Source organism: Oncorhynchus gorbuscha, linkage group LG06, assembly GCF_021184085.1.
Source record: "Oncorhynchus gorbuscha isolate QuinsamMale2020 ecotype Even-year linkage group LG06, OgorEven_v1.0, whole genome shotgun sequence".
NCBI lineage: Eukaryota > Metazoa > Chordata > Actinopteri > Salmoniformes > Salmonidae > Oncorhynchus > Oncorhynchus gorbuscha.
Window position 1 is genome coordinate 92,593,687 of NC_060178.1, and position 144,179 is coordinate 92,737,865.

Sequence of the window (144,179 nt, forward strand, 5' to 3'; positions counted from 1 at the left end):
AGGTAGACTTGCTTTGAGCACAGGTGGAACAGCCACAATGCCGGAGCTGGGGATGATGGATTCGGAGTCCCTCACCTCGTTAGAAACATTGTGTTGGCAGGACAGGGCAACTACTTTATGATTCTTGGATCATGTTAAAAAACTATCTTGCCTGGCGAGTATTCAACCTCCTGGCTTCTTGAATGTAAAAACTTATTCCCAGACCAGAAACCGTGGAGTGTCTCCATCAAGGGTCCACTTGACTGCCAAGCTACATCATAGTTGCGGTCTGCTGAAACCGCTTGGAAAGAAAAGAAAGCTTGCTTTTAATCAGGGCAAGGTGTCTGGTACATGGGTGCATTCTATTCCCCCTCCGCAAAGGACCACCCCTTAATCCCCGAAAGACTCTGAGGGGCAGTAAACATTTCATTTTGTCAGCCTCATCCAAAAACGGATCTGGGACTTGCAGGTTTGTGAGAGGAGCTGCAATATTTTGTCAGCAAAAGAACCGCTGGACTTGTTTGATTGAGGCGGGACGGGGCCAGTGCCAGTCAGTGACCACCCTAACCTTAACAGGGTCCATTTAGATGTCTACAGTAAAGATGATGTGGACCAGGAAAGAGATTTGGGATTACATGGAACTCACACATCTCAATCTTGACATATAGTTGACTCTGCAGGAGGCATCTCAAGACTTGGCGGAAGTGCAGGGTGTGTTCCGGAAGGGTCGTGGAGAAGATCAAGATGTCGTCGAGGTAAACAAAGACAAACCGATTCAAATATCCCTAAGAGTGTCATTGACCAATGCTTGGAAGACTGCTGGTGAGTTCAATAATCTGAATGGCATGACTTTCTGGCCACTAGGCATTCATCTCCCTTCCTGATTCTCACCAGATTGTAGGCGTTTCAGAGGTACAGTTTGGTGAAAAGATTTGGACCCCCTGGGCTAGCTCCAGGGCAGCAGACATCAGGGGTAAGGGGTAATGGTTCTTAATCGTGATCCTGTTCAGCCCTTGGTAGTCGATGCAGGGACACAGACCTCAATCCTTTTTTCCCTTGAAGAAGAAACATGCACCAGCTGGGGATGTTGAGGAGCGAATTAAATCTGCCTACAGCAACTCCCGGATGTAATTGTCCATGACTGCAGCTTCAGGGATCGAGATGGAGTGAAGACCGCCACGGAGAGGGGTGGAACTGGGTAGGGGTTATATGGCGCAGTCATATGGACGATGAGGAGGGAGGGTGGTGGCTTGCCACTTACTGAAGGTCTCCGGGAGTTCTAAGTATTCGGGAGGGAGAGTGGAGAAGTATTGGTCTTCAATGGATGCAGGGGGATGCAGCAAGACTCTAGGTTGGGGCTCTAGGTTGTCCCAATGGAGGGTTGCGGGTAGTCACAGACGGTGACTGGGTAGCCGAGGGGTAACTGCACAGGCTCCCCTCCTGGAATGGCATTTCAATGGGCAGGTAGCAAGAGATGGTATGACCTCCGCGGTAAGCCTTCACTCCTGCACCTGTCACACTCCTGTGGGCTCAGATTGATTCAAACAACGGCTTTCCAATGCTGGCTGGGGGCTTTTGCAAGGAAACTGATATACTATGGTGTCAAAAAGCGCCATCTCATGAGGTAGTTGTCGATCAGCCATCAGTACGAACAAGAATATGTTTTCCATCCTGTGTTCTGCCTTACAAACAGGACAACGGAATGGATATGCAGCGACCCAAGGAAACGACTCCGAAAAAGTTCAAACGTGTTCTGTTGACACATCGAACTTTTCTTCTTGCCAATGTTAGTTTCAGTAGCCAAATGCATAGTAACAAAGACTGAACGTTGATTCACGTCCTGGGAAGACACCAGGGCATCTTTCAGGAAAAACTGGACATCTGCTATGTAACTGAGAAGTCTCATTGAAACATCTGAATTTAGTTCTTCAAATGTAAATTATTTTATTTTCCAAGAGAATTCTTTGCGATTATAATCACAGCCGTAATATGTTGGCTCTGAACTAAATGCTAATGCTAAATGCAAGCTAGCTAATCTGACCACTCTTTTTACACAAATTATTGATTTTCTCTGGTTCTAAAGCATATTTTGAAAATCTGACCACGACAGGATTGTTAAGAAAATTAAAACAAGATAAGCTTCTGAGAACAGGCATATTTATTTCATTTCATTTGCGATTTTTGAGAAATCGCTGATTCGGTGTGCGAGTTCATTAGAACGTGCGTCGAAGATGCTATGGTAATAGCAGCTTGAAACCGGCTTGATGGCAGCATTAAACTGAAAGCGAACCACTGCTTTTAATCAGGGCAAGGTGTCTGGGTCGGCAGCTATTCCTCCGAGGTTAAACAAGCTAAGCGTCAGTACAGAGACAAAGTGGAATCTCAATTCAATGGCTCAGACACAAGAGGCATGTGGCAGGGTCTACAGTCAATCACGGACTACAAGAAGAAACCCAGCCCAGTCACGGACCAGGATGTCTTGCTCCCAGGCAGACTAAATAACTTTTTGCCCGCTTTGAGGACAATACAGTGCCACTGACACGGCCTGCAATGAAAACATGCGGTCTCTCCTTCACTGCAGCCGAGGTGAGTAAGACATTTAAACGTGTTAACCCTCGCAAGGCTGCAGACCCAGACGGCATCCCCAGCCGCGCCCTCAGAGCATGCGCAGACCAGCTGGCCGGTGTGTTTACGGACATATTCAATCAATCCCTATACCAGTCTGCTGTTCCCACATGCTTCAAGAGGGCCACCATTGTTCCTGTTCCCAAGAAAGCTAAGGTAACTGAGCTAAACGACTACCGCCCCGTAGCACTCACTTCCGTCATCATGAAGTGCTTTGAGAGACTAGTCAAGGACCAGATCACCTCCACCCTACCTGACACCCTAGACCCACTCCAATTTGCTTACCGCCCAAATAGGTCCACAGACGATGCAATCTCAACCACACTGCACACTGCCCTAACCCACCTGGACAAGAGGAATACCTATTGAGAATGCTGTTCATCGACTACAGCTCGGCATTCAACACCATAGTACCCTCCAAGCTCGTCATCAAGCTCGAGACCCTGGGTCTCGACCCCGCCCTGTGCAACTGGGTACTGGACTTCCTGACGGGCCACCCCAGGTGGTGAGGGTAGGCAACAACATCTCCTCCCCGCTGATCCTCAACACGGGGCCCCACAAGGGTGCGTTCTGAGCCCTCTCCTGTACTCCCTGTTCACCCACGACTGCGTGGCCACGCACGCCTCCAACTCAATCATCAAGTTTGGGGACGACACAACAGTGGTAGGCTTGATTACCAACAACGACGAGACGGCCTACAGGAGGAGGTGAGGGCCCTCGGAGTGTGGTGTCAGGAAAATAACCTCACACTCAACGTCAACAAAACTAAGGAGATGATTGTGGACTTCAGGAAACAGCAGAGGGAACACCCCCCTATCCACATCGATGGAACAGTAGTGGAGAGGGTAGCTAGTTTTAAGTTCCTCGGCATACACATCACAGACAAACTGAATTGGTCCACTCACACTGACAGCGTCGTGAAGAAGGCGCAGCAGCGCCTCTTCAACCTCAGGAGGCTGAAGAAATTTGGCTTGTCACCAAAAGCACTCACAAACTTCTACAGATGCACAATCGAGAGCATCCTGGCGGGCTGTATCACCGCCTGGTACGGCAACTGCTCCGCCCTCAACCGTAAGGCTGAGGGTAGTGAGGACTGCACAACGCATCACCGGGGGCAAACTACCTGCCCTCCAGGACACCTACACCACCCGATGTTACAGGAAGGCCATAAAGATCATCAAGGACATCAACCACCCGAACCACTGCCTGTTCACCCCGCTATCATCCAGAAGGCGAGGTCAGTACAGGTGCATCAAAGCTGGGACCGAGAGACTGAAAAACAGCTTCTATCTCAAGGCCATCAGACTGTTAAACAGCCACCCCCAACATTGAGTGGCTGCTGCCAACACACTGTCATTGACACTGACCCAACTCCAGCCATTTTAATAATGGGAATTGATGGGAAATGATGTAAATATATCACTAGCCACTTTAAACAATGCTACCTTATATAATGTTACTTACCCTACATTATTCATCTCATATGCATATGTATATACTGTACTCTACATCATCGACTGCATCCTTATGTAATACATGTATCACTAGCCACTTTAACTATGCCACTTTGTTTACACACTCATCTCATATGTATATACTGTACTCGATACCATCTACTGTATGCTGCTCTGTACCATCACTCATTCATATATCCTTATGTACATATTCCTTATCCCCTTACACTGTGTATAAGACAGTAGTTTTGGAATTGTTAGTTAGATTACTTGTTGGTTATCACTGCATTGTCGGAACTAGAAGCACAAGCATTTCGCTACACTCGCATTAACATCTGCTAACCATGTGTATGTGACAAATAAAATTTGATTTGATTTGATCCTGATTGCCAGGGTTATCAGGGACTTGAGGTCCTCCTCCAGTTACTGAGAGGCCAGTACATCCTTGATGGAGCTAGACAACCCCTGGTGGAAAGCGGTGACCAGTGCCTCGGTATTCCACCCACCCTTGGCAGCGAGGGTGTGGAACTCAATGGCGAAGTCAGCCACTGGTCTGGCCCTTTGGCGGAATGAACAGTCGGCTGGCCACTTCTCATCCACCGACTGTGGGGTCAAAGACTCGTCGCAGCTTGGCAGTGAAGGCTAATATGGAGATGCAGGATGGTGGCTGATGTTCCCACACCACCGTTGCCCACACCAGAGCCTTGCCTGAGAGTAGAGAGATTATGTAAGCGATCATGGCCTGACCATTATGGAACAAGGAGGACTGTAGCTCGAACACCAGAGATCCCTGGGTGAGGAACCCCTTGCATCTTCCCGGGTGGCCGTCATACTAATCGGGTGGGATCTTGGGTTCCCTGGAGGAACTACGGCAACACCTGTAGCACTGGATGATGAGACTCGGGCATTGGCTGCTCCTGTGTTGGGGTTAGACTGTGGTTGGAGGGAGTCGGTAAGTGCCCGGAGGGTATCTGATGTCAGGAAGAGTTGTTCCTGCTGCCACCCCAGCAGTGCTCCTCAAGAATGTTGGATTACAACATTGGGTTACAATAATGATCTCTGCTGGGTCCATGTTGTAGGCTGAGGCTTGCTGTGACATGGTGAGGTTTGACCCAGGTGCAGAGAAGAGACCAGACAAAGAATCAGCGGTTAACCGCTCTAGGGTATGTGGGACGCTAGCATCCACCTGGCCAACATCCAGTGAGATTGCAGAGCGCCAAATTCAAATACAGAATTACTCATTATAAAAATTCAGAAAAGATACAACTATTTTACATAGGTTTAAAGATAAACTTCTTGTGAACCACGGTGTCAGATTTAAAAAACGCTATATTTGAGAACATCGCCCTGCAGAAAAATCATTACAAACAGTAACCAGCCAAGTAGAAAGGTTACACAAGTCAGAAATAGAGATAAAATTAATCACTTACCTTTGATGATCTTCATATGGTTGCACTCAGAAGACATTCATTTATTCAATAAACGTTCATTTTGTTCGATAAAGTTTCTCTTTATATCCGAAACCTCCATTTTGTTTGTATGTTTTCTTCAGTAATCCACAGGCTCAAATGGAGTCACAGCAGGCAGACGAAAAATCCAAATTGTATCCGTAAAGTTCATAGAAACATGTCAAACGATGTTTATATTCAATCCTCAGGTTGTTTTTAGCCTAAATAATCGATAATATTTCAACCGGACAATAACGTCGTCAATATAAAAGGTAAACAAGAAAGGCACTCGGTCGCGAGCATGAAGAAGCTCTGTGACACGGCATGGGCCACTCATTCAGACTGCTCTTACTCCATAATTTTTCAGAATACAAGCCTGAAACAATTTCTAAAGACTGTTGACATCTATTGGAAGGCCTAGGAACTGCAATTTGACTCCTAAGTCAATGGATACTCTAAAGGCATTGAATAGAAAACTACAACAAAAAAATCCTACTTCCTGAATGGATTTTTCTCAGGTTTTCGCCTGCCAACTCAGTTCTGTTATACTCACAGACACTATTTAAACAGTGTTGGAAACTTAAGAGTGTTTTCTACCCAAACCCACCAATTATATGCATATCCTAGCTTCTGGGCCTGAGAAGAAGGCAGTTTAATTTGGGCACGCTTTTCATTCAAAATTCCAATTGCTGCCTCCTACCCTAGAGAAGTTAAGGATAAACATAATACTTTACTAGGAAACAGTAATGGAAGGATCACCTTAACACTGGGAAAACAACAAACACTAAGTCTCAAACTCACTCAGGAGACAAAAGCACACAGCACACAATGTAAGCTTCAGCAAAGGACAACAGAAAACACACTTCTTTTAACAGGGAAATCATAATGAGTAAATAGGACACACATGAGTGCTGTTAATGTCTCTAGGACATCTCTGCCGCCCTCTAGTGACAGGTGGGAACATGACAGTTCTGACTTGCCCTTTGTGCTGTTGTCTGTGCCCAATAATGTTTGTACCATGTTTTGTGCTACTACCATGTTGTACTACTGCCATGTTGTGTTGCTACCATGCTGTGTTTTCATGTATTGCTGCCATGCTATGTTGTTGTCTTGGGTCTCTCTTTATGTCTTTATGTTTTGTACTATATTTTTATTTGATTTTTAATCCCAGCCACCGTCCCCGCAGAAGGAATTTTGCCTTCTGGCAGGCTGTCATTGTAAATAAGAATTTGTTCTTAACTGACTTGCCTAGTTAAATAAAATACAATCTATAGGTGGAGAAGCATCTGTAAGGTGAGATTCGTGGAATAAGCCCTAAACATACTATGTAGGTATTATACATTGGCTGCAAATAAGGGTTTGTCATAATCAGCTTTCCTTCAACAGGAAGCTTGAGTGTACATACTAATTAACACTCAATTACAGACTCTCTCTCTGTGTGTGTGTGTGTGTGTGTGTGTGTGTGTGTGTGTGTGTGTGTGTGTGTGTGTGTGTGTGTGTGTGTGTGTGTGTGTGTGTGTGTGTGTGTGTGTGTGTGTGTGTGTGTGTGTGTGTGTGTGTGTTGGAAGGGGCTGGTGAATCAAGGAGAGGGGGATGGAAGAGAGAATTAGTGAACGACAAAAGAGAGGACTTGAAGTGCCCCATAAATTATAGTGTGTGTGTGTGTGTGTGTGTGTGTGTGTGTGTGTGTGTGTGTGTGTGTGTGTGTGTGTGTGTGTGTGTGTGTGTGTGTGTGTGTGTGTGTGTGTGTGTGTGTGTGTGTGTGTTGGAAGGGGCTGGTGAATCAAGGAGAGGAAGAGGATTAGTAAACAGCAAAAGAGAGGTATTGATGTGCACCTTTAAGAGTTGTGTGGAATAAACATATCAGACACTGAAATCATGAGAGGCCAGAGCCATGGAACAACATGGGGTCTCTAGTGACATTAGCCTACATATCCTCTGGCAGAGACAATGTTGATAACACAGAGTATTATAAATGTATTATACATCTTACTTCAACAGCCATTTAGACTAGGTTTGTTGAAGCTTATATAGGAAGGCATCAGATATGGATCTTATGTGACATGTCCCTGATGGAAGCCACTTACTCAAAAAAACTCTGCCCTCTACTGGGGGAGACTCTGGGGGAGACTCTGCCCTCTACTGGGGGAGGCTCTGCCCTCTACTGGGGGAGGCCCTCTACTGGGGGAGACTCTGCCCTCTACTGGGGGAGGCTCTGCCCTCTACTGGGGGAGACTCTGCCCTCTACTGGGGGAGGCTCTGCCCTCTACTGGGGAAGCTCTGCCCTCTAGACTCTGCCCTCTTGGGGGAGGCTGGGGGAGGCTCTGCCCTCTACTGGGGGAGACTCTGCCCTCTACTGGGGGAGGCTCTGCCCTCTACTGGGGGAGACTCTGCTCTCTACTGGGGGAGACTCTGCCCTCTACTGGGGGAGACTCTGCCCTCTACTGCTCTGCCCTCTACTGGGGGAGGCTCTGCCCTCTTCTGGGGGAAACTCTGCCCTCTACTGGGGGAAACTCTGCCCTCTACTGGGGGAAACTCTGCCCTCTACTGGGGGAAACTCTGCTCACTTCTGGGGAAAACTCTGCCCTCTACTGGGGGAAACATGCATGTGCAACAAGACACATTCATACAACAGAAATAAAGTGGACACAGAAAGCTTCAGTTTGTGTTGCTGTATTGTCAGGTACAGATAAGCAGGTAGCTAAAACGCTACCCTCCAAACACTCACCACTCTTGACAGCAGTATACAGTACATGTTAAGCTACAAGTGGTTTGTCTAGTCTAACATAGAGCACATCTCAAATGGCACACTATTCCTTACCCCCTATGTAGTTCATTACTTTTTCAAATCGTAGTGCACTATAAAGAGAATAGACCCAATATAGTGCACTAATAAGTTGACTGTATAGGGAATAGTGTGCCATTTGAGACTTGGATCTAGACTTGGACCTAGATTTAGACCTAGATTTGACATTAATAACCAAGGCACCAGGCATAGCTTCCTGTCTGAGGTCATCCAATAATACTCTTAGTTGGCTTTATGACTTGTGTAGAAAAATACAAAACAAAATCCATCCACAACTGTGTGTGGAGTTAGTGGCTGCTGTGTGGTCTGATGGCCGCAAGGTGGTGTTGTTGGCACAGTTTTAATAAGAAGAGAGGGGAGTGAGATCAGTGTCCAGTCAAAACAGTCACATATTACCCCCTTCCACCTCTCTCTGTCTTTATGCTTTGAAAGTGACCGGTCACTCGCGAGCAAAGTCCATATAAACAAAACCGAATGGAGACAGATCAACGGTTCAACAGTTATTAAGATCAACCGTTATCAGTTCATTTTTCCAAGATTGGCAATCTTCACGTCCAATGTCCTGAATGCTACACCAAATATTTCCGCCGGTCCGGTCCATGCCGTGGCGTTGCTTTAAGTCTTGTCTTGTTCACCAGACTTGTGTCCTGCTATCCTGGTGCATGAGGCTATACTTCTTTGAGAATGTCCAATCTAGTCATAATAGTTGCACGGTCAAAGGCCTGGTCAGTGGAGGTGGGCGTTGAGGTCGTACTTGTCACAGAACTTGTCAGTGAGGGGGATACAGGTGAGGTACTCACACCACTCACACTTGACCTGGTGGACGTAGAACAGGACAGCCAGCCCTGAGAAGAGACCCAGGAACACCAACAGGAACACACAGATCTGGACACGCTTACGGTACATGTCCGAACGGCCAAAACTGGAAATAATAAGAATAGATCATATAATCAGATAGTGACGATGATTTGCCAATGTGTAGTAATAATAATAATAATAATAATAATAAATGCCATTTAGCAGACGCTTTTATCCAAAGCGACTTACAGTCATGTGTGCATACATTCTACGTATGGGTGGTCCCGGGGATCGAACCCACTACCCTGGCGTTAATAAAATCCCCATAATTACTCCAAGCAACTTCAACCCAACAACTGAGTCATGTATATGTCAAAGTGTTTACATCCAAACAAACTAAACATTTCACGAAATCAACAAACTTCTCACCTGATGTATGGCAGGAAGGCGAAGGAGAGGAAGAGTCCAGAGATGAATCCGGAGATGTGGGCGAAGTTGTCTATCCAGGGCAGCAGGCCAAAGGAGAACAGGAACAGGACGACACACAGCAGCTTGGTGAAAGCCCTCCAAGGACACTCCAGGATCTGCCAGCTCTGGAACAGCTCAACAAACAGACAGGCCAGAATACCAAACTGAGAGCCCGCTGGACCAACCTGGGGAGGAAGGGAGAGCGGGAGTATATTTTACCTCAGCTCTGTAGGGTAGGTATCTACGGTACAGTGTCTCTACAGTATTTACCTCAGCTCTGTAGGGTAGGTATCTACGGTACAGTGTCTCTACAGTATTTACCTCAGCTCTGTAGGGGAGGTATCATGGTACAGTGTCTCTACAGTATTTACCTCAGCTCTGTAGGGGAGGTATCATGGTACAGTGTCTCTACAGTATTTACCTCAGCTCTGTAGGGGAGGTATCATGGTACAGTGTATCTACAGTATTTACCTCAGCTCTGTAGGGGAGGTAGCTCTGTAGGGTAGGTATCTACGGTACAGTGTCTCTACAGTATTTACCTCAGCTCTGTAGGGTAGGTATCTACGGTACAGTGTCTCTACAGTATTTACCTCAGCTCTGTAGGGTAGGTAGGTAGTGTCTCTGTATTTACCTCAGCTCTGGGGAGGTAGGTATCTACGGTACAGTGTCTCTACAGTATTTACCTCAGCTCTGTAGGGGAGGTATCATGGTACAGTGTCTCTACAGTATTTACCTCAGTACAGTGTCTCTACAGTATTTACCTCAGCTCTGTAGGGGAGGTATCATGGTACAGTGTATCTACAGTATTTACCTCAGCTCTGTAGGGGAGGTATCATGGTACAGTGTCTCTACAGTATTTACCTCAGCTCTGTAGGGTGTCTCTACAGGTATCTGTGGGGAGGTACAGTGTATCTACAGTATTTACCTCAGCTCTGTAGGGGAGGTAGCTCTGTAGGGTAGGTATCTACGGTACAGTGTCTCTACAGTATTTACCTCAGCTCTGTAGGGGAGGTATCATGGTACAGTGTATCTACAGTATTTACCTCAGCTCTGTAGGGGAGGTATCTACGGTACAGTGTCTCTACAGTATTTACCTCAGCTCTGTAGGGGAGGAAGATGGCACTGGCCAGGTTTCCAGTGATTCCAGAGACAATGTAGATGATAGAGATCCTCAGCCAGCCAGCCAGCTTCTCTAAGTCCCTCAGGATGGTCATCTGGAACAGCACAGACACCAGGCAGTGCAGGATCCTACACACACACACACACACACACACACACACACACACACACACACACACACACACACACACACACACACACACACACACACACACACACACACACACACACACACACACACACACACACACACACACACACACACACACACACACACACACACACACACACACACACACACACACACACACACATTATACATTATTAATGCGGGAGAAACCCTGAAAAAGACACAACACCATGACGGATGATTCTGGGGGAGTTCCAGTCTCACCCAGCATGGAGGAATAGAGAGAGCCAGAGTCTGTAGAACTGGTCTGGGATCTCAGGGTTGAGGAAAGGCAGCAAGCCACACACATCATCCAGACAGGCCACCTGGGAGCAGAGAGTAGCCTCTTCGTGGAAGTAGCCCTTCATAAAGTCACAGTACTCTCTGGACGTGATCTCACACCTGAACACATAACACATTACATTATTGCAACCCACACATAACCTTCTTACAACATTAACAAACAATAGCAGCCTGCACACACAACACACAGGATTACATCACAGCATCATCGCAACGACAATAGCTGCAGAGACAGAACAAACATAGTCCTTACCTCCCTTTGGTCCCGATGCAGCAGGGCCGTCCTGCGATGGCACAGTCTATGTGGGGGAGGTTAGTGTGGTTGCCTGGGTTGTACCTGGTACACACTGGCCACTTGGTGATGTCATCAGGCCACTCGTGAGGCGATACAGAGGCTGGCTCCAGGCAGATCCTGGAAGGAGAGGAACAGAGGAAAGAATGTTAGAGGAATAAAGGGAAGAGGAGATATAGAAGAAGAGAGGGACAGAGAGAAGCAGTCTATTACCTGGGGTCCTGGTGGCAGACTGAGCCGTGCTGACGGACCTTCCCCTTCAGGAGAGGAGCACTGGGGTGATGAGGCCACTTCACCCACACTGCTAGAGTAGACTGGAGAGAGAGAACAGGGGAGAGAGAAAGAGAGAGATGGAGAAACAGAGAGAGAGATGTATAGAGATTGAAAGAACAAGAGAGAGAGAGACAGACAGACAGAAACAACAGAGAGAGAGAGAGAGAGAGAGAGAGAGAGAGAGAGAGAGAGAGAGAGAGAGAGAGAGAGAGAGAGAGAGAGAGAGAGAGAGAGAGAGAGAGAGAGAGAGAGAGAGAGAGAGATATCAGATCTCGTAGGACGTTAACCAGTACAAGACTCTAACATTAGTCTAACATTAGTCTAACACCAGGGTGACTCACAGAGCACTCCTCCTGTGAAGTCTGGAGACAGCCGGAGCGGTCGTTCCTCACACAGCAGGCTGAGTCCCTCTCTCTTCTTCTCTTCTCCTGGATCAGGTCATGGACCTGCTGGTCCTGACGCATGCAGGGGGAGAACTTAGCCCCCAGGTGGATCAGCACCTCCTGCAGGCCAGGGGGAGGATGTGCAGTCAGAACACAGACAAGGTCTCATACTGTCGCTGACATTGAGGTTTAAATGATCAAATGAAGTCCATTCGCCTAAAAAAAAGCTACACTTACCGAATTTGGTCCCACCCAAAAGTTTTCTTGTTGCACAAACTTGACATTTTCATGAACACCTTTATTTCTCAATACCTAAACAGAGAGAGAGGGAAAATACCAAAGGGTTTACAAAGTCAAATACACAGACATACCGGATTCAAAGGATCGCTCATCACACAAGGCACAAGCTTCATAGCAATGACGATACACCCGCCACTGTAACTTGTAGAACCCAAACTACAGTATAAAACAATCGGTGTACTGACCGAGTCGACAGTCTCGTGCTGGGAGAAGCCAACAGGGGCAATGCCGTACAGACTCACAGTCAACATGGTGATCAACAGGTGGACAAACATGATCCAGTAGGTGAAGAAAGGCCTGCAGAGACACACAATATGAATAAGGTATCCCAGACAGTATACCAGCTTGCCTCCTCTGGTAGAAACAGTACCCCACTATGTCAGTGTGGGCTTCCCACTGAAAACAGCTGCAGCGACTGGGAGAACAGTTTGTAGTGTACACCTGCGTGCACCATTTTTCCCCACATGGAGCGCCGGGGACTCGGGAGTGAGTCACACAGTCCTGCTGTATCTAGAGGCCAGGTCAGCCAGAAGGAAAGGTGCTTTCATGTGAGTCATAGTACAGTAACGTTTGGGAACCACTGGTCTACACTATCCTGTGATGTCTCATGCTGTATCTTATCTGGGGCCAACTCAGACACAGCTGCTACCTCTGCTACGGCTGTGACTGGGCTCTTCTCCTGTAAATCGTAACATGTTAGACAAGTGACCATGTTACATGTAAAGTGCAACTATGTGACATTCCAGAGTTGAAGTCAATTGCACAGCCATGTAGCACATTTTGAATTTGAAATATAAATTGAAGAATCTGAAAATCCTCTAAGACAATAAAGTGTACCTGTGGTCATCCATGTCCTCTATCTGCCGCTGGACGAAGCTGTCGATGCGTTTGCGGTAGGTTCTGTTGGTGAGCCGTCCCACCATGCCGAGGCCGTAGGGCCTCTTCTCCCTGGCGAAGAGCTTCTTGACAGGCACTGTGATCCGCTGGCCCCGTCGCTGACCACTCACACTCACCACCTCCTGCTGCAGACGCACCTTGGGATGGACCAGAGACGGCCCAGGTTCTTTACCCTTACGCCAGCCTCTTTCTAGGGGTCTGTTGATCAATTGAGAGGTGGAGGGAGGAGGAGAGAGGGAGAGAGAGAGAGAAATAGAAAGAGAGAGAGAGAGACAGACAGAGAGAGAATGAGAAAGATATGGTAGCAAAGGAGAGAGAAAGGGTCAGAAGAGGGTGTGTGTTAGGTGAAAACAGGCTACAGTAGCAGCAACAACTTGTTTGTGTCTGTCTGTGTGTCTCTGTGTGTGTCTGTGTGTATGTCTGTCTGTGTGTGTGTGTTAAACTCACATCATTAGGTGACTCCTCTCCAGTTCGTTCTTGTCCAGGGCGCCACCTGTGAGGTCACTCTCACCTGCAGCTGTGTTAGACTCCTCCTCTTTAATGGCGGCCTCAGACGGAGAGTCAAACACATCGTCTGCATAGGTAGACAGCTCCTCATCTCCTCTCCTCAAACCATCCTGCATGGAGGAGAGGAGGAGGAGGAGGAAACGAGAGGAGAGGAGAAGATAGGAGGAGGAGGAGGAGCAGGAGAAGGAGGAGGAAACGAGAGGAGAATAGAAGAAGGGGGAGGGGGAGGAGGAGGAGGAGGAAACGAGTGGAGAGGAGAAGAAGGAGGAGAAGGAAATGAGAGGAGAGGAGAAGAAGGAGGAGGAGGAGGAAATGAGGAGAGGAGAAGAAGGAGGAGGAGGAGGAAACGAGTGGAGAGGAGAAGAAGGAGGAGAAGGAAATGAGAGGAGAGGAGAAGAAGGAGGAGGAGGAGGAAACGAGTGGAGAGGAGAAGAAGGAGGAGGAGGAGGAGGAGGAGGAAATGAGAGGAGAGGAGAGGAGAAGAAGGAGGAGGAGGAAACGAGAGGAGGAGGAGAAGAAGAAGGAGAAGGAAACGAGTGGAGCAGAGAAGAAGGAGGAGGAGAAAAAGGGTGAAAGGGTGTATGTGGTATCTGTACATGAATGTGTGATGGGACAGGTGTGTGTATGTTACTCACCCTGGCAAAGAAGGAGGTGTCCAGCTCATCAGGGAAATCCACTGTGTCGTCCTCCAGGAAACTCATTGGCATGAAGCTCCGCTTGCGACAGCGCTGGTCCCTCTCCCAAACCGTACGGCCCTGACACACACCATCATCACCGTCAATGTTATACCCTCTGTTATACATTTATTGCATGATAATATATTACTGTTGTGTGTGACAGGAAGACCATGACGGGTCAATTCCATTTAAATTCCGTCAGTAGGAAGTAAATTACATTTAAAATAGAAATGGAATTGACCCCAACCCGAAATCAAGAACATACCAAGTAAACAAAGGGTAGACAGTGTCCCCAGACAAAACGACACAAATGATTGTCCTCTCTGGCTTCTGACAACCAGCTGTGAACAGTGGCCATGATGATTATGATGCTTTGACCTCAGGAGGCGGGATTAGCCCTGTATCATTCAATGTTCCAGTTCCAGAACACACAACACTCTACTGGATAACACACCAGACACACAGCTGAGCCTTCTGACTGGAGGACAGGACTGACAGCAGTGTTATCCTACTGCCATCTGTTAATGGGGTTCGGGACATGGACCAGCCCCCCTCCCCCCCAACGCTGCCTGACACCACAGGACATGGAGATCTATCTGTACACCCCACCACCCTGCCTGACACCACAGGACATGGAGATCTATCTATCTGTACCCCCCACCACCCTGCCTGACACCACAGGACATGGAGATCTATCTATCTGTACCCCCCACCACCCTGCCTGACACCACAGGACATGGAGATCTATCTGTACCCCCACCACCCTGCCTGACACCACAGGACATGGAGATCTATCTGTACCCCCCACCACCCTGCCTGACACCACAGGACATGGAGATCTATCTGTACCCCCCACCACCCTGCCTGACACCACAGGACATGGAGATCTATCTATCTGTACCCCCACCATCCTGCCTGACACCACAGGACATGGAGATCTATCTATCTGTACCCCCATCACCCTGCCTGACACCACAGGACATGGAGATCTATCTATCTGTACCCCCCACCACCCTGCCTGACACCACAGGACATGGAGATCTATCTGTACCCCCCACCACCCTGCCTGACACCACAGGACATGGAGATCTATCTGTACCCCCACCACCCTGCCTGACACCACAGGACATGGCGATCTATCTGTACCCCCCACCACCCTGCCTGACACCACAGGACATGGAGATCTATCTATCTGTACCCCCCACCACCCTGCCTGACACCACAGGACATGGAGATCTATCTATCTGTACCCCCCATCACCCTGCCTGACACCACAGGACATGGAGATCTATCTATCTGTACCCCCCATCACCCTGCCTGACACCACAGGACATGGAGATCTATCTATCTGTACCCCCCATCACCCTGCTAGTGGAGTTAAAGCAGTGTTCATTGACCAGGGTCATATCTGACAGACAGCTTCACCAAGTGGCGTTAAAGCAGTGTTCATTGACCAGGGTCATATCTGACAGACAGCTTCACCAAGTGGCGTTAAAGCAGTGTTCAGTAACCAGGGTCATATCTGACAGACAGCTTCACCCAGTGGAGTTAAAGCAGTGTTCAGTAACTAGGGTCATATCTGACAGACAGCTTCACCCAGTGGAGTTAAAGCAGTGTTCAGTAACTAGGGTCATATCTGACAGACAGCTTCACCCAGTGGAGTTAAAGCAGTGTTCAGTAACTAGGGTCATATCTGACAGACAGCTTCACCCAGTGGAGTTAAAGCAGTGTTCAGTAACTAGGGTCATATCTGACAGACAGCTTCGCCCAGTGGAGTTAAAGCAGTGTTCAGTAACTAGGGTCATATCTGACAGACAGCTTCACCCAGTGGAGTTAAAGCAGTGTTCAGTAACTAGGGTCATATCTGACAGACAGCTTCACCCAGTGGAGTTAAAGCAGTGTTCAGTAACCAGGGTCATATCTGACAGACAGCTTCACCCAGTGGAGTTAAAGCAGTGTTCAGTAACCAGGGTCATATCTGACAGACAGCTTTACCCAGTGGAGTTAAAGCAGTGTTCAGTAACCAGGGTCATATCTGACAGAAATTTCCCAGTGGTGATTTAGTTAGATCAAAGCAGTGTCTGGAAGTCTTATACTGTATCTGCTGAAGTATCAGGGATGATTCATCAATAGTAAGAATCATGCAGGGAACACATGAACGCATCTGTTCCCTGAACACACACACACACACACACACACACACACACACACACACACACACACACACACACACACACACACACACACACACACACACACACACACACACACACACACACACACACACACACACACACACACACACACACACACACACACACACACACACACACACACTCTCTGATTCTTGCCTCTGACACACTGTCTGTGCGACACACACCTTGACCAGCGCGGCGGTGGCCTTGAAGCTCATGACAGCGACAGACTCTCGTTTGCGTCTCCGTGGTAACCTGTTGAGTGCAGAGCGCGAGCTGGAGAAGGAGCAGAGAGAGGTGGCACCAGGGGTGAAGGGAGTCTGTGGTACGCTGTAACCATCTACCTCCTCCACCAGGCGAAATGCACGGCCACGCGCCAGGGGGTCCACAATCTACACACACACACACACGCGCGCACACACACACGCACACACACACGCACACACGCACATGCACACGCACATGCACACACACAAAGACAGAGGCAGACACTGTAATGTCCGATACTGTAGTAAACAGCACGGAGGCAAGTATATTATTTGATGTTATTTAGTGGTGAACTCACATGCTAAGTGGCTACATGACAGGTCAGGTTCACAGGCATAACAATACGCAGGTTACCATAGTGATGGACCTATAATAGTTACTCCATGTATTAATACGCATCACATAGGAAAAATATTACCCGAAATAAGCAAAATATACATTCTGATATCTCTATTGAATTGTATTGAATAATGTCATTATTCCAAAGGGAGGGATAGGATTGATATTAGTAAAGTACACTACACATCACAACACCACACGACACATGCAGAGATGTATGGCAAGCTCCTAACATCCTAAACAGTAAGAGTTAGAGGAAGAAAGCCAGTCTGTCTGTGGGTGGCGCTGCCCTACCCTCTGCATGCCATAGGGGTGGTGGTGTGGGCGGAGGTAGAGGGGTGGTGGGGTCTCAGTGCTGGTCAGAGACAGGTTGTCCTGGTTGGACAGCTCCATCTCCCTCATCACCTGGGCCTTGAGACGGCCGTAGCGCAGGTTGCAGTGCTGCAGGCTCTTCCTCCGCCATCGCTGGGTGCTGTCGTTTTCCTTACTGACCCCGAACCAGGCTGCCGTACCCCTGAGGGGACAGAGACAGAGGTTAGAGCAAGGCGAATCTCCATTCAGGGATGTTCTTGGTTACTGATAGTTGGTTGTAACAGTTTAAATAGAGTTAAAAGAGACAGTATTTGGGTTGAGTGTGGGCTCGTCTTTGCAGAGAGTGTACAGAAAAGGCAGAAACAGATTACAATAGCAACCCAGGCACGGCAGTGGGTTTCTCGTTTATTTGTGTACGGAACGAGGCCATTTGGAGTACCATGTGAGTGTGTGTTCCCCCACTCCCCAGCCCCACAGTTTCAAACCCTAACCCAGTGTAAAGCCGGAGACATTTGGAGGGACTGACCGGGCCAGAGCATTAGTGTTGTGCATCACCACTCAGTCAAACAATGACAAGAGTACAGCAGGATTACAACAGTTCTACTCACACAGACAGGAAGTCAACTGCAGTTGACAAATATGTGCCTCGACATGCCACTCACACAAAACCATGCTCAGACTCACACATTAAAACCCTAATGGATACACACGAGCACGTTCACACACTCATAAAACCCAGTGACAAACAGTGCAAGCCCTCGTTCTTCTTTTAGTGCATAGTGAATGAGCTGATGTTCTCTGTTAGTCCTGGGCAGACAGCCAGCCCCCTGGTGGACCTCTGGGTTTGTAGGAGCGTCCCATAGTGGATGGGGAAAGTGTTCTGTGAAGAAGCAGGATGTGGGTTGGGGAGTAGCAGACACTCAGTAATAAAACAGTCTCCATCATTAGAGAGAAACCAGCCAGCTGGGGAAGCCTTTTAAGGCTGCGCACCGCCAGGGGAGAGAGGGAGGGAAGTGCCACACTGATTCTTGTCCTCCCGGGAGGCAGGAATGTTTTAAGAGGGGTCACAAGTTTGGGTTGGGAGGGTTTAGGAGGGTTGGGGGGGTAGATTGAGTGTTGGTGATTCACAAAGAGAGGCTCTCAGGGTAGCAGGATTATTATAAACACCACAGAAGAAGAAAACAGAGTGACACATCCATTTTTACTGAAACAGACTGTGTGAGATAAGGTTCTGGGAAGACTCATACCCTCTGTAGAAGGTTGTTTCTAGGAAAATAAACACCTTGACTCATTAGGCTACAAACCTAGTGTGTGTGTGTGTGTGTGTGTGTGTGTGTGTGTGTGTGTGTGTGTGTGTGTGTGTGTGTGTGTGTGTGTGTGTGTGTGTGTGTGTGTGTGTGTGTGTGTGTGTGTGTGTGTGTGTGTGTGTGTGTCTTCACGTTTGCCTGTGTGTGTTTGAGCAGCTAGATCACCAGTGGTACAAGTCAGTATTCAGTAGAGACCATCCAAATCAACAGCTATAGCCAGTAGAGTCCATCCAAATCAACAGCTATAGCCAGTAGAGTCCATCCAAATCAACAGCTATAGCCAGTAGAGACCATCCAAATCAACAGCTATAGCCAGTAGAGTCCATCCAAATCAACAGCTATAGCCAGTAGAGACCATCCAAATCAACAGCTATAGCCAGTAGAGACCATCCACATCAACAGCTATAGCCAGTAGAGTCCATCCAAATCAACAGCTATAGCCAGTAGAGTCCATCCAAATCAACAGCTATAGCCAGTAGAGACCATCCAAATCAACAGATATAGCCAGTAGAGACCATCCAAATCAACAGCTATAGCCAGTAGAGACCATCCACATCAACAGCTATAGCCAGTAGAGTCCATCCAAATCAACAGCTATAGCCAGTAGAGTCCATCCAAATCAACAGCTATAGCCAGTAGAGACCATCCAAATCAACAGCTATAGCCAGTAGAGACCATCCACATCAACAGCTATAGCCAGTAGAGTCCATCCAAATCAACAGCTATAGCCAGTAGAGTCCATCCAAATCAACAGCTATAGCCAGTAGAGACCATCCACATCAACAGCTATAGCCAGTAGAGACCATCCACATCAACAGCTATAGCCAGTAGAGTCCATCCAAATCAACAGCTATAGCCAGTAGAGTCCATCCAAATCAACAGCTATAGCCAGTAGAGTCCATCCAAATCAACAGCTATAGCCAGTAGAGACCATCCACATCAACAGCTATAGCCAGTAGAGTCCATCCAAATCAACAGCTATAGCCAGTAGAGACCATCCACATCAACAGCTATAGCCAGTAGAGACCATCCACATCAACAGCTATAGCCAGTAGAGACCATCCAAATCAACAGCTATAGCCAGTAGAGACCATCCACATCAACAGCTATAGCCAGTAGAGACCATCCAAATCAACAGATATAGCCAGTAGAGACCATCCAAATCAACAGCTATAGCCAGTAGAGACCATCCAAATCAACAGCTATAGCCAGTAGAGACCATCCACATCAACAGATATAGCCAGTAGAGACCATCCAAATCAACAGATATAGCCAGTAGAGACCATCCAAATCAACAGCTATAGCCAGTAGAGACCATCCAAATCAACAGCTATAGCCAGTAGAGACCATCCAAATCAACAGATATAGCCAGTAGAGACCATCCAAATCAACAGCTGTAGCCAGTAGAGACCATCCAAATCAACAGCTGTAGCCAGTAGAGACCATCCACATCAACAGCTATAGCCAGTAGAGACCATCCAAATCAACAGCTGTAGCCAGTAGAGACCATCCAAATCAACAGCTGTAGCCAGTAGAGACCATCCAAATCAACAGCTATAGCCAGTAGAGACCATCCAAATCAACAGCTATAGCCAGTAGAGACCATCCACATCAACAGCTATAGCCAGTAGAGACCATCCAAATCAACAGCTATAGCCAGTAGAGACCATCCAAATCAACAGCTATAGCCAGTAGAGACCATCCAAATCAACAGCTATAGCCAGTAGAGTCCATCCAAATCAACAGCTATAGCCAGTAGAGACCATCCAAATCAACAGCTATAGCCAGTAGAGACCATCCACATCAACAGCTATAGCCAGTAGAGACCATCCAAATCAACAGCTATAGCCAGTAGAGACCATCCAAATCAACAGCTATAGCCAGTAGAGACCATCCACATCAACAGCTATAGCCAGTAGAGTCCATCCAAATCAACAGCTATAGCCAGTAGAGACCATCCACATCAACAGCTATAGCCAGTAGAGACCATCCAAATCAACAGCTATAGCCAGTAGAGACCATCCAAATCAACAGCTATAGCCAGTAGAGACCATCCACATCAACAGCTATAGCCAGTAGAGACCATCCAAATCAACAGCTATAGCCAGTAGAGACCATCCACATCAACAGCTATAGCCAGTAGAGACCATCCAAATCAACAGCTATAGCCAGTAGAGACCATCCACATCAACAGCTATAGCCAGTAGAGACCATCCAAATCAACAGCTATAGCCAGTAGAGACCATCCACATCAACAGCTATAGCCAGTAGAGACCATCCAAATCAACAGCTATAGCCAGTAGAGACCATCCAAATCAACAGCTATAGCCAGTAGAGACCATCCAAATCAACAGCTATAGCCAGTAGAGACCATCCAAATCAACAGCTATAGCCAGTAGAGACCATCCAAATCAACAGCTATAGCCAGTAGAGACCATCCACATCAACAGCTGTAGCCAGTAGAGACAGAAACTACTGCTATTATTCCACTACCAGAGGCAAATGCGTAGCTTTGGCAGAGACATTTAGTGACGGTTTTACATCCTTATTTACATCACACTGATCAGCGCTATCGGTGCAATTTCCCATGTTGGTCACTTTACAGAACCTAACATCATAAAAACAAGCATCCCTCAGCTAAAACAAATAAAAAGATAAATGGCTCCTTTGTAAAATACTTTCAGTGATCTCTCTCCTCTAATCTCCTTTCCCTCAACCTTTCTCCCACCCACCCTCCCTCTCTCTCACTTCTTTCCTCTTCCCGACTCCTTCCATCTCTTCTGTTTCCCCCCTATCCTCTACCCAGTTCCACACTGTCTTACCTGTCCAGCACCCTCCCCCATTCCATTCCAACAGACTAAAGTACCCCCACCTGTATCTCCATCTTCCCACCTGTATCTCTATCTCCCCACCTGTATCTCCATCTTCCCACCTGTATCTCCATCTTCCCACCTGTATCTCCATCTCCCCACCTGTATCTCCATCTTCCCACCTGTATCTCCATCTCCCCACCTGTATCTCCATCTCCCCACCTGTATCTCCATCTTCCCACCTGTATCTCCATCTTCCCACCTGTATCTCCATCTTCCCACCTGTATCTCCATCTTCCCACCTGTATCTCCATCTTCCCTCCTGGATTTTCCCTCTCCAGCTGTCTGATCCTCAGTGGGAACAGATCAACAGATCTACTGTCTATGAATCTCTGTTCCCACCTCCCTAAAATACTTTTACAAGCCTCTCCCTCTTTTCCTTCCTTGACCTCTCTCTCTCTCTCTCTCAATTCAATTCAGTTCAAGGGGCTTTATTGGCATGGGAATCATAACATTGCAAAAGCAAGTGAAGTAGATAATATACAAAAGTGAAATAAACAATAAAAATGAGCAGTAAACAGAAGTTCCAAAATAATACAGACATTACAAATGTCATATTATGTATACGTATGTATATGCAGTGTTGTAACAATCTGCAAATGGTTAAAGTACAAAAGGGGAAATAAATAAGCATAAATATGGGTTGTATTTACAATGGTGTTTGTCCTTCACTGGTCGCCTTTTTCTTGCGGCAACAGGTCACAAATCTTGCTGCTATGATGGCACACTATGGTATTTCACCCAGTAGATATGGGAGTTTATCAAAATCGGGTTTGGTTTGTTTTTGAATTCTTTGTGGATCTATGTAATCTGAGGGAAATATGTGTCTCTAATATGGTCATACATTTGTCAGGAGGTTAGGAAGTGCAGCTCAGTTTCCACCTCATTTTGTGGGCAGTGAGCACATAGCCTGTCTTCTCTTGAGAGCCAGGTCTGCCTACAGCGGCTTCTCTCAATAACAAGGCTATGCTCACTGAGTCTGTACATAGTCAAAGCTTCCCTTAAGTTTGGGGCAGTCACAGTGGTCAGGTATTCTGCCACTGTGTACTCTCTGTTTAGGGCCAAATAGCATTCTAGTTTGCTCAGGTTTTTTGTTAATTCTTTCCAATGTGTCAAGTAATTATCTTTTTGTTTTCTCATGATTTGTTTGGCTCTAATTGTGTTGCTGTCCTGGGGCTCTGTGTCTGTTTGTGTTTATGAACAGAGCCCCAGGACCAGCTTGCTTAGGGGACTCTTCTCCAGGTTCATCTCTCTGTAGGTGATAGCTTTGTTATGGAAGGTTTGAGATTCGCTTCCTTTTAGGTTGTAGAATTGAACGCCTCTTTTCTGGATGTTGATCAATTGCGGTTATTAGCCTAATTTTACTCTGTATGCATTATTTGGTGTTTTACGTTGTACACAGAGGACATTTTTGCAGAATCCTGCATGCAAAGTCTCAATTTGGTGTTTGTCCCATTTAGTGAATTCTTGGTTGGTGAGCAGATCCCAGACCTCACAACCATAAAGGGCAAAGGACTCTACGACCGATTCAAGTTTTTTTAGCCAGATCCTAATTGGTATGTCAAATTTTATTTTCCTTTTGATGGTATAGAGTGCCCTTGCCTTGTCTCTCAGATTGTTCACAGCTTTGTGGAAGTTACCTGTGGCGCTGATGCTTAGGCCAAGGCATGTATAGTTTTTTGTGTGCTCTAGGGCAATGGTGTCTAGATAGAATTTGCTGTTAATGATCATGCAGAGGATTTCCCCAAGGTTGCTGTTGACACATATCCCACGTTAGTTATTGGTCAAATATACTGTTAACATTTTCTACTGACAAATTTACACCTTCACTATTACAGTGGAACGTTTTGTCCAGGAAGTTGGTTGCCTAGAAGGGATTGAATTTGTTGTTACCTAATTGTTTTTTTGGTAGGTCTCCACACTATATTCCTTCCATCAATAGCATTTCTTGATATTACTCAGTTCCTTTGGCTTTGATGCCTCATGATTGAGTATTGCTCTGTTCAAGTAGACTGTGATTTTGCTGTGGTCTGATAGGGGTGTCAGTGGGCTGACTGTGAACGCTCTGAGAGACTCTGGGTTGAGGTCAGTGATAAAGTAGTCTACAGTACTACTGCTAAGAGATGAGCTATAGGTATACCTACCATAGGAGTCCCCTCGAAGCTTACCATTGACTATGTACATACCCAGCGTGCGACAGAGCTGCAGGAGTTGTGACCTGTTTTTGTTGGTTGTGTTGTCATAGTTGTGCCTAGGGGGGCATATGGGGGAGGGAATGCTGTCACCTGCAGGCAGGTGTTTGTCCCCCTGTGTGCTGAGGGTGTCAGGTTCTTGTCCGGTTCTGGCATTTAGGTCATTACAGACTAGTACATGCCCCTGGGCCTGGAAATGATTGATTTCCCCCTCCAGGATGGAGAAGTTGTCTTCATTAAAGTATGGGGATTCTCGTGGGGGGATATAAGTAGCACACAGGAGGACATTTTTCTCTGTTAAGATAATTTCCTTTTGAATTTCTTGCCAAATGTAAAATGTTCCTGTTTTAATTCATTTAATGGAGTGAGTTTGGTCTATACTATATTGATCTGTTGCTCCTGTGTTAAGTGTTGGGTCTGCGTTTGAGAGCGCTGTCCTTTAGAGTCCGGGCAAAGGTGGGCACTGCTGCCTTGTATAGGTGGACCTGGTCATAAAGGCTGTTCAAGTCCAGGGTGGAGTGGTGGGCCAGGAAAATATTGGGTTTTGAGGCACAGTCACAGGAAATACTTGCGTTTACCCGCTGTTTGGTAGCAGGGTGGAAGACTTTTCGTGGTAGCAGGGTGGAGATAACCACTTGTGCATTGGGGAAAGTAGAATAAGCTTTTTCAATCACACCCTTTCCTGCTGTGCTCTCAGGTCATTTGTGTATTATTATGTGGCTAGGTGAACCTAGTTGGTCCTCAGACAGAAGGTCGAGGGTGTTTGGACACCAGAGTTTAGATACACTCTGTTTGGGAGAAAAAAATAAATATATAATGTATATATTTCCCATTGGAGTCCATAAGTAGAACAATCTGTGTCTTGTGTATTTCCTCAGTGGGTGTGTGTGTGGGGGGGGGGGTTGTCAGGAGGGCTAACAGGGTGCTCAGAGGGGGTGAGAGCCGCTGGACTTGGGGTTCTTCATTTGTCTGTTCTGCTGTGGCGTCGACGCTATGGTCAGGGTCTGGTGTGGACTGTTCTGCTGTGGTGTCAAGACTTTTGTCGGGAGCTGAGGTGGGCTGTTCTGCTGGCTTCTCTGTGGGGGTAGCCACCTCTCTAGTGGGTTGTTCTCTGGCACACGCCATCCCCCTCAACCTCTCCTTCAGCAGTCTGATCCTCTCCTCTAGTGCTCTGTTATTCTCCTGCTCCTGATTTGTATCCTGTTGAAGTTGTCTCACCACAGTCCAGAGTGCAGATATGTCTCTCTCCACCTCCAGCTCTCTGGGTCTGGTTAAGGGCGTGTTGTTGTGCTGGACTGTTGTCTGGGTCTGTGCTGACTGGAGTGTAATCACCTGCTGTTCCAGCTCCACCTGCCTTACCACCAGCTGGGGAAATGTATCCTTCATTTCAATGAGGGAGTAGTACTCTGTGTTGGGTGGTTGACTTTCCGCTTGGGGTTGCTCGTCTGTGTGGTTATATAACGTCTGGTCCTACCCGCTCGGGGTGGGGGTATCTTTCTCAAGGGAGAGCTTCTCCTGCTCATCTAATTCTTTGATTAGGTGAAAGTCCAGAGGAAACTGCTTGGGGTTGTCCTGTACCAATACTGTTCCAGACTTCTAGAGATTTATATTAGCTGACTCAGAGTCCTCGTTGTCTAGTATCCTGAGTTTTCACCCCTCGTAAACACCCCCCCCCCCCTTAACAGAGGGTTAGTGTGCTACCGGGGCAGGTTAGTGTGCTGCCGGGGCGGCAGGGTAGCCTAGTGGTTAGAGCGTTGGACTAGTAACCGGAAGGTTGCAAGTTCAAACCCCCGAGCTGACAAGGTACAAATCTGTCGTTCTGCCCCAGGCAGTTAACCCACTGTTCCTAGGCCGTCATTGAAAATAAGAATTTGTTCTTAACTGATCTTGCCTGGTAAAAAATAAAAAATAAATAAATAAATAGATAGTGGGTTAACTGCCTTGCCTGCCAGAGGATGGTTTGTGTGGAAGGTGAGGTTGCTGATGTTCCCAAATCTTATAATAGTCAGCAAGAAGTGTCTCTTGTTTTTCCGTAAGGAGCATCATTTTGTGCTGTTTTTGTGTCTTATCATTCTTCACATAGGGCTTTGACACCTCTCACTTGACATGTCAGTGCTAATTGTTGTATCAAGCTTGGAAGCCTTCATTTACCATTCAGTCCTTATAAAGTAATGTCATGTATTTCTCTCCCTCTCTCTCCCTCCCTCTCTCTCCTCCTCCCTCCCCCTCTCTCCCTCTTTTTGGGGAGTGTATGTAAATGTAAACAGGCCAATACTCCCACTAACATACCGGCACTTCTCAGGAAGAGAGATTAGAAGGACATAAAGAAACGAGGGAGGTTGTACATGTCAGACAGAGGAGGGAGCCACAACAAACAGGACAAATCTATCTAGTAGACATATGTAAACATATGTTCCCCATGCCAATAAAGCCCTTAAGTTGAAATTGAATTGAACTGAGAGAAAGAGAACGCAACCAGGGTTGCAAAGTCCTGAACATTTTGCCTGAAAAGGTTAAGTGAGGTATTCTATGTGTTGTGTCTGGACCATGTTCTCAAGCGAATGCCTAGGCTTTAGCTCAGCAGGCTTACACAGTATTGTGGCACACGGATAACCCAGGGGTTCAAACTCAGTCAGTCACATACAGTATCATCATGTCTATGAATATAGCAACCTAGGTGTGACAATGGCTGTGTGTCAATAGAAAGTTAGCTGACATTCATATCAGCCTCTTACAGGCCTTGGCTTGTCATTACAGTGTCCCCTTGGCTTGTCATTACAGTGTCCTCTTGGCTTGTCATTACAGTGTCCCCTTGGCTTGTCCTTACAGTGTCCCCTTGGCTTGTCATTACAGTGTCCCCTTGGCTTGTCCTTACAGTGTCCCCTTGGCTTGTCATTACAGTGTCCCCTTGTCTTGTCATTACAGTGTCCCCTTGGCTTGTCATTACAGTGTCCCCTTGGCTTGTCATTACAGTGTCCTCTTGGCTTGTCATTACAGTGTCCCCTTGTCTTGTCATTACAGTGTCCCCTTGGCTTGTCATTAGAGTGTCCCCTTGGCTTGTCATTACAGTGTCCTCTTGGCTTGTCATTAGAGTGTCCCCTTGGCTTGTCATTAGAGTGTCCCCTTGGCTTGTCATTAGAGTGTCCCCTTGGCTTGTCATTACAGTGTCCCCTTGGCTTGTCATTACAGTGTCCCCTTGGCTTGTCATTAGAGTGTCCCCTTGGCTTGTCATTAGAGTGTCCCCTTGGCTTGTCATTACAGTGTCCCCTTGGCTTGTCATTACAGTGTCCCCTTGGCTTGTCATTAGAGTGTCCCCTTGGCTTGTCATTACAGTGTCCCCTTGGCTTGTCATTACAGTGTCCCCTTGGCTTGTCATTACAGTGTCCTCTTGGCTTGTCATTACAGTGTCCTCTTGGCTTGTCATTACAGTGTCCCCTTGGCTTGTTCTTACAGTGTCCCCTTGGCTTGTTCTTACAGTGTCCCCTTGGCTTGTGCTTACAGTGTCCCCTTGGCTTCTCCTTACAGTGTCCCCTTGGCTTGTCATTACAGTGTCCCCTTGGTGTGTCCTTACAGTGTCCCCTTGGCTTGTCATTACAGTGTCCCCTTGGCTTGTCATTACAGTGTCCCCTTGGCTTGTCATTACAGTGTCCCCTTGGCTTGTCATTACAGTGTCCCCTTGGCTTGTCATTACAGTGTCCCCTTGGCTTGTTCTTACAGTGTCCCCTTGGCTTGTCATTACAGTGTCCCCTTGGCTTGTTCTTACAGTGTCCCCTTGGCTTGTCATTACAGTGTCCTCTTGGCTTGTCATTACAGTGTCCCCTTAGCTTGTTCTTACAGTGTCCCCTTAGCTTGTTCTTGGCGTGTCATTACAGTGTCCCCTTGGCTTGTTCTTGGCGTGTCATTACAGTGTCCCCTTAGCTTGTTCTTGGCGTGTCATTACAGTGTCCCCTTGGCTTGTCATTCCAGTGTCCCCATGGCTTGACCTTACAGTAATAAATAAGGCATTTATTTTTTTCCCTCGTCAATCTACACACAACACCCCACAATGACAAAGTGAGAACAGGTTTTTAGAAAATGTTGCGCATTTAGTAATAATAAAAAAAAGAAATGCCTTATTTACATAAGCATTCAGACCCTTTGCTATGAGAATCGAAATTGAGCTCAGGTGCATCCTGTTTCCATTGATCGTCCTTGAGATGTTTCTACAACTTGATTGGTGTCCAACTATCGTAAATTCAATTGATTGGACATGATTTGGAAAGGCAAACACCTGTCTATATAAGGTCCCACAGTTGACAGTGCACGTCAGAGCAAAAACCAAGCCATGAGGTCGAAGGAATTGTCCGTAGAGGCCCGAGACAGCATTGTGTTGAGGCACAGATCTGGGGAAGGGTACCAAAACATTTCTGCAGCATTGAAGGTCCCCAAGAACACAGTGGCCTCCCTCATTCTGAAATAGAAGAAGATTGGAACCACCAAAACTCTTCCTAGGCCAAACTGCGTAAACGGGGGAGAAGGTCCTTGGTCAGGGAGGTGACCAGGAACCCGATGGTCACTCTAACAGAGATCTAGAGTTCCTCTGTGGAGACGGTAGAGTGGTCAGACGGAAGCCACTCCTCAGTAAAAGGCACATGACAACCAGATTCAGACCACGAGTGTTATGTTCTTCTGTTTCTGTGTTGTTGTGGATTTGTATATGTGTGTATTTCAGGAAATTGCTTCCTGGATTCTAAGCAGCTGATTGGTCGGCCCAATCGCTGATTGGAGTTCTGATCCCTCCCTCTTGTCAGGGGATACAATTGTCTCGGCAATTACCAACACCTTCTCCAGCTTGATAAAAGCCAGTGTTCCTTTGTCAGAAGAGAGCTTCTTTTTATGTCTTGTGTTGATTGTTGTGGCGGTCAGTAAAAGTTTTGTGGATATTACTTTGTAGCCGGTCCTTCTAAGGTATGTGTATGACAATAGGAGTTAGTGTTTTTGGTTATTGAAATTTTTCACTTAAATTATTGGTAAATGATTCTGTTTCATTTGTTCCTGGGGGGGGGGGGGGGGGGGAGCACCTTGGAAGTGTTTAGGCAAGAGGCCTGCGGGCATACATAACCCGTAGTATTTAATCTGTCTATGCACACTAGGTAAGACCTGGGCAGACCACCCCCTGTATTTTGGTTAGTGTGCCAAGTGGTGCTAAAGGTTAGGTAAGTAGTGGTAATGCAGGTAAGGTAGGAGAGGGGACTCTTTCATTTTTACTTCTTTGCTTTGGTTCCATCCAGCCCCTTTTCCCCACTTTACCGTGTTAAGGAGGAATAAATTCCCCGTAAATGGTATGTTTCTCTGCCTCTGACGTCCTTCCCTGCACCTACGATCACATACTTCTTTTCACTCCACAGGGAGTTGAGATGTAGCGGTGTGCTGCATTCCCTCCTCCAAGAGGCGTACATAACATAACGGGGGCTCATCCGGTATCATTACATCCACAGGATCCCGCTGCTCTGAGCTCTCTGTGATTGGGGATTGAGGCGTTGTGAGTTTGGGTGACTTACTTCGTTACCGTGTGTTCAGTAGGCTGCTGTGTACAGAATGGCTGCCTCAGCCGTCTGTTGATCGGTTGGTGGGGTTGTGTAAAGTGCTAGTCAAGGACGGTTTAATGGGAAAAAAAATGATCTTGAAAGATGAGCAGAGGGAGGCTTCAGGAGAGGAGATGTGTAGACCTTCCGATGCCAAGTCGGAGGACGGCGCGAAGGGAAGGGTCGCCCCTTTACATTGCCCTGATTCAACCCTTTACCTTCTGCTTCAGGTGGATCAGACGGGACCGCTAGGGTAAAGGTGAGGCTGGTCCGTTTGGAAGTGCAGCTAAAAGATAAAGAGTGAGTTAGACAGCTGGAGATTTATTTAGAAATGAGGAAAATGGAAATAGAAGCCGACAACTGGAGCTTGACGCTGGCTCCAGTGCGACTCCACAACCTGCCCATCATCAAGCCCACTTTGAAGTGAGTAAAAATATTGGTTTAGTCCCTCCAGTTGATTCCTATTCCTCTGCGTTTGAGCTTGTGGCTGCTGTGCTGCATTGGCCTCTCAAGGTTTAGCCGCTCCTGTTGCAATGTAAATTGTCGAAGCTGTAGCCGCTCTCTCCCTGGAAGACAGTTTACAGGGCGATATTATTAAAACAACCACGTTGCGGGCTCATGAGTTGGTGCCTGAAGCTTATAGGCAGTGCTTCAGGAACCACAAAAAATCCTCTCACCGTACTTTTGTTGAGTTTGCTAGGGACAAATAGTCTCTATTTAATCGCTGGTGTTCAGCTAGCAAAGCTAACACCTTTGCTGATATTCGGGAGTTGATGCTGTTGAAGGATTTTAAAAGCAACCTGTCTGATAGAATTGTAGTTCATTTAAATGAACTGAAAGTGGCAACATTGGCCCAGGCAGCAGTGTTGGCAGATGAATACGCTTTGACACTCAAGACTGTGTTTGGTGTGCCTCGTTTTGAAGGCCGAAAGATTACGTCGTCAGTGTTGCATTCGGGTCATTTTTTTCCCTCCGACGACCCTAAGCCATCGCACGAAATCCGTGAATGTTTTTACTGTCACCAAAAGGGTCACGTGATTGCAGACTGCCCGGTTTTGAAAAATAAACCGAAACAGTCCCTATAACCATCCCTAAATTAAAAAGCGTGAGTTTAGTCCAGTCTGTGGCTCATCCGTTGGATCGACTTATTGATTCAGCATTTGGGAAACTGGATCCTATCTATGCTCCGTTGATCTATATCGGTTGTGTTTCCTCAACTGAAGAACAAGCTAATCAAAAGCCCATACAAATCTTATGAGACACTGGGGCGGCGCAGTCAGTAATCGTTACTGATGCTTTACCCTGGTCTCCTGAAACGTATTGTGGCTCGCATGTCATATTACAGGGGATAGAGACAAAAACCATATATGTACCATTACACTGGGTCCACTTAGTGTCAGACTTGGTATCAGGACGTTTCCGTGTTGGTGTAGTGTCTACAAGGGCAGTAAAAGGAGTCACATTGCTACTAAGGAACGATATCGCTGGTGGTAATGTGACTCCTGTGTTAGAAGTAGTACACAACCCAGAAATCAAAATTGCAGATTAAAAATTGGTTCAAGCATTTCCCCATGTTTTTCCTGCTTGTGTTAATGAGGGCACAATCTCGCATGCTGGGAAATGTGGTGGATTTGTCTGGTTCCATTTTTGAGAGTATTGAGGTAGAAGACTGCACCGAGTGGTCCTTCTGCAAGGCCGACGGTTTCCACCTTCCCTGCACCTACAGTCACATACTTTTTTTCACTCCAAGGGGAGTTGAGATGTAGCGGGGTGTTGCGTTCCCTCCACCAAGAGGCGTACGTAACAATGAGAAACAAGATTCTCTGGTCTGATGAAACCAAGATTGAACTCTTTGGCCTGAATGCCAAGCGTCACGTCTGGAGGAAACCTGGAACCATCCCTACGGTGAAGAATGGTGGTGGCAGCATTATGCTGTGGGGATGTTTTTCAGCTGCAGAGACTGGGAGACTATTCAGGATCGAGGGAAAGATGTACAGAGAGAAAAAGTACAGAGAGATCCTTGATGAAAACCTGCTCCTGAGCACGCAGGACCTCAGACTGGGAAGAAGGTTCACCTTCCAACAGGACAACGACCCTAAGCACACAGCCAAGACAACAAATGAGTGGCTTCAGGACAAGACTTTGAATGTTCTTGAAGGTTCCAGCCAGAGCACGGACTTGAAACCCATCGAACATCTCTGCAGAGACCTGAAAATGGCTGTGCAGCGACCCTCCCCATCCAACCTGACAGAGCTTGATAGGATCTGCAGAGAAGAATGGGAGAAACTCCCTAAATACAGGTGTGCCCAAGCTTGTAGCATCATACCAAAGAAGACTTGAGGCTGAAATCGCTGCCAAAGGTGTTTCAACAAAGTACTGAGGAAAGGGTCTGAATACTTATGATTACGTTTATTTTTGTTTTTTTTGTCAGAATTTCTAAACCTGTTTTTGCATTGTCATTATGGGTTATTGTGTGCAGATTAATGAGGGGGAAAACAACTATTTAATCTATTTTTTAAAAAGGCTGTAACATAACAAAATGTGGAAAAAGTCAAGGGGTCTGAATACTTTCCGAATGCACTGTACACAGACATGGAATCACTGGCCACTTTAATAATGGAATACAAGTCACTTTAATAATGTTTACATACTGCTTTACTCATCTCATATGTATATACTGTATTCTATTCTAATGGATTTTAGTCTAATATTTATATATTTCTTAATTCCATTCTTTTACGTTTAGATTTGTGTGTATCGTTGGGAATTGTTCGATATTACCGCACTGTTTGAGCTTGGAACACAAGCGTTTCCCTACACCCGCAATAACATCTGCTAAATATGTGTATGTGACCAATAATTTACCAATAACTCACAGTGTCCCCTTGGCTTGTCATTACAGTGCAATTGTACCAGGCTGCCATACAACTCTCCGACTGGAATCCAATTGGACCACACACGCATACACAAAATGGTGTGAAAGCCTGGCCAGCCCTTTAAAGTGATAGCTGTTTTTGGTGTTCGTCCACCGTCACTCTGTTAGCTGAACACACAAACCAGCTTTACAGAGCTCAGATGGATTCACAGTGGCTTTGATGTGCTCAAACTCTCATGGTAGGCCAGGTAAACGAGTAATTTCGTAATTGAGTGTGTGTAATTTTGTGAGTGTGTATGAGGGGTAATGAGTGGGACAAAGGTGTGTATGCATACTCTATGCGTCATGGAACGTCGTCAAGACGATGAAAACGTCTGTGATGTGTTGTTTGCTGTAGGGCAGGGGTGTCAAACTCATTCCATGGAAGTCCTGTTGTCTGCTGGTTTTTGGTTTTTCCTTTCAATTAAAACAACCAGGTGAGGGGAGGGGAGTTCCTTACTAATTAGTGACCTTAATTCATCAATCACGTACAAGGGAAGAGCGAAACCCTGCAGACACTTGGCCCTCCGTGTAATGAGTTTGACACGTGTGAGGAAGAGATTTTATCCTCAGTCACAGGTCACGTGACACCTTCAGGGGATTCATCCTCAGTCACAGGTCACGTGACACCTTCAGGGGATTCATCCTCAGTCACAGGTCACGTGACACCTTCAGGGGATTCATCCTCAGTCACAGGTCACGTGACACCTTCAGGGGATTTCTCAGTCACAGGTCATGTGACACCTTCAGGGGATTTATCTTCAGTCACAGGTCATGTGACACCTTCAGGGGATTCATCCTCAGTCACAGGTCATGTGACACCTTCAGGGGATTCATCCTCAGTCACAGGTCACGTGGCACCTTCAGGGGATTCATCCTCAGTCACAGGTCATGTGACACCTTCAGGGGATTCATCCTCAGTCACAGGTCATGTGACACCTTTAGGGGATTCATCCTCAGTCACAGGTCACGTGACACCTTCAGGGGATTCATCCTCAGTCACAGGTCACGTGACACCTTCAGGGGATTTCTCAGTCACAGGTCATGTGACACCTTCAGGGGATTTCTCAGTCACAGGTCATGTGACACCTTCAGGGGATTGATTTTCAGTCACAGGTCATGTGACACCTTCAGGGGATTGATTTTCAGTCACAGGTCATGTGACACCTTCAGGGGATTCATCTTCAGTCACGGGTCATGTGACACCTTCAGGGGATTCATCCTCAGTCACAGATCATGTGACACCTTCAGGGGATTCTAAAACGGTTGTATTAACACATGATCTTAACCTTTCTTTCCTTCATCCTACTCTCTTTCTCCAACTCCCTCTGTGTTTCTCTCTTCCTCCCACTCCCTCCTCTGTCTCTCTCTCTCTCTTACTTGATGATTTGTTTGGGGATGGACGAGCGGCGCCGGGTGACCAGTTTGGGGACACAGGAGCTCCTGCGGAGTACAGACACCAGTCGGGGGCCCTTCTGGCCCTTATTAGGGACCGTGTTGACCCGCCTGAAATGCACCTTCTTCCCACTACACACACCAGACAGGGGGAAGACGGGGAGGTAGGTAGGCAGAGAAGGAGAGAGAAGGAAAACATACAGAGAAAGGAGAGAGAATGGGAAGTAAAAGAGGGAAAATATCAATAAAAATAGTATAAAGTTCAGATCAGCTGGAAGAAGAGTTAGTCAGTAAAAGTTAGGGTTTAGAAAAGATATTCAGGGCATGCAGAAATCATAGTAGTGAGCAGTTAAGCAAGGATAGTGGATGGTGTGGTGTGTGAAGCAAACATGTGTGTGTGTGGTCTCACCTCTTGATGGTCTCTGTGATGGAGGGCTGGCGCTGCAGAGGGGGTCGGAGATAATTGCTGGGGTCAAAGGTTGCGATGCCTGATTGTGTGATCTCACAGGGCATGCTCACACTGTGCAGGAACCCCTGCCTCTTCACCGGCTGCAACACACACCAGACAACAAAAACGTATTTCTCCTCAATAGCTCAGTGGATTTACTGTAGCTGGTGTTGTAATGCATCTATTGAAACTGTATGTAGGCCAGATTACAGTACCTGTATGTAGGCCAGATTACAGTACCTGTATGTAGGCCAGATTACACCACCTCTATGTAGGCCAGATTACACTACATGTATGTAGGCCAGATTACAGTAACTGTATCTATGAATGTGTGTGCTGTACCTGTATAAATGTGTTTTCGGTGTCTATCGATTTGCATTGTATCTGTAACGTAAGGTGTGAGTGAGTAAGTGTCCAGAAAAGAGCCCTAACTTTCCACAACAAAGCCATCACCTACAGTGAAATTAACCAGGAGAATATTCCCCTAAACAAACTGGTCCTGGGGTTCTGTTCACAAACACAAACAGACCCCACAGAGCACCAGGACAGCAACACAATAAACCCAACCAAATCATGAGAAAACAAAAAGATAATTAATTACTTGACACATTGAAAATAATTTACAAAAACACTGAGCAAACTGGAATGCTATTTTGCCCTAAACAGACAGTACACAGTGGCAGAATATCTGACCACCGTGACTGACCCGAATTTAAGGAAATCTTTGACTATGTACAGAATCAGTGAGCATTGCCTTGCTTTTGAGAAAGGCTGACGTACGCAGATCTGGCTCTGAAGAGAAGACAGGCTATGTGCACACTGCCCACAAAATGAGGCGGAAACTGAGCTGCACTTCCTAACCTTCTGCCAAATGTAGGACCATATTAGAGACACATATTTCCCCCAGATCAAACAGATCCACAAAGAACTCAAAAACAAATCCAATGTTGATGCACTCCTTGGGGGAGGGGGATAAGTAAAGAAATAAAACAACAGTAAAAAGACATTTGAAAATAACAGTAGCAAGGCTACGTATATACAGAAAACCGGTTAGCAAGCGGTACCAGAGTGCCAAGTCTAGGACAAAAAGTATTCTCAACAGTTTTTACCCCCAAGCCATAAGACTCCTGAACAGGTAATCAAATGGTTATTATTGCATTATGTGCACCCCCCCCCCATCCCCTCTTTTACACTGCTGCTACTCTCTGTTTATCGTATATGCATAGTCACTTTCACTACACATTCATACTACCTCAATTGGCCCGACCAACATTGGCTAACCGGGCTATCTGCATTGTGTCCCACCCACCAACCCCTCTTTTACGCTACTGCTACTCTCTGTTCATCATATATGCATAGTCACTTTAACCATACCTACATGTACATACTACCTCAATAAGCCTCCATGCGATAGCAGAGAGAACAGTCTATGACTGGGGTGGCTGGGGTCTTTGACAATTTTTAGGGCCATCCTCTGACACCGCCTGGTGTAGAGGTCCTGGATGGCAGTGACCTGTATGCTCTCGTTGGCTGGTCCTCGCTATAAATTCGTCGCCAAACCCACTGGCTCCAGGTCATCTATAAGTCTTTTCTAGGTAAAATCCACCTTATCTCAGCTCACGGGTCACCATAGCAACACCCACCTGTAGCACGCGCTCCAGCAGGTATATTTCCCTGGTCATCCCCAAAGCCAACAACTCCTTTGGCCGCCTTTCCTTCCAGTTCTCTGCTGCCAATGGCAAAAATCACTGAAGTTGGTGACTTATATCTCCCTCACTAACTTTAAGTGTCAGCTGTCAGAGCAGTTTACCGATTGCTGTTGCTGTACACAGGCCATCTGTAAATAGCCCATCCAACTACCTTCCTCATCCCAGATTCCAAGAACACAGGATGAGATGTTACTATCCTTTGTGCAAGCACTTCCAAGAGTTAATGAACAGTGAGAGTGGTGAAATTTGGGTGTTTCGGCCTTTCACACTATACACCCTCCTCAAAGGCGGCCAGCGACAGGGTGATCAATCCTACGCTTGCGTCCCATTCCCAATTAGTCATAGGAGTTGCCTTGTTGTTGATAGCCAACATCCCATGGGACTATGCATGGCAGGGGCGTCCTCCTCCCTGAGTCAATCATTGTTGACCGCATACCTCCTGGCCCTCTCACTTCGGGGCCCAGTTGGGGTCTTTCCTCTTCATCCAGAGCCACTGACTGCTGCCTTCTGCCGCCTCTGATACAGCTTTGATTGCCGAACGCTGGCTCTGGCCCTTAATTCCCAGGTCTCTAAGCAGTCTGGTTGTAGATGTTGCCACAAAACCTCTGCAGCCCACCTCCACTGGTCGGACTTCTGTGTTCCAGCCATGATGCCGTGCTTCGGCAGCTAGATCAGCATAGCGCAGATGTTTTCGCTCATAAGCCTCATCTACTGAGTTTTCCCAGGGTACTGTGAGCTCAATGATGAAGACCTTATTGAGTGAACGGGACCAGAGCACCATGTCAGGTCTTAGGGTGGTGGTTGCGATCTCCGGAGGAAACACAAGTTGCCGGCCAATGTCAGCTAGCATTTTCCAGTCACGGGCCAAGCGCAGCTGGTCTCGCTCTAATGGTGTAGAGCCGCTCTTCAGGTGGTTTAGCCCCTTCGCGGACAAAGTTTGTCCGTAAGGAGTGTGATGCTGCTGTGGGTGGTAGGGAGTTGGTGGCAGCTCGCTTGTCCTCCAGGGCGGACGCAAGGTTTTTAAGGACTTGGTTGTGACGCCAAGTGTAGCGTCCTTGGGCGAGGCTTGTTTTACAGCCTGTGAGAATGTGCCTGAGGTTGGCTGGCATAGAACAGAGGGCACAGTCCGGATCTTCACCATACCATTGGTGAAGATTAACTGGTGTTGGAAGGACGTCATATGTTGCTCTGATGGAAAAGCTCAACCGCCTCGCTTCCATGGCCCACAGATCCTTCCAGCTGATCTTCCTCTTCTCCACACTGTCCCATCAAGTCCACTGTCCCTGTTTGGCAAGAGAGACTGCCTTGGCCCACCATGCAGCCTCCTCCTGATGGCGTACTTCCTGCACTACCATCTTCCGCCGCTCTGGTGCAGTGGCCTTACTCCAAGCAGCACGGCTAGTTAGCCCAAGGCCTCCTCTCCCTTGCTGAACATGACCCACAATGTCAGAATGTCTGAGGGCTGCTGTTGCCTCCTGGACTGCTTTTCCTGGCCACCATTTGCGCCCAGTTGCCAAGGTCGGCGCGTTGTTGCTCACCACTGGGTCTCGAGATTCATTCAGTGTCATTTGGAGCCTGGTTTTTGCACACTTGAATTCCTCTGTTAGACTGGTGAGGGGCAGCTTGAGGACACCATCTCCATAGAGGCCTATGGTGGTAAGGCATCGTGGAACTCCAAGCCACTTCTTTAAGTAGCCTGTGACTCCTCTTTCCATCTTCTCCACTGTTGAGATTGGAACCTCATACAGTGCTAAGGGCCACAACACCCGGGATAGGAGACCAAACTGCAGACACCAGGCCTTTAACTTTCCAGGTAACTGGGTGTTGTCGATGGACTGTAGGCTACTACTGATGTCTTTGCGCAGCTGTTGCACCTGGTCTTTGTCCTTCAGGCTTGGATCATACCACCTTCCAAGACTTTTTACCGGCTGCTCACACTGTTGAGATTTGGTCATCTCCGATGAAGAATTTCAGGTCAGAGAGTACTCCCTTCACAATCGAGATGCTGCGTGACTTGGATGGTTTAATCTTCATACGGGCCCAGCTGATGTTCTCCTCAAGTTTTCTGAGCAGTCTCCTGGTGCATGGGACAGTGGTGGTCAATGTTGTAATGTCGTCCATGTAGGCTCTGAGTGGAGGGAGGCGGAAACCAGAGTCGACTCGCTGTCCACCAGCAACCCATTTTGAGGATCTGATGATAACCTCCATTGCCATTGTGAATGCCAACAGAGAAATGGTACATCCCGCCATTATACCTACATTCAGGCACTGCCATGAGGTGGTGAACTCTGAGGTGGTGAAGCAGAACTGCAGATCCTGGAAGTACGACTTCACCAGGTTTGTGATGGTGTCCGGTATGTGGAAAAATCTGAAGGCAGACCACAGGAGTTCATGGGGCACAGAGGAACATTGGCGAGGTTCGAGGAAGACTACATGGATTTTTTCTCCACCTTGGCCATTTGGATCTGGCACAGAGCCAAATGCATTGGCGAGGTTCGAGGAAGACTACATGGAGTTCCCTTTTCTCCACCTTGGCCATTTGGATCTGATGCCAGATCATGCTGGAATGTTCCAAGCAGCCAGAGAACCCTGATATTCCTGCCTTCTGTACAGATGTATCGACGTACGCATTCCTTTGTAGGTACTCGGCCATCCTCTGGGCAATGACCCTAAAGAAGATTTTTCCCTCGACATTCAGTAAGGAGATTGGGTGGAATTGGCTGATGTTCACTGCATCCTTCTCCTTAGGGATCAGGACCCCGCCTGCCCTACGCCACACTTTGGGTATTATCTTCTTCTGCCAAGCTGTTCTCATAAGCCTCCAGAGGAACCTCAGGACGTCTGGTGTGTTCTTATACACTTTGTACGGGACTCCATTTGGCCCCGGGCCTGATGCTGTTCTTGCCCGTCGAACTGTGTCTTCCACCTCTTTCCATGTCGGAGGGCTGGTCTCAATATGATGTTCCGGGGGTTCAATGGGTGGGATATCTGATGGGATGGCCAGATGTTCATGTCGCTTTGAGTCAAAGTTTGTTGTTCTCAGGTGCTCCTCTAGGTCTTTCTTTGTTGTTTTTAGAGCTCCACTTTTTTCTTTTTTGAAGAGACTTTTAAGGAACTTGAAGGGATCTTTATAGAATCGAGTTCTAGTTTGTTCTTTTTTTCCTTCTGCGTTTCCGTAGGTTCTCTGCTCTACGGAGGGATGCCAACCGGGTTTTGATGTCAGCCTGAAGTGCCTCTATGCCCTCCTTTTCCACTTCCGAGGCCTTCTTCCACTGTTTCTTAAGCTGCCGCCTTTCTTGAACGAGGCGCTTGATTTCTTGTTGCCTCCTGGAAACTGGTGGGGTTGGAACCTTTCTCCCGCCTTTTTATTTCCGCGTCTTCCACTCCAAATCTTTCTGTCCCGTACTCATAGATGATGTCCCCCATCCTCTCCAACTTCTTCTCCACTGTGCCTCGAAGGGTTTCTCGAGGGTAGACGTGTTTTAAGCGGTCCGTTCAGGGAGCTTTTGATCTTCTAAAAGAACGCTTTTACCCCATAAGAACCTTGACGTGTTCCAGTCTGACGAGGTCGCCTGTCGCCATCTGAGCGCAACTATGATGTGGGTAATCGTTCGCCATCCGCTTAGAATGGTTGAGGGGGCGTTCCTTTGTCGTTTGGACAGACCATAAGGTCAGTATTCACTGTTTCCCACAACTTCTTGTCACTGGCGCCAGGCCATTTTACATACGGTCTGTGCCCTGGTAGTCTCCTCTCGACTGCAGGTCTGGGAGGCTGGGTGAGTTCCACTCCTGTTGTTGGTTCCACCTCAGTTGCTACTTCGGTGCTTGAGTTTACGTCCTCCATGACAGTGGTACTGATGCACTGCAAACTATGGTTTGCGTCCAGTTGCTGTGCTTCATTCAACTGATTTGATCGCTTTCGCAGAAAGTAATCAATGCGAGTTCTCTGTCTCTCTTTACCCAAACACCCCTTCTTCCCCTGGTGGATCCTCAACCCATGGTGTGATGTAACTTTCCTCCAACCACAGACACATACCTGCATCTGTTTGTGGCCCACTGTTGCAGCAGAACTTGTGACAGTTGCTGTGGTGTTCTCTTGTGCTGTGCTCTCATTACTCTTAGTCGTTTCCAGTCCAGTCGTTACCATGTTGTCAGCCGATGAGTCATCTTCCGCCACCGCTCTCGCAGACTCTAGGGGTATTCTCGTATGTTGACTTTCTGTAGCTAAAGCGGGTGTTTCCAACATACTGCGAAGCATGGGAAACTACAGAAATGGGAAGCTACCCCATGACTGTCCCAGTGGGGTCTATTCCCTCCTGTCAGCCGTCTCTCCGTGCCGCCACAAGGACTTTCCCCTGTTGTCAGCTGATCTTTCTCAGCAGTCACTGGACAAGTCCAGATATTCAGATTCCAATATTTGTTTTTGTTTTTCTGCTCTTTTGCACACCAGTATTTCTACTTGCACATCATCCTCACATATATCACTCCAGTGTAAATTGCTAAATTGTAATTACTTCGCCACTGTTGGCCTATTTATTGTCTTGCATTCTTACTTCATTTGCACACACTGTATACAGATGTTTCTATTGTGTTATTGTCTGTACATTTGTTTATTCCATGTGTAACTCTGTGTTGTTGTTTTTGTCGCACTGCTTTGCTTTATGTTGGCCAGGTCGCAGTTGTAAATGAGAACTTGTTCTCAACTAGCCTACCTGGTTAAATAAAGGTTAAATAAAATAAATGCATAAAAAACTATTTGCACATCATTACAACACTGTATTTAGACATGACATTTGAAATGTCTTTATTCTATTGGAACTTCTGTGAGTGTAATGTTTACTGTAAATTTTATTGTTTATTTCCCTTTTGTTTATTATCTATTTCACTTGCTTTGGCAATGTAAACATATGTTTCCCATTCCAATAAAGCCCCTCAAATTGAATTGAGAGAGAGAGAGAGGTGTTTCATCATACCTGTATTAATGTTAAGGGCTCATCCAGGGACAGCTGTGGGGGGATGTCCACTCTGAGCCATGGAGGTTTCTTCCTCTGCAGACTGCTGCTCTCCTGGGGCTGGCTGGGCTCAGCCATGCTCTCTACCGCCCCCTACACCTGCCAGCTGGAGACACAGGGAGAGGAAGGAGAGATGTGAGACAGAAGTTCAGAACGCACACACAAGCACACACACACACCCACACACAGTAGCCGTACTACAGATAAACCTAGCAATCTGACACAGAGTGGAGCGCATTGAGCAGCTTTATTGAGTACTTTTCATGATTGGGTAATTCTATAATCCTAATGCTGCCAGCCCAGCCCATCACAGACAGACAGATTGCCCTATAAACTGGACATACCCTGCTCTGTGTCCACTGTCTGTCTGCCCATCTGGACACAGCCTCAGATTTAGTCTTTAGAGCAGTCTGCTCTGGGCTGTCTTTATGTATATTCACGGCCTTCTTCCATTCAGTGTAGTCATATGTCTTTGTGTCGGGTGTGCTATCAGTGTACCACTGCATGACCAAGGCAGACCTGTGATTTCCATGGACTGTTTTGAAGGCTTTGTACTACCATAAACTCCCACAAGGGGGCAGTGACTGCCTCTAAAACTTCTCACCAATAAATGTATGCACACATGACTGTAAGTCGCTTTGCATAAAAGCGTCTGCTAAATGGCATATTATTTATTTATTTATTTGTATTTACTGTTAGTCTTCGAACTCGGCCACCTCTGCGTGGGGGGTGGCTGAGGATATTTATACACACACACACACACACACACACACACACACACACACACACACACACACACACACACACACACACACACACACACACACACACACACACACACACACACACACACACACACACACACACACCCTTTATACAGTAAACCTCTAACAAGCTGCTAATCAAGGCCAACCCCTGGAGGCAGCCATCTGCACCGGAACCGCTGCATCAAAGGACCAGCAAGACTCAAGTATAATGAGGGGTTCAACTCCACACATATAGTACTGAGGAATCCTGTGGACAGAACCACAGAGAGGGATTGATTGGGATACTGTACACATACAATTCAAACCTAAACCCACACCGTCTACAGACTGGCAGGGGGTTTTTCACTAAGGAGTTGACTAATATATTGCTTGCCATGTGTCAAGAGCTAGGATATGGTCTTTGATGTAAGCCTTAGGCAAACTTGTATTGATATAGTCATTCATTCATCAATTCAGCAGGTTGGTCTTGTAATTGATTGTTGTGGCTGAATATTCTGCCAAGTCCAACAAGCTGTGTGCTATTCAATACCAGCAGAGACTCACTAGCCAGCCAGGCAGTGAGAGAGGCTGTTTCCAAACCCAAGATAATGGAGTTTTACTGTGTCTTTTGTGTGTTCTGTGTATTCTGTGTGTTTTGTGTTCAGTGTTTCATGTTCTGTGTTTCATGTGCTGTATGCTCTGTGTTCTGTGTGTTCTGTGTTCTGTGCATTCTGTGTTCTGTGTGCTCTTTGTTCTGTGTGTTATGTGTTCTGTGTGTCCTGTGTTCTGTGTGTTCTGTGTTCTGTGTATTCGGTGTTCTGTGTGTTCTGACAGTCATTCTGTGGTTGGATCTAGAACCCTGTGTGCTCCTGCATTCACGGTAAATGCTGCATATGTAGGCTAAATCGGAAATTACCTTTACATTTCTATTGAGCAATCTGTAACGGTTCAGCGATCCAGACTGATTAGAGCTCCTACAAATAGCACCATAACAATACGACCACATCCTAAAACAAAACAAAAAAACGAAAGCACTGCCTCTCTCACCCCCCTTTTGACACAAAATACATTGTTATTTCATGATCCCCCTATCGCCCTATTCCTCTTCCTCTTTCACCCAGTCAGTTTTCTACATCTCTGTGTGTGTGTGTCGTACGACAAACAGATTAAGGCTTTAAACCTGCAGTGGACCACATGATGATACCCCTCCTCCTGTCTCAGCCTAGCAGGCCTGGGCAACTCCAGTCCTCCAGGGCCTGTTTGGTGTCACACTTTTGCCCCAGTCCCATCTAACACACCTGAATCCAATAATCACCTAATCATGATCTTCAGTTTAGAATGCAATTTGATTAATCAGCTGTGTTTGGTAGGGATGGAGAAAAAGTGTGACACCAATCAGGCCCTAGAGGACTGGAGTTGCCCACCTGTGGAGGGAGATCAGGACAGGAACTGGATGGGTGATATCATAAACATCAAGAATCTCCAGGAATTCACCCTGCACCAGGAGTCAAATGGAACTGAATGGAAGTGAGTTTTCATTGAATGGAACAGAATGGATGGGTTTGTTCTTGTTTCATGAACCTTGTGTTGATTTCACTACAGTACATGGAAGGATTGGTGGGAAACTCCAGAGATCCACTCCATAGATGGATCTTCTCTAACAGTTACATAACTACAGTAAGTACTTGGGCCTGTTATACATTAATGGACAGTTCCTCCAGACACATCTTATTGAAATTCAACAGAATGTCACTTTGCATATAATAGTTGTCCTAACATTATCTTCTCCTACCCTGTTTTGCTGTACTCATGGTAAGAGCTTTGCACTGTATGGTACTGGGGTTGAATGGAGCTCATGTTACTCCTCATTGTGTCTATATCAATAGCCTTGCACTTTCCAAACCAATGGCTCTCTCTCTCTCTTGCACACTCTTTCTCGCTCTCCCTCGCACTCTCTCTCGCTCCCTTTCTCCTACTCTCTCTCTCCATCTCAACTTCTCCCTCTCTCATTTCAGCCTTCCTTTCTCGAGAAAAGAAATGCCTCGCTGCATTTTTATGACATTATAACTGGCACAAGGTCAGTGTAACCTTACAGAGCCTGATCCCAGCTCTTCTCCTTTCAGCTTAACAGAGAATTGTAGAGGAGCTCTGCTTTCTTTATGCTTTATGGACTATGGACAAACCAATAAGCCTGATAGCATCTCAGTCCAAACAGTGATATTTCCCCTCTTGTGTCATGTCAATGGACTTCTGTCTTACGCATCTTTGGCTGGAATCAATATTTGATGTGTTAGAAAAAATCTGATCCTGTTTCTAATATTTGACGTGTTTCTGTTATTTATTTGTAATTAATATCTCAGTTCTAATGAACCAAATGCCCCTCCCCCTATGTGACATTCGAGGTCTGTGTAGTGGGTTTTGATTTGTGCCAGATGTTAGTCATATCTCTGTCTCTTCTGGGGCCTTCCCTTGTTTTGTGTGATTACAACATCTCACACCTGCTGCAAAAAACCCAGAGTTAAGAGAAGACGACAGAGAGAATCATAGAGAAGACAACAGAGAGAATCATAGAGAAGACAACAGAGAGAATCATAGAGAAGACAACAGAGAGAATCATAGAGAAGACAACAGAGAGAATCATAGAGAAGACAACAGAGAGAATCATAGAGAAGACAACAGAGAGAATCATAGAGAAGACAACAGAGAGAATCATAGAGAAGACAACAGAGAGAATCATAGAGAAGACAACAGAGAGAATCATAGAGAAGACAACAGAGAGAATCATAGAGAAGACAACAGAGAGAATCATAGAGAAGACAACAGAGAGAATCATAGAGAAGACAACAGAGAGAATCATAGAGAAGACAACAGAGAGAATCATAGAGAAGACAACAGAGAGAATCATAGAGAAGACAACAGAGAGAATCATAGAGAAGACAACAGTGAGTATCATAGAGAAGACAACAGAGAGTATCATAGAGAAGACAACAGAGAGAATCATAGAGAAGACAACAGAGAGAATCATAGAGAAGACAACAGAGAGAATCATAGAGAAGACAACAGAACTAGAGGAGTTCTATGTGGATGCTCTATATGATAGATACAGTGGGGGATAGTGAACTAGAGGAGTTCTATGTGGATGCTCTATATGATAGATACAGTGGGGGATAGTGAACTAGAGGAGTTCTATGTGGATGCTCTATATGATAGATACAGTGGGGGATAGTGAACTAGAGGAGTTCTATGTGGATGCTCTATATGATAGATACAGTGGGGGATAGTGAACTAGAGGAGTTCTATGTGGATGCTCTATATGATAGATACAGTGGGGGATAGTGAACTAGAGGAGTTCTATGTGGATGCTCTATATGATAGATACAGTGGGGGATAGTGAACTAGAGGAGTTCTATGTGGATGCTCTTTCTAGAAAACAGAAGGATTGTATTCTTTCTTTACAGGTGAATGACAGTATTATTCCATTTAAACTGGATACAGGTGCACAGGTGAATGTGATATCAGAGACTGAGTTTAAGAGTATAAGGCCAAGATGAAACTGCATGAAGCTGAAGTTAAAGTGACAGGTTATGCAGGTGCTGAGATTCCAGTTAAAGGGAAGTGCATTGCCAAAGTGTCATACAAGAACACTGCACACATTGTCATTCATCATAGTACCCAAGGATATGCAGGCTATACTAGTGACAGACTGAACCTTTGTGGTGGAAAGCCAGACAGAGATGGACTATGATGAATTGATGAAGGAGTATAATGACTTATTCCAAGGACTCAGATATCTGCCAGGTGAACACACTATCTGGATACACCAAAACATACCTCCAGTTATTCATCCATCTAGAAAAGTGCCATTCGCTCCAAGTCCAGCGAAAAGAAGAGTTGGACAGAATGTAGAAACTGACTGTGGTACAGAAGATAGATTATCTCGTCATTGTGGTCAAAAATAATGGAAAACTGAGAGTCTGCCTGGATCAAATGGATCTGAACCCAGCAATAAAAAGAGAATACTTCACACGTGAGGGAATCATGGTACAGTTTGCAAACGCAAAATACTTCAGCAAGTTAGATGCATATTCAGGATTTTGGCAGTTAAAGTTAGACGAGGCCAACAATGTACCTTCAACACCCCTTATGGCAGATACAGGTTCCTGAGATTACCTTTTGGAATTGCCTCAGCACCTGAAGTTGATCACAAAACCATACATCTGATTTATGAACTCATTGTGGGTGTGGACACATGGATAGATGACATTTATTGTATGGGGAAAGCAGAGCACGATGTAAGACTACCTTCACTGTTGCTTCCTGTACTTTTTTCAAATTTGAAACTGAACAGAGAGAAATGTCCAAGAGGTTTAATGGCATGGTCAACTATTTGGGAAAATTCATACACATATTCTCAGAGAAGATCGCTCTGCTGAGAAGACTGACATAAAATAATATAGAATGGGAATGGAATCATGAAAATGAGACTGCAAGGAACAGCTGACAGAGGAACCATTCTTTAGGTTTTACGGCCCAGGGAGACCCATCAAGATATCATCGTATGCATTACAGTGTTAAGTTGCAGAAATACGACAACAACTGGCAAACAGTGGCATATGCATCTCGTTCAACGACCCGGTATTCTCAAATTGAAAAGGAGTTGTTCAGCATAACATGTGCTTGTGAGAGATTCCATTGGTTTGTGTCAGGACAAGTGATCAGTGTTGAAACGGATCACAAACCACTGATTCTGCTCTTTCAAAAGCCATTGAATGATTGTCCGCTGAGAGTCCAAAGAATGTCTAAAATTGGCGCCAGAGAAGAAGGCAGACGTTTTAAGTGTTCCCAACCGATTGTGTTTTTTCCACGTTTATTTGCGTTTTTTGTAACTTATTTTTTTTACGTATTGTATACATCATGTTGCCGCTACAGTCTCTTATGGCCGAAAATAACTTCTGGACATCGGGACTGTGATTTCTTTACCACGGACTGGCAGGATCCTTATTTTCCTTTGAGTCTGTCGAGCCTGAAACTAACAATATACTGCTTTCTCGGGAACAGGCCCAGATCCCGGTGATTGCCTGAAGAGGAGGAGGAGAAAAAGGGGCCAAAGTGCAGACTGCCTTCTGAGAATTCGTAGGCGATCTAATAAACCCCCACTTCCTTCCATTCTGCTAGAAAACGTGCAATCTTTGGAGAATAAAATAGATGACCTACGCGTAAGATTAAACTACCAACGGGACATTCAAAACTGTAATATCTTATGCTTCACGGAGTCGTGGCTGAACGACGACACTATCAACATACAGCCAGCTGGTTATACACTGTACCGGCAGGATGAAACTGTGGCGTCTGGTAAGACAAGGGGTGGCAGACTATGTATTTTTGTAAATAACAGCCGGTGCACGATATCTAAGGAAGTCTCAAGCTATTGCTCGCCTGAGGTAGAATATCTCACGATAAGCTGTAGACCACACTATCTACCTAGAGAGTTTTCATCTGCATTTTTCATAACTGTTTACATACCACCACAGTCAGAGGCCGGCACTAAGACAGCATTGAATGAGCTGTATTCCGCCATAAGCAAACAGGAAAATGCTCACCCAGAGGCGGCGCTCATAGTAGCCGGAGACTTTAATGCAGAAAAACTTTAATCCGTTTTACCAAATTTCTATCTGGATGTTAAATGTGCAAAAAGAGAGGAAAAAAAACTCTGGACCACCTTTACTCCACACACAAAGCTCTCCCTCGCACTCCATTTGGCAAATCTGATCATAATTCTATCCTCCTGATTACTGCTTAAAAGCTCAAATTAAAGCAGGAAACACCAGTGACTAGATCAAACAGGACTGTTTTGCTAGCACAGACTGGAATATGTTCCAGGATTCCTCCGATGGCATTGAGGAGTACATTACATCAGTCATTGGCTTCATCAATAAGTGCATCGATGCGGGACTCTAACTCGGAAGCTTATAAGAAATCTCGCTATGCCCTCCGACGAAGCATCAAACAGGCAAAGCATCAACACAGGACTAAGATCAAATCGTACTACACCAGCTCTGATGCTCGTCGGATGTGGCAGGGCCTGCAAACTATTACAGACTACAAAGGGAAGCACAGCCGAGAGCTGCCCAGCGACACGAGCCTAGCAGACGAGCTAAATGGCACTGACTTATGCATGAGAGCACCAGCTGTTCCGGAAGACTGTCTCTGCTCTCTCTCTGCACTCTCTCTGCAGCCAATGTGAGTAAGACCTTTAAACAGGTCAACATTCACAAGGCCGCAGGGCCAGACGGATTACCAGGATGTGTAATGCGAGCATGTGCTGACCAACTAGCAAGTGTCTTCACTGACATTTTCAACCTCTCCCTGTCTGTCTGTAATAACAACATGTTTTAAGCAGACCAACATAGTGCCTGTGCCCAAGAACACTAAGGTAACGTGTCTAAATGACTACCGACCCATAGCACTCACGTCTATAGCCATGAAGTGCTTTGAAAGGCTGGTCATGGCTCACATCAACACCATTATCCCAGAAACCCTAGACCCCCTCCAATTTGCATACTGCTCCAACAGATCCACAGATGATGCAATCTCTATTACACTCCACATTGCCCTTTCCCACCTGGACAAAAGGAACACCTACGTGAGAATACTATTCATTGACTACAGCTCAGCGTTCAAAACCATAGTGTCCTCAAAGCTCATCAATAAGCTAAGGACCCGGGGACTAAACACCTCCCTCAGCAACTGGATCCCCCGACTTCCTGACGGGCCATGCCCAGGTGGTAAGGGTAGGTAACAACATATCCGCCACGCTGATCCTCAACACAGGGGCCCCTCAGGGGTGCGTGCTCAGTCCCCTCCTGTACTCCCTGTTCACTCATGACTGCACAGCCAGGCAGGACTCCAACACCATCATTAACTTTGCCAATGACACAACAATGGTAGGCCTGATCACCGACAACATCGAGACAGCCTATAGGGAGGAGGTCAGAGACCTTGCCGCGTGGTGCCAGGACAACAACCTCTCCCTCAACGTGATCAAGACAAAGGAGATGACTGTGGACTACAGGAATAAGAGGACCGAGCACTCCCCCATTCTCAACGACGGGGCTGCAGTGGAGCAGCTTGAGAACTTCAAGTTTCTTGGTGTCCACATCAACAACAAACTAACATGGTCCAAACACACCAAGACAGTCGTGAAGAGGGCGCGACAAAACCTATTCCCCCTCAGGAGACTGAAAAGATTTGGCATGGTTCCTCAGATCCTCAGAAGGTTCTATAGCTGCACCATCGAGAGCATCCTGACTGGTTGCATCACTGCCTGGTATGGCAACTGCTCGGCCTCTGACCGCAAGGCACTACAGAGGGTAGTGCAAGCTTCCTGCCATCCAGGACCTCTATACCAGGCTGTGTCAGATTAAGGCCCTAAAAATTGTAAAAGACCCCAGCCACCCTGGTCATAGACTGTTCTCTCTGCTACTGCATGGCAAGTGGTACCGGAGCGCGAAGTCTAGGTCCAAGAGGCTTCTAGAGGAAAAAGAAACACACACCTATTTAGGCGAGGTGCTGGCTAGCGGAGTGGAAAACTTGAAAATAAAGGAGATAGCTCAGGCCGAGGACAAAGTCTACTTCTGAGGAAACCCTGACAAGGGAGGTCCTGCTCCTCCTCTCCACGGCAGACGCAGGAGTGATGACGCTTACTTCGATCCACCTCTGTCTGATCAACACTTTATAACCAGCACCTCATCAGCTTCAAGTGGCAGTTTTTTAGTCAACGAGAGACTGGACCGACGGAAGGGCGGAGGTGGCCGCAGGCACGCGCACCGATGAGATGCCGCACCCGATTGGGGTAAGAAGAAACGACTACCAGAGGCAGAGGGGACCATTCACACAGTCCCAGAACCCACGGGACTGAGTGTCTTTAATCTATCAAGCAAGATATTGAGCCCTACCCATGTCTCCTTGCTTAATAAAGGGTTATATTTTGTGCCTACAACTCAGTTCAATGATTTTGATGTTAAGGTAGACATGTTTAAGTTTTTTACAAACACTTTAGCTCCCCTAATCCTGATATTTCAATTGAACCAGTAGGTTACTCACCTGCACATACTCCGACTCCTTTTAGAAGCAAGAGTTATTTTATTCCTCCAGCCAATCGCAATCACTCTATCGAGATATATTGCAGACTTGTTGAAAAAGATGTTGCCCATCTCCTTAAGAACAAACAGGAGTACAAATCTTTCCATAATTTACCTAAGGATGAAAAACAAGCTTTGTTTGATTTACAATCCGATACGTCAGTCCTTATCCGCCCTGCTGATAAGGGTGTGTCAGTTTGACTCATGAATAGGACAGCTTATGTAAATGTAAATGGTGTCATAGACAACTGCTTGACAACACCTTTTACAAGAAACTCAGAAGTGACCCCACTTCCCAATTTCAGAACACTATCTTTACTGTCTTAGATGGGTATTTAATTTCTGGTCAGATGACCAAATACATATATATAAAATATATGTCATTTAGCAGACGCTTTTATCCAAAGCGACTTACAGTCATGTGTGCATACATTCTACGTATGGGTGGTCCCGGCGATTGAACCCACTACCCTGGCGTTACAAGCGCCATGCTCTACAGAAGGAAGGACCAAAAAAGAAAACACAACTTTTTGGCAATTCAACACCCTAAAATTGCCACTTTCTATACTTTGCCGAAATTACATAAGAATGTTACAAAACCTCCAGTGTCCCCTATTGTAGCGGGCATTGAGGAGGTAACAGCCCCTCTGTCTACTTTTGTTGCTGTTTTTATTAGACCACTCGCAGAACAGCTCCCCTCCTTTGTAAAGGACACCAGCAGTATGATCTCAGAACAGCTCCCCTCCTTTGTAAAGGACACCAGCAGTATGATCTCTATTATTGAATCTCTTGATCCTCTTCCTGAGAATACCTTGTTAGTTACTTTTGATGTTGAGTCATTATACACTAATATTCCACATGAGAGCGGTATTGAAGCTATGGAACATTTTCTTCTGCAACATGACCCTAATGAACTAGCTTCCAGTGACTGCATTATAACATTGGCTGAAATAGTAATCACACATAACTACTTCATATCTCTAAATTATTTCTTTATTCAGACGAAGGGTACTGCTATAGGATCCCCCATGGCTCCTAACTATGCTAATTTGTATGTGAGTTACATGTAGAAATGGTCTATTTTCAATCCTCTCCAAAATGTGTTCTTGCCTAACATCATTATTTGGAAACGGTATATTGATGATATTTTTGTTCTATAGAGGGGTGATGCAAAACAGCTCCAGGCGTTTTATGAGTTTCTTAACTCCTGTTCTGAACATTTGAGATTTACTCTGCAATCTGATTGATACATGTCAAATCACTTTTCTTGATCTTCTGATGTTGTGTGAAAATAATGTTCTATACACTGATCTTTACAGGAAGCCTACTGATCGTAACAGTTTGTTGAGGGCTGACAGTTGTCACCCACTTCCCTTGAAAAATAGTTTTACAGACAATTCTGTTGAATCAAAAGAATTTGCAAAAAACAATCAGATTTCGACAGAAATATGGCTGAGACGCAAAGAAAATTCAAGGAGAGGGGGTACAAAAATGAGCAGATTAATACTGCCATTGAGAAAATTCAAAACAAAAACTAGACATGACCTTTTCCGAGGTCAGTCTCGTAAAAAGAAGCATTCTTGCGTTCTAACAAACTGCTCTGAACAAATTAAGGGAGTCGTTCACAAACATTGGCACTTCCTAAAATCCGATGATAGTCTCGGTAATGTGTTTTTAGACCTTCCCTTGGTCATTTCTCGCGGGGCAGAAATCTCCCAGACCAATTGGTACACTCTGATTTACCACCCCAAGATATCCCTGAACAACGTCTATTTGCGCCACTACTGGATGGAAACTACAAGTGTAATGGCTGTGCTCAATGCAATGGCACTTATAAATGTAGATCCTTCAAACACCCCCAAACAGGGAAACAGATCCCAATCAAAGGTGTTATTACATGCTCCACTAAGGCAGTTATTTTTCTTATAACTTGCCCTTGTGATAAACATGTTCCGGCCCACTTTTTGGAAGCAAATCACTCGATTTCGTCTATGTGTTATATTGGCATCGAACATGTCACCCTCCCTAGGAGAGGGGGTGACCTCGATAATTTATTGTTAAAATGAGAGGCTGCCGGGATCCTTAATTTAAAGACCCTTGCTCCCTTCGGTCTCAACGTAGACTTTGATCTAAAGCCATTCTTGTGATTATTGTGACTTTGCCATTGTAATTGTTTGTAAGCTTGTGTCGTCTAAAATGAATCTATGATCATATTATTATATTATTATTATATGCTATCCATTTGTTTTTTGTATGTTGTTCTTTGTATGTAATTTTAATATTTGAGAATTAACCAATGATATTAGGCCATACTTGGCCATGATTAAAGACACCTGTGTGTGTCTTTTGACACTATATAAACGAGTCACCCTGCAGTGTTTGTGATTATATCCTGATGAAGACAGCTTGCCTGTCGAAACGTTGGACATTACATTTTTGCATCTGCGCTCTTAGAGTGTGCGGCTCTCCTTTATTTCCAAGAGGCTTCTAAACAGCTTCTACCCCCAAGCCATAAGACTCCTGAACACCTAATCAAATAGCTACCCAGACCATTTGCATTGCCCCCCCCCCCCTGCCCCTCCCCCTCTTTTACACCACTTCTACTCTCTGTTGTTATCATCTATTAATAACTCTACCTACATGTACATATTACGTCAATTAACCGGTGCCCCTGCACATTGATCCTGTACCGGTACCCCCCCCCCGTACACAGTCTCACTATTGTTATTTTACTGCTGCTCTTTAATTACTTGTTACTTTCATTTCTTATTCTTATCCATATTTTTTTTAAATGCGTTGTTGGTTAGGGGCTCGTAAGCATTTCACTGTAACATTTCACTACACCTGTTGTATTCGGCGGATGTGACTAACAGAATTTGATTTGATGATGATCAAACTACAACCCTCTGAATGTAGAAAACACACCAAGAAAGATGTGCACAGCAGAAACTCTTTCAAGAGCTGATGACCCGAAGGCGCTAGCGAGCACCAAAGCAGATGAACAAGTGAGAGCTTACGTGGACATGATCACAACAGCATTGCCAGTCGCAGATGCAGATGGAAATCATACAGACTGAGACAGAAAAAGACACAACACTGACAAACCTGAAGAAAACAATCCTCAATGGATGGCCTAACATGAAACAAGACCGTTCATAAGACATACCTGAATATTGTAATTGCAGAGCTAAACTGACAGCAATTGGAAACATTGTCTCCAAAGGAAGCAAAATACTAATTCCGAAAAGTCTGAGAAAATAAATGCCAGATAAGATGAATGAAGGCCACCGAAGAACCGAGAAGTGCAAGAACCCTGCTGAGACATTAAAGGCCTGCCCTGCACCTGAGAGATCATACCAAAAGAAAGGTCTCTCAGGCCTCTCTCAACACTACCACCACAGATGCTGTGATAACCTGTATGAAATCCATATTCTCCTGACTCCTGAGATAATGAACCGCAATTCTCTAATGCAAAGTTCAAACAATTCAGCAAGGACTGGGACTTCGTCCACACTACATCAAGTCCACACTTCCCACAATCAAATGGAATGGTGGATAAATCTGTTCAGTCAGTGAAGAGACTGATGTACAAAGTAAAAGACAGTGGAACTGCCTTCTACAGGAACCTGCTTGTATACCGCACAACGACACTTGAGACCAGCACAGCTCCTCATGGGACGCAGACTGAGGACCAACTGACCCATCAAAGAGCACCTCCTAAAAATGAAAGAGCGAGAGAAAGTGAGGAAGTTCAAGGAACAACAAAAAACTAAGTAAAAGTTCTACTATGACAGAGGAACAAGAAACCTCCATGAACTCCAACCTGTGCACAATGTGAGGGACAAGAAACCTGACTGAACTACAACCTGGGCACAATGTGAGGGACAAGAAACCTGACTGAACTACAACCTGTGCACAATGTGAGGGACAAGAAACCTGACTGAACTACAACCTGTGCACAATGTGAGGGACAAGAAACCTGACTGAACTACAACCTGGGCACAATGTGAGGAACAAGAAACCTGACTGAACTACAACCTGGGCACAATGTGAGGGACAAGAAACCTGACTGAACTACCACCTGGGCACAATGTGAGGGACAAGAAACCTGACTGAACTACAACCTGGGCACAATGTGAGGGACAAGAAACCTGACTGAACTACAACCTGGGCACAATGTGAGGGACAAGAAACCTGACTGAACTACAACCTGGGCACAATGTGCGGAACAAAGACAAAACAAACACGTGGACACAGAAAGGCAATACGCTCGACCTCATCTTTACTAGATGCTGTTCTTCCACTAACCTCATTGCAACTCCCCTCCAAGTCTCCGACCACTACCTTGTATCCTTTTCCCTCTCGCTCTCATCCAACACCTCCCTCACTGCCCCTACTCGGATGGTATCGCGCCGTCCCAACCTTCGCTCTCTCTCCCCCGCTACTCTCTCCTCTTCCATCCTATCATCTCTTCCCTCCGCTCAAACCTTCTCCCACCTATCTCCTGATTCTGCCTCCTCAACCCTCCTCTCCTCCCTCTCTGCATCCCTTGACTCTCTATGTCCCCTATCCTCCAGGCCGGCTCGGTCCTCCCCTCCCGCTCCGTGGCTCGATGACTCATTGCGAGCTCACAGAACAGGGCTCCGGGCAGCCGAGCGGAAATGGAGGAAAACTCGCCTCCCTGCGGACCTGGCATCCTTTCACTCCCTCCTCTCTACATTTTCCTCCTCTGTCTCTGCTGCTAAAGCCACTTTCTACCACGCTAAATTCCAAGCATCTGCCTCTAACCCTAGGAAGCTCTTTGCCACCTTCTCCTCCCTCCTGAATCCTCCTCCCCTCCCCCCTCCTCCCTCTCTGCAGATGACTTCGTCAACCATTTTGAAAAGAAGGTCGACGACATCCGATCCTCGTTTGCTAAGTCAAACGACACCGCTGGTTCTGCTCACACTGCCCTACCCTGTGCTCTGACCTCTTTCTCCCTCTCTCTCCAGATGAAATCTCGCGTCTTGTGACGGCCGGCCGCCCAACAACCTGCCCGCTTGACCCTATCCCCTCCTCTCTTCTCCAGACCATTTCCGGAGACCTTCTCCCTTACCTCACCTCGCTCATCAACTCATCCCTGACCGCTGGCTACGTCCCTTCCGTCTTCAAGAGAGCGAGAGTTGCACCCCTTCTGAAAAAACCTACACTCGATCCCTCCGATGTCAACAATTACAGACCAGTATCCCTTCTTTCTTTTCTCTCCAAAACTCTTGAACGTGCCGTCCTTGGCCAGCTCTCCCGCTATCTCTCTCTCTGAATGACCTTCTTGATCCAAATCAGTCAGGTTTCAAGACTAGTCATTCAACTGAGACTGCTCTCCTCTGTATCACGGAGGCGCTCCGCACTGCTAAAGCTAACTCTCTCTCCTCTGCTCTCATCCTTCTAGATCTATCGGCTGCCTTCGATACTGTGAACCATCAGATCCTCCTCTCCACCCTCTCCGAGTTGGGCATCTCCCGCGGCCCACGCTTGGATTGCGTCCTACCTGACAAGTCGCTCCTACCAGGTGGCGTGGCGAGAATCTGTCTCCTCACCACGCGCTCTCACCACTGGTGTCCCCAGGGCTCTGTTCTTGGCCCTCTCCTATTCTCGCTATACACCAAGTCACTTGGCTCTGTCATAACCTCACATGGTCTCTCTTATCATTGCTATGCAGACGACACACAATTAATCTTCTCCTTTCCCCCTTCTGATGACCAGGTGGCGAATCGCATCTCTGCATGTCTGGCAGACATATCAGTGTGGATGACGGATCACCACCTCAAGCTGAACCTCGGCAAGACGGAGCTGCTCTTCCTCCCGGGGAAGGACTGCCCGTTCCATGATCTCGCCATCACGGTTGACAACTCCATTGTGTCCTCCTCCCAGAGCGCCAAGAACCTTGGCGTGATCCTGGACAACACCCTGTCGTTCTCAACCAACATCAAGGCAGTGGCCCATTCCTGTAGGTTCATGCTCTACAACATCCGCAGAGTACGACCCTGCCTCACACAGGAAGCGGCGCAGGTCCTAATCCAGGCACTTGTCATCTCCCGTCTGGATTACTGCAACTCGCTGTTGGCTGGGCTCCCTGCCTGTGCCATTACACCCCTTCAACTCATCCAGAACACCGCAGCCCGTCTGGTGTTCAACCTTCCCAAGTTCTCTCACGTCACCCCGCTCCTCCGTTCTCTCCACTGGCTTCCAGTTGAAGCTCGCATCCGCTACAAGACCATGGTGCTTGCCTACGGAGCTGTGAGGGGAACGGCACCTCAGTACCTCCAGGCTCTGATCAGGCCCTACACCCAAACAAGAGCACTGCGTTCATCCACCTCTGGCCTGCTCGCCTCCCTACCACTGAGGAAGTACAGCTCCCGCTCAGCCCAGTCAAAACTGTTCGCTGCCCTGGCCCCCAATGGTGGAACAAACTCCCTCACGACGCCAGGACAGCGGAGTCAATCACCACCTTCCGGAGACACCTGAAACCCCACCTCTTTAAGGAATACCTAGGATAGGATAAGTAATCCCTCTCACCCCCCTTAAGATTTAGATGCACTATTGTAAAGTGACTGTTCCACTGGATGTCATAAGGTGAATGCACCAATTTGTAAGTCGCTCTGGATAAGAGCGTCTGCTAAATGACTTAAATGTAAATGTAAATGTAAAGGAACAGTAATCACTGAAGTACAGCCAAGGTCACACAACATACAAACAGAAGCTGGTGCTGTTTTATGGAGAAATGGTTGCGATCTTCTAAGGGGCCATCAACAGACCATCATGACACAGACACTGATGAAGAGGCTGAAAGCACAGCTCTGACAGCAGTGGGCGTGAAGAACAAACCATCATGACACAGACAGGTTTTTTCCAAGATGGCATAGCAATGCGGATGTGTTTGTCCCGTGTAATTTTGATGTTTTTTTCATCTTTTTTGTATATTTCAATCTCTTTTTCCATTTTTAAATTAAATATACCTTCCGGCAACCCGCCCCACCCAATGTGATACGGATCTGCTATTTCTAGGTCTTATAGCTAGAACCTCCATCAGAAGCTAGCCATCAGACGCTGATTAGCTACTAGCTATTTAGTCATTGTTAGCCACTGCTAGCGGCCTTTACCTTTTAGCTCAGACACCAGCCACTTTTTGCCTGGATAATACCTGCCAGTCTGCACAGCGCGATATCAACCCTGAGCATACCGGACTGCTTTTCTCCACTACATCACTGGATTCCTGCCGTAAGCTCTGGACCATTGCACCAGATCATCGCAGCGAGCTAGCTGCTACCAATTGGCCCATCTCCCGGCCTGCTCAGTGGACCCTATGATCACTCGGCTACACAGCTGATGCCTCCTGGACTCTTCACTAACACGACACCTCTTTAAGGAATACCTAGGATAGGATAAGTAATCCCTCTCACCCCCCCCCCTTTAAGATTTAGATGCACTATTGTAAAGTGACTGTTCCACTGGATGTCATAAGGTGAATGCACCAATTTGTAAGTCGCTCTGGATAAGAGCGTCTGCTAAATGACTTAAATGTAATGATGTAAATGACTAGAAGCCACTAAATCACCGGATTCCTGCCGTAAGCTCTGGACCACCGGATCATCGCAGCTAGCTAACTGCTACCGAGTGGCTATAGTGGCAAACGCCCTTGTCCCGAAGCTGGCACTAGTTAACCTTGAGCCAGGCGCATCTCCCGGCTAGCAAACACAATTACTCCAGCTCGACCAGCACAAAAACATCCTGTGGCATACTTCACTAGCGTTGAAAAGTCCCTGCGATATGCAACTTTTCAGGGAAATCAGGAACCAATACACACAGTCAGTTAGGAAAGCAAAGGCTAGCTTTTCAAACAGAAATTTGCATCCTGTAGCTCTAACTCCAAAATGTTTTGGGACACCGTAAAGTCCACGGAGAATAAGAGCACCTCCTCGCAGCTGCCCACTGCACTAAGGCTAGGAAACACGGTCACCACCGATAAGTGAACGATAATCGAGAATTTCAATAAGCATTTCTCTACGGCTGGCCATGCTTTTCTCCTGGCTAACCCAACTCCGGCCAACAGCTCCGTACCCCCGCAGCTACTTGCCCAAGCCTACCCAGCTTCTCCTTCACCCAAATCCAGATAGCAGATGTTCTGAAAGAGCTGCAAAACTTAGACCCATACAAATCAGCTGGGCTAGACAATCTGGACCCTCTCTGTCTAAAATTATCCGCCACCATTGTTGCAACCCCTATTACTAGTCTGTTCAACCTCTTTCATATTGTCCAACATTCCCAAAGATTGGAAAGCTGCTGCGATCATCCCCCTCTTCAAAGGGGTTCCGGTTGGAGCGAGTGGTCGCATCTGCACGTCGCTCCAACGGGTAGTATAACTTTTTAACTTTTTCATTATATCTCGGTTTGATTTGTCTTATCTTAGCAATTTCTTCTCAGCTAGCTACATAGCCGTCTTTGTATCAAAGATAATTGCGTAATTATCGTATTTCGCCGTCCTAACGTAGTCTTCACTAGCCAGCTAGCTAACGTCCACTGATTAGCTGCACTGAGAAACTTTTACACTCAACTGAACGACTTGATTAGTTTAGTGTTAGCTACCTACATAGCTGTCTTTGCTGTCTTCGTATCATCGTATCATCGTATCCAAGATAATTGTGTTGTTTAGGTTTAGAGTGTGTAGTCTTAGAGTGATTATCTTAATTTACCGAGGTTAGCTAGCCAGCTATTTGTCGTCCTTAACGTAGGTGACTCTGCTAGCTAGCCAACAGCTAGCCAACGCTAGCCAACAGCTAACCAACGCTAGCCAACGTCTTCTGTATAGAACTCAACTACCCGGTCGCATTCACAGGTTGTATCACATTTTCACTTCATTTCATTACAGTACAACGGTTTGATTTGTTTGATCGTAGCTAGCTACTTAGCTAGCTACATAGCCGTCTTTGTATCAAAGATAATTGTGTAGTCTAGAGCGATTTTCTAGGTTCGCTAGCCATCTATTGTCGTTCTTTTAACGCAACGTAACGTAAACAACACTGCTAGCTAGCCTGCTAGCCCCCGAATAGCAACACTGCAGAAACTATTACACTCAACGGAATGACTTGATTAGTGTAGTGTCAACAACGCACCCACTGCCAGCTGGCCTACTTCAGCAGTACTGTATCATTTTAATCATTTTAGTCAATAAGATTCTTGCTACGTAGCTTAACTTTCTGAACATTCGAGACGTGTAGTCCACTTGTCATTCAATCTCCTTTGCATTAGCGTAGCCTCTTCTGTAGCCTGTCAACTATGTGTCTGTTTATCCCTGTTCTCTCCTCTCTGCACAGACCATACAAACGCTCCTCACCGCGTGGCCGCGGCCACCCTACTCTGGTGGTCCCAGCGCGCACGACCCACGTGGGTTCCAGGTCTCCGGTAGCCTCTGGAACTGCCAATCTGCGGTCAACAAGGCAGAGTTCATCTCAGCCTATGCCTCCCTCCAGTCCCTCGACTTCTTGGCACTGACGGAAACATGGATCACCACAGACAACACTGCTACTCCTACTGCTCTCTCTTCGTCCGCCCACGTGTTCTCGCACACCCCGAGAGCGTCTGGTCAGCGGGGTGGTGGCACCGGGATCCTCATCTCTCCCAAGTGGTCATTCTCTCTTTCTCCCCTTACCCATCTGTCTATCGCCTCCTTTGAATTCCATGCTGTCACAGTTACTAGCCCTTTCAAGCTTAACATCCTTATCATTTATCGCCCTCCAGGTTCCCTCGGAGAGTTCATCAATGAGCTTGATGCCTTGATAAGCTCCTTTCCTGAGGACGGCTCACCTCTCACAGTTCTGGGCGACTTTAACCTCCCCACGTCTACCTTTGACTCTTTCCTCTCTGCCTCCTTCTTTCCACTCCTCTCCTCTTTTGACCTCACCCTCTCACCTTCCCCCCTACTCACAAGGCAGGCAATACGCTCGACCTCATCTTTACTAGATGCTGTTCTTCCACTAACCTCACTGCAACTCCCTCCAAGTCTCCGACCACTGCCTTGTATCCTTTTCCCTCTCGCTCTCATCCAACACCTCCCACACTGCCCCTACTCGGATGGTATCGCGCCGTCCCAACCTTCGCTCTCTCTCCCCCGCTACTCTCTCCTCTTCCATCCTATCATCTCTTCCCTCCGCTCAAACCTTCTCCCACCTATCTCCTGATTCTGCCTCCTCAACCCTCCTCTCCTCCCTCTCTGCATCCCTTGACTCTCTATGTCCCCTATCCTCCAGGCCGGCTCGGTCCTCCCCTCCCCGCTCCGTGGCTCGATGACTCATTGCGAGCTCACAGAACAGGGCTCCGGGCAGCCGAGCGGAAATGGAGGAAAACTCGCCTCCCTGCGGACCTGGCATCCTTTCACTCCCTCCTCTCTACATTTTCCTCCTCTGTCTCTGCTGCTAAAGCCACTTTCTACCACGCTAAATTCCAAGCATCTGCCTCTAACCCTAGGAAGCTCTTTGCCACCTTCTCCTCCCTCCTGAATCCTCCGCCCCCTCCCCCCTCCTCCCTCTCTGCGGATGACTTCGTCAACCATTTTGAAAAAGAAGGTCGACGACATCCGATCCTCGTTTGCTAAGTCAAACGACACCGCTGGTTCTGCTCACACTGCCCTACCCTGTGCTCTGACCTCTTTCTCCCCTCTCTCTCCAGATGAAATCTCGCGTCTTGTGACGGCCGGCCGCCCAACAACCTGCCCGCTTGACCCTATCCCTCCTCTCTTCTCCAGACCATTTCCGGAGACCTTCTCCCTTACCTCACCTCGCTCATCAACTCATCCCTGACCGTTGGCTACGTCCCTTCCGTCTTCAAGAGAGCGAGAGTTGCACCCCTTCTGAAAAAACCTACACTCGATCCCTCCGATGTCAACAATTACAGACCAGTATCCCTTCTTTCTTTTCTCTCCAAAACTCTTGAACGTGCCGTCCTTGGCCAGCTCTCCCGCTATCTCTCTCTGAATGACCTTCTTGATCCAAATCAGTCAGGTTTCAAGACTAGTCATTCAACTGAGACTGCTCTCCTCTGTATCACGGAGCGCTCCGCACTGCTAAAGCTAACTCTCTCTCCTCTGCTCTCATCCTTCTAGATCTATCGGCTGCCTTCGATACTGTGAACCATCAGATCCTCCTCTCCACCCTCTCCGAGTTGGGCATCTCCGGCGCGGCCCACGCTTGGATTGCGTCCTACCTGACAGGTCGCTCCTACCAGGTGGCGTGGCGAGAATCTGTCTCCTCACCACGCGCTCTCACCACTGGTGTCCCCCAGGGCTCTGTTCTTGGCCCTCTCCTATTCTCGCTATACACCAAGTCACTTGGCTCTGTCATAACCTCACATGGTCTCTCTTATCATTGCTATGCAGACGACACACAATTAATCTTCTCCTTTCCCCTTCTGATGACCAGGTGGCGAATCGCATCTCTGCATGTCTGGCAGACATATCAGTGTGGATGACGGATCACCACCTCAAGCTGAACCTCGGCAAGACGGAGCTGCTCTTCCTCCCGGGGAAGGACTGCCCGTTCCATGATCTCGCCATCACGGTCGACAACTCCATTGTGTCCTCCTCCCAGAGCGCCAAGAACCTTGGCGTGATCCTGGACAACACCCTGTCGTTCTCAACTAACATCAAGGCGGTGGCCCGTTCCTGTAGGTTCATGCTCTACAACATCCGCAGAGTACGACCCTGCCTCACACAGGAAGCGGCGCAGGTCCTAATCCAGGCACTTGTCATCTCCCGTCTGGATTACTGCAACTCGCTGTTGGCTGGGCTCCCTGCCTGTGCCATTAAACCCTTCAACTCATCCAGAACGCCGCAGCCCGTCTGGTGTTCAACCTTCCCAAGTTCTCTCACGTCACCCCGCTCCTCCGTTCTCTCCACTGGCTTCCAGTTGAAGCTCGCATCCGCTACAAGACCATGGTGCTTGCCTACGGAGCTGTGAGGGGAACGGCACCTCAGTACCTCCAGGCTCTGATCAGGCCCTACACCCAAACAAGGGCACTGCGTTCATCCACCTCTGGCCTGCTCGCCTCCCTACCACTGAGGAAGTACAGCTCCCGCTCAGCCCAGTCAAAACTGTTCGCTGCCCTGGCCCCCCAATGGTGGAACAAACTCCCTCACGACGCCAGGACAGCGGAGTCAATCACCACCTTCCGGAGACACCTGAAACCCCACCTCTTTAAGGAATACCTAGGATAGGTTAAGTAATCCCTCTCACCCCACCCCCCCCAAGTTTTAGATGCACTATTGTTAAGTGACTGTCCCACTGGATGTCATAAGGTGAATGCACCAATTTGTAAGTCGCTCTGGATAAGAGCGTCTGCTAAATGACTTAAATGTAAATGTAAATGTAAATGTAATGTAAATGTACTCTAGACCCAAACTGTTACAGACCTATATCCATCCTGCCCTGCCTTTCTAAAGTCTTCAAAAGCTAAGTTAACTGTCTACTACTCAGGCCTAGCTGTTAATATATGCATATTATTAATATATTTGGATAGAAAACACTCTGAAGTTTCTAAAACTGTTTGAATGATGTCTGTGAGTATAACAGAACTCATATGACAGGCGAAAACCTGAGGAAAAAATCCAACCAGGAAGTGGGAAATCTGAGGTTTGAAGTTTTTCAACTCCTTCCCTATCGAATGCACAGTGTCTATGGGGTCAAATTGCAAAAAGCATCAAACAAGGTTCTAAAGACTGTTGACATCTAGTAGAAACATGTCAAACGATGTATACAATCAATCTTTAGGATGCTTTTAACATAAATCTTCAATATTGTTCCAACCGGAGAATTCCTTTGTCTTCAGAAATGCAATGTAACTCAAGCTAACTCTCACGTGAACGTGCGTGGCCAGCTCGTGACATCCACTAGATGTCAACAGTCTTTAGAACCTTGTTTGATGCTTCTACTGTGAAGTGAGAGGGGAATGAATCCGAGGTCTGCCAGAGAGCCATGAGCTGGCCACTCACGTTCACGTGAGAGTTAGCTTGAGTTCCATTGCATTTTCGGTAAAGCTTTTTTGACATCTGACTCAGCGGTTGCATTAAGGAAAAGTGTATCTATAATTCCGTGCATAATAGTTATATCTTTTATCAATGTTTATTATGAGTATTTCTGCAAATTGATGTGTCTCTCTGCAAAATCACTGGATGTTTTGGAACTACTGAACGTTACGCGCCAATGTATACTGATATGTTTTATATAAATATGAACTTTATCGAACAAGTTAACTTGTTATGTATTGTGTAACATGACGTCCTATGAGTGTCATCTGATGAAGATCATCAAAGGTTAGTGATTCATTTATCTTAATTTCTGTTTTTTGTGACTCCTCTCTTTGGCTGAAAAAAATGGATGTGTTTTTTTGTGACTTGGCTCTGACCTAACATAATCGTTTGGTTTGCTTTCGTCTTAAAGACTTTTTGAAATCGGACACTGTTGGGATTAACAAGAAGTGTATCTTTAAAATGGTGTGAAATTATTGTATGCTTGAGGAATTTTAATTATGGGATTTCAGTTGTTTTGAATTTGGCGCCCTGCACTTTCACTGGCTGTTGTCATATCGATCCCGTTACCAGGATCTCAGCCCAAAGAGGTTTTAACAAACAGATCACTGACCATTTCGAATCCCACCGAACCTTTTCGGCTGTGCAATCCAGTTTCCGAGCTGGTCACGGGTGCACCTCAGCCACGCTCAAGGTACTAAACAATATCATAACCGCCATCAATAACAGACAGTACTGTGCAGCCGTCTTCATCGACCTGGCCAAGGCTTTCGACTCTGTCAATCACGTATTCTTATCGGCAGACTTAACAGCCTTTGTATCTCAAATAACTGCCTCGCCTGGTTCACCAACTACTTCTCAGATAGAGTTCAGTGTGTCAAATCGGAGGGAATGTTGTCCGGACCTCTGGCAGTCTCTATGGGGGTGCCACAGGGTTCAATTCTTGGGCTGACTCTTGTCTCTGTATATATCAACGATGTTGCTCTTGCTGCCGGTGATTCCTTGATCCACCTCTACGCAGACGACACCCTTCTGTATACATCTGGCCCCTCTTTGGACACTGTGTTAACAAACCTCCAAACGAGCTTCAATGCCATACAACTCTCCTTCTGAGGCCTCTTAAATGCTAGTAAAACTAAATGCATGCTGCCCACACCCGCCCACCTGACTAACATCACTACTCTGGACGGTTCTGACTTAGAATATGTGGACAACTACAAATACCTAGGTGTCTTGCCAGACTGTAAACTCTCCATCCAGACTCATATTAAGCATCTCCAATTCAAAATTAAATCTAGAATCGGCTTCCTATTTCGCAACAAAGCCTCCTTCACTCACGCTGCCAAACATTCTCTGAACACTTGTTTATTCCATGTGTAACTCTGTGTTGTTTTTTGTTACACTGCTTTGCTTTATCTTGGCCAGGTCGCAGTTGTAAATGAGAACTTGTTCTCAACTGGCCTACCTGGTTAAATAAATGTGAAATAAAGAAATAACAAAGAGGCTGAGAGCACATCTCTGGCAGCAGCCCAGTGTGAAGAACACCATCATGACAGACACTGTTGAAAAGGCTGAGAGCACATCTCTGGCAGCAGCCCAGTGTGAAGAACACCATCATGACAGACACTGTTGAAAAGGCTGAGAGCACATCTCTGGCAGCAGCCCAGTGTGAAGAACACCATCATGACAGACACTGTTGAAAAGGCTGAGAGCACATCTCTGGCAGCAGCCCAGTGTGAAGAACACCATCAGAAGATTCACACATCAGTTAACGTACCAGAAAGACTTACTGAGAGTTGTCAGGGACTCTAAGGACAATTAAAACAGTTGAGAGTATATTACTACTGTAGTATTTTCACTAGTGGTCCTACTAAGCATATAGTTAACATTTTGTTGACAACATTGAAATGCTGTTTACAATTCATTTTGTTATTACACTTTGAGTACAGAAAGAAATGGTTCATTTTGAAAAGTAAAATACTTGTATTTAAAGAAAGGGAGATGTAATGATATAACCAAACAGTGTTTGCTAGATTGATTACAATACCTGAGCGCATAACGCATGCACAGGAGAGATACTCTTTGGCAGTTGAACATTGATTTGTATGAATATGTGCCTCCCGTCAAGATGTAAACACTATATTCTTTCAGTAAACATGAATTATGTTTCATTACGTGGTGTTCATTGAACCCTAATAGCACAACACCCACAACCAGCCTGAGAGGCCTAAACCTCCATCCATATTCTATTCAGAGTTTAGTGAAATTAATCTAATTGGAAATGAGCTATCATCAGGCTGGTTAATGCCATGCATGTCTGTTGAATTTGGAGAAATCCACATGCACTCTGCCCCGCCCCACCTATTCAGTCAGTCAGGCAGGTGCCGCTACTGCGTTGAGGTTGTGGCATACTGCTTGCTTTTTACTAAACAGTACGTGCTAAATTGTATGTGACGATGAGTACATAGTATGCAGTTTAAGCATTCTAACACGGACAGTTTCACCTAGAGTGAGTTCACCAGGTCCCACTCAATTATCTATCTCCACTAATCTTCTTCAGATCTGGTATCAGTTTTCTCTAATTGAGGCAGCTGCTTGATAGTCATGGCATTTACCACAAAGCGTTGAACCTGGTTGGCTCAATGCTTTGTGGTAAAATACCTCACATTCCTCCTAAGAGACCAGGCCGTTCCTCCCCATTTCATCCCACTCAGTTCTGCTTCTGGTGGCGTCAACCGTGATGGCGTGGAATGGCTGCACAGCTGCAGAACCAAAACCACTCTGCCAGCCTGATTCAACTACGAGGCTTTTGGGAAACTAACCCCCCTAGGCTTCAGTCATAGGCATGAGAATGCAGGCATAGCAGAAATAAGATGGTATTTCTAAGTTCTCATCAATCCAATGGAGATGAATTACTTACACACAAGCCTCAAACATCAACAGTTTTAGTCAATCTTAGTCAAGTTTAAGTCAATCTTTATCCTTGGCTAGTTCAATACTGTATATAATAATCACAGACATGTAAAGGCTTGCTATGCTGAACTTGGTACAGGGTTGAATCTATCAATACCATTTCCAGGCATTTCTAAGCAGTGGTAGACGTTCTATTCAGTATTGCAGGATTCCAGCCCAGCTGGAGCTCAGACTGACAGCATGTGTAAGAGGATGGCCAAGCCAATTTTCACGGCTTGGTAATCTCCTGAGGGACCACAGTCCAAACTGTGAAATTTAAGGAGAGGAAGGAGAGGAGAGAGAACACGAAAAGTAAGAGAAGAAGAAAAATACATGTTATGTTGAAGAAGAAAAGAGACAGAAGAAAGAGAGGGAGGGGAGAGAAAGAAGAAAGAGAGAGAGAAGAAAGAGAGAGAAGAGAGAGGTGCTGTGGTAATTCTACTGGGACCCTAGGGCTGATGACCCTAAGCTAGCAAGCTGTGATCGACTCAGTTTGTTTCTGAGCTAAAGGTCCTATGTTCATAAGGATAATAAAGCAGGAAATGCTTATACAAGGTACAGTATACTGTTCCTATGCCTTAAACTGAAGGTCTGCTTCTAGATACAGGTAACTACCAAAATAATGGAAACATTTGCATAACTTAGGGATGTTGACTGGGGTAGGGGTAGCCAAGTGGAAAGCATGGCCAGCCATAGAAAAATGTGTGTTGAAATTCTCAATTATAGTAGATTTATCGGTGGTGACAGTGTTTCCTAGTCTCAGTGCAGTGGGCAGCTGGAAGGAGGTGCTCTTATTCTCCATGGACTTTACATTGTCCCAGAACTTTTTTGAGTTTGTGCTACAGGATGCAAATTTCTGCTTGAAAAAGCTAGCCTTAGCTTTCCTAACTGTCTGTGTATATTGGTTCCTAACTTCCCTGAAAAGTTGCATATTGGGGGGCTGTTCGATGCTACTGCAGAATGCCACAGGATGTTTTTGTGCTGGTCAAGGGCAGTCAGGTCTGGTTCAAAATTGTTTGAATGGGGCATGCTTATTTGGGGCAGCAGGGTAGCCTAAGTGGTTAGAGTGTTGGTCTAGTAACCGGAAGGTTGCAAGTTCAAACCCCCGAGCTGACAAGGTTCAAATCTGTCGTTCTGCCCCTGAACAAGGCAGTAACTGACTGTTCCTAGGCAGTCATTGAAAATAAGAATTTGTTCTTAACTGACTTGCCTGGTTAAATAAAGGCAAAATAAAAACATTTAAGATGGTGACAATTTTGAAGAATAACCAACCTCTAACCAACCTCTACTGACGGGATGAGTTCCATATCCGGGCCAGGTCGATTAGAAAGGCCTGCTCACTGAAGTGTTTTAGGGAGCGTTTGACAGTGATGAGGGGTGGTCGTTTGACCGCAGACCCATTACAGATGCAGGCAATGAGGCAGTGAATGCTGAGATCTTGGTTGAAAACAGCAGAGGTGTATTTGGAGGGAAAGTTGGTTAGAATGATATCTATGAGGGTGCCCGTGTTTACAGCTTTGGGGTTGTACCTGGTAAATTCATTGATAATTTGTGTGAGATTGAGGGCATCAAGCTTAGATTGTAGGATGTTCGGGGTGTTAAGCATATCCCATTTTAGGTCACCTATTAGCACGAGCTCTGAAGATAGATGGGGGGCAATCAGTTCACATATGGTGTCCAGAGTACAGCTGGGGGCAGAGGGTGGTCTATAGCAAGCGGCAACAGTGAGAGACTTGTTTCTGAAAATCTGGATTTTTAAAAGTAGAAGCTGGAATTGTTTGGGTACAGACCTGGATTGTGTTACAGAACTCTCCAGGCTATCTCTGCAGTAAATTGCAACACCACCCCCTTGGCAGTTCTATCTTATCGTAAAATGTTATAGTTAGGGATGGAAATGTCAGTGTTTTTGGTGGTCTTCCTAAGCCAGGATTCAGACACGGCTAGGACATCTGGGTTGGCAGAGTGTGCTAAAGCAGTGAATAAAACAAACTTAGGGAGGAGGCTCCTAATGTTAACATGCATGAAACCAAGGATTATGGTTACAGAAGTTGAGCTAGGCACTGCAGGGCCTGGATTAACCTCTACATCATCAGAGGAACAGAGGAGGAGTAGGATAAGGGTACGGCTATAAGAACTGGTCGTCTAGTAAGTCTGGAACAGAGAGTAAAAGGAGCAGGTTTCTGGGCGCGATAGAATAGACTCAAGGCATAATGTATAGACAACGGTATGGTAGGATGTGAATACAGTGGAGGTAGGCCTAGGCATTGAGTGATGATTGCCAGGTCGCAGTTGCAAATGAGAACTTGTTCTCAACTAGCCTACCTGGTTAAATAAAGGTGAAATAAAAAATATAAAAATTATGATGAGAGAGATATTGGTAATTTAAAGGTAATTTATATAAATACTGGGCAGGCCATTATTGTGGCTACCATGGCTATGCCCCATAGGATGACAATTCCCCCATCCACTGGGCACAAATGGTCACTGAATGGTTTGATGAGCATGAAAACGATGTAAACCAGATTTAGTCTTATTCACCAGATCAAAAAACCAATTGAACACTTATAGGAGATTCTGTAACGGCGCGTTTTACACCACCATCAACAAAACCCCAAATGATGGAATTTCCCCCCAAAACAATTCTACACATTTTTTTTATCGCTTTTTCGTGGTATCGAATTCACCCATCCTGTACGGACTCGGGAGAGGCGAAGGTCAAGAGTCATTCGTCCTCCAAAACACAACCCAGCCAAGTCACACTGGTTCTTGACAGAATGCCCGCTTAACTTGGAAACCAGCCGCAACAATGTATCGGAAGAAACACCGTACACCTGGCGACCGTGTCAGCATGCATTGCACCTAGCATGCCACAGGAGTCGCTAGTGCACAGCCGGACAACAACATCCCTGCCCTAACCCGGGGCCAACCACTCTATGGGTCTCCCAGCCGCAGTCAACTGGGACATAGCCTGGACATGAACCAGGATCTCTAGTGGCAAAGCTAGCACTGCAGTGAAGTGCCTTAGACCATTGCACCATTCAGGATATGATGCAGTTTATTGTGGAAGAATGGTGTCACATCACTCCAATAGAGTTCCAGAAATTGGAGAATTCATGGCAAGGTGCATTGAAACTGTTCTGGCTCGTGGTGGCCCATTGCCCAATTAAGACACTTTATGTTGGTGTTTCATTTATTTTTGCAGGTACCCGTATCTTATAGATGTAGTATTCTCTCAATTTGCAAGCTAAGCTTATATCTCGTAAATGATGTAAATGACAAATTATATTCAAATGGATTGGAAAAATCCTATATGGAAAATTCCCTGAAGTTTCAACAGTTCATTATGGCATATTTGACTGCCAGGAAACCCTGAAAACAATATATATATATCATGCCAGGTGAGTTCAAAAGCCTGGGCAGAAGGCAGATCTTCCCGTCTGTCAGTTTGTCATTTTTAAACAGTGAGTTGATGACAGAGACCCAGAATGAAAGGGAATGAGAGAGAGAGGCAGGGGGAAATGGACAGACCTGCCATAAAGCTTCTCAGGGGAGAAGAGAGAGGCAGGGGGAAATGGACAGACCTGCCATAAAGCGTTCTCAGGGGAGAAGAGAGAGGCAGGGGGAAATGGACAGACCTGCCATAAAGCGTTCTCAGGGGAGAAGAGAGAGGCAGGGGGAAATGGACAGACCTGCCATAAAGCTCTCTCAGGGGAGAAGAGAGAGGCAGGGGGAAATGGACAGACCTGCCATAAAGCGTTCCCAGGGGAGAAGAGAGAGGCAGGGGGAAATGGACAGACCTGCCGTAAAGCGTTCCCAGGGGAGAGTAGAGAGGCAGTAGAAGTCTGAGTGTCTCCTCCCAACTGGCACAAACTGCCTGGGAACATTAACACTATTACACTGTCACAACTACCCACTGCAGTCAGTCTGCAGATTATGGTCTCAAATGCATGGCACTCTTTTCCATATAGTCCACTACTGTGATGTGGCTTCACATATCACAGTCTCAAGCCAACCATCCCATCATCTGGCAACAAAATTGCATCCAAATTCCGTAAAGACAGTGTGGAACCAGCTCTGAATAGAATGTGAGCTGATATTCCAATTCTGTTTCATTCCATTTCGGAATGGACCTCGGAGAGCTGTTTGCATATCAGAATGACACTGGTAATATGAATAGAGTCAGAGCAGGCAACAGCCCATAGTACCCATTAGCAAAGAGGGTATTATGAGGCATTAGCTACAGCTTCGTAGGGGTACACATCCACTGAAAGCACTGCCTCTAAGCTGCTATAAGCTTCATGGAGCCCACTGACTAATGAAGGTGAGAATCAATTATAATCTTACATTACTTTGGTTCTCCATGATGCAGCAGGAAGGATCCAACTTGAACTCACACCCAAGTCTGCCAGAGACACAACTCCACAGACCTGTTAGCCTGTATAATATGCCATGGTTCAAATGAACTCCGACTGCTCCCTGGTCTGTTTACTGCCCTCATGTTACCCTGTAAATTACAGTTATAATGGCAGTAAATCTGCTCCCGTTCACAGCGTTGGTTTTGATACTGATACCCAGTGGATAGTGCTTGACTAATATGCAGAGACTGGAGGAGACTTGGCCAGTTGGACGGGCATTTGATTTCCATAGGCGGGCACATTTTTTTCACGGGACTTCCTATGTGTTTTTTAAATGGGTTTTATAGTAAAGACATGTAATTTAACTGTAAAAATGTGTAACCTTTTAATGTGGCATGAAAACAACCAGTCATGATGTTTTTATCTGATTGTCAAACAAATCACTTCAAAAAGTAGGTTACCTTCGTACTTTTGTCCACAATAATCCAAGCATCCGAGCAGTGCACTGTGCACTTGCCAAATGTCCTTCAATTCCAGTGGAGTAGTGCTCTTTTTTTAGGTGAGGAAGAGCAACAAATAAAAAGTATGACGTCATCATTTCTCAATCAAAGTTTGTACCGACAGATGCAGCCTATTGAATATCATTGTAGAATATGTCTATTGCATAAAATGCATCCTCCAATCACAACGTCTGCCTATGCCCACACATATTGTCTCCAGAACATGTTCTATTTTTAATACCCTCAAACACCAAGTTAGGCATACCTCATTTCAAAATAGGCCGTCATCACTGTCAATTGTGAATGATAATTATTCACATTTTACCGGTGAAATAAATGTCCAAACTGCATGCCAATCATTTGATGTCAATCAGATTCATGGGAATATGCATTTAGTTCTTCTTGAATTACTGTTGAGCGAATTAAAGCAGACGGTATTAACAAACTATTAACCTTTCTCCTATGCATACTTTACATCAAAGCATAGATTCTGTCTAGTGGATTGATTGCACTATTGAGTTTTGGCTGCATGAGGAAATAATTGTGACTATTCAGCCAGATGAGGAGGATGTGTTTTTGGTGTAACATACTGTAGGCCTACTATTCTACAGTATATGGTACTATATTCAGTTCCGTTATGTAAAATACTAATGAATCATTATGTGGTCTTGTGAGATATTTGATTCAGCTTTGATCGAACTTTACTAAACAAGCACCTTTCTATTTGTAATAACAATAATAATGTGATGAGCAGGATTATTAGGAGTAGGCAACAGCACTTAGTGAGGGTTCATTGAAGTTGAGCGCCCTTTGAATCATGGTGCTGAAAGGGCAGCAGCGTAACCAAGTGGAGACATGTCGTTCTGGGTTCCAGAGGGGGTCTGTGGAGTTAGAGGGGGTCCGTGGAGTTAGAGGGGGTCCGTGGAGTTAGAGGGGGTCCGTGGAGTTAGAGGGGGTCCGTGGAGTTAGAGGGGGTCCATGGAGTTAGAGGGGGTCCGTGGAGTTAGAGGGGGTCCGTGGAGTTAGAGGGGGTCTGTGGAGTTAGAGGGGGTCCATGGAGTTAGAGGGGGTCCGTGGAGTTAGAGGGGGTCCGTGGAGTTAGAGGGGGTCCGTGGAGTTAGAGGGGGTCTGTGGAGTTAGAGGGGGTCCGTGGAGTTATGAACATCAAGGCAGACACGCGGTGAATTTGGATCCCAGATCTCGTTGGTGTGATGAGGTTCATAAGGTGGATCTGTTTATGCTATACCGGTGGTATGTTTCTGTAAGCTAAGCACTCGGAAGGTAGCGCGAGTTCAAACGTGTCGTACATGAGCCCCAAGTCCATAACAAAGTGTTTTGAGGACAGCTGTTTAAACCATCCCTGGCAGAGTTTTCTGTCTGTGGCTGTTGTTGTTCGGTCAGATTTGGCCCTCTCCAAGTGGTCAAGCCTTTGACCGACCGGCCTCTGCAGACATGCAGACATGCCTACAGTTGTTCATAATTTGCGCCACCACCAGAGAGCGATAAAAAACATAATTTACCCAGCTATAGGCTGCTATAGCCTACATATTTATTTTGTTTGTCATTCTAATGTTTTCATATATATTTTTTTGCAATTAACTACAGTTATCTCGCCGGAGAAAGCATCTGAGCGAGAGAAACAGCGCCCCCTGTCTTACTATATGTAGCCCATGTACCATGGCATACATGTTCTTTGTCCATACAGCATCAGATACATGGGCTACACATATCAATTAATAAACTCCAAAAACTCCACCACAGACATTCACCAGGCCATTCCAATGTCACTTTATGTTTTGTGGGAAAATGTAATGTAAATGTATGCTATGGATATTTAGCCTGTACTCTGTCATTGTGGCACCAATGCCTTTCTGAAGTCTGCTGGGGATGGGACAGATGACAGATATTTAGATGACACAGCCACATAGCTATTAACAAAGGCCAAAAGTGAGAAGGACAGACAAATGGTTTGATGAAGAATGCAAAAACCTAAGAAAGAAATTGATCCAACCAAAAGCAGAGACCCAGAAAACTTGAGCCTACACCTTCACTATGGTGAATCACTAAAACAAAACAGAAATACAATGTGGAAAAAGAAAGGAACAGCACATCAGAAATAAGCTCCATGTAATTGAAGAATCCATAGACTAATCACTTCTGGGAAAATTGGAAAACACTAAACAAACAACAAGAAAATGTATCTATCCAAAATGGAGATGTATACAGTAGATAAACCACTTCTCCAATCTGTTTGGCTCTATGACAAAGAACAAACTTCAAAACCATATATATGATCAAATACAAATCTTAGAATCAACTATTAAAGATTACCACAACCCACTTGATTCTCCAATTACATTGAATGAACTACAGGACAAAATACAAACCCTCCAACCCAAAAGGCATGTGGGGTTGATGTTATCCTCAATTAAATTATAAAATTTACAGACCACAAATTCCAATTGGCTAAACTTAAACTCTATCATCCTCAGCTCTGGCATCTTCCCCAATATTTGGAACCAAGGACTGATCATCCCAATCCACATAAGTGGAGGCAAATCTGAGCCCAATAACTACCTTGAGACAGCAACCTTGGGAAAATCCTCTGCATTATCATTAACAACAGACTCATACATTTCCTCAGCGAAAACAATGTACTGAGCAAATGTCAAATGGCCTTTTCACCAAATTACCGTACAACAGACCACGTATTCACCCTGCACGCCCTAATTGACAAACAAACAAACCAAAACAAAGGCAAAGTCTTCTCATGCTTTGTTGATTTCAAAAAAGCCTTTGACTCAAATTGACATGAGGGTCTGCTATACAATTTGATGGAAAGTGGTGTTGGGGGAAAAACATACGACATTATAAAATCCATGTACATAAACAACAAGTGTGTGTTAAAATTGACAAAAACACACAATTCTTTCCACATTCCACCCTCTTCAACATATATCAACGAATTAGCGAGGGCACTAGAACAGTCCGTAGCACCCGGCCTCACCCTAATAGAATCTGAGGTTAAATGTCTACTGTTTGCTGATGATCTGGTGCTTCTGTCCCCAACCAAGGAGGGCCTACAGCAGCACCTAGATCTTCTTCACAGATTCTGTCAGACCTGGGCCCTGACAGACCTGGGCCCTGACAGACCTGGGCCCTGACAGACCTGGGCTCTGACAGACCTGGGCCCTGAGAGACCTGGGCCCTGAGAGACCTGGGCCCTGACAGACCTGCGCCCTGACAGACCTGGGACCTGACAATAAATCTCAGTAAAACCAAAATAATGGTGTTCAAAAGGTCCAGTCACCAGGACCACAAATACACATCTAGACACCATTTCCCTAGAGCACACAAAAAACTACACATACCTCGAACTAAACATCGGCGCCATAGGTAACTTCCACAAAGCTGTGATTAATCTGAGAGACAAGGCAAGAAGGGCATTCTATGCCATCAAAAGGAACATAACTTTCGACATACCAATTAGGATCTGGCTAAAAAATACTTCAAATAGTTATAGAACTCATTGCCCTTTGTGGTTGTGACGTCCGGGGTCCACTCAACAACCAAGAATTCACCAAATGGGACAAACACCAAATTGAGGCTCTGCATGTAGAATTCTGCAAAAATGTCCTCCGTGTACAACGTTAAACATCAAATTATGCATACAGAGCAGAATTAGGCCGATACCCACTAATTATCAAAATCCAGAAAAGTGCCGTTAAATTCTACAATCACCTAAAAGGAAGCGATTCCCAAACCTTCCATAACAAAGCCATCACCTACAGAGAGATGAACCTGGAGAAGAGACCCCTAAGCAAGCGGGTCCTGGGGCTCTATTCACAAACACAAACAGATGCCACAGAGTCCCGGGACAGCAACAAAATTAGACACAACCAAATCATAAGAAAACAAAAAGATAATTACTTGACACATTGGAAAGAATTTACAAAAATCAGAGCAAATTGAATGCTATTTGGCCCTAAACAGAGAGTACACCGTGGCAGAATACCTGACCACTGTGACTGACCCAAAATTAAGGATATCTTTGAGTATGTACAGACTCAGTGACTTATTGAGAAAGGCCGATGAAGGCAGACCTGGCTTTCAAGAGAACAGGCTATGTGCACACTGCTCATAAAATGAGGTGGAAACTGAGCTGCACTTCCTTAACCTCCTGCCAATGTATGACCATATGAGGGACACATATTTCCCTCAGATTACACAGACCCAAAAAGAATTTGAAAACAAATACAATTTTGATAAACTCTCATATCTATTGGGTAAAATACCACAGTGTGCCGTCACAGCAGCAATATTTGTGATGTGTTGCCACAAGAAAGGGGCAACCAGTGAAGAACAAACACCATTGTAAATACAACCTATATTCATTTATTTTACCTTTTGTACATTAATTATTTATACATCATTACAACACTGGATATAGACATAATATTATTTTACTTTATTATTTTGGAACTTTTGTGAGTGTAATGTTTGCTGTTCATCTTTTGTTTATTTCACTTTTGTTTATTAACTATTTCATTTGCTTTGGCAATGTAAACATGTTTCCCATGAAATGGAGAGAGACAGAGAAACACCGAGAGAGAGACAGAGAGAGAGAGAGAGAGAGAGAGAGAGAGAGAGAGAGACACACAGAGAGAGAGCGAGAGACACACAGAGACAGAGAGAGAGACAGACAGACAGACAGACAGGGAAACACAGAGAGAGAGACAGGGAAACACAGAGAGAGAGACAGAAACACAGAGAGAGAGAGAGAGAGAGAGAGAGAGAGAGAGAGAGAGAGAGAGAGAGAGAGAGAGAGAGAGAGAGACAGAGACAGAGAGAGCGAGAGACAGACAGGGAGAGCGAGAGACAGACAGGGAGAGCGAGAGGGAGAGTCAATCTCTTTATTGAAGACTCCTTTGTCTCAGCTAGCTGGTGGAAGTGAAGACCATTGTCACAATCAGTCAATGTGGGAGGCTTTAGTCTGCTTTGATGAATAGAGCTCCTTATGGACAATCCACATTCTGTGACTTAGACATAACAGCTTCCTCTGTTGGCTCGCACTAGATAAAAAACCCTAATGGTAATTGCACACAGATGCTGCATTGGAAAAAAGAGGGAGAGGGAGAAAAGTGACACTGAAAATACTATTTAGAGAGAAGAATGAAGAATGTCATAATTGTGGTTGCTTTGAAATGGAGCACTCAGTCTGGAGTCCCCATGGAGAACTCTGGCCTTTGTGACAGCTCTGACATCATCCATGTTAATTTACATTAATGAAAGATGGGACTAGACTTTGGTAAAGAATTTTCCATTCATCCAGTCATATTTGGAGAGATTTATGGGGATTCTAGCATTCCACACCTACATTTACATATTGTCTCTCTGCAAAATTGACATCTTAGCCAAAATATTCCCTCCCCCCAACCTACCGCAATCTCCCTAAATATCCACCCATCTCCCACTGCTGTTTCCCCTATAGATACAGAAACCCAGCCTCCATTACCAGATCCCATCCCAGTTCATCATCATCAGAGGATCATTTTAGATCATATCCCGGATCACCTCAGATCACATCCCGGATCACCGTTGTCATGATGTTGGCCTGTTGGGGGAGGTTTATGACCCCCATAAATACCTTTCCCCTTTTCTCTCTCTCTACTTTATAGAGTTGACTCTTGTAATGCATTTGTAACATAGAGAGTCTGATAACATCAAAAGGTGAGAGACGGAACCATATTTCGGTAATTCAACCAGTTGAACATATGCGTTGGTACTTAATGAATATGATCTCAGATCAGTTGTTGTCTGAGACATTACTACTAATGAGAGTATGACATAAACTGTATCTTGGAAAATCTACACATTCTAGTTATCAGATTCACATGAAATTGTTGTGAAATTTAAATGTTTAAATATGAAACTATTTGTGAAAATATTAAATGTAATTTTAGCTTCTTAATGAGAGAACGGTTTGTCATAGAGTAAACTCTGCTCACTCAGAGGCCCCGCCCAAGTGAACAGACATTGGGTATAAACTATGAAACACGCCCTTCTCTTCACCACGATATAAGCCTGTTGAAAAAATCCAACTTTCTGTTCCAAGGACCTGAGGACTTGCGGTCCCTGCGTTAAAAGGACTGTCATGTTTTGTCATTGATTATCATGTCTTGTCCCTGTGCTTCCCCTTCTATTCGTTTCCCTCTGCTGGTCTTATTAGGTTCTTTCCCTCTTTCTATCCCTCTCTCTCCCCCTCCCTCTCTCACTCTCTCGCTCTCTCTTCTCTCTATCGTTCCGTTCCTGCTCCCAGCTGTTCCTATTCCCCTAATCAATCATTTAGTCTTCCCACACCTGTTCCCGATCCTTTTCCCTGATTAGAGTCCCTATTTCTCTCCTTGTTTTCCGTACCTGCCCTGTCGGATCCTTGTCTATATTCACCGTGCTGTGTCTATGTATTGCCCTGTCGTGTCGTGTTTCCCTCAGATGCTGCGTGGTGAGCAGGTGTCTGAGTCTGCTAGGTTCAAGTGCCTTCCCGAGGCAACCTGCAGTTCTTGATCAAGTCTCCAGTCTGTTCTCGTCTTTACGAGTAGTATTATGCCTTTTGTTTTGTAAAATATCTTTACTGGATTAAAAACTCTGTTTTCGCCAAGTCGCTTTTGGGTCCTCATTCACCTGCATAACAGAAGGATCCGACCAAGGAATGGACCCAGCGACTACAGATGCTCGTAACACTGCCGTCAAGATCCAAGGAGCCATGCTCGGCAGACACGAGCAGGAATTGTCTGCTGCTCGCCATGCCGTGGAGAACCTGGCCGCTCAGGTTTCCGACCTCTCTGGACAGTTCCAGAGTCTTCGTCTCGTGCCACCTGTTACTTCCTGGCCTGCCGAGCCTCCGGAACCTAGGGTTAATAACCCACCTTGCTACTCCGGGCAGCCCACGGAGTGCCGCTCCTTTCTCACCCAGTGTGATATTGTGTTCTCTCTCCAACCCAACACATACTCTAGCGAGAGAGCTCGGGTTGCTTACGTCATTTCACTCCTTACTGGCCGGGCTCGAGAGTGGGGCACAGCTATCTGGGAGGCAAGGGCTGATTGTTCTAACAATTACCAGAACTTTAAAGAGGAGATGATTCGGGTTTTTGACCGTTCAGTTTTTGGTGGGGAGGCTTCTAGGGCCCTGGCTTCCCTATGCCAAGGTGATCGATCCATAACGGATTACTCTATAGAGTTTCGTACTCTTGCTGCCTCTAGTGACTGGAACGAGCCGGCGCTGCTCGCTCGTTTTCTGGAGGGACTCCACGCAGTGGTCAAAGATGAGATTCTCTCTCGGGAGGTTCCTTCCAGTGTGGACTCTTTGATTGCTCTCGCCATCCGCATAGAACGACGGGTAGATCTTCGTCACCAAGCTCGTGGAAGAGAGCTCGCGTCAACGGTGTTTCCCTGCTCCGCATCGCAACCATCTCCCTCCTCTGGCTCAGAGACTGAGCCCATGCAGCTGGGAGGTATTCGCATCTCGACCAAGGAGAGGGAACGGAGGATCACCAACCGCCTGTGCCTCTATTGCGGATTTGATGGACATTTTGTCAATTCATGTCCAGTAAAAGGCCAGAGCTCATCAGTAAGCGGAGGGCTACTGGTGAGCGCTACTACTCAGGTCTCTTCATCTAGATCCTGTACTACTATGTCGGTCCATCTACGCTGGACCGGTTCGGGTGCTACATGCAGTGCCTTGATTGACTCTGGGGCTGAGGGTTGTTTCATGGACGAAGCATGGGTTCGGAAACATAACATTCCTTTCAGACAGTTAGACAAGCCTACGCCCATGTTTGCCTTAGATGGTAGTCATCTTCCCAGTATCAGATTTGAGACACTACCTTTAACTCTCACAGTATCTGGTAACCACAGTGAGACTATTTCTTTTTTGATTTTTCGTTCACCTTTTACACCTGTTGTTTTGGGTCATCCCTGGCTAGTATGTCATAATCCTTCTATTAATTGGTCTTGTAATTCTATCCTATCCTGGAACGTATCTTGTCATGTGAAGTGTTTAATGTCTGCCATCCCTCCCATTTCTTCTGTCCCCACTTCTCAGGAGGAACCTGGCGATTTGACAGGAGTGCCGGAGGAATATCATGATCTGCGCACGGTCTTCAGTCGGTCCCGAGCCAACTCCCTTCCTCCTCACCGGTCGTATGATTGTAGTATTGATCTCCTTCCGGGGACCACTCCTCCTCGGGGTAGACTATACTCTCTGTCGGCTCCCGAACGTAAGGCTCTCGAGGATTATTTATCTGTGTCTCTTGACGCCGGTACCATAGTGCCTTCTTCCTCTCCGGCCGGGGCGGGGTTCTTTTTGTTAAGAAGAAGGACGGTACTCTGCGCCCCTGCGTGGATTATCGAGGGCTGAATGACATAACGGTTAAGAATCGTTATCCGCTTCCCCTTATGTCATCAGCCTTCGAGATTCTGCAGGGAGCCAGGTGCTTTACTAAGTTGGACCTTCGTAACGCTTACCATCTCGTGCGCATCAGAGAGGGGGACGAGTGGAAAACGGCGTTTAACACTCCGTTAGGGCATTTTGAGTACCGGGTTCTGCCGTTTGGTCTCGCCAATGCGCCAGCTGTTTTTCAGGCATTAGTTAATGATGTTCTGAGAGACATGCTGAACATCTTTGTTTTTGTCTATCTTGACGATATCCTGATTTTTTCACCGTCACTCGAGATTCATGTTCAGCACGTTCGACGTGTTCTACAGCGCCTTTTAGAGAATTGTCTCTACGTTAAGGCTGAGAAGTGCTCTTTTCATGTCTCCTCCGTTACTTTTCTCGGTTCCGTTATTTCCGCTGAAGGCATTCAGATGGATTCCGCTAAGGTCCAAGCTGTCAGTGATTGGCCCGTTCCAAGGTCACGTGTCGAGTTGCAGTGCTTTTTAGGTTTCGCTAATTTCTATCGGCGTTTCATTCGTAATTTCGGTCAAGTTGCTGCCCCTCTCACAGCTCTTACTTCTGTCAAGACGTGTTTTAAGTGGTCCGGTTCCGCCCAGGGAGCTTTTGATCTTCTAAAAGAACGTTTTACGTCCGCTCCTATCCTCGTTACTCCTGACGTCACTAGACAATTAATTGTCGAGGTTGACGCTTCAGAGGTAGGCGTGGGAGCCATTCTATCCCAGCGCTTCCAGTCTGACGATAAGGTTCATCCTTGCGCTTATTTTTCTCATCGCCTGTCGCCATCTGAGCGCAACTATGATGTGGGTAACCGTGAACTGCTCGCCATCCGCTTAGCCCTAGGCGAATGGCGACAGTGGTTGGAGGGGGCGACCGTTCCTTTTGTCGTTTGGACAGACCATAAGAACCTTGAGTACATCCGTTCTGCCAAACGACTTAATGCCCGTCGTTTGGGCGTTGTTTTTCGCTCGTTTCGAGTTTGTGATTTCTTACCGTCCGGGTAGCAAAAACACCAAGCCTGATGCCTTATCCCGTCTGTTTAGTTCTTCTGTGGCTTCTACTGATCCCGAGGGGATTCTTCCTTATGGGCGTGTTGTCGGGTTGACAGTCTGGGGAATTGAAAGACAGGTTAAGCAAGCACTCACGCACACTGCGTCGCCGCGCGCTTGTCCTAGTAACCTCCTTTTCGTCCCTGTTTCCACTCGTCTGGCTGTTCTTCAGTGGGCTCACTCTGCCAAGTTAGCTGGTCATCCCGGTGTTCGAGGCACTCTTGCGTCTATTCGCCAGCGCTTTTGGTGGCCGACTCAGGAGCGTGACACGCGCCGTTTCGTGGCTGCTTGTTCGGACTGCGCGCAGACTAAGTCGGGTAACTCTCCTCCTGCCGGTCGTCTCAGACCGCTCCCCATTCCTTCTCGACCATGGTCTCACATCGCCCTAGACTTCATTACCGGTCTGCCTTTGTCTGCGGGGAAGACTGTGATTCTTACGGTTGTCGATAGGTTCTCTAAGGCGGCACATTTCATTCCCCTCGCTAAACTTCCTTCCGCTAAGGAGACGGCACAAATCATTATCGAGAATGTGTTCAGAATTCATGGCCTCCCGTTAGACGCCGTTTCAGACAGAGGTCCGCAATTCACGTCACAGTTTTGGAGGGAGTTCTGTCGTTTGATTGGTGCGTCCGTCAGTCTCTCTTCCGGGTTTCATCCCCAGTCTAACGGTCAAGCAGAGAGGGCCAATCAGACGATTGGTCGCATACTACGCAGCCTTTCTTTCAGAAACCCTGCGTCTTGGGCAGAACAGCTCCCCTGGGCAGAATACGCTCACAACTCGCTTCCTTCGTCTGCTACCGGGTTATCTCCGTTTCAGAGTAGTCTGGGTTACCAGCCTCCTCTGTTCTCATCCCAGCTTGCCAAGTCCAGCGTTCCCTCCGCTCAAGCGTTTGTCCAACGTTGTGAGCGCACCTGGAGGAGGGTGAGGTCTGCACTTTGCCGTTACAGGGCACAGACTGTGAGAGCCGCCAATAAACGCAGGATTAAGAGTCCAAGGTATTGTTGCGGCCAGAGAGTGTGGCTTTCCACTCACAACCTTCCTCTTACGACAGCTTCTCGTAAGTTGACTCCGCGGTTCATTGGTCCGTTCCGTGTCTCCCAGGTCGTCAATCCTGTCGCTGTGCGACTGCTTCTTCCGCGACATCTTCGTCGCGTCCATCCTGTCTTCCATGTCTCCTGTGTCAAGCCCTTTCTTCGCACCCCGTTCGTCTTCCCTCCCCCTCCCGTCCTTGTCGAGAGCGCACCTATTTACAAGGTACGTAAGATCATGGACATGCGTTCTCGGGGACGGGGTCACCAATACTTAGTGGATTGGGAGGGTTACGGTCCTGAGGAGAGGAGTTGGGTTCCGTCTCGGGACGTGCTGGACCGTTCGCTTATTGATGATTTCCTCCGTTGCCGCCAGGGTTCCTCCTCGAGTGCGCCAGGAGGCGCTCGGTGAGTGGGGGGTACTGTCATGTTTTGTCATTGATTATCATGTCTTGTCCCTGTGCTTCCCCTTCTATTCGTTTCCCTCTGCTGGTCTTATTAGGTTCTTTCCCTCTTTCTATCCCTCTCTCTCCCCCTCCCTCTCTCACTCTCTCGCTCTCTCTTCTCTCTATCGTTCCGTTCCTGCTCCCAGCTGTTCCTATTCCCCTAATCAATCATTTAGTCTTCCCACACCTGTTCCCGATCCTTTTCCCTGATTAGAGTCCCTATTTCTCTCCTTGTTTTCCGTACCTGCCCTGTCGGATCCTTGTCTATATTCACCGTGCTGTGTCTATGTATTGCCCTGTCGTGTCGTGTTTCCCTCAGATGCTGCGTGGTGAGCAGGTGTCTGAGTCTGCTAGGTTCAAGTGCCTTCCCGAGGCAACCTGCAGTTCTTGATCAAGTCTCCAGTCTGTTCTCGTCTTTACGAGTAGTATTATGCCTTTTGTTTTGTAAAATATCTTTACTGGATTAAAAACTCTGTTTTCGCCAAGTCGCTTTTGGGTCCTCATTCACCTGCATAACAAGGACAAGATCACCTACAGAACTAAGCCAACCTCAGTGTGAGCTCCGGTTGAACGACAAGAACCTAACGAAATTAGCATAGAATTTCAACGTGAAGATGACAATCAACACACCGGAAGGATGAATTTTGACTATACCAGCCAGAATATAGCATGAGCATATAGCATGGCAACGTGGTATGAACTTTGAACTCTTATTCACTAAAGAAGTGATACTTCCTAGCCGATTGAGTTAGCCGCAGCAACTGTAAACGTGGGTTAGGAGAGGATGGACAGAGTATCCATTATAACACGCTCCAGTTGACCACTAGACATTCTTTAGAGGACAAGAGATCCATGCTGGACAACCCGGCCTTTTATCTACGACCAATCTACCGAAGCGCAGCTCAGAGTAAATATTTATTGCATTTTCCTTTTCCAAATGGGCGCTTATTGAGAATGCATAAGATACTGTATTTACGATAGCATAGCTGCCTACGGCCCGATAGAGACACAAAACCTTTTTGTTCCTCAGTCTTCCCGCTCCTTCACTCAAACCCAATCCCCTCTCTTTGTGTAACCAGCCGTCATATCTGTTCCGTACGCTAGGGACGTTTTCCTTTATGACATCATTGGTAATCAATGTATGATCCATTCTGTGTATATGTAATTCCGTGTGATTATTTAGTAAATAAATAATTAAAACAAATGTTGTATTGATGATTCAACTTGTTAGCCAGGGTTTGTGAAGATAACAAAGAATTTACAACTTTCAGATGAGACTGAATAAGGTGATGATTAAATATTGACTGCTATTGAGGTAAAAGATTACCAGGTCTTTAAGAGTTTATTCGGAAGATAACGGCTCTATAAACATTATTTTGTGGTGTCCCATCTTTCTAGTTAATTACATTTACATGATTAGAGGTCCTTAATCAGGTAATATTAATTACAGAAAAATTATTTTATAGAATTTCAGATCACATCCCAGATCACCACCCTGGAGGATAATCTCAGATCACGTCCCAGATCACCACACTGGTGATCACATCCCAGATCGTCATCATAGAGGATCATCTCAGATCACATCCCAGATCTTCATCATGGAGGATTATCTCAGATCACATCCCAGATCGTCATCATAGAGGATCATCTCAGATCACATCCCAGATCACCATCATGGAGGATCAGCTCAGATCACATCCCAGATTACCGCCTTGGAGGTTCATCTCAAATCACATCCTGGATAACCATCATGGAGGATCATCTCAGATCACATCCCAGATCACCACCCTGGAGGATCATCTCAGATCACATCCCAGGTCATCACCATGGAGGATCATCTCAGATCACATCCCAGATCATCATCATAGAGGATCATCTCAGATCACATCCCAGATCTTCATTATGGAGGATCATCTCAGATCACGTCCCAGATCACCACCCTGGAGGATCATCTCAGATCAAATCCCAGGTCATCACCATAGAGGATCATCTCAGATCACATCCCAGATCATAACCATGGGGGATTATCTCAGATCACATCCCAGATCGTCATCATAGAGGATCATCTCAGATCACATCCCAGATCACCATCATGGAGGATCCGCTCAGATCACATCCCAGATTACCGCCTTGGAGGATCATCTCAAATCACATCCTGGATAACCATCATGGAGGATCATCTCAGATCACATCCCAGGTCATCACCATGGAGGATCATCTCAGATCACATCCCAGATCATCATCAAAGAGGATAATCTTGGATCACATCCCAGATCATCTCAGATCACATCCCAGATCATCTCAGATCACATCCCAGATCATCATCATGGAGGATAATCTCAGATCACATCCCAGATCATCAACATGGAGAATAATTACAGTTCAAATCCCTGTGGTGATTTAAACAACAGTGCTGTCATAATCAAATCAAATGTTAATACAACAGTGAAATGCTAACTTACAAGCCCTTAACTAACTATGCTTTAAGAAGTTGTCACATTGTATAATGATAGGAGACAGGCGCAGGAATACGAAAATCTTTTTATTTTATTTCCCTAGCTAAAATAGAATACGTCATGAAAATGACGGGGACGAAGCCCAAAACAAACATGTGTGTATGTGTGTTTATATATATATATATATATAAACACTGGGATGTAACCCAAACGAAAGAGTGAGGTGTAAACCTCTAATCAATACACTGGACGAGACCCGTAATAACAACACACGGGACGAGACCAGTAATAACAATACACGGGACGAGACCTACTTCCGGCGCCAACAGAGATGGCCGCCTCGCTTCGCGTTCCTAGGAAACTATGCAGTTTTTTGTTTTTTTTACGTGTTATTTCTTACATTGGTACCCCAGGTCATCTTAGGTTTCATTGCATACAGTCGAGAAGAACTACTGAACATAAGAGCAGCGTCAACTCACCATCAGTACGACCAAGAATATGACTTTCGTGAAGCGGATCCTGTGTTCTGCCTTTCACCCAGGACGACGGAATGGATCCCAGCCGGTGACCCAAAAAAACGACTTCGTAAAAAGGGGAAACGGAGCGGTCTTCTGGTCAGACTCCGGAGACGGGCACATCGTGCACCACTCCCTAGCATTCTTCTCGTCAATGTCCAGTCTATTGACAACAAGGTTGATGAAATCCAAGCAAGGGTAGCATTCCAGAGGGACATCAGAGACTGTAACATTCTTTGCTTCATGGAAACATGGCTCACTGGAGAGACGCTATCGGAATCGGTGCAGCCAGCTGGTTCCTCCATGCATCGCGCCGACAGAAACAAACATCTTTCTGGTAAGAAGAGGGGCGGGGGCGTATGCTTCATGGTTAACGTGACGTGGTGTGATCATAACAACAAACAGGTACTCAAGTCCTTCTGTTCACCTGATTTAGAATTCATCACGATCAAATATCGACCGCATTATCTTCCAAGGGAATTCTCTTCGATTATAATCACAGCCGTATATATTCCCCCCCAAGCAGACACATTGATGGCTCTGAACGAACTTTATTTGACTCTTTGCAAACTGGAATCCATTTATCCGGAGGCGGCATTCATTGCAGCTGGGGATTTTAACAAGGTTAATCTGAAAACAAGACTCCTTAAATTTTATCAGCATATCGATTGCGCAACCAGGGCTGTAAAAACCTTGGGTCACTGCTATTCTAACTTCCGCGACGCATATAAGGCCCTGCCCCGCCCTCCTTTCGGAAAAGCTGACCACGACTCCATTTTATTGATCCCTGCCTACAGACAGAAACTAAAACAAGAAGCTCCCGCGCTGAGGTCTGTTCAACGCTGGTCCGACCAATCTGATTCCACACTCCAAGACTGCTTCCATCACGTGGACTGGGATATGTTTAGTATTGCGTCAGACAACAACATTGACGAATACGCTGATTCGGTGAGCGAGTTCATTAGAATGTGCGTTGAAGATGTCGTTCCCATAGCAACGATTAAAACATTACCAAACCAGAAACCGTGGATTGATGGCAGCATTCGCGTGAAACTGAAAGCCCGAACCACTGCTTTTAATCAGGGCAAGGTGACCGGAAACATGACCGAATACAAACAGTGTAACTATTCCCTCCGCAAGGCAATCAAACAAGCTAAGCGTCAATATAGAGACAAAGTAGAATCTCAATTCAACGGCTCAGACACAAGAGGTATGTGGCAGGGTCTACAGTCAATCACGGATTACAAAAAGAAAACCAGCCCAGTCACGGACCAGGATGTCTTGCTCCCAGGCAGACTAAATAACTTTTTTGCCCGCTTTGAGGACAATACAGTGCCACTGACACGGCCCGCAACTAAAACATGCGGACTCTCCTTCACTACAGCCGACGTGAGGAAAACATTTAAACGTGTCAACCCTCGCAAGGCTGCAGGCCCAGACGGCATCCCCAGCCGCGCCCTCAGAGCATGCGCAGACCAGCTGGCTGGTGTGTTTACGGACATATTCAATCAATCCCTATCCCAGTGTTGTTCCCACATGCTTCAAGAGGGCCACCATTGTTCCTGTTCCCAAGAAAGCTAAGGTAACTGAGCTAAACGACGACCGCCCCGTAGCTCTCACTTCCGTCATCATGAAGTGCTTTGAGAGACTAGTCAAGGACCATATCACCTCCACCCTACCTGACACCCTAGACCCACTCCAATTTGCTTACGGCCCAAATAGGTCCACAGACGATGCAATCTCAACCACACTGCCCTAAACCATCTGGACAAGAGGAATACCTATGTGAGAATGCTGTTCATCGACTACAGCTCGGCATTTAACACCATAGTGCCCTCCAAGCTCGTCATCAAGCTCGAGACCCTGGGTCTCGACATCGCCCTGTGCAACTGGGTACTGGACTTCCTGACGGGCCGCCCCCAGGTGGTGAGGGTAGGCAACAACATTTCCACCCCGCTGATCCTCAACACTGGGGCCCCACAAGGGTGTGTTCTGAGCCCTCTCCTGTACTCCCTGTTCACCCACGACTGCGTGGCCACGCATGCCTCCAACTCAATCATCAAGTTTGTGGACGACACAACAGTGGTAGGCTTGATTACCAACAACGACGAGACGGCCTACAGGGAGGAGGTGAGGGCCCTCGGAGTGTGGTGTCAGGAAAAAATCCTCACACTCAACGTCAACAAAACTAAGGAGATGATTGTGGACTTCAGGAAACAGCAGAGGGAACACCCCCCTATCCACATTGATGGGACAGTAGTGGAGAGGGTAGTAAGTTTTAAGTTCCTCGGCGTACACATCACAGGCAAACTGAATTGGTCCACCCACACAGACAGCATCGTGAAGAAGGAGCAGCAGCGCCTCTTCAACCTCAGGAGGCTGAAGAAATTTGGCTTGTCACCAAAAGCACTCACAAACTTCTACAGATGCACAATCGAGAGCATCCTGTCGGGCTGTATCACCGCCTGGTACGGCAACTGCTCCGCCCACAACCGTAAGGCTCTCCAGAGTGTAGTGAGGTCTGCACAACGCATCACCGGGGGCAAACTACCTGCCCTCCAGGACACCTACACCACCTGATGTCACAGGAAGGCCATAAAGATTATCAAGGACAACAACCACCCGAGCCACTGCATGTTCACCCCGCTATCATCCAGAAGGCGAGGTCAGTACAGGTGCATCAAAGCTGGGACCGAGAGACTGAAAAACAGCTTCTATCTCAAGGCCATCAGACTGTTAAACAGCCACCACTAACATTGAGTGGCTGCTGCCAACACACTGACTCAACTCCAGCCACTTTAATAATGGGAATTGATGGGAAATTATGTAAAATATATCACTAGCCACTTTAAACAATGCTACCTAATATAATGTTTACATACCCTACATTATTCATCTCATATGTATATGTATATACTGCACTCTATATCATCTACTGCATCTTTATGTAATACATGTATCACTAGCCACTTTAACTATGCCACTTTGTTTACATACTCATCTCATATGTATATACTGCACTCAATACCATCTACTGTATCTTGCCTATGCCGCTCTGTACCATCACTCACTCATATATCTTTATGTACATATTCTTATCCCCTTACACTTGTGTCTATAAGGTAGTAGTTTTGGAATTGTTAGCTAGATTACTTGTTGGTTATTACTGCATTGTCGGAACTAGAAGCACAAGCATTTCGCTACACTCGCATTAACATCTGCTAACCATGTGTCTGTGACAAATCAAATTTGATTTGATTTGACCCGTAATAACAATACACGGGACTAGACCCGTAATAACAATACACGAGACGAGACCCGTAATAACAATACACGGGACGAGAGCCGTAATAACAATACACGGGACGAGACCACACTAACAAGTGCACACTAACACGAAAGCCGATTATAACTGCGCACAAGACCAACGGACATGGAACAATAATCAGCAAGGACAATGGGAAACAGAGGGCACAATTATACACAAACTAATCAGGGGGAATAGGAACCAGGTGTGCGTAATGAGACAAGACAGTCCAGGGTTGGTGGTAATGATCCAGTTCAGTGACGCCTAGAAGACCGGTGACGTAGACCTCTGGAGCTGGTGAACGGAATGAGCAGCAGTACCGGGGGGATCCGTGACAAGTTTTAAGAAAAAATATGTGTTAAGTAAAAAATAGATAAGTACAAATCTGAAAATAAAAGTAACAAATAATTAAACAGCAGCAGTAAAATAACAATAGCAAGGCTAAATACAGGGGGTACAGAGTGAATGTGCAGGGGCAACGGTTAGTGGAGGTAATTGAGGTAATATGTACATGTAGGTAGATAATAAACAGAGAGTAGCAGCAGTGTAAAAGAGGGGTCTGGGTAGCCACATGATTAGCTGTTCATGAGTCTTATGGCTTGGGGGTAGAAGCTGTTAAGAAGCCTCTTGGACCTAGACTTGGTGCTCCGGTACCACATGACATGCGGTAGCAAAGAGAACAGTCTATAACTAGGGTCACTGGAGTCTTTGACCATTTTTAGGGCCTTCCTATGACACCGCTTGGTATAGAGGTCCTGAATGGCAGGAAGTTTGGCCCAGTGATGTACTGGGCTGTACGCACTACCCTGTGTAGTGCATTGCGGCCGAGCAGTTGCCATACCAGCAGTTGCCAGCCGAGCAGTTGCCATACCAGGCAGTGATGCAACCAGTTAGGATGCTCTCAATAGTGCAGCTGCAGAACCGTTTGAGGATCTGAGGACACCTGCCGAATCGTTTCAGTCTCCTGAGGGGGAATGGGTTTTGATGTGCCCTCTTCACGACTGTCTTAGTGTGTTGGGACCATGATAGTTTGTTAGTTTGTTAGTTCTACACCTATCATCTGAGGGAGGAGAGAGCGACTGTGGCCCCTGTTCTCATTGTACTGATCCATCATGATGGAAAAGCCTATCTCCCTTCACACAGGGATGAGTGTATGCAGTTCGGACCTCTCAGTGTAATGGTTAAGGTGTTCAGCTGACAGTTGCAGAGAGTTGCAAAGTCCCGACCGGGTTACCCCTGAATTCGGTCAAATATCCTACCAAACACTTTCCTTGAACCCTCTAATATAACAGATTGTGTTGACGGGCTCAACAAAGTCTTACCAGGAGAGATGGGGTCGACTATATTTTAACTCAGTCAAATTCCATTTCTAAATAGAAAACTCCCCTTTAGAATGTGTGCTTTTTCATTATCCTGAATTGACAGGATTCAAATGGAACTGAACCTAACCAGATCTAACCAGATACTTACATGGAACCAGGTGATAATACACAGTAGACTGACCCTGACCTACCACTGCTAGCTAGGGGGTGGCAGATAGCTTCCAGGTAAGTGTGTTGTGTCAGTATCCGATAGGTCACAGGTTCAAATCCTATCGCAAAGCACTTAACCCCAATTGCTCCAGCTGCACTGGACAATAGAGAGCAATTGTAAGGGTGTCTTTCTGTAGGCAATTTTTGTGAATTTAGAAGCATGTATGTCACAAAAAAGCACATAAAGCACATAACCTTTATGGATTATAAAGCCATTATGTTACTGACTGTTATAATCTCAGAGAACAAAATGTATAAGATCTCCATAGCCTGTGTTAACCTCAGATCATTTATCCCAAAACCCTATTCTTTCCCAATTAATTTTCCCCATAGGAATGGCTGAACTAGCATTGCTAGCACAGACTGGAATATGTTCCATGATTCGTCCGATGGCATTGAGGAGTACACTACATCAGTCATTGGTTTCATCAATAAGTGCATCGATGACGTCGTTCCCACAGTGACTGTACGTACATACCATAACTAGAAGCCATGGATTACAGGAAACATCCGCACTGAACTAAAGGCTTGAGCTGCCACTTTCAAGGAGCGGGACTCTAACCCGGAAGCTTATAAGAAATCCCACTATGCCCTCCGACGAACCATCAAACAGGAAAAGTGTCAACACAAGACTAAGATCGAATCGTACTACACCGGCTCTGACCTCGTCGGATGTGGCAGGGCTTGAAAACCATTACAGATTACAAAGGGAAGCACAGCCGAGAGCTGCCCAGTGACACGAACCTACCAGACAAGCTAAACTACTTCTATGCTTGCATCGAGGATAATAACACTGAAACATGCATGAGAGCACCAGCTGTTCCGGAAGACTTTGTGATCACTCTTTCCATAGCCGATGTGAGTAAAATCTTTAAACAGGTCAACATTCACAAGGCCACAGGGCCAGACGGATTACCAGGACGTGTACTGGGAGCATGCGCTGACCAACTGGCAAGTGTTGGTTCATGGCTCACATCAACACCATTATCCCAGAAACCCTAGAACCACTCAATTTACATACCGCCCCAACAGATCCACAGATGATAAGGTGAATGCACCAATTTGTAAGTCGCTCTGGATAAGAGCGTCTGCTAAATGACTTTAATGTAAATGTAAATGTAAATCTCTATTGCACTCCACATTGCCCTTCCCCACCTGGACAAAAGGAACACCTACGTGAGAATACTAGTCATTGACTACAGCGTTCAACACCATAGTGTCCTCAAAGCTCATCAATAAGCTAAGGACCCTGGGACTTAACACCTCCCTCTGCAACTAGATCCTGGACTTCCTGACAGGCCACGCCCAGGTGGTAAGGGTAGGTAACAACATATCCGCCATGCTGATCCTCAACACAGGGCCCCCTCGGGGGTGCGTGCTCAGTCCCCTCCTGTACTCCCTGTTCACTCATGACTGCACAGCCAGGCACGACTCCAACACCATCATTAAGTTTGCCAATGACACAACAATGGTAGGCCTGATTACCGACAACGACGAGACAGCCTATAGGGAGGAGGTCAGAGACCTGGCCGTGTGTTTCCAGGACAACAACCTCTCCCTCAACGTGCAGGACAAAGGAGATGATTGTGGACTACAGGAATAAGAGGACCGAGCACGCCCCCATTCTCAAAGACGGGGCTGCAGTGGAGCAGGTTGAGAGCTTCAAGTTTCTTGGTGTCCACATCAACAACAAACTAACATGGTCCAAACACACCAAGACAGTTGTGAAGAGGGCGTGACAAAACCTATTCCCCCTCAGGAGACTGAAAAGAATTGGCCTGGGTCCTCAGATCCTCAAAATGTTCTACAGCTGCACCATCGAGAGCATTTGGTTGCATCACTGCCTGGTACGGCAACTGCTCGGCCTCCGACCGCAAGGCACTACAGAGCGTAGTGCGACTGTCCCAGAACATCCTGGGGCCAAGCTTCCTACCATCCAGGACCTCCATACCAGGCTGTGTCAGAGGAAGGCCCTAAAAATTGTCAAAGACTCCAGCCACCCTGGTCATAGACTGTTCTCTCTGCTACCACACGGCAAGTTGTACCGGAGCGCCAAGTCTCGGTCCAAGAGGCTTCTAAACAGCTTCTACCCCCAAGCCAATAGACTCCTGAATATCTAATAAAATGGCTACCCAGACTATTTGCTTTGCCCCCCGCTTTTACACCGCTGCTACTCTCTGTTGTTATCATTTATGTATAGTCACTTTAATAACTCTACCTAGGTTTTCAACATGTTGAATGCACCGAGTTACACCGAGCTTTCTGTCTAAACTACTGGCACACAGCTCGGACACCCATGCATACTTCACACGGCATGCCACAAGAGGTCTCTTCACAATCCCCAAGTCCAGAACAGACTATGGGAGGCACACAGTACTACATAGAGCCATGACTACATGGAACTCACATCAAGTAATTCATGCCAGCAGTAAAATTTGATTTAAAAAACAGATTCAAAAACACCTTATGGAACAGCGGGGACTATGAAGCAACACAAACCTTGGCACAGACAAATGTGTGTATACACACACACACACACACACACACACACACACACACACACACACACACACACACACACACACACACACACACACACACACACACACACACACACACACACACACACACACACACACACACACACACAATAACATAGGCACTATACATACACATGGATTTAGTACTGGGGCCTGAGGGCACATACTGTGTTGTGACATCTGTGAATGTATTGCAATGTTTTAAAAATTCTATAACCTGCCTTAATTTTGCTGGACCCCAGGAAGAGTAGCTGCTGCAATGGGGATCCATAATAAATACAAATACATGTACATATTACCTCAACTAACCGGTGCCCCAGCACATTGACTCTGTACCGGTACCCCCCTGTATACAGTCTCACTATTGTTATTTTACTGCACGATGACGACAACTACTTCCGATCGATTGATTTATCTTATTTCCGTGTTGTGCACCAATTGGTGCCCAGACAGTATGGGCTCAAAAGACACAATATCAAGTTTGTGTGCTGTTCACAAAACACAAAATAAATTAAATGCATAATTAGCACTCATAACAAATTACAGCAGCAGCTTTGCAAGTGACGGGTCAGGATAGCACAACAGCACTAGCCTTGATATAAACCTGACAAATAAGTTTACTGCTGATTTGATTCACTACTTACTGTGCCGAGCACAAAGTATGCCCAGACACTCCCTAGAGCGTTCAATGGCTGCCGTGTGTGTGTGTGTGTGTGTGTGTGTGTGTGTGTGTGTGTGTGTGTGTGTGTGTGTGTGTGTGTGTGTGTGTGTGTGTGTGTGTGTGTGTGTGTGTGTGTGTGTGTGTGTGTGTGTGTGTGTGTGTGTGTGTGTGTGTGTGTGTGTGTGTGTGTGTGTGTGTGTGTGTGTGTGTGTGTGTGTGTGTGTGTGTGTGTGTGTGTGTGTAGGAGGACTGTAGTTGACAATGGAGGGAAAAAGGGGACACACACTACTAAGTTTTAAACAGAGCCAGGAAATGGTTAGGTAGATGTCTGGATATCTACTCTTTCTTTCTTTCTTTCTTTCTTTCTTTCTTTCTTTCTTTCTTTCTTTGTAGGATAATAAACAACATGCTTTCACACTCTGCATACCTCTGATTCCAAACTACTCCCATATCAGAGTAACACGATATCATCCACTGACTGTTGCTAAACACCTGACCAACACCTTGCTGCTGTAGAGAGGAATTCGGAAGCTGTCATTCACTGGAATTGCCCTCTAGGAAACCATTGGATATTATACCCTTCAATATGTTGGTGTATGGAGGCTAGGCCTGTGCTGTGTTGTTCTCCCATCTGTTCTCAACTAATCACGGTCAATGCAGACATTCTCTATACTGAAGCAGCATGGGTTTAGGATGTCTCAAACCCACAGAATTGAGTTTATATAGAGGAACATCATTGTTATAAGCAATGTATCCATATTGTAAAACACTATGTAACACCATAGTGTGATACACCATGAATGCTAGTTAGTGTGTGGGACCAAGTGATTCAGATTGTTCAGTCTGATTCAGAACCATAACAACATCTACTATTAACATGACTTCTACAGAGAAGCCTTCAGTCAACAGAAGTAACTTCTTCTCAGACAGGAAACCAAATAAACACTCAAGGCTATGGGTCAGTGAAGAACAAACACCATGTAAATACAAGCCATATTTATATTTATTTATTTTCCCTTTTGTACTTTAAATATTTGCACATCGTTATAACACTGTATATATACATAATGACATTTGAAATGTCTCAATTCCTTTGAAACTTTTGTAAGTGTAATGTTTACTGTACATGTTTTATTGTTTCTTTTGTTTATTATCTATTTCACTTGCTTTAGAAATATAAACATATGTTTGCATGCCAATAAAGCCCTTTGAATTTAATTTAATTGAGAGAGAGAGAAAGAGAGTGAGAGACGATTGGCTCCCACAGTGCCAGAATGCAGCAACAGGAAATGTGAATTATTATATAGATCATGATTAATGGACATTTTTGTAAGGGTTGATACATTTTTCATTAGGGCAAATAAAGTCTGAAATTACAATCTTCAGAAGCCCTTTTAAGACTCAAATACACTACAAGTTTACATGTCCTGCTGTGTGCAGGAAAATACTCAGCAAGTGGTCAAATTAAGATTGTACATCTGTAGTGTTGGCATGATACAGTCTGAAATGTAATGACCAGATTCTGTTTGTCTGGTGTTGTTGATCTCATAAATCCACACACAACCACACACAACCACACACAGTGACTGTCATCTAATCTCAATTTATGAGGTAAAAAAAAATTGGATTCCGAAATGGTATTGGTGGCGTTTCCCAAATCATAATCCAATTATCTCCATGTCCAAAACTCTACATCAGACATTTAGTCATCTTGAATATAGATGTGACAGTACTGGTAAAGCATAAGGACATCACTTTGTCCTTTCCCACCTCACAAGACTCAAAACAACTACATGAGATCCTACTTGACTTCCCTCAGGCAAGTGTTGAGGTCCCACCCTGTGTGTGTGCGCGCGCGCGCGTGTGATCGTGCGTGCAGTAGACAGAAACTTGTCCCGATGTCATGGGTGTTGACAAGCCGGAGTAAATGTCATGCAATGTGCTTTGAAATAGAAAGCAAATATGCCTAGGTTACAGCATCCTGGATGTATTTACTATCGGTTTGTCACCGTGGGCTACACAGTCGAAATCATGTTTTGAAAGATTGGAAAATTAAGTGAGTTGGATTAAGGCCAAATGCAATCCTCTCTCAATCTTCAAAACTTAATTTATATCGAATAGCCTACAATGTGCATAGATAATATAGATGGATGCCAAAAACTGCTTGAATCAACGTTATTTCCACGTAAATTCAAACAAAAATTATACGCGATGACGTAGATTCAACGTGTAAGGGAATGTGTCAATTTTTTTCACCGAACTTTTAACCTAAATCCAATGACATTTTGACATAGTTTGTTGATTTCATGTTGAATTCATGTTAGTGTGCCAAGTAGATATTGTGTTTGTTTAATTCTAGTTTTTATTTTTTCCGCAATCTTTTACAGTACACTATCAAAGAATGGTCTCATAGTTACCAGTTGCCCTTTCGGGGTAAATTGCCAGAACACCTTACCTTACTGAAAATGCTCCGGTCCGTAACAGCTCGATCCACCCTATTGGTGGCACTCCAATGACCAATATACCGTGGTAGTCAAATCACTTCATAACCCAGTCATGCAACAGACAGATGATATAATTTAAAAAATCACTTCTAAAACTGCATCCGAAAGGGGGGACTCTGAAGATCTCACTCACAACATCACGAAAAGATGCTGAAACTGCGGGAAACAGTATTATCTTCTTGCCTCCCGTTCGAGAGACACTCTCCCACCGCTGTCTGTTCCAGTCTCGTTTTGGCTCGTTCGGCAGCGAGCTTCAGTCCGTCTGTACTTCAGTTTCGTTGCTGGGTAGCGGGAACGCCCACGCGAGGTTGACTGTGCTGTGCTGGAGAGGGCAGAGAAAACAGAGCGTTGTCACACGTCACCGCCGACCGGTGTGCCCCGCGCTATAGCAGGCGCGCGGGCGTCTTCTTTATGATGAAGTATGAAAACCTAAACACAGTGTTAGGCTATCTATCTATGTATGTTCTACCAGAGTGAGCCATGCGGTTCCTGTAGTTGTGAGAGCATGCTTTATTCTACCTTTATTCTACCTCACCATAAAACCCCTATCCAGGTGGGCTCTCTTCTCCCTTCTACCCACTTCATGTGTCCTGTTCTGTCTATAGGTCCTGTTTCTGTCTATTTGAACCACACCACATAACAATAACACCACTCCATAGAACAAGTAGAACACCTCATTTGTCCCTGTGTTTCCATTTCTGTCTAATAAATCCTGAGAGCAGAAGACCCCATTTGATCTATTCACCTGATCACTGTTACTCACCAATCACTGTGTGGCTCACTCAACTGGAAAAGTGTGGCAAAGAATGACAGCCTGGACAGGGATACATTTGTAAGCTGAAGAATGACAGCCTGGACAGGGATACATTTGTAAGCTGAAGAATGACAGCCTGGACAGGGATACATTTGTAAACTGAAGAATGACAGCCTGGACAGGGATACATCTGTAAGCTGAAGAATGACAGCCTGGACAGGGATACATCTGTAAGCTGAAGAATGACAGCCTGGACAGGGATACATTTGTAAGCTGAAGAATGACAGCCTGGACAGGGATACATCTGTAAGCTGAAGAATGACAGCCTGGACAGGGATACATCTGTAAGCTGAAGAATGACAGCCTGGACAGGGATACATCTGTAAACTGAAGAATGACAGCCCGGACAGGGATACATCTGTAAGCTGAAGAATGACAGCCTGGACAGGGATACATCTGTAAGCTGAAGAATGACAGCCTGGACAGGGATACATCTGTAAGCTGAAGAATGACAGCCTGGACAGAGATACATCTGTAAGCTGAAGAATGACAGCCTGGACAGGGATACATCTGTAAGCTGAAGCTTCTTCTTCTGTGCCTTAGGTTTTTGTGTAAACCAACAGAGGATCTTGGAGAGCCAGGTGGCCTTAGGAAGAGCAGGAGAGAGAGTCTACTAGCAAATGTGTGGTGTGTCGTTGGAATATGATAGAGTTGCTGAACAATCAAAATCAATGATGCAGCTCCTTGTCTGAGCTTAGACTACCCCTGAAACGTTGTTTTTAACAACATTTTTATCATTCAAAAGACAATAATTATCACCCCAACTCAGGTTGATGAGGCCATACTAGCTATAGGCAACAACCAACAAGTGGGTCTAGCTTCAGCACATGCATTGTAACTCTGGCAACAACAGATGTGGAATCAGTACCCTGCATCAACAATGAAGTAAGAGTGGGACGATGGTATACTGTAAATCTAGAGTTCCAGGGAGAAAGATGTTTTTTTTTCTGGCATTAAGTCACACACATTAATAAGTTACTTCCTTATTAATGGATAGAATGTTTGAAAGAAAGAAAGAAATTAACAGAGGCAAATCAGGGACTTGATCCAAGTCAACAAAATCTGTTTGAGTCATCGGGAAAACAAACATCTGCTTGTTTAGAATAACATGTGTTTTAATATGGCTCTACAGGCCTGTCCTCATTGGTGCATGACAGCTTCTGGAGCAGGTGTCAGAGAATGTTTCTGAGAGAGAAAACATGGACATGGCATAAAGAGAGGAAAAATAATTAACCTCTAAAGGATCAGTGCCTTTAAAAAAAAAACTAAAATTACATACCCAAATCTAACTGCTTGTAGCTCAGGCCCTGAAGCAAGGATATGCATATTCATACCATTTGAAAGGAAACACTTTGAAGTTTGTGGAAATGTGAAAGGAATGTAGGAGAATATAACACAATAGATCTGGTAAAAGATAATACAAAGAAGAAAAAAAACGTAATTTTGTATTTTTTTGTACCATCATCTTTGAAATGCATGAGAAAGGACATAATGTATTAGTCCAGCCCAGGTGCAATTTATATTTTGGCCACTAGATGGCAGGAGTACAGGTGCAAAGTTTTAGACTCATCCAATGAACCATTGCATTTATGTTCCAAGTTTGTATCAAGACTGCCCAAATGTGCCTAATTTGTTTATTAATACTTTTTCCTGTTCAAAATTATGCACTCTCCTTAAACAATACCATGGTATTCTTTCACTGTAATAGCTACTGTATATTGGACAGTGCAGTTAGATTAACAAGAATTTAAGCTTTCTGCCCATATCAGATATGTCTATGTCCTGGGAAATGTTCTTGTTACTTACAACCTCATGCTAATCACATTAACCTATGTTAGCTTAACCGTCCCGTGGACGGGACACCGATCCCGAAGTTAACATCAACCAGAGAATATCTCAAAATTCTTTGTAGCATGACACTATCCTGCCTGCACTGTAACATAGAGATTGTATCTAAAACAGTGGCTGTGTCCAAATACCCATACTTGCATTCTAAATACTAGGCCTTTTGGGTATGCGAGATGTCAAACACATTTAGGCTTTTCATCAAGTGAACTGTTTTTTAAATCCTGTTGTTTTTACGGTAACTTACTGGCAGCCAACCTGTAAGTTACTGTAAAAAAGGTATAGTATGTTAACGTAAATTTCAAAGAAACTATGGTTTAACAGTACATTACTATTACACTATTGAGGAAAATAATTGTCTTTTCACACTCTGATTGACAACAGCTGATAATCAGAATATGGGACGAGTTCTACAAAAATGCACAAATGGCGAGTAACAAGCGCATTGTAGCATGTACATATTTTTTGCTTACTGCATAAATGTTTACTAAATAGCAGACTACATTCTAAATAGCCCCTAAGTCCATCACAAACTAATAAATGCACCATTGAGAGCATCCTGCCAGGATGTATCACCGTCTTGTACAGCAATTGCACCGTCTGCAAACGCAGGGCTCTGCAGTGGGTGGTGTGGTCAGCCCAACACACCATCTGGGGCACACTGCACCCAGGACATCTACAGCACCCAGTGTCAGAGGAAGGCCAAGAAGATCATCAAAAACCTCTGCTACACAAGCCAAGGCCTGTTAACCCCACTACCATCTAGAAGGCGGAGACAGTACAGGTGCATCAAAGCTGGGAAAGAGACAGCTTCTATCTTCAGGCCATCAGACTGTTAAACAGTCACCACTAGCTCGTCTCCACCAGTACCCTGTCCTAAATCTTAGTCGCTGCTATTAGCTGGCTACCCACCGGTACTCTACCCTGCACTGTAGAGACTGCTGCCCACTATACAGAGTCATTGAACACAGGTCACTTTAGTAATGTTTACATACTGTTTTACCCACTTCATATGTACATTTGAAGTCGGAAGTTTACATACACCTTAGCCAAATATATTTAAACTCAGTTTTACACAATTCCTGACATTTAATCCTAGTACAATTCCCAGTCTTAGGTCAGTTAAGATCACCACTTTATTTTAAGAATGTGAAATGTCAGAATAATTGTAGAGAGAATGATTTATTTCATGTTTATTTCTTTCATCACATTCCCAGTGGGTCCGAAGTTTACATTCACGCAAATAGTATTTGGTTGCATTGCCTTTAAATTGCTTAACTTGGATCAAATGTTTCAGGTATAGGACTGATATAGGACTCGTTTTACTGTGGATATAGATACTTTTGTACCTGTTTCCTCCAGCATCTTCACAAGGTCCTTTGCTGGTGTTCTGGGATTGATTTGCACTTTTCGCACCAAAGTACGTTAATCTCTAGGAGACAGAAGGAGTCTCCTTCCTGAGCAGTATGACGGCTGTTTGGTCCCATGGTGTTTATACTTGCGTACTATTGTTTGTACAGATGAATGTGGTACCTTTAGGTGTTTGGATTTTTTTTTTCTGAAATCTTGGCTGATTTCTTTAGATTTTCCCATGATGTCAAGCAAAGAGGCACTGAGTTTGAAGATAGGCCTTGAAATACATCCACAGGTACACCTCCAATTGACTCAAAAGATGTCAATTAGCCTATCAGCGTTCTCTAAAGCCATGACATAATTTTCTGGAATGTTCCAAGCTGTTTCAAAGCAATGTCAACTTAGTGTATGTAAACCTCTGACCCACTGGAAATGTGATACAGTGAGTTATAAGTGAAATAATCTGTCTGTAAACAATTATTGGAAAAATGACTTGTGTCATGCACAAACCGACTTGCCAAAACTATAGTTTGTTAACAAGAAATTTGTGGAGTGGTTGAAAAACAAGTTTTAATGAGTCCAAACTAAGTTTATGTAAACTTCTGACTTCAACTGTGTGTGTGTGTGTGTGTGTGTGTGTGTGTGTGTGTGTGTGTGTGTGTGTGTGTGTGTGTGTGTGTGTGTGTGTGTGTGTGTGTGTGTGTGTGTGTGTGTGTGTGTGTGTGTGTGTGTGTGTGTGTGTGTGTGTGTGTGTGTGTGTGTGTGTGTGTGTGTGTGTGTGTGTGTGTGTGTGTGTGTGTGTGTGTGTACCCATGCTGCAGCAGCCCCAGTTGCCCAGCTCTCTGTTTCCTGCTCAGAGCTGGTGTTCAGGCAGGAGGAAGCGCGTTTAAAACGAGTTTCAGTAACTCCAACCTAAGTGTATGTAAACTTCCGACTTCAACTGTAACTACTGCTGTACACACCTTTTCTATTCATATAACTGTCCATATTGTCTATACACACCATCATATACATTGCTCATCCTGATATGTTTTATTTATTTTGGGGATTTGTGTGTATTGTTGTGTTTTACTAGATATTACTGCACTGTTGGAGCTGGAAACATTAGCATTTCGCTACATCTGATAAATATGTGTATGAGAACAATAACATTTGATTTGATTTAGTACTTTTAGTACACTGTATGTTGTTTCAGTAGGCCAGACAGATTTCGGACAAGGCCCGTGTGTGTGTGCGGTTACGTGTGTATATGTGTCCGTGCGGTTGTGTGTGTGTGTATTTGTGTTTTCCCACCTCCTTCCTGAAATTCATTAGCATTCCTCCTGCAGGATGGACAAACTTCCGGATGGGAATATCAGGAGGGGAGGATGACTTCACCATTTCCTCCTTTAATAACACAGGCAGAAAATACTCCTTGAACACATGCAGAAACTCCTCCTTGAACACATGCAGAAACTCCTCCTTGAACACAGAGAGAAAATCCTCCTTGAACAAAGGGAGAAAATCCTCCTTGAACACCTCCCTGTGTTAAAGTATGATTTTCTCTCTGTGTTAAAAAGAGGACTTTCTCCCTGTGTTCAAGGAGAACTTTCTCCCTGTGTTAAATGAAAGTTTTCTGCCTGTGTTCAAGGAGGATTTTCTCTTTGTGTTCAAGGAGATTTTCTCTTTGTGTTAAAGGAGGATTTTCTCTCTGTGTTAAAGGAGGGTTTTCTCCCTGTGTCCAAGGAGGATTTTCTGCCTGTGTTCAAGGAGGGTTTTCTCCCTGTGTTCAAGGAGGGTTTTCTCCCTGTGTTCAAGGAGGGTTTTCTCCCTGTGTTCAAGGAGGGTTTTCTCCCTGTGTTCAAGGAGGGTTTTCTCCCTGTGTTAAAGGAGGGTTTTCTCCCTGTGTTCAAGGAGGGTTTTCTCCCTGTGTTCAAGGAGGGTTTTCTCCCTGTGTTAAAGGAGGGTTTTCTCCCTGTGTTCAAGGAGGGTTTTCTCCCTGTGTTAAAGGAGGGTTTTCTCCCTGTGTTCAAGGAGGGTTTTCTCCCTGTGTTAAAGGAGGGTTTTCTCCCTGTGTTCAAGGAATATTTTATCCCTTTGTTCAAGGATGATTTTCTCCCTGTGTTCAAGGAGGGTTTTCTCCCTGTGTTAAAGGAGGGTTTTCTCCCTGTGTTAAAGGAGGGTTTTCTCCCTGTGTTCAAGGAGGGTTTTCTCCCTGTGTTAAAGGAGGGTTTTCTCCCTGTGTTAAAGGAGGGTTTTCTCCCTGTGTTCAAGGAATATTTTATCCCTTTGTTCAAGGATGATTTTCTCCCTGTGTTCAAGGAGGGTTTTCTCCCTGTGTTAAAGGAGGGTTTTCTCCCTGTGTTAAAGGAGGGTTTTCTCCCTGTGTTCAAGGAGGGTTTTCTCCCTGTGTTAAAGGAGGGTTTTCTCCCTGTGTTAAAGGAGGGTTTTCTCCCTGTGTTAAAGGAGGGTTTTCTCCCTGTGTTCAAGGAGGGTTTTCTCCCTGTGTTCAAGGAATATTTTATCCCTTTGTTCAAGGATGATTTTATCCCTTTGTTCAAGGATGATTTTTGTTCTCCCAACAGGATGTTGTAGTATTACCCTATGAAGACAGGCCCAAAAAATCCTGTCGTCAGGTTGACCTTGTGAAAGTTCTGTCAGAACCTAAATACAAATGACCAGGGAGACTTCCAACAGTTGATTTAAAAATCCCTACATCCTAGAATCTTTACCCACAGGACCGCAGTGTGTGTGTGTGTGTGTGTGTGTGTGTGTGTGTGTGTGTGTGTGTGTGTGTGTGTGTGTGTGTGTGTGTGTGTGTGTGTGTGTGTGTGTGTGTGTGTGTGTGTGTGTGTGTGTGTGTGTGTGTGTGTGTGTGTGTGTGTGTGTGCTCGCGCATGCTATGGGTGCCTATATACTGCATGTATGTGTGTGTGTGCATTCAGGTTCATCCCTGCGACCTGCTCTGAGATGCCTGTTGCTCGGTAACACACTGTGGCGCGAGCGCTTCCTCCCGCCTGAGCAGCAGCTCTGAGCAGGAAACAGCTCTGGCAGCAGAGAGCTGGGCAACTGGGGCTGCTGCAGCATGGGTACACACACACACACACACACACACACACACACACACACACACACACACACACACACACACACACACACACACACACACACACACACACACACACACACACACACACACACACACACACACACACACACACACACACACACACACACACAGTTGAAGTCAAAAGTTTACATACACTTAGGTTGGACTCATTAAAATTTGTTTTTCAACCACTCCACAAATGTCTTGTTAACAAACTATAGTTTTGGCATGTCGGTTAGGACATTTACTTTGTGCATGACACAAGTCAAATTCCAGAAAATTATGTGATGGCTTTAGAAGCTTCATTTGAGTCAATTGAGTCAATTGGAGTCAATTGGAGGTGTACCTGTGGATGTTTTTTCAAGGCCTACCTTCAAACTCAGTGCCTCTTTGCTTGACATCATGGGAAAACCAAAAGAAATCAGCCAAGACCTCAGAAAGTTAAATGTAGACAGGCACAGGTCTGGTTCATCCATGGGAGCAATTTCCAAACGCCTGAAGGAACCACGTTCATCTGTACAAACAATGGTACGCAAGTATAAACACCATGGGACCACGCAGCCGTCATACTGCTCAGGAAGGAGACGCTTTCTGTCTCCTAAAGATGAACGTACTTTGGTGTGATTCAATCCCAGAAAGTGTGATTCAATCCCAAACCACCAGCAAATGACCTTGTGAAGATGCTGGAGGAAAGAGGTACAAAACTATATCTATATCCACATTAAAACAAGTCCTATATCGACATAACCTGAAAGGCCGCTCAGCAAGTAAGAAGCCACTGCTCCAAAACCGCCATTAAAAAGCAACTGTTTTGCAACTGGACATGGGGACAAAGATCAGACTTTTTGGAGAAATGTCCTCTGGTCTGATGAACCAAAAATACAACTGTTTGGCCATAATGACCATCGTTATGTTTGGAGGAAAAAGGGGTAGGCTTGCAAGCGGTAGAACACCATCCCAACCGTGAAGCATGGGGGTGGCAGCATCATGTTGTGGGGGTGCTTTGCTGCAGAAAGGACTGGTGCACTTCACAAAATAGATGGCATCATGAGGCGGAAAATTATGTGGATATATCGAAGCAACATCTAATTGAGTGTATGTAAACTTCTGACCCACTGGGAATGTGATGAAAGAAATAAAAGCTGAAATAAATCATTCTCTCTACAATTATTCTGGCATTTCACATTCCTAAAATAAAGTGGTGATCCTAGCTGACCTAAAACAAGGCAATTTTACCAGGATTAAATGTCAGGAATGGTGAAAAACTGAGTTTAAATGTATTTGGCTAAGGTGTATGTAAACCTCCGACTTCAACTGTTGAACCAGAATGTATACACAAACACTGAAATACCATAACTAACCCTCCGCTGTCTGTATGGTATGTCCTGTAGATTTACAGGGACGCTGCTTAGTAAATCAGCCAGAACAGAGAGAAATCTCAGTTTCTAATGCTTTATGGCTCTCTGGTGGTTGGAGGGCCATGTCTGTGATGTACGGGACAGAGCCGCTGGTACCTTTTGAACAGGTTAGTCAGCCCCAGTGGAGCAGAGCTGAAACTAGAGGAATAAAGACTCCCAGACTAACAGAGGTCAGAGGTCAAAGAGCAGGAGCAGAGGGGAGCGCTGGACCTGTCATGCTTTACCCGGTTTCTCAGCCATTGTCGATGTGTGTGACCCACACACACACATCCACACACACACACACACCCACACACACACACACACAGACACACACTGTAATCCGTTTTTTTTTGTTGCTCTGGTCTGTTGAGTAGTGTATGGTCATGTCATCCCGAGCAGCCAGACTCATGGCCTAACTGCCTACGGCCAGATCCATAAAATATTTGGGCCAGTGATGATAGAAGGGACAAGATGAAATCATCCAGATGTGCAAGGGACTACCGTACAGTATTCTATTACACAACCACATCCATGTATTATTAGATTATGTGGTTGTCTCACCTAGCTATCTGAGCATGAATGAACTAACTGTAATATGTGGTTGTCTCACCTAGCTATCTGAAGATGAATGTACTAAGTACAACGTAAAACACCAAATAATGCATGCAGAGCAGAATTAGGTCGATACCCGCTAATTGTCAAAATTCTAAAAAGAACTGTTAAATTCCACAACCACCTAAAAGGAAGCGATTCCCAAACCTTCCATAACAAAGCCATCACCTACAGAGAGATGAACATGGAGAAGAATCCCCTAAGCAAGCTGGTCCTTGGGCCCTGGGCACTGGAAATAATTAACAGGAAAACAGAGCAAACAATAACGTTATTTAGCCCCAAACAGAGAGTACACAGTGGCAGAATACCTGACCACTGTGACAGACCCAAAATGAAGGAAAGCTTTGACGATGTATAGACTCAGTGAGCCTTGTTATTGAGAGAAGCCGCTGTAGGCAGACCTGGCTCTCAAGAAAAGACAGGCTCTCTGCACACTGCCCACGCAATGAAGTGGAATGTGAGCTGCACTTCCTAACCTCCTGCCAAATGTATGACCTTATTAGAGACACATAGGTGACTGCTAGCCCCTAGTTGACTGAGTCAAGGTGTTACCCAGTAGCAGTTCAGGACCACTTACGGCTGTGGTTCTGACGGTGTTGCTTTATTTGTCAGTAACTTGTGTCTTTTTCAGATGACAGTCTGGACAGTGTAGGAGACAGGACCAGTCTGAGCAATGACTGTACCAGAAACCTACAGTGGGGCAAAAAAGTATTTAGTCAGCCACCAATTGTGCAAGTTCTCCCACTTAAAAAGATGAGAGAGACCTGTAATTTTCATCATAGTTACACTTCAACTATGACAGACACAATGAGGAAAAGAAATCCAGAAAATTACATTGTAGGACTTTTTAATGAATTTATTTGCAAATTATGGTTTGAATGCATTGAAATGTCTCTATTCCTTTGTGAGTATAATGTTTACTGTAAAAAATGTATTGTTTATTTCCCTTTTGTTTAGTGTCTAGTGCACTTGCTTTGGCAATGTAAACATATGTTTACTGTGCAAATAAAGCCCATTGAATTGAATTAGAGAGAGAGAGAGACTACAATTAGTCATCAAAGAACACATTCTAATCTACAGAGTGGTTGGCTCTTGCTACCTCCCTGCTCAGCTTGTTCTATAGTAAACAGGATTTCCTGCAACACGCACACATGCACATGCAGCGCATGCACCCAAGCACACTCACACACTCATTGAAAAGCTAACTTAGCTGTGTAATAACTTTTACAAGGCAGGCTTTTTCCTCCTTTATAATTGTTTTGTAGCCTGTGTGAGCCTTAAACTATGTGCAGGAAATTCAAAAGGCCACTTCCCGTTTGAATAGGCTGATGAAAATGCAGACAGATCAAATGAGCTTTCAGTCCCATCTGTGTTGGTCAAAATGGAGGGAAGGTTTACACGATATAGTGGAGGAAAACACATATTTTTGTTGTTGCAAATTAGATTTGATTATTCCATTCTAAGAGTTATTGTACAAAGAAAAGTTTGCTATAGCTTTCTAGACCCTTATCCTTAGTGTTCCTACGCAGTATAACAACCTGAAACTATAGGGTTAATCCAAAAAGAAAGGGCTGGACCCAACCACCAAGTATGAGCCACCAATTATAGGTAATGGAACATGTGGTTCAACAATGTTACTAACACCTGAGAGAGCTCTAAATACATCTCTTTAAAGGACATAGCTCCAGGCTAAATTCTTGTTGTTTGTTTTTGGGTCCCACCTTCCTTAATGTTCAAAGTCTATTTTTAGCTTTCAAAGTGGGTTGTGTGGGTTTGTGTTTTTGATGAATGACTAACACATGTAGACGCAAATAGGCGGACCATGGGATGAGTCATCACCTTAGAGATACTGAGGTCACCAGGTTACACAGACAACTAGGTTCCGCCTCACCTCACCTCTCACTATGAGAGACCAGGCAGCGGACACAGTTACAGAGAGTTAGAGAGAGAGTGAGGGAGAGAGCAAGAGCAAGAGCGAGAGAGAGAGAGAGAGAGAGAGAGAGAGAGAGAGAGAGAGAGAGAGAGAGAGAGAGAGAGAGAGAGAGAGAGAGAGAACAGAACAGAACATAAAATTCAACATACCAATTAAGAGCCCAATGCCCTTTATGGTTGCGGGGTCTGGGGTCTGCTCACCAACCAACATTTTACAAAATGGGACAAACACCAAATTGAGACTGCATGCAGAATTCTGCAAAAATATCCCCCATGTACAACGTAGAACACTAAATAATGCATGCAAAGCAAAATTAGGCCGATACCCACTAATGATCAAAATCCAGAAAAGAGACGTTAAATTCTACAACCACCTAAAAGGAAGCGATTCCCAAACCTTCCATAACAAAGCCATCACCTTTTTTATTTTTTATTTTTATTTCACCTTTATTTAACCAGGTAGGCTAGTTGAGAACAAGTTCTCATTTGCAATTGCGACCTGGCCAAGATAAAGCATAGCAGTGTGAACAGACAACACAGAGTTACACATGGAGTAAACAATTAACAAGTCAATAACACAGTAGAAAAAAAGGGGAGTCTATATACAATGTGTGCAAAAGGCATGAGGAGGTAGGCGAATAATTACAATTTTGCAGATTAACACTGGAGTGATAAATGATCAGATGATCATGTACAGGTAGAGATATTGGTGTGCAAAAGAGCAGAAAAGCAAATAAATAAAAACTGTGGGGATGAGGTAGGTGAAAATGGGTGGGCTATTTACCAATAGACTATGTACAGCTGCAGCGATCGGTTAGCTGCTCAGATAGCTGATGTTTGAAGTTGGTGAGGGAGATAAAAGTCTCCAATTTCAGCGATTTTTGCAATTCGTTCCAGTCACAGGCAGCAGAGTACTGGAACGAAAGGCGCCCGAATGAGGTGTTTGCTTTAGGGATGATCAGTGAGATACACCTGCTGGAGCGCGTGTTACGGATGGGTGTTGCCATCAAATCAAATCAAATTTAATTTGTCACATACACATGGTTAGCAGATGTTAAATGCGAGTGTAGCGAAATGCTTGTGCTTCTAGTTCCGACAATGCAGTGATAACCAACAAGTAATCTAACTAACAATTCCAAAACTACTGTCTTATACACAGTGTAAGGGGATAAGGAACATGTACATAAGGATATATGAATGAGTGATGGTACAGAGCAGCATACAGTAGATGGTATCGAGTACAGTATATACATATGAGATGAGTGTGTAGACAAAGTAACAAAGTGGCATAGTTAAAGTGGCTAGTGATACATGTGTTACATAAGGATGCAGTCGATGATGTAGAGTACAGTATATACATATGCATATGAGATGAATAATGTAGGGTAAGTAACATTATATAAGGTAGCATTGTTTAAAGTGGCTAGTGATATATTTACATCATTTCCCATCAATTCCCATTATTAAAATGGCTGGAGATGGAGCAGCAGCCACTCAATGTTAGTGGTGGCTGTTTAACAGTCTGATGGCCTTGAGATAGAAGCTGTTTTTCAGTCTCTCGGTCCCAGCTTTGATGCACCTGTACTGACCTCGCCTTCTGGATGATAGCGGGGTGAACAGGCAGTGGTTCGGGTGGTTGATGTCCTTGATGATCTTTATGGCCTTCCTGTAACAACGGGTGGTGTAGGTGTCCTGGAGGGCAGGTAGTTTGCCCCCGGTGATGCGTTGTGCAGTCCTCACTACCCTCTGGAGAGCCTTACGGTTGAGGGCGGAGCAGTTGCCATACCAGGCGGTGATACAGCCCGCCAGGATGCTCTCGATTGTGCATCTGTAGAAGTTTGTGAGTGCTTTTGGTGACAAGCCGAATTTCTTCAGCCTCCTGAGGTTGAATAGGCGCTGCTGCGCCTTCTTCACAACGCTGTCAGTGTGAGTGGACCAATTCAGTTTGTCTGTGATGTGTATGCCGAGGAACTTAAAACTAGCTACCCTCTCCACTACTGTTCCATCGATGTGGATAGGGGGGTGTTCCCTCTGCTGTTTCCTGAAGTCCACAATCATCTCCTTAGTTTTGTTGACGTTGAGTGTGAGGTTATTTTCCTGACACCACACTCCGAGGGCCCTCACCTCCTCCCTGTAGGCCGTCTCGTCGTTGTTGGTAATCAAGCCTACGTGACCAGTGAACTGAGATAAGGCGGAGCTTTACCTAGCATGGCCTTGTAGATGACCTGGAGCCAGTGGGTCTGGCGACGAATATGTAGCGAGGGCCAGCCGACTAGAGCATACAAGTCGCAGTGGTGGGTGGTATAAGGTGCTTTAGTGACAAAACGGATGGCACTGTGATAAACTGCATCCAGTTTGCTGAGTAGAGTGTTGGAAGCAATTTTGTAGATGACATCACCGAAGTTCAGGTTCGGAAGGATAGTCAGTTTTACTAGGGTAAGCTTGGCAGCGTGAGTGAAGGAGGCTTTGTTCCGGAATAGAAAGCCGACTCTTGATTTGATTTTCGATTGGAGATGTTTGATATGAGTCTGGAAGGAGAGTTTGCAGTCTAGCCAGACACCTAGGTACTTATAGATGTCCACATATTCAAGGTCGGAACCATCCAGGGTGGTGATGCTAGTCGGGCATGCGGGTGCAGGCAGCGATCGGTTGAAAAGCATGCATTTGGTTTTACTAGCGTTTAAGAGCAGTTGGAGGCCATAGAAGGAGTGTTGTATGGCATTGAAGCTCATTTGGAGGTTAGATAGCACAGTGTCCAATGACGGGCCGAAAGTATATAGAATGGTGTCGTCTGCGTAGAGGTGGATCAGGGAATCGCCCGCAGCAAGAGCAACATCATTGATATATACAGAGAAAAGAGTCGGCCCGAGAATTGAACCCTGTGGCACCCCCATAGAGACTGCCAGAGGACCGGACAGCATGCCCTCCGATTTGACACACTGAACTCTGTCTGCAAAGTAATTGGTGAACCAGGCAAGGCAGTCATCTGAAAAACCGAGGCTACGGAGTATGCCGATAAGAATATGGTGATTGACCGAGTCGAAAGCCTTGGCAAGGTCGATGAAGACGGCTGCACAGTGAACCTGGAGAAGAGTCCCCTAAACAAACTGGTCATGGGGCTCTGTTCACAAACACAAACAGACCCCACAGAGCCCAGGACAGCAACACAATTAGACCCAACCAAATCATGAGAAAAGAAAACAATAATTACTTGACACATTGGAAAGAATTAACAAAAAAACTGAGCAAACTAGAATGATATTTGGCCCTAAACAGAGAGTACACCGTGGCAGAATACCTGACCACTGTGACTCACCCAAACTTAAGGAAAGCTTTGACTATGTACAGACTCAGTGAGCATAGCCTTGCTATTGAGAAAGGCCACCGTAGGCAGACATGGCTCTCAAGAGTAGACAGGCTATGTGCACACTGCCCACAAAATGAGTTGGAAACTGAGCTGCACTTCCTAACCTCCTGCCCAATGTATGACCATATTAGAGACATTACATATTATTATTATTATTACATATTTCCCTCAGATTACACAGATCAACAAAGAATTCGAAAACAAACCCAATTTTGATAAACTCCCATATCTACTGGGTGAAATTCCATAGTGTGCCATCACTGCAGCAAGATTTGTGACCTGTTCCCACAAGAAAAGAGCAACCAGTTAAGAACAAACACCATTGTAAATATAACCCATATTTATTGTCCCTTGTGTACTAAAACCATTTGTACATTGTTACAACACTGTATATATATAATATGACATTTGTAATATCTTTATTGTTTTGAAACATCTGTATGTGTAATGTTTACTGTTAATATTTATTGTTTATTCCACTTTTGTAAATGATCTACCTCACTTTCTTTGGCAATGTTAACACGTTTCCCATGCCAATAAAGCCCCTACTACATACAGCTCGGAAGAACTATTGGATATCAGAGTGGCGGTAACTCATCAGCACTACTAGCATTAAGACCAGGAATATGACTTTCCCGAAGCATATCCTTTGTTCACACCCCCCAGGGCAATTGAACTGATTCCAGAGGCTGACCCAAAACAACGCAGGCGGAGGAGAGGGGCTTGGAGTTGTCTTCTAGTCCGACTTAGGAGGTGCACACACCACCCACCGCTTCAGAGTATCTTACTCGCTAATGTTCAGTCTCTGGATAATAACGTTGACAAGCTCAGGGCGAGGGTTTCTTTCCAGAGAGACATCGGGAATTGTAACATACTCTATTTCACATAAACATGGCTCTCTCGGGATATACTGTCTGTCAGTCCAGCCAGTTGGATTCTCAGTTCATCGCTCAGACATTAATAAATATCTCTCCGGGAAGAAGGGCAGGGGTGTGTGTTTCATGATTAACGACTCATGGTGTAATTGTGATAACATACAGGAACTCAAGTCCTTTTGTTCACCCGACCTAAAATAACTCACAATCAAATGCCGACCATATTATGTTGAAAAACAAAGGAGATGATCGTGGACTTCAGAAAACAGCAGAGGGAGCACCCCCCTTATTCACTTTGACGGAATGTGGAAAGCTTCAAGTTCCTCAGTGTACACATCACTGACAAACTGAAATGGTCCACCCACACAGACAGTGAGGTGAAGAAGGCACAACAGCACCTCTTCAACTTCAGGATGCTGAAGAAATTTGGCTTGGCACCTAAAACCCTGACAAACTTTTACAGATACACAATTGACAGCATCCTGTCGGGTTGTATCACCACTTGGTATGGCAACTGGACCGCCCGCAAACGCAGGGCTCTCCAGAGGGTTGTGCGGTCTGCCCAACGCATCACAGGGGGCAAACTACCTACCCTCCAGGACACCTACAGCACCCGATGTCACAGGAACGCCAAAAAGATAATCAAGCACAACAATCTCCCGAGTCACTGCCTGTTCACCCCGCTATCATCCAGAAGGCGAGGTCAGTACAGGTGCATAAAAGATGGGACCTAGAGACTGAAAAACAGCTTCTATCTCAAGGCCATCAGACTGTTAAATAGCCATCACTATAGCCATCACTAGCTGCTGCCTATATACAGAGACTTGAAATCCCTGGCCACTTTAATAAATAGAACACTAGTCACTTTAATAATGTTTACTTATCTTGCATTACTCACCTCATATGTGTATACTGTATTCTATACTATTCTACTGTATCTTAGTCTTTGGGCTCCTGAGTGGTGCAGCGGTCTAAGGCACTGCATCTTAGTGCTAGAGATGTCACTACAGACCCTTGTTCAATTCCAGGCTGTATCACAACCGGCTGTGATTGGGAGTCCCGTAGGACGGCGCACAATTGGCCCAGCATTGGCCAGGTTTGGCCGGGGTCAGCCCGTTATTGTAAAATAAGAATTTGTTCTTAGTTGAATTTCCTAGTTAAATAAAGGTTTAAAAAAAGAGAAATGCCACACTGACATTGCTCGTCCATACATTCTTAATTCCATTCCTTTACTTTTTGAGTATTGGGTATATGTTGTGAAATTGTTAGATATTACTTGTTATATAATACTGCACTGCCAGAGCTAGAAGCACAAGCATTTCGCTACACCCGCAGTAACATCTGCTAAACACTTGTATGTGACCAATAAATTGTGATTTGATTTGATGTTTTTTTTATTTCAAAAAAGCTTTAGACTCAATTTGTTATGAGGGTCTGCTGTACAAATTGATGGAAAGTGGTGTTGGGGGAAAAACATACGACGTTATGAAATCCATGTACATAAACAACAAGTGTGCGGTTAAAATTGGCAAAAAAACACACACATTTCTTTCCACAGGGCCGTGGGGTGAGACAGGAATGCAGCTTGAGCCCCACCCTCTTCAACATATATATCAACGAATTGGCGGGGGCACTAGAACAGTCCGCAGCACCCGGTCTCACCCTACTAGAATCTGAAGTCATATGTCTACTGTTTGCTGATGATCTGGTGCTTCTGTCTCCAACCATGGAGGGCCTACAGCAGCACCTAGATCTTCTGCACAGACTCTGTCAGACCTGGGCTCTGACAGTAAATCACAGTAAGACAAAAATAATGGTGTTACAAAAAAGGTCCAGATGCCAAGACCACAAATACAAATTCTATCTCGACACCATTGCCCTAGAGCACACAAAAAACTATACATTCCTCGGCCTAAACATCAGTGCCACAGGTAACTTTCACAAAGTTGTGAACGAGCTGAAAAACCAGACAAGAAGGGAATTCTATGCCATCAAAAAGAACATAAAATTTGACATACCAATTAGGACCTGGCTAAAAATACTTCAATCAGTTTTAGAATCCATTTCCCTTTATGGTTGTGAGGTCCGGGGTCTGCTCACCAACCAAGAATTCACCAAATGGGACAAACACCAAATTGAGACTCTGCATGCAGAATTCTGCAAAAAATGGCCTCAGTGTACAACGTAAAACACCAAATAGTGCATGCAGAGCATACAGAGCAGAATTAGGCCGATACCCGCTAATTATCAAAATCCAGAAACGAGACGTTCATTTCTATAACCACCTAAAAGGAAGTGATTCCCAAATCTTCCACATCAAAGCCATCACCTACAGAGAGATGAACCTGGTGTAACGACGGTCGTCTGTTGTATGAAGAGAGTCAGACCGAAATGCAGCGTGTACGTTACTCATGACTTTAATGAAAATAATCGCGGTACATGAAATAACTGTATATGAAACCAACAAACGAAACGTGAAACCTATTACAGCCTATCTGGTGACTACAACACTAAGACAGGAACAAACACCCACAAAATACAACGCGAAAGTCAGGCTGTCTAAATACGGTTCTCAATCAGAGACAACGACAAGCACCTGACTCTGATTGAGAATCGCCCCAGGCAGCCAAGCCTAACTAGACACACCCCTAATCATACACAATCCCAATTACTACAAACCCCAATACGAAACACAACATATAAACCCATGTCACACCCTGGCTTACCCAAACATATACCAAAAACACAAAATATAATGACCAAGGCGTGACACCTGGAGAAGAGTACCCTAAGCAAGCTGATTCTGGGGCTCTGTTCACAAACACATCCCAGGACAGCAACACAATTAGACCTAACCAAATCATGAGAAAACGACAATTGGGTGAAATACCACAGTGTGCCATCACAGCAGCAATATTTGTGACCTGTTACCACAAGAAAAGGGCAACCAGTGAAGAACAAACACCATTGTAAATACAACCCATATTTATATTTATTTATTTTCCATTTTGTATGTCAACTATTTGCACATAATGTGACATTTGTAATATCTTTATTCTTTTGTAACTTTTTAATGTTTACTGTTAATTTGTACTGTTTATTTCACTTTTGTTTATTATCTAGTTCACTTGCTTTGGCAATGTTAACGTAGGTAAAGCCCTTAAATTGACATTGAATTTAATTGAGTTGAAAGAGAGAAACAGAGACAGATGTTTATTGTTTATTTCACCTGCTTTGACAATGTAAACGTACAGTATATTTCTTATGCAAATAAAGCCCTTTTGAAATGAATTGACATTTCGAGAGAGGGTGGGGAGGAGAGCAGAGAGAGAGAGAGATAATCATCTTGATTAGAGGAAAGCTGGCTGTTGTTCAGTCCTCATCTCCCCCCCCCCTCCTCCTTCACAATCCCTCTATGGTGCAGGAACACTCACAGGAAGAGTGACAGGAAGAGCTAAGAGTATGCACGGCACGCTCTCACCACTGATTGTGTGTGTGTGTGTGTGTTTACACACTGAATGTTCTATGTCCCACTGCATGATAGAGGTCAGGGTTCATCTCCTATGGATCAGTCACCAACATCCTTCCTTTCTGTCTGTGCATGTCAGGCAGGGCCGTTCACAGACTTTGGATGGGCAGGTGCTCAAAGTGAACCCCCCAACACACACACGCAACAACAAAAACAATTGTTGTTACTTTCTTAATTCTCTACTGCTCAAAGACAAATTTCAAAAATATTATTTGAGCATTTTTATTTTCAGCAAAAACATTCTTTAAGCAAGCTACCTAGCCTACTACTCAGCGAAAGGGGATATAGGGGAGTATCAGCTGATCATAGCAAATGTAGATGATGTAAATCAGTTCACTAGTTAGCTAGCTAACATGTTGCTATTATTTACCTGTGATTGGAGTTTGTTCTGCTGTTGTAACAATGTAACTATTATTTACCTGTGATTGGAGTTTGTTCTGCTGTTGTAACAATGTAACTATTATTTACCTGTGATTGGAGTTTGTTCTGCTGTTGTAACAATGTAACTATTATTTACCTGTGATTGGAGTTTGTTCTGCTGTTGTAACAATGTAACTATTATTTACCTGTGATTGGAGTTTGTTCTGCTGTTGTAACAATGTAACTATTATTTACCTGTGATTGGAGTTTGTTCTGCTGCTAACATCTGTGTTGTAAAGCCTCCTGAAAACAACCAAACTGAACCCTTCCCTGACCCTTGACCCTTGACCCTGTCCCTATCCCTGACCCTGACCTTTTCCCTGACCCTGTCCCTGACCGTGAGAGATGACGTACAACTAAAAAAGTAGCCAGTATGCCACCACTCATACTGCCGCCAGGCGCCCGTAACTTCTGCTTGTGCAGCAGGAGGAGAAGGAGGACGTTGGGGCAGAGGAGCAGGGAGGGGAAATGTTCTAAATTTACAAAATAAGATATTATCTAGTTTGATGGGTAATTCTTTGACATTCCACTTGCAGTTTGTGTTTGATATAGCCTCTTAGGATAGGTAGAGGAAAATACCTCTCTGTCACATCCTGCAACATTAATTGGTTTACCCTCGCTGTACAACCAGTCACCAGGCTGATGCTCTGCAATTTGATAACACTGTGGATGAATCAAGTTATTGATCATATTTGCTCTGTGTCCACATCACTAAGGGCCTATAATAATAATAATAATAATAATAATAATAATAATAAATGCCATTTAGCAGACGCTTTTATCCAAAGCGACTTACAGTCATGTGTGCATACATTTTACATATGGGTGGTCCCGGGGATCGAACCCACTACCCTGGCGTTACAAGCGCCATGCTCTACCAACTGAGCTACAGAAGGACCACAGAAGGACCACTATCATGGTCCAATCACTCCAACACAGTCTAGAAGAGGACACGACAACACCGCTTCCGCCTCAAGACACTGAAAAGATTTGGCATGGATCCTCAGATCCTCAAACAGTTCTACAGCTGCAATATTGAGAGCATCTTGACTGGCTGCATAACTGCTTGGTATGGCAACTGCTTGGCACCCGACCTTAAGGCGCTACAGAGGGTAGTGCGTACAGCCCAGTACATCACTGGGGCCAAGCTTCCTGACATCCAGAACCACTATACTAGGCGTGTCAGAGGAAGGCCCTAAAAATTGTCAAAGACTCGAGCCATAGACTCAGTCATAGACTGTTCTCTCTGCTATCTCATGGCAAATGGTACCATATATCCAAGTCTGGGACCAAAAGGCTCCTGAACAGCTTCTAACCCGAAGCCATAAGACTGCTGAACAAGTAATCAAATGGCAAGCCGGACTATTTGCATTGACTCCCTATTTTGTTACATTGACTCTCATGCACTGTCTCTATGCACACTCACTGGACTCTACCCACACACTCACACAGTACACTCACTGGACTCTACCCACACACTCACACAGTACACTCACTGGACTCTACCCACACACTCACACAGTACACTCACTGGACTCTACCCACACACTCACACAGTACACTCACTGGACTCTACCCACACACTCACACAGTACACTCACTGGACTCTACCCACACACTCACACAGTACACTCACTGGACTCTACCCACACACTCATACTACACTGACACTCCAACACACTCATATACATACACACACGCGCACACACGCGCACACACACACACACACACACACACGCACACACACACGCACACACACACTAGTGTAAACGTCTGAGTCATTGGAACCAGGCAAGGTGACAAGCAGAAACAAAACAACACTCTTTCACACTTTTTTCATACGCTGCTGCTACTCTGTTTATTATCTGGTCTGAGTGCCTAGCTACTTTTACCCCTACCTACATATTACCTCAATGACCTCAACTACCTCGTGCCCCTGCGTATTGACTCGCTACCGGTGCTCCTTGTATATAGTCCTGTGTCGCTCAGTTGGTAGAGCATGGTGCTTGCAATGGGTTTGATTCCCACTGGGGACAAGCAAAAAAAGTACAAAAATATATGCACTCACTACAGTAAGTCACATCTGCTAAACAACTCAAATGTAAAACATTGTTTGTACCATGTAGCTCAGTGGGTAGAGCGTGGCACTTGCAACGCTGTGGGTTTGATTCCCATGGGGGACCAGTATGAAAATGTATGCACTCACTACTGTAAGTTGCTCTGGATAAGAGCATCTGCTAAATGACTAAAATATATGTTATTTTATTGTGTTACTATTCCCTTTTTTGTGCTTTTTTAAATAACTTTTTTCACTTGCGAATGGGCTCGAAAGTAAGCATTTCACAGTCAAGTCTACATCTGTTGTATTCGGCGCATGTGACAAATACTCATTTATTTGCTTTTGATTTTATATTGTGGTTGTTTGTATGACAGAGAGCAGTCTCCATTCATGTAATAGGTCTTGTTCACTTGCAATTCTTATAATTCAATTACAGATAGAATTACAGTATGTTGACAGAGCAAAAGCTGAGCTAGAGGTCTGAGTCAAGGACTTGGAAGTCTTAACACAATGACGCCACCTGCTGGACACTCATTGTAACTGCACTTTGATTTGAATCCCAAATGTCACCCTATTCCATATCAAGTGCAATACTGTTAAGGCCCTTAAAAAAAAGCAACAAAAGTTAGACCTTGACCAGAAAGGTACTACAGAAACCTCCATCAGCAATGAAATAAAGTGAGATGCATTTTCCTCATGAAAGTCTTGTTTTTTAACAACAGTATCATGTTGCAAGACTCACATCTCATGACTGTCGTCTTTCTCCATACAGGTTGATGAGTCCAGTGGGCTCATTATTGTACCCATCCTGGTAGCTTTACGAGCCACGGGCAGGGCAGGCAAGGCTATATTAGAAACAACCCAATTTGGGTTATTTGGTAACCCAGCTCTGGGTAAATATTGGACAGAAAACACGCAGGGTTATTTTGACCCAGCCAGTTGGACCATGGCTTTCAGATAATTATTTTTGGCCACCTGTAAGAGTAAATGTAATTCCTGTTGATGATGTTGACAAACTTAAGTTTGTACATGGCAAAGTTCAATTTTCCTCTAATGTTTTCACACATTTAATATTCTGATATCAAATTTGTCTCCAGAGATTGAGTTACATTTGGATATGCATAGGCTAAGCCATGCCTCCAGTCTTCTGATCTGTCCCACTGAGTTATATCTTAATAAACCATCTACAATAACCCAGCACCCAGCATCAATAACCCAGGAGTTTTTAAAGAAAACAATGAGGCCAATGAGAGGTTTTGAAACCACCGGTCGGCCATATTGGCAGTCCTCCATTGGAATGAATTAATGGAATTCTACAGTATTTAAATTAAATGTCTCAAGGAAAAGGCTTCAAAACAGTGCCCCCTGTAAGTCATCTATTGTATATATAAATCATTGGTTATAACTAAATAATTTTTATGAGGTCTAAAACCATAGGGCAATTAGAACAATTGAAGCATGCATTTTGAAGCATTCGTTTTGAAACATCTAGAAGCTAGGCATCAGTCTTTATGTGTTTCCCAGAGTTAGTTTTGACAGTCTCTGTTCAATCACCGCATTCTCATCGGCAGACTCAACAGCCTTGGCTTCTCAAATGACTGCCTTGCCTGGTTACCCAACTACTTCTCAGATAGAGTTCAGTGTGTCAAATCGGAGGGCCTGTTGTCCGGACCTCTGGCAGTCTCTATGGGGGTGCCACAGGGTTAAATTATCGGTCTGACTATTTTCTATGTATATATATATATATATCAATGATGTCGCTCTTGCTGCTGGTGATTCTCTGATCCAACTCTACGCAGATGACCACATTCAGTACACATCTGGCCCTTCTTTGGACACTGTGTTAACAAACCTCCAAACGAGCTTCAATGCCCTTCTGAGGCCTCCAACTGCTTATAAATGCTAGTCAAACTAAATGCATGCTCTCCAACCGATTGCTGCCCACACCCTCCTGCCCGTCTAGCATCACTACTCAGGACGGTTCTGACTTAGAATATGTGGACAACTAGAAATACCTAGGTGTCTGGTTCGACTGTAAACTCTCCTTCCAGACTCACATTAAGCATATCCAATCCAAAATTAAATCTAAAATCGGCTTCATATTTCTCAACAAAGCCTCCTTCACTCTTGCTGGCAAGAAAACTGACTATCCTACCGATCCTCGACTTTGGCGATGTCATTTACAAAATAGCCTCCAACACTCTACTCAGCAAACTGGATGTAGTCTATCACAGTACCATCCGTTTTGTCACCAAAGCCTCATATATTACCCACCACTGCGACCTGTATGCTCTCGTTGGCTGGCCCTCACTACATATTCGTCGCCAAACCCACTGGATCCAGGTCATCTATAAGTTTATGCTAGGTAAGGCCCCGCCTTATCTCAGCTAACTGGTCACCATAGCAACATCCCTCCATAGCACGCGCTCCAGCAGGTATATTACACAGGTCATCCCAAAGCCAACACCTACTTTGGCCTCCTTTCCTTCCAGTTCTCTGCTGACAATGACTGGAACAATTTGCAAAAATCACTGAAGCTGGAATGTTATACTGTATCTCCCTCTCTAACTTATGCATCAGCTGTCAGAACAGTTTACCGATCACTGTAACTGTACACAGCCATTTTACATTTACATTTAAGTCATTTAGCAGACGCTCTTATCCACCAAATTGGTGCGTTCACCTTATGACATCCAGTGGAGCAGCCACTTTACAATAGTGCATCTAAATCTTTTAAGGGGGGGGGGTGAGAAGGATTACTTTATCCTATCCTAGGTATTCCTTAAAGAGGTGGGGTTTCAGGTGTCTCCGGAAGGTGGTGATTGACTCCGCTGTCCTGAGGGAGTTTGTTCCACCATTGGGGGGCCAGAGCAGCGAACAGTTTTGACTGGGCTGAGCGGGAACTGTACTTCCTCAGTGGTAGGGAGGCGAGCAGGCCAGAGGTGGATGAACGCAGTGCCCTTGTTGCTGCTAGGTGCCGTTCCCCTCACAGCTTCGTAGGCAAGCACCATGGAAGCACCATGAACACCAGACGGGCTGCAGCGTTCTGGATGAGTTGTAGGGGTTTAATGGCACAGACAGGGAGCCCAGCCAACAGCGAGTTGCAGTAATCCAGACGGGAGATGACAAGTGCCTGGATTAGGACCTGCGCCGCTTCCTGTGTGAGGCAGGGTCGTACTCTGCGGATGTTGTAGAGCATGAACCTACAGGAACGGGCCACCGCCTTGATGTTGGTTGAGAACGACAGGGTGTTGTCCAGGATCACGCCAAGGTTCTTAGCGCTCTGGGAGGAGGACACAATGGAGTTGTCAACCGTGATGGCGAGATCATGGAACGGGCAGTCCTTCCCCGGGAGGAAGAGCAGCTCCGTCTTGCCGAGGTTCAGCTTGAGGTGGTGATCCGTCATCCAAACTGATATGTTTGCCAGACATGCAGAGATGCGATTCGCCACCTGGTCATCAGAAGGGGGAAAGGAGAAGATTAATTGTGTGTCATCTACATAGCAATGATAGGAGAGACCATGTGAGGTTATGACAGAGCCAAGTGACTTGGTGTATAGCGAGAATAGGAGAGGGCCTAGAACAGAGCCCTGGGGGACACCAGTGGTGAGAGCGCGTGGTGAGGAGACAGATTCTCGCCACGCCACCTGGTAGGAGCGACTTGTCAGGTAGGACGCAATCCAAGCGTGGGCCGCGCCGGAGATGCCCAACTCGGAGAGGGTGGAGAGGAGGATCTGATGGTTCACAGTATCGAAGGCAGCCGATAGGTCTAGAAGGATGAGAGCAGAGGAGCGAGAGTTAGCTTTAGCAGTGCGGAGCGCCTCCGTGATACAGAGGAGCAGTCTCATTTGAATGACTAGTCTTGAAACCTGACTGATTTGGATCAAGAAGGTCATTCTGAGAGAGATAGCGGGAGAGCTGGCCAAGGACGGCACGTTCAAGAGTTTTGGAGAGAAAAGAAAGAAGGGATACTGGTCTGTAGTTGTTGACATCGGAGGGATCGAGTGTAGGTTTTTTCAGAAGGGGTGCAACTCTCGCTCTCTTGAAGATGGAAGGGACGTAGCCAGCGGTCAGGGATGAGTTGATGAGCGAGGTGAGGTAAGGGAGAAGGTCTCCGGAAATGGTCTGGAGAAGAGAGGATAGGGTCAAGCGGGCAGGTTGTTGGGCGGCCGGCCGTCACAAGACGCGAGATTTCATCTGGAGAGAGAGGGGAGAAAGAGGTCAGAGCACAGGGTAGGGCAGTGTGAGCAGAACCAGCGGTGTCGTTTGACTTAGCAAACGAGGATCGGATGTCGTCGACCTTCTTTTCAAAATGGTTGACGAAGTCATCTGCAGAGAGGGAGGAGGGGGGGGGGGAGGAGGATTCAGGAGGGAGGAGAAGGTGGCAAAGAGCTTCCTAGGGTTAGAGGCAGATGCTTGGAATTTAGAGTGGTAGAAAGTGGCTTTAGCAGCAGAGACAGAGGAGGAAAATGTAGAGAGGAGGGAGTGAAAGGATGCCAGGTCCGCAGGGAGGCGAGTTTTCCTCCATTTCCGCTCGGCTGCCCGGAGCCCTGTTCTATGAGCTCGCAATGAGTCGTCGAGCCACGGAGCGGGAGGGGAGGACCGAGCCGGCCTGGAGGATAGGGGACATAGAGAGTCAAAGGATGCAGAAAGGGAGGAGAGGAGGGTTGAGGAGGCAGAATCAGGAGATAGGTTGGACAAGGTTTGAGCAGAGGGAAGAGATGATAGGATGGAAGAGGAGAGAGTAGCGGGGGAGAGAGAGCAAAGGTTGGGACGGCGCGATACCATCCAAGTAGGGGCAGTGTGGGAAGTGTTGGATGAGAGCGAGAGGGAAAAGGATACAAGGTGGTGGTTGGAGACTTGGAGGGGAGTTGCAATGAGGTTAGTGGAAGAACAGCATCTAGTAAAGATGAGGTCGAGCGTATTGCCTGCCTTGTGAGTAGGGGGGGAAGGTGAGAGGGTGAGGTCAAAAGAGGAGAGGAGTGGAAAGAAGGAGGCAGAGAGGAATGAGTCAAAGGTAGACGTGGGGAGGTTAAAGTCGCCCAGAACTGTGGGAGGTGAGCCGTCCTCAGGAAAGGAGCTTATCAAGGCATCAAGCTCATTGATGAACTCTCCAAGGGAACCTGGAGTGCGATAAATGATAAGGATGTTAAGCTTGAAAGGGCTGGTAACTGTGACAGAATGGAATTCAAAGGAGGCGATAGACAGATGGGTAAGGGGAGAAAGAGAGAATGACCACTTGGGAGAGATGAGGATCCCGGTGCCACCACCCCGCTGACCAGAAGCTCTCGGGGTGTGCGAGAACACGTGGGCGGACGAAGAGAGAGCAGTGGGAGTAGCAGTGTTGTCTGTGGTGATCCATGTTTCCGTCAGTGCCAAGAAGTCGAGGGACTGGAGGGAGGCATAGGCTGAGATGAACTCTGCCTTGTTGGCCGCAGATCGGCAGTTCCAGAGGCTACCGGAGACCTGGAACTCCACGTGGGTCGTGCGCGCTGGGACCACCAGATTAGGTGGCCGCGGCCACGCAGTGTGGAGCGTTTGTATGGTCTGTGCAGAGAGGAGAGAACAGGGATAGACAGACACATAGTTGACAGGCTACAGAAGAGGCTACGCTAATGCAAAGGAGATTGGAATGACAAGTGGACTACACGTCTCGAATGTTCAGAAAGTTAAGCTTACGTAGCAAGAATCTTATTGACTAAAATGATTAAAATGATACAGTACTGCTGAAGTAGGCTAGCTGGCAGTGGCTGCGTTGTTGACTTTGTAAGCTAGCTGGCAGTGGCTGCGTTGTTGACACTACTCTAATCAAGTCGTTCCGTTGAGTGTAATAGTTTCTACAGTGCTGCTATTCGGGGGCTAGCTGGCTAGCTAGCAGTGTTGATTACGTTACGTTGCGTTAAAAAGAACGGCAATAGCTGGCTAGCTAACCTAGAAAATCGCTCTAGACTACACAATTATCTTTGATACAAAGACGGCTATGTAGCTAGCTATGTAGCTATCTACGATCAAACAAATCAAACCGTTGTACTGTAAGCGGAATGTGACCGGGTTGTTGAGTTCTATTCGGAAGACGTTGGCTAGCTGTTGGCTAGCTAGCAGTGTCTCCAACGTTAAGGACGACAAATAGCTGGCTAGCTAACCTCGGTAAATTAAGATAATCACTCTAAGACTACACACTCTAAACTACACAATTATCTTGGATACGAAGACAGCAAAGACAGCTATGTAGCTAGCTAACACTACACTAATCAAGTCGTTCAGTTGAGTGTAATAGTTTCTACAGTGCTGCTATTCGGTGGACGTTTGCTAGCTGTCTAGCTGCTGGGCAAATAGCAGTGAAGACTACGTTAGGACGACGAAATACGATAATTACGCAATTATCTTTGATACAAAGACGGCTATGTAGCTAGCTAAGAAGAAATTGCTAAGATTAGACAAGTCAAACCGTTGTACTATAATGAAATGTAATGAAATGTAATGAAAAGTTATACTACATGCGGAGCGAGTGCAGATGCGACCGCTCGCTCCAACCCGGAAGTAAATTGGTTGGAGCGATTTACTTCCAACCCGGAAGTAAATAGCTATTTACAGCCAATCTGTAAATAGCACATCCAAGTACCTCATCCCCATATTGTTATTTATCTTTTTGCTCTTTGCACCCCAGTATCTCTACCTGCACATCATCATCTGTACATCTATCACACATCTATTACTAATTTGTAATTATTTTGCCTCTATGGCCTATTTATTGCCTTACTTCCCTAATCTCCTACAATTGCACACTCTGTACATATATTTTTATATTGTGTTATTGACTGTACGTTTGTTTATGTGAAACTCTGTGCCGTTGTGTTTGTCGCACTGCTTTGTTTTATCTTGGCCAGGTCGCAGTTGTAAATGAGAACTTGTTCTCAACTGGCCTACCTGGTTAAATAAAGGTGAAATATATATATATTTTTTAAGCTTGATCCTCCAGCAGTTTGAAACCTTTCTCTGTCTCAGACTCTCTGTGTCTCAGTGTCTCTCCCCATTGTGGTCCTCACCGCCTAAGGGCACAAGGCGAGACCCAGATGCAGACACGGGAGGCAGATGGTTTGAGTCTTTGATAGTTATTAATCAATCCAAATGGGGTAGGCAAGAGAACAGGCAAAAGGTCAAAACCAGTTCAGAGTCCAGGAGTTACAGAGTGGCAGGCAGGCTCGAGGTCAGGGCAGCCAGAATGGTCAGGCAGGTGGGTACAGAGTCCAGGAGTTACAGAGTGGCAGGCAGGCTCGAGGTCAGGGCAGCCAGAATGGTCAGGCAGGTGGGTACAGAGTCCAGGAGTTACAGAGTGGCAGGCAGGCTCGAGGTCAGGGCAGCCAGAATGGTCAGGCAGGTGGGTACAGAGTCCAGGAGTTACAGAGTGGCAGGCAGGCTCGAGGTCAGGGCAGCCAGAATGGTCAGGCAGGTGGGTACAGAGTCCAGGAGTTACAGAGTGGCAGGCAGGCTCGAGGTCAGGGCAGCCAGAATGGTCAGGCAGGTGGGTACAGAGTCCAGGAGTTACAGAGTGGCAGGCAGGCTCGAGGTCAGGGCAGCCAGAATGGTCAGGCAGGTGGGTGCAGAGAAAATAGGCAAGGGTCAAAACCTGGAGGACTAGCAAAAAAATAATAAAAGCAGGCGAACGGGAAAACACGCTGGTTGACATGAACAGACAAGATGAACTGGCACAGAGAGACAGTAAACACAGGGATAAATACACCAGGGGAAATAAGAGACACCTGGAGGGGGTGGAGACAATCACAAGGACAGGTGAAACAGATCAGGGTGTGACAACAATGTGTTCGCTGCTGACTACTTGGTGGGTGGAGGGGTGTGTATGTGTGTGAGAGCATTACAGATACAGATTTTGGTCAAGTAAACTGCAATGCTCTCTCTCTCTCACACTATCTCTCAATTCAATTAAGGGGATTTATTGGCATGGGGAACATATGTTTACATTGCCAAAGCAAGTGAAATAGATAATAAACAAAAGTGACATAAACAAAAATAAATCTACAGTAAACATTACACTTAATAAAGTTGCAAAATAATAATTTGTTTTCGAATTCTTTGTAGGTCTGTGTAATCTGAGGGAAATATGTGTCTCTAATATAGTCATACTATCATGTTTGAAGGGAAGACCCAGGTGCAGACAGAATCGAAGTAACAAAAGTTTATTAGATCGAAATTCCACCATAATCCACTTCACAGAACACAATAAATGATCAGGCCCAAAATAAAGAAATAAAAAAGACACTGTGAATTTAGGTTTGACATGAAGTCTGGGGTTGACTTGCAGTGCATGGAAAGTACTCTGGAGAGGGGAGTGTTAGAGGGTGGGCTTTTGGGTCTGATTAAATTCAGACAGGGCCATGCTCAGCTGGGCATTGATTGGCATGATGACAGCCAGCCAGTGCAGAGGAGTTAGAGCAGTAGTGTGCAGTAGTTTAATGGAAGACTCATCGGGGACCTGAATACAACGCTAAAGAACAAACTAGCTTAGAATGGAATTCTCCTTTTGACCAGGAACAGCTGCTCATGTGACTTGTAAATGATTTCTTTGCTCAATGTTACAGGAAAAGCAGGATTTTTGTCAAGCGATTTGGTCACTATGTTCAGGGATATATATACTGTGGTTCCAGTCTGTGGAAACATTTAAACAGATGACAAACCAGAGACATCTACATATTCTGTCTGACAGCATTGGATATTTAGTTATTATTTTGTTATCTGGTCATGATTATGTCATTATTTTGTAATGACCTTTTAATTTTGAGTAAATATTGAGTAAATGAAACATAACATAATATCATTGATTCATCAGGCTTCTCCTATGCTCTGTAATTAGGTTAGCAGAGAGATCCATCTTTCTGGTGAATCATTCTTAGGCCTCTAAAACACAGTATGTAGAAGCTGCCCTAACCATGAGTCCAGAGTCAGCTATGTTTTAAACTCCCTAATGGGTAGTGTTAAACTTGGAGTTAGGGGTAATCTTATCCTGGATCTGTGGTTAGGGACTTACACCTTCTACTTCTATGCCTTGCCCCCGCGGCCCCGCCCCGCCCTGACCCGAGTCCCATTCTGGTGCCGCTGATAGGGGCAGCTGGAGACCTTTATCAGCCCCCTCCCTCCCTTTCTGAGAAACCTGGGCTGACCTCTCCTCTTCCAGACCTGGGCCATGACCACTGGAGTTCCAACCATACATATACAGACAAATGGAAATTAGGCACATCTGGTTTTAACAAAAATGGTGTGGTTCTACAGTAAATATAAAGCAATAAATACCCACAGATGTATCTCCGTTGTTGTTTTTTCCATTTATGTCAGATCTAACCCTACTGTTGTACGCATATGTATGAATATGTATAACCTATGTTTTGCCTACTGCACACTACTGTAGGATAAAGACTATGATCCTACAAAATGTTGCAAGATGTTGGATTCTGGTTTTATTGTAATATGTTTGTTGGGACCCTTGAATTGGACTTGTATGCAGATGCTATATTTCAAATATTTTGTGGAAACTAGAAGCATGGGCAGGGCAACCACTAGTGCACTGTTCCAAGTGATGAGCAAACCTTCACTGCAACCTGGCTTGGGTTGAAGACCTATATAGAGGCATCTAGTATGGCTCATAAATGGGTCATTGTAGAGAAGTGGTGCAAATAGGTGTCACGCCCTGACCATAGAGAGCCTTTTATTCTCTATTTTGGTTCGGTCGGGTGTGACTAGGGTGGGTGATCTAGTGTGTTGATATCTATGTTGGCCTGGTATGGTTCCCAATCAGAGGCAGCTGTTTATAGTTGTCTCTGATTGGGGATCGTATTTAGGCAGCAATTTCCCCACTGGTTTTTGTGGGATCTTGTTTTGAGTTAGTGCCATTTGCACCTCTTTATGTTACGGTTCGTTGTTTGTTTCCTTTTTGTTTTGTAAGTTTCACAAAAAAATAAGATGTGGAACTCGGAGCACGCTGCGCCTTGGTTCGTCTCTCCACACAGCCGTGACAATAGAGGGTTGGAAAACAATTCAAATTAGTATCCTATTTCTCCCAAACCTTTATCACACACGTCTTCCAACAGATAGACATAACTACTACTCACACGTCTTCCAACAGATAGACATAACTACTACTCACACGTCTTCCAACAGATAGACATAACTACTACTCACACATCTTCCAACATATGTCAGATAGACATAACTACTACTCACACGTCTTCCAACATATGTCAGATAGACATAACTACTACTCACACGTCTTCCAACATATGTCAGATAGACATAACTACTACTCACACGTCTCCCTACATATGTCAGATAGACATAACTACTACTCACACGTCTTCCAACATATGTCAGATAGACATAACTACTACTCACACGTCTTCCAACATATGTCAGATAGACATTACTACTCACACGTCTTCCAACATATGTCAGATAGACATAACTACTACTCACACGTCTTCCAACATATGTCAGATAGACATAACTACTACTCACACGTCTTCCAACATATGTCAGATAGACATAACTACTACTCACACGTCTTCCAACATATGTCAGATAGACATAACTACTACTCACACGTCTTCCAACATATGTCAGATAGACATAACTACTACTCACACGTCGTCCTCCTGTAGCTCAGTTGGTAGAGCATGGCGCTTGTAACGCCAGGGTAGTGGGTTCGATCCCCGGGACCACCCATACGTAGAATGTATGCACACATGACTGTAAGTCGCTTTGGATAAAAGCGTCTGCTAAATGGCATATATTATTATATTATTATTATTATTATTATTATTCCTACATATGTCAGATAGACATAACTACTACTCACACGTCTTCCTACATATGTCAGATAGACATAACTACTACTCACACGTCTTCCAACATATGTCAGATAGACATAACTACTACTCACACGTCTTCCAACATATGTCAGATAGACATAACTACTACTCACACGTCTTCCAACATATGACAGATAGACATAACTACTACTCACACGTCTTCCAACATATGTCAGATAGACATAACTACTACTCACACGTCTTCCAACATATGTCAGATAGACATAACTACTACTCACACGTCTTCCAACATATGTCAGATAGACATAACTACTACTCACACGTCTTCCAACATATGACAGATAGACATAACTACTACTCACACGTCTTCCTACATATGTCAGATAGACATTACTACTACTCACACGTCTTCCTACATATGTCAGATAGACATAACTACTACTCACACGTCTTCCTACATATATCAGATAGACATAACTACTACTCACACGTCTTCCTACATATGTCAGATAGACATTACTACTCACACGTCTTCCTACATATATCAGATAGACATAACTACTACTCACACGTCTTCCTACATATATCAGATAGACATTACTACTCACACGTCTTCCTACATATGTCAGATAAAAATAACTACTACTCGCACACCTTGTTTATATTGTATATTTGAAATATTGTCCTGAATTCCTGACCACCCCACTAAACTACTACTGAAATATAGTGGGAAAGTTGCAGTAAAGGGAGAACCAGGCACAGTAATGCTAATTTTGATTAACCTTCTACTACAGATACATTTTACAAAACAATATGCAACATTTTCAAATATAATCTCTATTTTTCTTTTTGGTCAGATGAGACCAAAATATAACTTTTTGGCCTGAGCGCAAAACAATATGTCTGGCAAAAACCCAATACATCTTTCCACCCAAAAGAACACCATGCCTACAGTAAAGAACACCATGCCTACAGTAAAGAACACCATGCCTACAGTAAAGAACACCATGCCTACAGTAAAGAACACCATGTCTACAGTAAAGAACACCATGCCTACAGTAAAGAACACCATGTCTACAGTAAAGGACACCATGTCTACAGTAAAGAACACCATGCCTACAGTAAAGAACACCATGCCTACAGTAAAGAACACCATGCCTACAGTAAAGAACACCATGCCTACAGTAAAGAACACCATGCCTACAGTAAAGAACACCATGCCTACAGTAAAGAACACCATGCCTACAGTAAAGAACACCAAGTCTACAGTAAAGAACACCATGTCTACAGTAAAGAACACCATGCCTACAGTAAAGAACACCATGCCTACAGTAAAGAACACCATGCCTACAGTAAAGAACACCATGCCTACAGTAAAGAACACCATGCCTACAGTAAAGAACACCATGTCTACAGTAAAGAACACCATGTCTACAGTAAAGAACACCATGCCTACAGTAAAGAACACCATGTCTACAGTAAAGAACACCATGTCTACAGTAAAGAACACCATGCCTACAGTAAAGAACACCATGCCTACAGTAAAGAACACCATGCCTACAGTAAAGAACACCATGCCTACAGTAAAGAACACCATGTCTACAGTAAAGAACACCATGCCTACAGTTAAGAACACCATGTCTACAGTAAAGAACACCATGTCTACAGTAAAGAACACCATGCCTAAATGTGTTTACGGATAAGAAAGATAAGGTCCTTATCCTTCCAAAATCGTACTGCAAGTGATGCGTGTTCATGTTCAGACCAATGTTCAAAACTCCTACGTAGCCTACCTAAAGAAGACGCCTTCATCAATAACTTTTATGTGATGGAACTGAGAGTCATTATCAAGGGCTACTTTGTGACACACCGACTGCAATTTCACACATTCACCCAAACCACGGTATTCTGTGCATTTTACGCAGACCTGTACCGTGCATATTTCCATACATTTATCTACAGTTGAAGTCGGAGGTTTACTTACACCTTATCCCAGTCTGCTGTTCCCACATGCTTCAAGAGGGCCACCATTGTTCCTGTTCCCAAGAAAGTTAAGGTAACTGAGCTAAATGACTACCGCCCCGTAGCACTCACTTCCGTCATCATGAAGTGCTTTGAGAGACTAGTCAAGGACCATATCACCTCCACCCTACCTGACGCCCAAATAGGTCCACAGACGACGCAATCGCAATCACACTGCACACTGCCCAAACCCATCTGGACAAGAGGAATACCTATGTGAGAATGCTGTTCATCGACTACAGCTCAGCATTTAACACCATAGTACCCTCCAAACTTGTCATCAAGCTCGAGACCCTGGGTCTCGACTCCGCCCTGTGCAACTGGGTCCTGGACGTCCTGACGGGCCACCCCCAGGTGGTGAGGGTAGGTAACAACATCTCCACCCCGCTGATCCTCAACACTGGGGCCCCACAAGGGTGCGTTCTCAGCCCTCTCCTGTACTCCCTGTTCACCCACGACTGTGTGGCCTGCATGCCTCCAACTCAATCATCAAGTTTGCAGACGACACTACAGTGGTAGGCTTGATTACCAACAACAACGAGACGACCTACAGGGAGGAGGTGAGGGCCCTCGGAGTGTGCTGTCAGGGAAATAATCTCACACTCAATGTCAACAAAACAAAAGGAAATGATTGTGGACATCAGGAAACAGCAGAGGGAGCACCCCCCTATCCACATTGACGGGACAGTAGTGGAGAGGGTAGAAAGTTTTAAGTTCCTCAGCGTACATATCACGGACAAACTGAAATGGTCCACCCACACAGACAGCGTGGTGAAGAAGGTGCAGCAACGCCACTTCAACCTCAGGAGGCTGAATAAATTTGGCTTGTCACCAAAAACACTCACAAACTTTTACAGATGCACATCCGAGAGCATCCTGTCGGGCTGTATCACCGCCTGGTACGGCAACTGCTCAGCCCATAACCACAAGGTTCTCCAGAGGGTAGTGAGGTCTGCACAATGCATCACCGGGGGCAAACTACAGGCCCTCCAGGACACCTACACCACCCAATGTCACAGGAAGGAAAAAAAGATCATCAAGGACAACAACCACCCGAGCCACTGCCTGTTCACCCCGCTATCATCCAGAAGGCAAGGTCAGTACAGGTGCATCAAAGCAGGGACCGAGAGACTGAAAAACAGCTTCTATCTCAAGGCCATCAGACTGTTAAACAGCCATCACTAACATTGAGTGGCTGTTGCCAACATACTGACACAAATCCAGCCACTTTAATAATGGAAAAATTGATGCAATAAATGTATCACTAGCCACTTTAAACAATGCCACTTCATATAATGTCTATACCCTAAATTACTCATCTCATATGTATATACTGTTGTCGTGATGTTGTATTACTTAATGTGACGACTGTTGCTCATCGAATGATTAAAAGTTTCTAATTGCGTGATTAACTGAATCAAGCAATTATTAACTCATTATCCTGTGGCACCATAGGAAAATTTGTTTTATTGAGTTTCTATTTCCCAAATTAACTCAAAGAATATCAGAATTTTGATTTTACAACCGTCGCTAATTAATCAGTTTCCTCTACAGTTTCATTCTGAACTTCGCATAATCTGGGAATCTGCACGGACCCGGGTCTCACCAATGAGTTCGTACCACACCAATCTTAGTTGAGTATTTATTTACTAGAAAGCTAGAATGATGATAAAAGATACACATACACAAAAACACATTCTAGGTTATTGATTAGAACTTAGTATAACAGGCCGACACGCTATGGCGCGTGTTACCCAAAATTGGGATTTAAAAGAGAGAGAAAAAGAGAAAGTACACGAGAGAAATATACATTTGGGTGCATTTGTCAGCTATGCTTATTTTAACCCTAGCCTTGCCCCAAACTGGAGCTCTTATTGGTCAGAATATAATGATGTAATTACGTGTGGGAGGTCTCAGATGGGAAGCTCCGCGTGGGCCGTTTAGGCTGCACAATGACGCACTTCTCCGGCACAACTCTCTGGTCGTCCTCACGATGTCAGTGTCCTTTTGGTCTGATTCCCTGCCCTTGCTCTGGGAGGGCTCTTCTGAGGGCAGACAGCTCTGTAGCTCAGGGCTCACAGCGTAGGAATGAAACAGTGTAGATACCACGATTCGATGGAAAGTGGAGGTTAGGTGGTCCGCCTTGAATTCACCCGCTTAGACACAGCTGCTCATCAGTAGCTTGGGTAGAAAGATATTGCTTTGTCTTCAACCTTGTGTTGCGTTTTGGGTTCGTTGACTTTTTAGACCTCGGCTGCAGCTTGGGTCACTTAGTCTGATATGTTAATTCTTAACTCTCATGTCTTATACCCTCGGGTCAGAAGTGGGCGTAACCGCCTTTAGGGCAATTCTCTGGGCGTACTAAGTTAAGAGGCAAGGTCTAGATTTTACTCAAATCCAATTTTAGACAACTGACTTCACATTTCATCTTTCCCAAAACATTCTCTTTGATTTGGACATTTCCCACACAACGTACAATGTATAAACACCAAGCATATTCTAGGAAAACTCTTACAGTTACAATGTTTTCCTAATAACGTCATCTATTAACTTTTAATAACAAAATAAAAATGCCATACATTTTCATATTCCATCTATCGTCATGACCACCATTTTTGCTGACAGAAACCATTGTTCCAAAGTCCCTTTATTGCATGTTTAATGTTCTGAGGTTGGTTCTCCATAGTAAGAGGACACAGGAATGTTGTCTGTGGCCTAAGATTTACCAGGGGCATGAGGGGTCATAAAACCCCCACATCTTCAGACCCCTAGATCTCTCCTCCTCTGTTGGGGTTGAGAGATAATCTGTAGGGTTGTGGTCTCCTGTAACCTGACCTGATCAGGACAGTCATGACACTGTACTCTATACCATCTACTGCATCTTGCCATCTTGATGTATTGAATGTATCCCTAGCCACTTTAAACAATGCCACTTTCATATGTTTACATACCCAACATTACTCATCTCATATGTATATACTGTCCTCTATGTCATCTACTGCATCTTGCCTATGCCGTTCTATACCATCACTCATTCATATATTTTTTATGTACATATTCTTATTCATTCCTTTACACTTGTGTGTATAAGTTAGTTGTTGTGAAATTGTTAGGTTAGATTACTCATTGGATATTACTGCATTGTCGGAACTAGAAGCACAAGCATTTTGCTACACTGGCATTAACTGCTGCTAACATCTGCTAGCCATGTGTATGTGACAAATACACTTGATTTGACCTTAGCCAAATACATTTAAACTCAGTTTTTCACAATTCCTGACATTTAATCCTAGTACAAAAAACTGTTTTAGGTCAGTTAGGATCCACACTTAATTTTAAGAATGTGAAATGTCAGAATAATAGTTGAGAGAATGATTTATTTCAGCTTTTATTTCTTTCATCACATTCCCAGTGGGTCAGAAGTTTACATACACTCAATTAGTATTTGGTAGCATTGCCTTTCAATTGTTTAATTTGGAAAAAACGTTTCGGGTAGCCTTCCACAAGCTTCCCACAATAAGTTGGGTGAATTTTGGCCCATTCTGTCATGTTTTGTCATTTATTATCACGTCTTGTCCCTGTGCTTCCCATTCTATTCGTTTCCCTCTGCTGGTCTTATTAGGTTCTTTCCCTCTTTCTATCCCTCTCTCTCCCCCTCCCTCTCTCACTCTCTCGCTCTCTCTTCTCTCTATCGTTCCGTTCCTGCTCCCAGCTGTTCCTATTCCCCTAATCATCATTTAGCCTTCCCACACCTGTTCCCGATCCTTTTCCCTGATTAGAGTCCCTATTTCTCTCCTTGTTTCCCGTTTCTGCCCTGTCGGTTCCTTGTTTAGAATTCACCGTGCTGTGATTGTGTATCGCCCTGTCGTGTCGTGTTTTCCTCAGATGCTGCGTGGTGAGCAGGTGTCTGAGTCTGTCTGGTTCAAGTGCCTTCCCGAGGCAACCTGCTGTTCACCTGCTGTTCAAGATCGAGTCTCCAGTTTGTCCTCGTCATTTCGAGTGAAAGTTGTGTTTTTTTGATTGTATTTACTTTACTGGATTAAAGACTCTGTTTTCGCCAAGTCGCTTTTGGGTCCTCTTTCACCTGCATGACAGAAGGAACCGACCAAGGAATGGACCCAGCGACTTCAGACGCTCGTTACACTGCCGTCGAGATCCAAGGAGCCATGCTCGGCAGACACGAGCAGGAATTGTCTGCTGCTCGCCATGCCGTGGAGAACCTGGCCGCTCAGGTTTCCGACCTCTCTGGACAGTTCCAGAGTCTACGTCTCGTGCCACCTGTTACTTCCTGGCCTGCCGAGCCTCCAGAACCTAGGGTTAATAACCCACCTTGCTACTCCGGGCAGCCCACTGAGTGCCGCTCCTTTCTCACGCAGTGTGAGATTGTGTTCTCTCTCAACCCAACACATACTCTAGAGAGAGAGCTCGGGTTGCTTACGTCATTTCACTCCTTACTGGCCGGGCTCGAGAATGGGGCACAGCTATCTGGGAGGCAAGGGCTGATTGCTCTAACAAGTTCCAGAACTTTAAAGAGGAGATGATTCGGGTTTTTGACCGTTCAGTTTTTGGTAGGGAGGCTTCTAGGGCCCTGGCTTCCTTATGCCAAGGTGAACGGTCCATAACGGATTATTCTATTGAGTTTCGCACTCTTGCTGCCTCTAGTGAGTGGAACGAGCCGGCGCTGCTCGCTCGTTTTCTGGAGGGACTCCACGCAGTGGTTAAGGATGAGATTCTCTCCCGGGAGGTTCCTTCAGATGTGGACTCTTTGATTGCTCTCGCCATCCGCATAGAACGACGGGTAGATCTTCGTCACCGGGCTCGTGGAAGAGAGCTCGCATCAACGGTGTTTCCCTGCTCCGCATCGCACCCATCTCCCTCCTCTGGCTCAGAGACTGAGCCCATGCAGCTGGGAGGGATTCGCATCTCGACTAAGGAGAGGGAACGGAGGATCACCAACCGCCTGTGCCTCTATTGCGGAGTTGCTGGACATTTTGTTAATTCATGTCCAGTAAAAGCCAGAGCTCATCTGTAAGCGGAGGGCTACAGGTGAGCGCAACTACTCAAGTCTCTCCATCAAAATCCTGTACTACTTTGTCGGTCCATCTACGCTGGACCGGTTCGGGTGCTACATGTAGTGCCTTGATAGACTCTGGGGCTGAGGGTTGTTTCATGGACGAAGCATGGGTTCGGAAACATGACATTCCTTTCAGAGAGTTAGAGAAGCCTACGCCCATGTTCGCCTTAGATGGTAGTCATCTTCCCAGTATCAGATTTGAGACACTACCTTTAACCCTCACAGTATCTGGTAACCACAGTGAGACTATTTCTTTTTTGATTTTCCGTTCACCGTTTACACCTGTTGTTTTGGGTCATCCCTGGCTAGTATGTCATAATCCTTCTATTAATTGGTCTAGTAATTCTATCCTATCCTGGAACGTTTCTTGTCATGTGAAGTGTTTAATGTCTGCCATCCCTCCCGTTTCTTCTGTCCCTACTTCTCAGGAGGAACCTGGCGATTTGACAGGAGTGCCGGAGGAATATCATGATCTGCGCACGGTCTTCAGTCGGTCCCGAGCCAACTCCCTTCCTCCTCACCGGTCGTATGATTGTAGTATTGATCTCCTTCCGGGGACCACTCCTCCTCGGGGTAGACTATACTCTCTGTCGGCTCCCGAACGTAAGGCTCTCGAGGATTATTTATCTGTGTCTCTTGACGCCGGTACCATAGTGCCTTCTTCCTCTCCGGCCGGGGCGGGGTTCCTTTTGTTAAGAAGAAGGACGGTACTCTGCGCCCCTGCGTGGATTATCGAGGGCTGAATGACATAACGGTTAAGAATCGTTATCCGCTTCCCCTTATGTCATCAGCCTTCGAGATTCTGCAGGGAGCCAGGTGCTTTACTAAGTTGGACCTTCGTAACGCTTACCATCTCGTGCGCATCAGAGAGGGGGACGAGTGGAAAACGGCGTTTAACACTCCGTTAGGGCATTTTGAGTACCGGGTTCTGCCGTTCGGTCTCGCCAATGCGCCAGCTGTTTTTCAGGCATTAGTTAATGATGTTCTGAGAGACATGCTGAACATCTTTGTTTTTGTCTATCTTGACGATATCCTGATTTTTTCTCCGTCACTCGAGATTCATGTTCAGCACGTTCGACGTGTCCTACAGCGCCTTTTAGAGAATTGTCTCTACGTAAAGGCTGAGAAGTGCTCTTTTCATGTCTCCTCCGTTACTTTTCTCGGTTCCGTTATTTCCGCTGAAGGCATTCAGATGGATTCCGCTAAGGTCCAAGCTGTCAGTGATTGGCCCGTTCCAGGTCACGTGTCGAGTTGCAGCGCTTTTTAGGTTTCGCTAATTTCTATCGGCGTTTCATTCGTAATTTCGGTCAAGTTGCTGCCCCTCTCACAGCTCTTACTTCTGTCAAGACGTGTTTTAAGTGGTCCGGTTCCGCCCAGGGAGCTTTTGATCTTCTAAAAGAACGTTTTACGTCCGCTCCTATCCTCGTTACTCCTGACGTCACTAGACAATTCATTGTCGAGGTTGACGCTTCAGAGGTAGGCGTGGGAGCCATTCTATCCCAGCGCTTCCAGTCTGACGATAAGGTTCATCCTTGCGCTTATTTTTCTCATCGCCTGTCGCCATCTGAGCGCAACTATGATGTGGGTAACCGTGAACTGCTCGCCATCCGCTTAGCCCTAGGCGAATGGCGACAGTGGTTGGAGGGGGCGACCGTTCCTTTTGTCGTTTGGACAGACCATAAGAACCTTGAGTACATCCGTTCTGCCAAACGACTTAATGCCCGTCAAGCTCGTTGGGCGTTGTTTTTCGCTCGTTTCGAGTTTGTGATTTCTTACCGTCCGGGTAGCAAGAACACCAAGCCTGATGCCTTATCCCGTCTGTTTAGTTCTTCTGTGGCTTCTACTGATCCCGAGGGGATTCTTCCTTATGGGCGTGTTGTCGGGTTAACAGTCTGGGGAATTGAAAGACAGGTTAAGCAAGCACTCACGCACACTGCGTCGCCGCGCGCTTGTCCTAGTAACCTCCTTTTCGTTCCTGTTTCCACTCGTCTGGCTGTTCTTCAGTGGGCTCACTCTGCCAAGTTAGCTGGTCATCCCGGTGTTCGAGGCACTCTTGCGTCTATTCGCCAGCGCTTTTGGTGGCCGACTCAGGAGCGTGACACGCGCCGTTTCGTGGCTGCTTGTTCGGACTGCGCGCAGACTAAGTCGGGTAACTCTCCTCCTGCCGGTCGTCTCAGACCGCTCCCCATTCCTTCTCGACCATGGTCTCACATCGCCCTAGACTTCATTACCGGTCTGCCTTTGTCTGCGGGGAAGACTGTGATTCTTACGGTTGTCGATAGGTTCTCTAAGGCGGCACATTTCATTCCCCTCGCTAAACTTCCTTCCGCTAAGGAGACGGCACAAATCATTATCGAGAATGTATTCAGAATTCATGGCCTTCCGTTAGACGCCGTTTCAGACAGAGGCCCGCAATTCACGTCACAGTTTTGGAGGGAGTTCTGTCGTTTGATTGGTGCGTCCGTCAGTCTCTCTTCCGGGTTTCATCCCCAGTCTAACGGTCAAGCAGAGAGGGCCAATCAGACGATTGGTCGCATACTACGCAGCCTTTCTTTCAGAAACCCTGCGTCTTGGGCAGAACAGCTCCCTGGGCAGAATACGCTCACAATTCGCTTCCTTCGTCTGCTACCGGGTTATCTCCGTTTCAGAGTAGTCTGGGTTACCAGCCTCCTCTGTTCTCATCCCAGCTTGCCGAGTCCAGCGTTCCCTCCGCTCAAGCGTTTGTCCAACGTTGTGAGCGCACCTGGAGGAGGGTGAGGTCTGCACTTTGCCGTTACAGGGCACAGACTGTGAGAGCCGCCAATAAACGCAGGATTAAGAGTCCAAGGTATTGTTGCGGCCAGAGAGTGTGGCTTTCCACTCGCAACCTTCCTCTTACGACAGCTTCTCGTAAGTTGACTCCGCGGTTCATTGGTCCGTTCCGTGTCTCCCAGGTCGTCAATCCTGTCGCTGTGCGACTGCTTCTTCCGCGACATCTTCGTCGCGTCCATCCTGTCTTCCATGTCTCCTGTGTCAAGCCCTTTCTTCGCACTCCCGTTCGTCTTCCCTCCCCCCTCCCGTCCTTGTCGAGAGCGCACCTATTTACAAGGTACATAAGATCATGGACATGCGTTCTCGGGACGGGGTCACCAATACTTAGTGGATTGGGAGGGTTACGGTCCTGAGGAGAGGAGTTGGGTTCCGTCTCGGGACGTGCTGGACCGTTCACTCATTGATGATTTCCTCCGTTGCCGCCAGGATTCCTCCTCGAGTGCGCCAGGAGGCGCTCGGTGAGTGGGGGGGTACTGTCATGTTTTGTCATTTATTATCACGTCTTGTCCCTGTGCTTCCCATTCTATTCGTTTCCCTCTGCTGGTCTTATTAGGTTCTTTCCCTCTTTCTATCCCTCTCTCTCCCCCTCCCTCTCTCACTCTCTCGCTCTCTCTTCTCTCTATCGTTCCGTTCCTGCTCCCAGCTGTTCCTATTCCCCTAATCATCATTTAGCCTTCCCACACCTGTTCCCGATCCTTTTCCCTGATTAGAGTCCCTATTTCTCTCCTTGTTTCCCGTTTCTGCCCTGTCGGTTCCTTGTTTAGAATTCACCGTGCTGTGATTGTGTATCGCCCTGTCGTGTCGTGTTTTCCTCAGATGCTGCGTGGTGAGCAGGTGTCTGAGTCTGTCTGGTTCAAGTGCCTTCCCGAGGCAACCTGCTGTTCACCTGCTGTTCAAGATCGAGTCTCCAGTTTGTCCTCGTCATTTCGAGTGAAAGTTGTGTTTTTTTGATTGTATTTACTTTACTGGATTAAAGACTCTGTTTTCGCCAAGTCGCTTTTGGGTCCTCTTTCACCTGCATGACACATTCCTCCTGACAGAGCTGGTGTAACTGAGTCAGGTTTGTAAGGCCTCCTTGCTCGCACACGCTTTTTCAGTTCTGCTCACAAATGTTCTACAGGATTGAGGTCAGGGCTTTGTGATGGACACTCCAATACCTTGACTTTGTTGTCCATAAGCCATTTTGCCACAACTTTGGAGGTATGCTTGGGGTCATTGTCCATTTGGAAGACCCATTTGCGACCAAGCTTTAACTTCCTGACTGATGTCTTGAAATGTTTCTTCAATATATCCACATATTTTTCCTACCTCATGATGCCATCTATTTTGTGAAGGGCACCAGTCCCTCCTGCAGCAAAGCACCCCCACATCACGTGCTTCACGGTTAGGATGGTGTTTTTTTTCGGCTTGCAAGCCTCCCCCTTTTTCCTCCAAACATAACGATGGTCATTATAGCCAAACAGTTCTATTTTTGTTTCATTAGACCAGAGGGCATTTCTCCAAAAAGTCTGATCTTTGTCCCCATGTGCAGTTGCAAACCGTAGCCTGGCTTTTTTATTATAGGACTCTTTTTACTGTGAATATAGATACTTTTGTACCCGTTTCCTCCAGCATCTTCACAAGGTCCTTTGCTGTTGTTCTGGGATTGATTTGCACTTTTCGCACCAAAGTGTGTTAATCTCCAGGAGACAGAACGCGTGGTCCCATGGCACGGCTGCGTGGTCCCATGGCGTTATACTTGCATACTATTGTTTATACAGATAAACATGGTACCTTCAGGTATTTGGTAATTGCTCCCACAGATGAACCAGACTTGTGGAGGTCTACAATTTATTTTCTGAGGTCTTGGCTGATTTCTTTGTATTTTCCCATGATGTCAAGCAAAGAGGCACTGGCTTTGAAGGTAGGCCTTGAAATACATCCACAGGTACACCTCCAATTGACTCAAATGATGTCAATTGGCAGATCAGAAGCTTATAAAGCCATCACAACATTTTCTGGAATTTTCCAAGCTGTTTAAAGGCACAGTCAACCTAGTGTATGTAAACTTCTGACCCACTGGAATTGTGATACAGTGTTTTATAAGTGAAATAATCTGTCTGTAAACAATTATTGGAAAAATTACTTGGGTGATGCACAAAGTAGATGTCCTAACTGACTTGCCAAAACTATAGTTTGTTAAAATGAAATTTGTAGAGTGGTTGAAAAACTAGTTTTAATGACTCCAACCTAAGTGTTTGTAACCTTCCGACTTCAACTGTATGGTTAACCTATTCCAATAATTTTGCAATTCCAATGGTTTCATGGTCTATTTACCCAAACTTGGTGGGAATGAAGCTGACATCAGAGGTCTCTCTTGGACCTGTTGTCAGTAGGGCTGTACAATTCATTGATTTAAAAAAAATCTAAATTGCAATTATGACATGTGAAATATATCCATAGGCTATATCTCAACATGCTGCAATTTTTTTAAATGTAAAACATTTGAAAATAATGTTCAAATGTAATAAGGGTCCCTCGTGAAAACTCTGACCAACACTGTAACAACAACTTCTACTGTACCTTTTATTAGTTCTTATGCCAAACACCACCAACCATAGAATCAGAATACTGGTGTTATTTCTATTATTCCAACAGCTCACCCAAGCGTTTTGATCTAAATAGTAAAATCGTGATAGCACATTTAAAATCACAATTCAATTATTTGCCCATATCTTGCAACCCTAGTATGGTATGACGCCCAAATCCAGACCTTTACTTTATCACTGTATCACAGGATGATGACGACTTTTCCCGGGACAAAGACATACTTACAACATGTGTATCTCACTGGTCACCCTCAAAGCCAATTCTTCCTTTGGCCGCCTCTCCTTCCAGTTCTTTGCTGCAAATGACTGGAACGAACTACAAGAATCACTGAAACTGGAGACACTTATCTCGCTCACCAGCTTTAAGCATGAGCTGCCAGAGCAGCTCACAGATCACTGCACCTGTACATTGCTGTACATTCTACTTTGCACATTCATCTACTGCACATCTACCATTCCAGTGTTTAATTGCTATATTGTATTTACTTTGCCACCATGGCCTATTTATTGTCTTACCTCCCTAATCTCACCTCATTTGCACACATTGTATATAGACTTGTTTTTCTACTGTATTATTGACTGTATGTTTGTTTATTCCATGTGTAACTCTGTGTTGTTGTTTGTGTCAAACTGCTTTGCTTTATCTTGTCCAGGTCGCAGTTGTAAATGAGAACTTGTTCTCAACTTGCCTACCTGGTTAAATAAAGGTGAAATAAAAAAAGACTTCATCCATGGACATTAGACCCCAGTCTGATGTTCTTGCAATAGCAGAGTGTTCCAAAGACATCAGCTCCATGATGGTCACCCTGCCTACCAACTGAGTATAGACCACTGCAAATTCAAGGTGCCTCCCCTATTTCTTTTGATGTACTGTTCCAACAGATATTAGAAATGTAATGTACATATTTGACACCCATGATTACTTTGTGTATGTTCATTTCTACAGTAATTATTATTCAACATGTCCTCATCTGGGATTTGAACTCTCAAACTCTTGGTTCACAGCATTCCAATGTTCCTGCTACTCCACCATAAATTCACCTGTATTCCTACACTTTGGACTTAAAAGTAAATATCATCTTTGTATAGTGGTGATTCAGGAGTATCATTAAAACAGAATAAAATGCCCCACCAACATTAGACAACTATACAGAAAACCCTCAAATTGATTAAATAAGTTAATTAAAGTATTGATGAGAAAATAGTCAGATTAACTGATAACTAAAATAGCAGTCAGATGGCATTCTGTTGCTCAGTGGAGATATCTATTATAGGTCATGAATGGTTAGGGGACTTCTGAGAATGCTTCAGACTTATTGATGCAGTAGAAAGTTCAGTTACCCCAAATCCAGAGGTTGTGAGTTCACATTCCGGTATGGGTCATATAACTTCAGGACTAATTGATCATGTCAAATGTAATCATATTGTTATTGATTCAACATTTGCACACTATTTTAGCCGAACAGCATACCACTTACCTTAAAACCAACATACATACAATTTCAGTACTTTCCTTACAAAAAAAGTGAAGATAATGGTTTTCACATGTTGAGCCAAAATGTTAATATGCAGCCCATAGCTCCTCCTCCTTCTTATAGCTCAATCACAGGCCTACATCATGCCGTTTGTTATTTGTTCCTTTGTGTTTTGTTTATTTTTCGCACAGCTTCTTTGTCACTGTATTTTCGTGACTTTGGCGGCTCACATGGGTGATGAGTTCAATCCTGTCGCGCACGCAGCCATGGACAAGTACCTCTCGGTCTTTGCAGCCCTCCTGTCAGAGAAATACAGATAAGGAGATTAATAGAAACCAAATGTTGCTGTTTCATTAACTTAGTATACATATTTTATTCGTGTGTTTTTATTTTGTAATAAAACATGACAAACCCCATAATGAGTTATCTTGTGTGATTAACACTACAATGTGGAGGAAATCGTTACTTGTTCAGCTGTATTATGTTCTGTCGTTCAGTAGTCACAGAGTTGACAACAATACGGATTTGATTAATTAATACAATTAAACCGTCTGCGGTGGACCATACATTTCTAATTGACAACAGATGGATATCATTTGTTGAAGGCTAAATTAAGTATAAAGTGTTGTAAAAATGTATTTTAATTAGGTTTTTACTAAACGAGTCATTATTGACATCATTGTGGCGCAGGGGCACTCAATGCCCCAGGTAGAAAGCCAAATGGCACAGTGCGTAAAAGCGACGTTTCAAAGTGGACTATCATTGCGTAATGTTTTGATTATCCTGCAGCTACATACAGTTGCTCTTTAATATATTGGCATACTTGCACTCTACAATGTATTGCAATGGACCATAATGTTCTGTGTGAATGGCTATTTTGTTACCCTATATGCCCCTGCAATTTACCACGGTTGAGAAATTATACAGTAAAGGAGAATCACCTAGTCCGGGACATTTTTTTAAAACTTGAAGTGAAAATCTCAATCTCAGTATTTTTTGTTGTCGTCCTGTACTGTTGTAAATCAAACAAATACATGCGTGAACACCACAACGTCAACTTACTTGAAAACTAGGCCTAAGTGAGGCACGTCGGGCCTATGTGAGGGCCATCACGTATGTAAACATATACCATCTGAAGCTATAAATAACAATGTTATCATTTGTGTCTCCTTTTGGCAAATGTTTTATTCATCACTGATTTAAATTTAGATTATTGCCACATTTATTAAATTAATGTTCTATCAGTTTAAAAAATGAACACGTATTCATGTTTATCATGGCAAGAAAGAAGTTCGAGAGTTTTCCTTTTTGAGCTTCATTTGGAGTCAATAATGGGTGGAGGTCTTGCTGTTGGAGATGCGTGTTTTTATTTGTTGCAGATAAAGGCATCTACAAAGAATACGCAAACGGAGCGACAGAACGTATAGCGCAGTGTCGCAATGCCGTTTTTCGTTACAAAATGTTCTGCTCCTTGTAGTGCGGTCCGAAATTCGAATTTTCCCGTGTCACATGAAAATTGTAACGCACTGTATCTTACCTTCGGTAGCGGTGGGGACAGTGCTGTGCAGACAATGAAGCTTGCTTTATTCCTTGATCTGATCTGTACGCTATGCGTCAAAGTAGCCTATTTTGCATTAATAAGCAAATATAATCTCAGCGAATGTTCAAACAATAAACCAAACAACATTGTAGCCTTATTAGAATCCCTTCCAATATGTATTTTGTTTCGAAGTAATATTTAGTGATTCCAGGTTACTGTTAAAAACAGCTGCGAAATATAGTGCCTTGCAGAGGTATTCAGACCCCTTGGATTTTTTTTCACATTTTATTGTGTTACAAAGTGGGGTTAAACTTGATTTCATTTATATATTTTTTGTCAACAATCTACACAAAATAATGTCAAAGTGGAATTTAAAAAACTACATATAAAAATGATTCAAATGACATAACGAAAATGTAGTCATTGCATAAGTATTCAGCTCCCTGAGTCAATACATGTTAGAAACCCATTTGGCATCGATTTCAGCACACCTGGATTGTGCAATATTTACACATTATTCTTTTAACAATTATTCAAGCTCTTTCAAGATGTTGGGCATCATGACTAGACAGCGATTTTCAAGTCTTGCCATAGATTTTCAAGTCTTGCCATAGATTTTCAAGCAGATTTAAATCAAATCCATAGATTTTCAAGCAGATTTCAATCAAAACTGTAACTTGGCCACTCGGGAAAATTCACTGTCTTAGTTAACAACTCCAATGTAGATTTGGCCTTGTGTTTTAGGTTATTGTCCTGCTGAAAGGTGAATTCCTTCCCAGTCTCTGGTGGAAAGCAGACTGAAACAGGTTTTCCTCTGGGCTTTTGCCTGTGCAAATCCCATATATTTTTATACTGATAAATTCCCCAGTATTTGCCGATGTCAAGCATACCATACATACCATGATGCAGCCACCACCATGTTTGAAAATAAGGAGGCAGTTACTCAGTGATGTGTTTTGTTGGATTTGCCCCAAACATAAGCCTTTGCATTAAGGCCAAAACGTGTATTCTTTTGCTTTGCTTATTACTTTACTGTCTTGCTGCATACAAGATGCACGTTTTGGAATATTTGTATTCTGTAAATGTGTATTCTTTTCACTCTGTCATTTAGGTCATTATTGTGGAGTCACTACAATGTTGTTGATCCATCCGTAGTGTTCTACCATCACAAACATTGAACTCTGTAGCTGTTTTAAAATCACCAATGGCCTCATGGTAACATCCCTGAGAAGTTATATTCCTGTCCTGCAGCTCAGTTCAGAAGGTCAACTGTATCT

At 45.2% G+C, this 144,179-nt stretch overlaps 1 protein-coding gene and 1 long non-coding RNA gene across 4 annotated transcripts in view; both read right to left on the minus strand.

Moving 5' to 3' along the window:
• Window positions 1-8,134: 8,134 nt before the first annotated feature.
• LOC124038547 (inactive rhomboid protein 1-like) lies at window positions 8,135-95,524 on the minus strand. 2 transcript variants are annotated; one of them, XM_046354563.1, is made up of 17 exons: window positions 95,213-95,524; window positions 40,984-41,128; window positions 34,263-34,402; window positions 17,594-17,813; window positions 16,879-17,085; window positions 14,457-14,576; window positions 13,762-13,931; window positions 13,255-13,512; window positions 12,603-12,714; window positions 12,355-12,429; window positions 12,076-12,237; window positions 11,675-11,775; window positions 11,423-11,581; window positions 11,092-11,268; window positions 10,673-10,826; window positions 9,540-9,763; window positions 8,135-9,234 (listed from the first exon to the last, which is right to left on the minus strand). In XM_046354563.1, exons 2-17 carry the CDS (start codon window positions 41,098-41,100, stop codon window positions 9,039-9,041), a joined length of 2,592 nt encoding a protein of 863 aa, XP_046210519.1. In that variant the 5' UTR covers window positions 41,101-41,128; window positions 95,213-95,524; the 3' UTR covers window positions 8,135-9,038. The 2 variants fall into 2 exon arrangements, with proteins under 2 accessions (XP_046210519.1, XP_046210520.1); XM_046354564.1 differs by lacking the exons at window positions 34,263-34,402; window positions 40,984-41,128; window positions 95,213-95,524 and adding an exon at window positions 21,831-21,874 and having other exon boundaries at window positions 8,136-9,234.
• A 44,989-nt stretch (window positions 95,525-140,513) lies between these two features.
• Window positions 140,514-144,179, minus strand: part of LOC124038549 — a 12,609-nt gene continuing 8,943 nt past the window's right edge. For both annotated transcript variants that reach the window (XR_006839372.1, XR_006839373.1), the window contains exon 3: window positions 140,514-141,661. This is a non-coding gene — a long non-coding RNA (uncharacterized LOC124038549). The remainder of the gene's footprint in view (window positions 141,662-144,179) is intronic.

What these genes read in the sequence shown, in the direction of transcription:
- LOC124038547 (XM_046354563.1), bottom strand. Translation starts at nt 41,100, where the DNA reads ATGGCTGAGCCCAGCCAGCCCCAGGAGAGCAGCAGTCTGCAGAGGAAG. An exon ending in GAGAGGAGTCACCTAATGAT is followed by an intron (nt 13,513 to 13,761) that starts GTGAGTTTAACA and finishes ATTGATCAACAG; the next exon opens with ACCCCTAGAAAGAGGCTGGC. An exon ending in AGCACGAGACTGTCGACTCG is followed by an intron (nt 12,430 to 12,602) that starts GTCAGTACACCG and finishes CTCTCTGTTTAG; the next exon opens with GTATTGAGAAATAAAGGTGT.